At 46.2% G+C, this 117,739-nt stretch overlaps 1 protein-coding gene across 1 annotated transcript; it reads right to left on the bottom strand.

Annotated features, from left to right (window-relative positions):
* Nucleotides 1–18,334: 18,334 nt before the first annotated feature.
* Nucleotides 18,335–68,021, bottom strand: Slc14a2 (solute carrier family 14 member 2). Its single transcript, XM_041640870.1, has 19 exons — nt 67,848–68,021; nt 65,845–66,025; nt 64,643–64,832; nt 59,231–59,359; nt 55,178–55,370; nt 47,411–47,558; nt 46,160–46,294; nt 45,758–45,807; nt 45,044–45,218; nt 30,218–30,343; nt 28,836–28,918; nt 28,052–28,211; nt 27,171–27,360; nt 26,857–26,985; nt 25,522–25,714; nt 23,156–23,303; nt 22,414–22,548; nt 20,348–20,397; nt 18,335–18,535 (listed from the first exon to the last, which is right to left on the bottom strand). The coding sequence occupies exons 1-19, from the start codon at nt 68,019–68,021 to the stop codon at nt 18,335–18,337; spliced, it is 2,790 nt and encodes a 929-aa protein (XP_041496804.1).
* Nucleotides 68,022–117,739: the final 49,718 nt, after the last annotated feature.

Raw genomic sequence — 117,739 nt, 5'->3', positions numbered from 1 at the left:
CCCAGTGTTGTGGCTTGTTCCACTATGGCAGAAATACAGTAAAGTCGTGGGCACCATGTGAACAAAGAATTAGGAAAAAAACAAGAAAGAAAAGAAAACCCTTCCTGCTCCAAGAGGGTCTCCTCTGCAGACTCGCTGATGTGCGGAGTCGCCTTATCGGCCCTCCGCCAGGCAGCTCGGGACTCTCGGGCTCCACCCGCTGGACGCCTGCCAGACCACTGGGCTTCTTCTCTGCGGGGGGGGGGGGGGGGGGGAGGGGGGGCTCTGCAGGGGGCCCTCCAGTGCCTGGGGCTGATCCCAGGGGGGAGCCGCTGGGCTCAAGTTCACTATGAGAACTTTGAGATTCAGGCAAATCTCTCTTTACACCTTTTTTTTTTTTCCCCCCTGGTAAAACAAGAAGCAATGAGCCCTCCTAGTCCCCCTGCTGCTGGTGTGAGGCCAGCTTTGGGAAAGAAAGGAATCGTTCTATTTTTTTTTTTTTCTTTTCTGGTGTTCGTTAAGATGAATAACGAACCACAATAAACGAACCGCAATTTCCCATAATAATGATGATAAACGATAGTGATAAAAAATGATAAGAGTGACCTAAAGGGGTTGAGTGTTTCCTCTGGTTGCCAACATTGTTAAACACCTGGCAGGCATGAGCCATTTGATCACCTCAAATTACATATGGAATGCTGGGTGTTAGCTCACTGGTAGAGAGCTTGGCTTGCCTTCCATCCCTAAGGCATTAGGTCCTAGTACTTCAAAAACCACCCCCCCCCCCCAAAAAAAAAACTAGCCCAAACATCCCTGAAGACCCAACAGAACAACAGGAAACCAAGCAAAACCCTATAGGATGCCTTTATTCATATTTTGCAAGTGAGGAAACCAAGACTTTATTTTTTAATAACTTGTGTGAAGTCTGGACTGTGGGCAACTCTAGCGCTGTCTGCTACTGCCAACTTCTGCCTGTTCTGTTTGCTTAATTCACTCATGAGTTCAGTAGTCACGATCGTCATGTAGTATAGACTGGAGCTGCGACCTCCAGCACCCGGGCAGCCTTCTGTCGCCTGCTGTTATCAGGCTGGGCGAGGGGAGTGAGCTAGTCTCAGGTTTCCTGGACAGAGCCACTTTCTCCGGCCGGAACTCTCCCTTCCTCCCTGGCCTCTACTCCAGTCCTGTAGAGCCACACCTCAAGTGCAGGTCACAGAATGCAGCCCTGAGTCAGGCAAAACAAAAGGATATGTGTTTCCAAGGCAACCAAACCTGAGTTTGAATCCTGGTTTTTGTCCCTATGTCACCTTAGAACTTCGGACTTCTCACTGTGAAGTGGGGGAGACATGTCCTTTAGGAACTGTCACGATGGATGATGTATGTATGTAAAACCTTGCCCCTGGTGCATGGAGTCCTCTGTTCTGCCCACCCATCTCTCAGCACTTGCTTGGCTCCCAGGATCCCTTCTCTTGTCCTCAGACTGGGTGCAAAACCTCCAAAGTTGCTAGGTGTGGTGTCTCACACCTTTAATCCCAGCACTCAGGAAGCAGAAACAAATGAATCTCTGTGAGTTTGAGACCAGTCTGGTCTACATAGTGAGTTCCAGGACAGCCAGGGATACAGAGAGAGACCTTATCTCAAAAAAACAAAACAAAACAACAAGCAAACAAACACCCCAAACCAAAACCAAACAAAACTAAAGCTCTTGGGTAGCCATTGGGGTTTGTTAACTTCTCTTCTGCAAGCTATCAAGACACCAGGGTCTGCTCTCTGCAGATGCTGTAGCTTTGGGGAGAACCTATGGGAAAATCAGAGACAGCTGGAACTGCTGGGATCCTGGCTGAGCTCCTGGTGTCTCAAGACAGCCTTCCCATGGCACAGCTCAATGTCTTAGCTCAGGACTTCCTGCGGTGCCATTGACGAGCCCCGAATCCTCCGTAGAGCACTATAGCCCGCTGCAGTCCCGGCCATGCCTCCTCTGAAAGCCCCTAACATCACCTTCTGCCTCTTCCCGTCTTCTTCCAAGCAACATGGAGCTCTTCTGTTCTCCTCTCTCCTGGAATTTCTGCCCCAGAAAGTTCTCTCTAGTCTCTTCCTATGCAGACTCTGTTCAAAACTATTTGAATTTCTCATGAACTTAAAACAACCTATTCCTTTCTGGCCAGGTGAAAAACAGCCATACAACAACTATTCTGGTATTGTCTTCTAAATACTTCCTGGGTGTGACTGTACACTCCTGGAACCTCAGGTTGGGACATTGAGACAGGAAGACAGTGAACCTGAGCCCAGCCTGGGCTACATGATGAGATCCTATCTCAAACACTCCCAGCCTTTTAAATGTTGCTCAATCTCACCTGGGCTAGAAGGGATCGGACACCACGATCAAGACCTGATAGTTCTCTTTATTCATGATGAATCTCTTTCCAGAAAGATTTTTAGGAAAGTTCATTAAATATATAATGTGAGAAGAGATAGGATTGGATGAAGAAATGGGAAGAGGGGAGGACAAAACTGGCCGGAGGCAGCTATGTTTTCCTACACACGATGCATGCATGCACGTTCCTAAGTACTCCTTTGGTTCAGAACCTGCTCCAACACTATTTTCCTTCAGTCACTGCTTGACATTGATCTTTTCCACAGGCAGTTTAACTTTGTAAATGTTCTGCTTATGTAGTGGGGCAGCGGCCACATGGGGATTCTGTAAAGAATGCCTCTCCCAGCTCTTCTGCATCCGGACAGGGACAGGACAGGGACAAACATTCTTTCTCATTCGCCCTCCACAACCCGCAAGAGAAGCAAAGACTGCAGTGACATAGTCCTACACAGCATGTTTGGATCCAAGGATATTTGGGCTTGGTAAGCAAAACAGCAGGCAAGAAGTCATCAGGTGAGAGATTAAATCAATCACTGACGCAGAACGTCACGTGGGCGCCCATTGTGGAAGGCATTCTCTAGACGTGGTACCTTGGGGACAGCAGTGTCACAGTGCACAGGTCTCACTGAAGCCTCTACTGCCTGCCCTTGCCCCTGCTAGAGAAGCGTGCTGGTGGCAAGGACACTGATGTACCCGCAGTTTTCCCCTCTGCAATGCAGTGCAGGAGTTAGCTCCGATTAGCACAGATCAGAACAATCAGGAACCTCAGTTCTACCTCCAACTTTCCTCAGATACACACAAGCAGCCTTTAATTCGGTCTCTAGTGTCTCTGGCTAGTGCTTAAAGCTGCGAAGGCTGCACGTGTACAAATGCATGGCATCTAAAGGGCTATCACTAACATTTATGCTTTTCCCGAATTACAAGTCATGTAGATGGCACAAGAATGTCTTGAGGGGTTTTGTGGCACCTGCGAGAAAGGGAGGTGCTAACGAGCAATGTCCTGCTGATGCTTTTGTTTTATTTTATTATTTATTTATCTATTTTTTTGCAATTGTTTACAATGCTGTTTCTCAATGAGGAGCAAGAAGAAAGAGAATGTCTTCAATCTGGTTAGACAAGGCTGAGATGGGGATTAGGGCTTTGAGAAGTGAAGGATGGGAGTGACAGCCCACAACTTCTCTGAGCCCCGTCTTGAGGGCAACTCACCAGCCCCTGGGATGGTTCCTTATGAGAGACATGAGGACGGATGTTGTATCCCAGGAACCTTTACTTGGAAACTGGTTTGGAAAAAGAAGATGTGAGATGATGGAACTCTCTGGTGTCCACTCACCAGAGTCTGGCGGGAGTGGGGAGGGTGTGGTCGGACTGAAGCCAGGGAGGCAGCTGCTGTCTTGGGCCCCTCATGGTTGTTCCATCTGTGGGTTTAATATCTGCTAGGTATACAGCCTGAATTAAAGGACCCTTCATGGTTTTGGGAACTATCTTCTTACATCTTCCTTCTCTTTCCTACTGTTGACGTTAGTCAAGGCTGGTGTTAAGACCAAAGCAAGCAGAACTTCTCGACAGCTGATTGTGGTACTTGACTTCCCGTCAGCTTGAAACAGGAGCAATCATTACCTCATTAGTTCTTGGACTGAACACTTATTTCTTTGTTGATCTGCTATTTTTATAAAACCTGATGCCTCAGGTATTTTGTGATAGTCATGGAAAGCTTGGAATGTCCCACATCTTCTGACTCCTGGACCTCACATTTTTATAGAACTCTAGGCCTTTGTAATCTTAGAGAGACTTTGCTACCATTTAAGCTCAACAATTTTTTTTGATAACTTTTTATCTCAAATATTCAAACAGGAAAAATACACTTTAAAACAATACTTGTGACAGGCTGTGAAGGGGGTAGAGAAGTGGGGCATGGGACCCTTCTCAGTTCATATCTGAGGTTTCTATTGGAGAAGATGCTTGCAGACCCAGCTTCTCAACTTGGTTATGCAGGAGCTGATGCCCTGAGGTCCTAGAAGAGGTTCTTTTTCTTCAAACACTGTTCCCATACAGTTGGCCTAGTTCATCTCGTTAGCTGGAAACAATCCCAATCTTAGGAATAAAATCTCAAAGCGTGGGTCTCTAATGGCAGCTCTTTGCTCTCATCCTACTTTGATTACGCCGTATGGAGCAAAGTCTCCTGCCATCACCCCCTTGCTCGGCCCAGAGTGACTTTCTCTGCTTGGTTTGCTAACTTTCTTGTCCATTAGACCCACACCACTTTTCTTGACGCGTATAGCTGCTTCGGCCTCCCATATAGCTTCTGTGTCCTGTGGGCTAAGTGCCCGAGATTTCATAGAGGAGTAGGGGGTTCTTAATTTTCATGATTTGGGCTTGGCCTGCTTTTCGGCCACTCTGAGTCTTGCAGCTCCTAAACGTGTGTTGCTACTCATATCGTCTTGAATTCTCAGAGCCTCTCTCCACAGTTTCTCCTGGTAACCCCGCTTCCACCCCCTCACCTTCTGCTTCTTCCTGCAACATCACTTTGTTTGGCTAATCCACTGGAGAGAGTCCCAGGGTAGGCATGGAGATGTACGAGCTTGGACTCTGACAAGATTGCTCGTTCACCCGTCAGCATTTCAGCTGCCCCGCTTATAGATCCTGGCAAAATCAGGGCTTCTCAGGGGTGGCTGTGGCTTGGGGGAGCTTTAACAATATTCTGCTCCCCCATCCGCACTGGGTGGCTGGTTTGGGGTGGTGAGCACTCGGAATGTCTCGTTTATTCCAGTGGTAGGCCAGGTGGAGAAGATGGGGCTGGAACTACCTAACCCTAATTTCTCGTTTGGTGTAACAGGGAAGTAGGCTACAGGTTTGGAGTTTGACAAACCAAGTTCAAATTCCAGTCGGCAATAAAACCGCAGGGGAAGCTAGTTCACTTTTACAAACTTCAACGTTCCTATAAAATTAATGGAGACTAAGGATGTCTGCTTTCCCAAATGCAAAGATTCCAGGTGGCCAAAGCACATACTAGGCATTTGAGCAAAGGTAACTTTTATCAGTTTGTCCTTAGAACAGTCCCTGTCTCTGGCTTCCTTATTTCTGCCAATGGTGCCATTGTATGTCAATTCTGAGGCTTGGAAGATTGCTTGTTGCCAGGTGTGGCGACACACACCTCGTATTCCTAACACCTGGGAGGCTGAAGCAGGAGGACCACAGATTTGAGGTTAGCCTGGCCTTGGTGGAGGGGGGAAATGGTAGATCAATGTCTGTTCTGCCCCCATGAAGCAGGGATGAAGGCTTATGTTTACTCATTCTGGATAAGAGTCTTAACAATTCGCTGTTGTAGGAGGCCTTCCAAATCAGAACCTGCATTTCAATCAGATTCCCAGGGAGCCTGAGCACTTGTGAAAGCTGGAATCTAGGGAGCGGTGGTGATGCACACCTTTAATCCCACACTTGGGAGGCAGAGGCAGGTCGGCGGATCTCTGAGTTCGAGGCCAGCCTGGGCTACAGAGTGAGTTCCAGAATAGCCAGGGCCATGCAGAGAATCCCTGTCCAGGGGAGAAGGGAGAGAAAGAAAGTTGAAATCTGCTCTAAGGCCTCTCCCTTTCTTGAGACTTAGCAGGGGGCACTGGCAGAGTGATTTCGGGCTCCTGGGGTGGTAACAGCTGACAAATTCCAAGATCTTACTTAGAGACACTCTGGTGAGTCCAAGTGAGTCAGAGAGGTTGGCACCAGAAACATGTTGTCTTTGGTTAGGGCACGCCTGAGGAAGGCAGTGCTAAAGCCCATCAGCCCCCATCCCATTAGATGCCATCAAGTCTCCACGATGCTCGCCCTTGCTGGGTTAGGCTTGGTGGGTGCGTCAGGTCATCAATCACCAAGAGAGATTACCACAGGTCACGGAAGCTGCTGCTCACACGCAGAGGAGCAGGGCTTGCTTCAGCCCCAGGAGCCTGGCAGCAGCTCCTATGGTCTGACCAGAGGCCTTTGTGCCCTGCCCATCCATGGGGCTGACACTGCAGTGCGTTAGAGTCCCCCAGAGACTCTGAGATTTTTTTTTTTTTTTTTTTTTGAGACAGGGTTTCTCTGTGTAGCCCTAGCTGTCCTGGAACTCACTCTGTAGACCAGACTGACCTCAAACTCAGGGATCCAGGGATCCACCTGCCTCTCCCTCCCGAGTGCTAGGACTGACATCACGTGCCACCTCTGGCTGGCCAATATTTTGTATTCCTTGGCATCTCAATCCTGGGTCCCAGCTGTCATTCCTACCTGATTTCAGTGTATCACTCATTTGGCTAAAATCTCCGAAACTTCACAGAGCCCACTCTCTACAGCGCTACATTACAGCAATAGATTTATTGAATTCCCCTTGGCAAAGAACATCCGTCTTCCCAATTGCTGCCTCTCACACCCAGGGCAGGGTGGGCTCAGGGGTGGGCGCATTGCTCCCATTAAGACTGACTGATATCAGGGAAAAGCTCAACCTTCAGGCCACAGCTGTAACCGCTGCAACACTCAGTGTCTAGCTTTCCTGCCATAGTGTTTATCAGTATTTACAGTTAGACAATTTTGCTTTATTATACTTGCCTATTGGCCTGCAACCTTCCCAGAGGACAGAGTCTCCACTGGTTTTACACATTGCTTCATCCTGGTGTTAGGTGCAGTGTCTAGCCACTGACATTCTTAGGGACTGATTCGCTGAGTCACAGGAAGAAATGGGTGGATGACTCTGGGGACTTGAAGGGCTAGAGTGTGCTGAGAGGAAGCCAAGCCTGGGGCCAGACTTCTCCCAATCACAGGTCCAGGTAAGGGGCTTACAGCATAATGCCAAGGACATGTAGTCTAGAGAAGCATGCCCCTGCCTCAGGCCAACAGTCTAGGGCACAAGCAGCCAGTACCCTAGCCTCACGGTTCGCCGCTGCACTTTCGGCTTTGGCTTGCCTTTAGGACAGCCCCACAGCTGCAAAGGGCTGAGCCTCCAGCACCCGTTGGGTAGATTGGCCCGTCCTGGGGATACCTAGACCATTCTGAGGATGGCAGATAGAGAGGAAGCCTGGCTTAGCAGAGCCTCCTTGATTAGATCAATGAGATGCTATAAAATAGTCTCAATCCCAGCTACTAAACACAGGCCAAACCAAACACAGGACCCGGAGTCCCCAGGTCCTCATTGTGGGGGTACTGCTGCCTCTCTTCCCTTTGTCGCCTAGCTGTGTCTTCCAATTCAGACTGCCCTGCCCTGCTCACTACCTCTTAGTGCCTGAAACTCAGCTCTCTTGTCAGCTGTCGACCACCTGCAGGCCCCTCCATCATCTGTCCTGTTCTGGTTTCCCATCCCACTGGCCCCTGGCAGATGAAGTGTGTAAGACAGCTCTTGTGTCTGGCAAAGCAAGGGGATACAGGTATACATGTGTCAAAGTCAAGATCCCATGATCAGTGATTATTCTGTGCGTGGAACAGATCTGAGCAGGGGTTATAATATAATCCATCAAGGAGGAAGCCCAGGCTCCAGGCTTCAGGCAAAGAGGACCAGACATCTTAACTGATACCAACGAAGCATGGTATGACTTCGGGTTAAAGAGTTCTTCATAAAGAATGCCTGGAGAGGTGGAGGGACCCCAAAGATGTTGACTTCACATTTGAGCTGCACTGTGTGAAGGGGGTGATACAGGGAATGACCTCCCAGTGGGAGCCCTGATGCCAGGTTAAGAGAAGCGGGGTGATGTGGGGTCACTGACAGCCTGTAATCAACCTGTAGGGTGTGTGGGGTGAGTCATGGCCCACGAATCTTGTCCCTGATATGTCCATATGAAAACAACGCCCCTTTGCATTTACAGAAGGCTTGCGCCGGCCATTCACCGGGGTGAGACAACTTCGTGACCAGGTACAGAGTGCCCCTCCCCCACTGCCCTGGAAAAACAGCGTCCAATAAAAAGTAGATACAACAAAATGCTGCATATAAAAGAAAAGGCCTAAGTGTGAGTCTTGGCGGACATGTAAAACAGCAAAGCTTTGCTAAATTCCAAACCATGGGAAATATCAAAGCCTAGGGTCCCTTGTACCATGTGTTTGCCTATGTAATAACTGTAATAAACCATGAGCAAGTGTGAACCGTGACAGTTTAATTTGCCTCCATAAAATGTGGCGAATTGTAGCAAAAGTTTGTTTGCTGTTTATCCACCCTCCCACCTCCACCCATCCACTTAGCCCCACCCCCATTGGCTCTCGACAATGATAGGTGTTCTCGAACATTCTCTCTTGGAGGAAGATGCTTGACAGATGTACCTGATGAGGACCTTGATCTCACGGAGAAGCAGTTTGGAAAGTGGGGAGCTGGAATTTCTGTTACTGGCTCTTCCCTCATCCAGTTAATGCTCCAGTTTCTGCTGGTTTCAGATCAAAACCTGATCACCGCTAAAGAAGAGGGGTTTACTTTAAAAAGTCATAGACCGTTTGGGCAAATCATTAGGATTTTTAAAAAGCTCTTTACAACTCGAGGCTTCTGTGAAAACACTAGTGTTGAGACAAGCTTTCACCTCTGAAAGCTGTTGCCACCAAGTCTCTTTTGTGGCCTGGAAGAGGGGCGTTTCTGAAGGACGGTTAATAGAGAGGACTGTTTTCCTGCCAAGAAAGCTGGTATCCTAGACTCACCAGAAGAGTGATTAAAGCATTGGGAAAAAAAAAAAATTAAAGCAGACAGTCTCAAAAGGAGAGATGGGGGTTGGTTTGATTGCTGACCAGATTTGTGGGGGGAATGTCAACAGATCTGGATCTAAAGGGCCAGGGGACCAGGAACTGTGGAGTTTGGCCTGCTGCTGTGTGGAGGGGATTATGTGGAAGTGGCCCACAGTGCCCGGGGCAAGATAGTACAGGGGAAGGGCCGAGAGCATGGGATAACTGGGGAGGAAAAGATCTATTGACAGACATGGGCTACAGGAAGGGGGAATCAAAATGGCATTGCATACTGGTGAGGGGTGGAATTAGAAAGGGCATCATCTATGTGCTCTGTGGCCAGACAGTTCCTTCCCAGGACTACACACAGCAATGCCCAGTAGTGACACGCGTGTAAGAACCACAGGGGGAATGAATCAAATGCCCTCAGCAGTGTAGTGGGTAAACAATGACAGCAGGAGAGGCAGGGCTTGCGGCTCCACCCGGTGGTGTAAATGGCTCTCAGGAAGCTGAAGGAAAACAGTCAGCAGCAGAGGAGTGGGGAGTGTGCACCAAGTTCAAAGCCAGCTTTAACTTGCAGGAGTCAAGGTTTAAAGTCTACTGGAAGGGGCACAAGGGTGATGGCCACGTTTGTTTCTTTATTCAGATGCTGCTTCCCTGGGCAAGTTGGCTCATGAATATTCATTAGGATGCATACATGTGATATGCGCACTTCAGTTTAAGTCTATCACGCTTTATAAAAAAGATAGAATGACAACACAGAGTGTAGCAAAGGCAGCTGGGAGTCTATTTCGGGGTGATGATTTGAGATGCCTGGACAGGCAGGTGTAAACCCGGGATGTGATTAGCGATGCATGATTTTGGTCTGGGTAAGACTGAGGGCTGCATACACTGAACTTGGGGACCATCTGCAGAGAATGACAGCGAAGAGGGGAGCAGGACACGAGAACAGTAGGAGGGCAGATGAAGAAAGGAGGAGCCCCGAGTTCATGAGCCAGTCCTTAGAGACCGTCTCAGCACCCATGACACAGTGGCTTGGGTACTGTCTGCATGGCTTATTTCTTAACGCGATGGGAGTAGATGCTCCTTTCTCTCTCAGGAGATAATGCCCCCTGTCCCACACACCTCTCTTTTGTGAAGATGCTGGGATCCAAACTTGGGCCTCACACCTACCAGGCAAGCCAGCCTCTTTTCTCCAAAGTGGAGGAAACAAGCTAGCCATGGTAAAGCAGAATTAAAATCTCAGCATTTAGGAGGTGGAGGCAAGGGGACCAGTAGTTCAAGGTCACGATCTTCTGCCTCGTGTGTTCAGGGCCAGTCTGGGCTGGTCGAGACCCTCCCTCAACAAAATAAACAATTAAACAAAGAAAAAACTAAGGAAACAGTGAACACGGTGAACTGTACAGTATTAGTGAGGAGTAGAGTGGGGACCCCTTAGCCTTCTGCTTCCAGGTGTCTCTGATGTACAGCTCTGAACAGCAGGGGGCAGTGAGGCTCCTGGTTAGCTTGTGTTCAGGACCTGGCCTCTACCCTACCCTTCCAATCTTAACTCTGTCACTCAGTGAGACTTTACGTGGAAATGTCAAGTTCCCTGGAGGGAAGCGCTCTAGGTCAGCTGTTCCCACACTTACCCACGTCTGTAAGCATAATAACCTGTCAGGAGAAGTTCTACTTCCCTTAGTTTCCTGTGCTTTAAAATGAGGTGGACACCTCAAGGGCACTGCTGAGTCAGCACCTGTGAGGCCCCTAGCCCAGGGACCAGCAGAAGGTGGCAGATGGCCGTTTGTAGTTGGTTTCAGTGTCAGGTCGTCACAAACCCCTGCTGAGATGACCACATCAAGGTGATGTTTTCCAGCCATCGCCAGCAGTTTCCCTTGGTTAGACAGAGCAGTGGGATCTCTGCGACTTCTGATACATCTGCTCTCATATTTGAAATCTCATAGCTCATTTCTCACAGCATAAGGTTAAATGGAAACACAGTTGTGAGCACAGTTGTTGGAGGGCAGCTGGCTGGTCACGGTCTGTGTCTCAGCCTGGTGGTGGTGACACAGGCGTGTTAATTTATGGGGAACGTATTGCCGAAGAGCTCCACTTGCAAATGGATACACATTATACTTTAATAAAACGTAAAAGCCAAAATAAAGCAGAAACCTTTGTTAGGGGCTGTCTGAATGCGGAGTACGTTCTGCTCTTTGCTCTGCCGCCTGATCTCACGGTGGGCATGGGAGACTGTGATGACGGAGCAGCCTGCGGCAGCTGCCAGGTCTCTGATGAGCAAAGAGATCCTGCTATGCTCTTAAAAGCCAAATTAGAAAAAAAAAAAAAACAACTAAAGATGAAGTGTATACAAGTAGCACATATGTGTGGAAGAAAGGTGTTCAAGTTTGCCTTGAAAACCAGAAAAGTCCTCACAAAAGACGTTAGCTACCCAGGAGCTGGGCATTGACCACCGATAGAGAAGAATTTACAAAGGAAAGTGGAAGAAAGAGATGAAAATTAATGTGTATTAGAACCAAGACTCAGGAGTATTCTAATGTCTCTCTCTCTGCGTGTGTGTGTGTGTGAGAGAGAGAGAGAGAGAGAGAGAGAGAGAGAGAGAGAGAGAGAGAGAAAGACAGAGACAGAGCATGAGTTGGATCAGAACAATTCAAGAATTTGGGCTTTTTCCCTTTTTCCTCCTGCCAGATGGGCCCTCTGCCAGGACCCTTTCTATTTCTACTGTTTACAATTCTGCCGCAACGCTGCCATCGTCACCAGTTCACCACTAATACTACTGCTTCCTTCGCCGTCACCGCCTCCAGACTACCTATTCTAATTGTGTTCATAGAATGAATCAATAATAAAAATGCTAAAAACTGACTTTCTGATTCAAGGTTTCAGGTTTCTTAGCAATTCTGCCTTGTATTAGGAAACTGGCTGGGAGCTGAGCAAGGAGCTTAACCTCACTTCGCTGTGAAAATAACTTAGAGGCCTGCGAATTCCTGTTGGGAAGAGAAGTGAGGGCTTGGGGCAGTGGGTAGGTCCCTCAGCTCCAGAATTAATACGTGTGTTTGTTAGCGGCTCTGCACTTGCAGGCCCTCCAGTGTCCCTTGAAGAGCCGCGGCATCAGGGATGTGGGGACAAATGGGCACTAGCGGCTGACTAGAACAAGGAGGGGCCTTTAATGGTGTTTGGAGGTGCTTTGGTGCCCTCTAGTGCGTGCCACACGCCTGGGCCCAGGGACTGTATATGTAGCTTCCCTAGGATGTGTCACAAAGAGAAATGGGCCATGGGAAATAAAGGGCTTTTTAGTCCCAGGCAGCTGTAATGCGGGTCCTCATCTTTTCACTGACGTGGGGAGGGGCTCTTTCTGAATGGAAGGGGTTTACTGTTCTCAAAATTTGATGCACATAGCAATCAGCAGGGGCTCGAGGGTGCAGCTTAGGGTGAGTTCTAGCCCTAGACTCTAGCTACTCAGTCTGAAGGCTCCCCGGGAATTTGTAGTTTTGACTATGCCTGAATGATTGCGATTCAGGTGGGTTTGGACTGCACTTTAAAACCAAACCAAAATAATACATGGAAATTTGGCAGCTACAGGGAAACTGATAGAACTGGAGGTGATTATTCTAAATGGAAGAAACAAACCACGCTCAAAAAACAAACATTTTCTCTCAATGTGGAATGCAGTAGGTGTGTGTGTGTGTGTGTTAAGATGGCACACACCCCCTCTATGGCACACTCTCGATGGCACACTCTGTCTATGGTACACTCTGTCTATGGTACACTTTCTAGATGGCAACCCGCTCTTACTGCCCGTGGGGGCAGCACAGAGAACCAGAACATGTGAAACCCACTCCTGCCCACGCTGGTACTGTTCCTGTCTAAAGCCTGGAGCTGTGGTCAAGGAGCAAGGTTGATGTCAAGGAGGAGGAAGCCACCCCTAGCAGCAGTTGGCCGGTCCAGGAGGGGTGGTAGATGTGCTGGGCCAGCCTAGGATGCAGCTCTATCCTGTCCTGTTCTAGGCCAGAGTTACTAGCAGTGTCTCTGGGCATTACATCTTTCAGGAGGTTTAAGAACAAATACGATCCACAGATTAGCAGAGTTGGATTCTATGATCTTTAATTTTTTAATTTATTTTTTAAAAGCGATCTCACTATGCATCCCTGGTTGGCATTGAACTCACATGGGTCCATTTGCCTCCTGAGTGCAGGTTCCTGAGGTTTAATCTCACTGGGCTCCACTCTCTGCCTCGGTGTCTCTCTCTCTTTCTTTTCTTTTGACAAGGTCTTACTATGTAGCCCTAACTGACCTGGAACTCTTTGTAGACCAGGCAGGCCTTGAACTCACATAGATCATCCTTCCTCTGCCTCCCAAGTGCTGGTATCAGAAGCATGTGCCAATATTCTGGCGTTTCACCTGGTCTTTAGAGGATCCAGAAGCCTGGTTTCAATGCCCAGACCAAGAATTTAAGAATCTCACAGTCAAAAAAAAAAAAAAAAAAGAATCTCACAGTCACAAATCACCTTTGACCTCAGTGATAGGAATGACTTCTCCATGACAAAAAATATGTTGCCTGCACAGGTTCTGTACCAATCCAAGCCAGAATGGGTACCAGCATTGAGAGGAGAAGTAGAGACAAGCTCTTATCCCTAATGAAGAATCTATCTCCAATTGACAACTGTTCACAAAGAAAAAATTAGTTTCTTCAAGCGCGTCTCCCTGTGTATACAGACCACACTTTAGGGCAGGCCCCATGCCCAGCAGTAGATGGGCAACACATAATGACTCAATGGTGTTTTGATTTTTCTTTTCTGTTTCATAGTGTTTTGTTTGGACATATTTCCTTGACCTTGCTGGTATTTTGCTTCTACATTAGGTGGGGAGGATCTGGGAGGAGATGAGGGAGGGGAAACTGTGATCAGAATATATTGTATGAAAAAATTATTTTCAATTGAAAAAATCATGCTGCCTGGGATCCTTCTTCTGGAAGATGCCCTTCCAATGCTGATAACACGGAGGTTTGTCCTCACTTTCTAAGATCGTGTGCCAACCTTGATTGCCCATGGGCCTATTCTGGGAGTTTGGAAAACCATTCATGCCAGGACACACCCTAGAGATCTTGGTGGGGCCAGGCTGGACCTGAACGCTGGGGTTTTTGCGTGGTCCCCTGACACTCCTTTCTGCACTGCTCAGCCTGGTAAAAGAACGGCAGACTGTCCTGCAGCATTGCGCCTCGTGGTTTGGTCAGACCCCTCAAGAAGTGCCGGGGAAAGAATTGAGATCCACCCTCATCCTCAGCTGGTGCTCCGTGAACCAGGCCGCTCGCAGGGGACTGGAACCCCCTCACTTTCCCATCCTAACGACACCCCCCTTCCTGTTCTGGTACCGCACACCCAGAACCGTGTCCTGCTTTTCTCCATCTCTTTGGCTTCTTATCTCAAACTATGTCACTTAGCCCTCCCATCTTCTAGCTACACCCTTGGGACAACCTTCCCTTCCTACCTGCTCACAGGTGCACCTGCTGTGTCTCAGTGGCCGCCATGCCCTCTTCTGGCTCCCGCTGCGCCCCTGCAGTGTGGCTGGAGGGGCTGCTGACTCCTCTGCTCTTATACTTTTCCATTAGGGTCAATGGGCACACTCAGTGACTTCTGGGGCCAATGCAAAACTTTGCTTCTTTCTTGAGCCGGATGTTTCTGGTTAGTGGTTTCATTTTCTTTGGTTTCCGTTAGAGTGCAGAGCTAGCCCCCAACTATTACTGAGAAAGAGACTTTATTTTGGAAGTTTCTTACTTCCTCCTGCCTGTTGGTACCCAGTGTTTCTGTTCCTCACTATGCCTCATGACGATAGGGACTGAGTTCTTAACAGTCTCCAGGAGTGATTCGCAGTGCGCACAGAAAGGAAAAGGGCTTATTGGAGGCAGTGTCTCACTTGCAAATCTATGTGAGAGCTTCTCAAAGTGTGGCTCCAGGTCCACAGCATCCCTGACCTGGGAATTAACAGAGAGGCTGATTCCCACACCTCTACCACCAGATCAAATCCTTGCAGGCTGCTGGGTCATCTCTGTTAAATACGCAGTTCCAAACAATTCCAACACACGCTGAACTCCAACTGCCCTGATATACCACCTATCTGTCTCTCCTGAGATTTAGGGGGCTAAGGTACGGGGGACCGTAAGGGAAGCAGTGCTCGACCACCGAGTCACACCCTGTTTTGTGGCTCTGAAGGGAAAGGATGGTTGTGGAAGGCTGCACAGGGGCTCACAGTTACTGCTCATGAATTGACAAGCTTGGGGTTAGCTGGTACGGACCGTTCTGCAGGTTGTTGTCTGAACACCATACGTAAGTGTTGGAAGGAAGATCAGGGCAGTAAGTTCTGGAAGTGAGACTCATAGGCTAGGTTGCTGGAAAGTCTTGTGTGTGCACATAAGTGTTTGTTGTGTGCAGCACAGAGTTCAAATTCTCTCCAGGACAGGTAAATGGATGCTGTCAAAGGCAAGGCAGTGGAGATATGTGTCAGTCAATGATCAATAATGACTCAGGGCTACGACATGACACCAACAGGCTAGTTTAAAGGAGTGACAGAGACAACAGCAAAAAGAACAACGTCTGCCCCCAAGTAATTGTTTCCTGAGAGACTTGAGTTAATCACGTGGCTTAGCCTTGGACAAATCAACCCCACTGTTCATGCAAGGACTGTCTCATGAATGAACGAAAGCGTGCATATGTTTTATTTGTATACCTTACCCTGCTTTCTCTCCTGTATCACAACAATGCTGTTTTGTTTGTTCTCGTGCTTACAAATGGTGTTGCTTTGTGTGTATGCTCAGATTTGTAGAGTTTTGCCGGTTTTTTTTTTTTTTTGTAGTATAAAACTTTTACCAGACAATACTGAAAACATTCTGGAAGGTGAAGTAATTTTGCTTTAAAAATAAGAATTTGGTTTTTCTGTATTTCATTATTTTCAATAAACTCAAGTGTTTTGAACTTAAAACCAGGACTGCTTCCGCGTGCTCAGGAGGATGCTGTTGAATGGCTTGGAGAAGACCTGCTCACGTACACTGCTATCTCCCTGGAGCTGGTGAAGCCGGCTCCAGCTCTCTACGGCTCATGCATTGAAGTGCGAGACTTGACAGTCCACTTTGGGATCCCACGGACCTCGTATATTTCCACAGGAGTTCTTTCGCCCCATCTGTTTCCTCTTTGCTGGGAATTCTGGGCCAGCTCAGCTTGCTTTATAGGTGAGGCTAGTGGAATACTCAGAGCAGCTGAAGGATTTTATTAGTGATCGGTAATCAGAATGCCATACACATGGAGGGGTTCCTACGCTCGTTAGAATCAGATTATAAGGCTTTGGTGGAAACACACAAGGACCCCTTCTTTAATGCTTAGACGTCATCACGTGGCGGTTGAGGGGCAGCTGAGTGAGCTTCGAGCATAAACAGCCTTTGGGTGAAATTCCTGAGCCCTTGATCCTTAGAGAACCATAACTCCACGGTCATTAAAATACAGCCTGGGACCTCCGTGGCCTCGAGGTGTGATCACAAGCTCAGAGGTAGCTCAGAGTGTGAGTCACTTCCTTTTCCTCTGTGCAGGACTTTTCTGCTCGGAGAAGTGCTCTACTTTCCTGGAAAAGTCATAAAGGGCTGGACAGGGTCTGGAAGGGAAATATACACCTCCAAACTCTCGAGCTGGTGCCAAAAGATGGCTGGGATCTAAAAGATGGCTGGGATCTCTGGTATACAGCAAAATGAAAATACAAATGTAGAAACTCGCTCTTTTTTAAAAAATGTATTTTGGTAAAGGGCAATGCTCCCTCTATCCAGCATTTACAAGTATGTTTTCTCATTGTCACCCCAATGTATGCATGCATATTTACATGTGTGTGGGTGGGTGCATGGGGAGACCAGAGGTTGAAGTTGGGTGTTTTTCTTTATCGTTCCATGGTGATTCTGGTGTCCACCAATTTGGTAAGGTTAGCTGGACCTCCAGCTCTAGGAATCTGCCCGTCTCTGCCTCCCCAGAGCTGGGGTTGCAGTTGCATGCCAGCACACCTAGCTTTTTAAACAGGAATCCAAACTCAGACCCTCGTGTTTGTGCGGCAGGTGCTTACTGACTGAGCCATCTCCCCAGCCCCGGCCCCTTGTGATCTCAGCGCCTCATCATGCTGAACTGGAAATGTGTGTGTTGAGGTCTCACTGCTGTTGGGAGAGGTTCAGCTCCTCTGGAGAAGGCTGGAAGGCTGGGCTGAGTGGCTTCCTGTGAAGGATGACTGTAACGGGAGCACAGTAGGGGCCACACTCGGTTACAAGGGACTGGCCATGCAGGAAGGGCTGGGCTACCAATCTTGGTGCATAAGGCTGAAGGACTGTATGCTGAAATGAATGGGAGCCGTTGATCTGTACCAACACTGCAGGGAGCAAAGTGCATGGCCATCTCTGCAAACCTCTCCACAGGAAAACTGACTTCTCTTCTGACTGTTCCCACCCCCCATTTCCTCTTTCCAGACACATGATTGAGTGTGAACCCCGCCCCCCCCCCACACTTAGGGCACTCTTAGAGCATGTCGGTAAGTCCCAGTTTAAGAAAACCCAGATACCAACTTGCAAATTTCAAGTTTAATGAGAATATGATTTTGAATATTACACAAGTAAAGACATTTGTTTATACAATGATTTGGATGTTGGAAAAATCAGTTTTTACCTTCTGATGCTTCTGGAAATATTTCTCTGGTGTAAAGAAGGCACACTGGCATATTCAATGAATTCAAGTTGCTAGCCCCACGTCTGGAGAGCATCTCCCATGGTCAAGATCAAACTTCCACGACAAGAACACTATCCTCTCTCTCCGCTGAGAGCCCTCACATAAGTAACTCAGCTCGGGACAATTCCTTGCTGCTCATGCCTAGTTGATTAGTTCACAGGAGATGGAAAAGAATAAACATTTTGCAGGTAGAAAGACTTTGGTGTCCTTCCTTGTCATAAAGAAATCTCTGGCAATGAGGAAACAGACTGAGAATGGACAAGGACTGGTTGAGGCAGTGGGACCCCGTTAGTAGCAGAGCAGATAGGGCCAGGCCCTCTTGCCTTGCAGGCTAATAAACATTTCCTGGATTCATTCTTTGCTCCACTAAGTAACTGAAGGGGGTGACTGTAAGTTCCCCCCAAAGAGAGTTCCCAAAGAATCATTGGTGGTGTTTGTCTAAACTAACAAGGCTTTGATGAGTACTGGGGATCTTAGCAAGGGTGGTGGGGTGGGCAGTGTCCCAGCTGGTGACCACGTGCACATCAGATAGAAGGGAGGGTGCAGATTGTGTGCTGGAGGCTGCATTTATGTGATATGCTTTCGAAAGGGCAGCTTAGGAGACGTCGTAGGCCTGGTACTTGGTTATAGTCGATGCCCTCCTGTTTTTCTCCTGGGTCAGGAAGTAGATGCGGTTGGCCTCTGGGTAGGTGACTTTGCTGAGCGGGAGCTTGTAGATGGCAGGGTTGTTGGTTGTCAGGAGAAGAAAGGTGAGTGCTGAGAGGCAGAAGGGCCAGGTGCAGGGTGGTAATCCAAACTGGAGGGGGAGGAGGTAAGAGAAATTTCTGTTACATCAGATGTGAATGCTTGTTTAATTAGCCTTTATCAGGTAGAGGAAGGGCTGATCAATCGATAAGGGTGTTACTTAACTGATAGCCAATATGAACAAAACCAGGCTGTTAGTTTATTCTGTGACAGGTTAAATACACACCTTCCAAAATACAGTCATTGGAACTCTAAAGGTATTAAGTGTGTTTTTTACGTACAAGACTTGTTTTGTCTTGGGGAACCTGGCGAGTCTATGCTTACAGCTCCAGGAACTATGGACACTGTATGCCTTCCTCAACCAGCCTCCTTTGAAGGGATGCGTTTGGCATCCATTTTGTAGCTAAAGACCTAGCTGTGGGCCGGGCGATGGTGGCGCACGCCTTTAATCCCAGTACTCGGGAGGCAGAGGTAGGCGGATCTCTGTGAGTTCGAGACCAGCCTGGTCTATAGAGCTAGTTCCAGGACAGGCTCCAAAGCCACAGAGAAACCCTATCTCGAAAAACCAAAAAAAAAAAAAAAAAAAAAAAAAAAAAAAAAGACCTAGCTGTGGTTAATTGGCCTAGAGATAGGCGGCACCGGGGTTCAAAATAGAGACATGGTGTGAGCCCATAAAACCCTCTTCTGAGAATGCGAATTGAAAGGAACAGAGACAGTGTCAACAGCGCTCTGGACCTGAAAGGACTGGAGAGGAGCCGAGCAGTGGCAGCTGGGGATTTAGACGCTGTGTGGACAGAACTCCTTTGTAGAGAGAACTAGGAAATGAGCACACAGGGAGAAGCCGAGGAGTGCTGGGTCTGTCCTTGGGGCTGGAGGCAACGGTCAGCCACCCCTCTCCTCAAGGCTTCGCCTACCGTCCCGTTCATTCGCACCACATTGACCTGGCCTTTATTCCTGGAGATACCATTTTCACACTTTCCCCCATTCTTCCACTGGGACAGCCAAGTGAATGGTTTGCAGAGAGCCTACAGATCCAATTATGAGGCAGATCAAACCATCCTTCCAGCCTCCCAGCATTTTACTATAACCAGTAGAGGGCTCAGCTGGTGCCAGGGGGTCACACTGCTGGTTGTGTGGAAGTCCAAAGACCACACTGTTAGCAAGACATGGAAGTGCCGGAATAATACCAGATGGAGGCTGGAAGGGATACATATTCATGAGTGACAGATTCCACTCAACAAGTCTTCCCAAAGCTCCAATAAGATGCAATAAAGTGTTTTGTGGAAGCCCCACGGTAGACAAACCTCAGTTCTGATTACCTCGTTATGGATTTTGCATCTTTCTGAGACCTTTTCTCTCAACAGTGTACTGCTGCCTACTCAGAGACTTGTTGCTTAGTGCATGCCAAGTACCCCATAAATGGTCCTCAGGGCCCAGCCATCATTATCAAGCGGATAACAGCACTGTTGAAGGCCAGGACTTGCATACACACATTCTGGTTAGAAAGACAAAGAATAACAGCTTCTAGAGCTTTCCAAGGAGTCAGTGTCAATAGTGCACAATACACAATCCAGGTGGGCAGATAATTTACATGCAAACGCAAGTTAAATGATAAAGATTTAAAAATCAGTTCTATAGGATGGTAGACTAGAATGGAGTTATACTTGAAAGATTTCTCTCTAAAGTGCACCACTGGCCACCGGTGATGGGGTTTGGTCCACCCAAAGTTGACATATAAGCTTTTGAGACCTAGTTCCTTCCTGTGAGTATTAAGGCGGGTGTCAGGATGTGAGCCAATGGGCAGAGGGATTTGATGGAGTGTTTGGGAAGTGGGGGCATGTGGCTTATAGCCCACACGACTTACCACAGACAGCACATTAGCGAGGGCGGCACCAAGATAGGCTGAGAACAGCGCTGGAAAAAAGAAACAAGGTAAAGAGCTCAGTAAAGATCCAATGGCAGGTCAGCCTAGTGCACTCGCGCCCTCTTGGTTGATGCTATGTCTCAAATGCTATCTCTTGCACACACTGAGTCCCACTTCCTCTGCCTTGCACCTTTGAAAGGGTGAAATTCCACAGAAATGCCAGCGCAGCTAAGAGAGCAGATGCCCTTTGTTAGAAAGGGCCAGCATTCAGCTGTGACAGTTCCCTTGGGTCTCACCATCACGCCTTCCAGTAAAGGAACATTTAATAGCATAAACCATAAATGAAAGTTGTACAATAAAGCAAAAGCAAGTGAGTCTCAGAACTCCCTATTGGACTATTCCATCAGGAGCTATTAGCATAACATGAGTTTCTAGGGAGAAACAGCATCCTGTAAGTTTGGGGGAGACCAAACCTCCTACCACCTTGTATTTTAGTCTGGGTGGAGAAGGCCATGAACAAGTTGCATGCTGGGAAGAACCAAGCACTGAAAGAAGATGGAAGGCATTAAAGTGGGCCAACAAAATTGGGTTTGGCTTTTGGGCCTATTTTCCAAAGAGGGTGTTCCAGTTGTCCCTAAAATATTAGTCATAGAGTTACTCACCAACCATATCCTTCATCATTCCTTATAAGTAAGAAGTATTATTGTCTTGATTACACGTACCACCACCACCACCACCACCACCACCACCACCACCAAATGATAAATTCTCTTAGAGGACTTGGAATCCCAACATCCTTCCCTTGACTACAGATAAGCAGACCTGAACCTTCCAGGCTCTTCCTAGATGTTACTACTGTTCTTGCATTAGTCATTCACCTGATTTCATTTTGACCACAGTCCTACAAAGCAAGCACTGCTTGTGTCAGACATCAAGATGTGAGGTGACTTCCGGGGACTGTGTCTGACTGGGCAGAGCCCTGACCAGCTGGTCCCTAGGGTGCACTCTTAACCGCACAGAACTGCAGCTCCTCAGGATATTATGCAGTTAGAAAGATGAGAGGAGAGGGGCCAACCCAAGTACCACAGACACTCCAGAATATGGGGGGATGTAAGATCCACAGGGCGGCTCTAGGCTTGGTCTTTGAAGAGCAGGGGCTCAGAAAGAGCAGGGCCTTTCCTGAAGCCAGACCTACCCGACTGCCCCACTGGGGAAGACAGTCAAAGGATTAATTCCTGTGCTCCCTTGGCCTCACTGTTATCTTATTTTTTTAATCTAACTGGGTCTGTTGTATCAAGAAGACCTCCCCAAAGCTTTGCAAGTGCTCATGTGTGGTCCCAGAACTGTAGAACAGTGGTGGTCAAAAATGGTTAGAAATACATTTCCAAACTATCTGAAATCAACAAATATATGACTATATATGATTCAGAAAAATTCTCTATCCCAGAAAACATATTCTGGAATTTTTTTTATCGTAAACTTATTTTTTAAAACCTTATTTGTTAACATTTCACCGTCCATGGCTGTACTGAAATAGAAACTCCACTTTAAATATTTTGGTCAAAGGTTTTTTTTTTTTTTTCCATTCATAGAACATGAAAGATGCCCAAAGTCGAGAATCTGTAAATCCAGTGAGTTATGATGGTCATCCTAACTTCCTGTGATGCTGAAGAAATAGGCAAGAGGCGTGCGGTCATCTGAATGGTGCACGGTCAGTGGCTGATATTCAGCTCTGGTCACTGTGTATGGTGTGCGTTGCCCAGTTCTGCATGGAACGGTTAACATCAGGGAGCTGCTCTCCCAGCTCCATCACCAGCCAGGAGAGCTGCAACCCCAGGAGACAGCCCTGAGCATCAACGAAAAACTATCACCTAAGAACACCTGCCTCTGAGTGGTCAAACATCATGTATACAGTGAACGCAGTTGAAGACGCAGACCACAGTGCCAACCAACAGCTTTTATAAAGCAAACAATTGCCCTATTGTCTTCTGGGAGTGGTTTTCTTTTCCGGGGGTTCACAGGGGCCTTCCCTGTGCTCGGGAGAGTATTCTGGGAGTGGTACCTACCACAGGCAATGGCGAGCAGGTGGGTCTGCCAGGTAATGACGTAGAACATGCCTCCGATGGCGATGCAGGCCAGAGTGCTGTTGAAGCCGCAGAGGCCGAAGTAGATGGAGTCAAAAGGTGTGGCGATGCTGAGTGCTGAGGAAGAGGAGCACCGGAACTGAGTGAGGTGTGAGGCGCTCACCAGCCCTCCTGAGACACGCCTGCCAGGTGCACTCACACCTAACCCAATCTTCAAGCCAGAATCAGCTACCAGAATCACAGGCAGGTATTCACAGGGAGGAATTTCAGCTTTTCAGTGAAAATACACGTAAAGGCAATAAGTGGGCAGGACCACAAGAACAGTAGTGGCTAAGCTGTTATGAGCTGGAGAGATCTTTGGAGTAAGGACTCTGAGCTCTGATTTAAACAGCACAGAGTATGTCCTTTGCCACACACATAAAAATCTTAGTTGTAAGCAGGGTCCCAATTTTTGTCATTGGATATCACTCAAATATCCTTGGAAAAATCTCTCCCAGACTTTAAATTTATGCTGAAGGTTAAATATTTGATGACAAAGTCTTTTTTTTTTTTTGATAGCTTTTGCTTATAAGAACATGAGGGCACTAGCACCAAAATGCGGGAATCAGGAGCGAGGGGAAGAGGAGGCTTCCAGAATCGGCAGATGATGACTGTTTCTGAAGCCGGCCCCAGCACTGCCCCCTACAGCTCACTAAGGAGAATGGCATCCAAAGCGGTGACACACCTGCGAGCATCCCGATGGTGGATCCGATGGCTGCGTGCAAGCAGACGAGAGGTGACGCTACGAGCAGAGCTGTGAGGAAGATTCCTCCGGTCCAGGGATTGTCACAGCCATACACTTGGCCGATCCCAACCGGGATGGCTCTCAGGAGCTGAACAACGACAGGGTCACACATTGGCTACGGAAGTAGACGGTAGCTCACACCTCCACACCAAAGTCCCACGCGAATGCTTTTCGGACAGGGCCTTACTATGTTTCTCGAGCTGGCCTTGGAGTTTCGATCCTCCTGCCTCAGCCCCTTGAGTGTACACTAACGTTTTACAACAGGACTCACGGAAGACATTCCTGCTCAAGTAGGTTAACGCTGACGGGGGCAAAGGCTTTCTCCTCTTTATCCTCTCAATTTTGAGTCTTGGGGCAGTAAGTAGTTAGGATGTTTAGTTTCTCTCATGCAGAGACATCAATGTGGGGCATTTATTCTCTTGTAAAGTGAAACTGAAGAATTTTCAGAAGGGCATTTACTAGTTATTAGAAATATAATATATATCTGATAAAACAACTCTCATATTTTTAAAAACAAAATGATAGAAGCCTTTCAGGAGGAAAATGGTCCTCTGTGCTTCTAAGACGCTCATGTCTGGCTGTGGCAATAGTCCTGTGTAGCTGAGGAGCTGGAGTCTGGGGTCTACGGAAGGGCTTTGCAGGGGCAGTAGGGTCTGGGAACTGCTTCAGGTCTTCCTACAAGTACCCCAAGGTCCTGGGTAGGATGACAGTGAGGGAAAGAACTGCTACACAGACGGGAGGACAGGCCAGGTGGGCTAACCTCAGAGGGTTAGCCCAATCTCCCACCCCGCCGGGGCAGAGAATAGAACAGGGCTCAGCCTTGGCCTGCCAGGACGAGCAGACAGGCATGAGAATATACACAGACAACAACACATGGCTGTTTATTCCCACACACCCCAGTTGTGCCCTCTGGGCATATCCTCGGTGATCACCCAGCACCGTTGGAATCTCTAGACCCTCTTTCTGACATTTATTGCTTATTTTCCTGAAATGTAAAGTACACATTTTAATTGGGAGAGGACCCAACACATGAATCCTGATCGTAGTCCAGAAATCTATTCTTCAAGAATGACTGCCCAAAATTGATTTTTTTTTCTGAATCTTTGGGCGGTGGTCTAAACTATTTGTATAAGATAATTAAAAATATTTCTTTTCTTGAAAAGTCTGAACTATTTTAACTGAGAACATAACAAGCTTTATCTTATGATTTCTAACATTATCTTTGCATAGCACATCGAGCAGAACAATTTTGCCTCCAAAAGATAGGGACTGGGTAAATCCCACAAGCAGAAAAACTCCCTAGAGTGTTCACCAAATCAGCCCCTCTTCTCACCGCTCGCCCACAAATGTCCCTCCTCCGCTTGGCAATGGCCAAGGATGAGGCTGACAGAATAAAGTCTTTTCTGAATAATGACGCCTCTCAGTGTGTTTGCCTGTTATGCCAATGACACCATGGAATGCTGAGAGGCACTGGGCGTCATTATTTCTGAAACTTTGTTTAACAAGCTCCAAGACTTTGGAGCGATGGGTTGCCAATAACAAAGCTCCAGGTTGAGCTATAGATTGGGACAGAAAGTCCTTTAGTATAATGGGAAAGTAGGAGGTCTTAAAAAAAAAAAGCGCCTAGTTAGTTAAGAAGCCTAACGGCCACATTTCCCCATCTTGTTTAATACTTTTAATATTGCTTCTTATTCACTATCTTGGCAGGCTTCCAGAGGTCAGTGTCATACATAAAATACTTTAAAAAGATGAAAACCTCTGCTACCTTTGTTTCTTAATGGAGGTTAAACTGGTGTTTTAAAACACGAGCAAGGCTCATGGAGAGAACAGAATAGGCTACCACGACTTCTGAAGCTGGTGGGTAGCGGTGTGGTGTGTATACTTTAATGGTGCAGGGCCATGAATGAAAAAAAATACACAGCATTAGTATGTTTAAATGGGGCTTAAGGGCCAAAAAGGGTTCCAAGTGAAGGAAAGAAGCCAAGAGCCCAGACCACGTATCAGGGGGTCAGAGCTAGATCTAGCCTGGACTTGGCTGTCTGTTAATCTGCTGTGGAACCTTGGGTGGGTCTTTTAATTTGGCTTTGGTTTCTTCCTTTGTGTTATCATAGGGTGGGACCAGAAACAAAACTTTTAGCCCCTAGGAGACAAGGATGGGATCTCACAGGATAGATATGTAGAACGCCTCGTGCTGTATACTTGTGAACAACCATCTTTTGCTTGTGTTTCTGATGTGCAGAATGAGCATGTCCAGTTTGACATTGAATTTGTACAAATGCCATCCTTCCTTCTTTCATGACACCTACCAAAGGAACTTGGATGCTTGACCAGGTGATGTTGGGTGTGGCGGCTGCAGGCTGTAACAGTGTCGTGGGGAAGAAGAGGTTGTAGTGGCCTGTGGCTGCCAGGTACAGGGTCACGGCGATGTTGAAGGGCAGTGTGAAGACTGGGAGGTCCCACTTGCTGAAGATGGTGCTCAGGGCACTGGACAGGATGGGGCTGGTGAAAGAGACATGGGAAGCCTATCAGCTCTCGCCTGCTTTGGCATAGACCACACGGCGACAGAGAACCCTGGTTCTCCCAGAGATAAGCAGCTTCCTGGCTGCCGTTGCTTGGGCTTCTTTCTTGAGTCGGACACAGAGGCCGGGGAAGGGTCACACTCAGCCTCAGAAGGATGGCTTTAGGAGAGCCTTGGGGTTTCCTCAGAGAGTCATCGGACTCCATCCCCCAGGCAGGAGGAGTGAGAGAGGCTCTGGAGAAGACTGGGCAGGAATTACAGTCATTAATAAAGTTTGAGTGGCCAAGAATTCTGCCTTCATGGACAGAGTACCCTCCATTTTCTGGAGATGAAGGAGAAGTCTGGTACTTGGAGGTCTCTGCCTCATGGGTGGCCTTCAGTCCACCCTGAGAGAGCATCTCAATCTGGTCAGTAGTCTAAAGGAAGGAGAAAATCTCGTGGGAACAGGAGGGATGAGATTTCAGGCCCGGGGAGGGCTCTGCAGCTCTTAGCTTATGTGGCCAGCTGTTTCTTGCTTTGTACTCAGCCAGGGCAGGACCAGAGGCCCTTTGAGAGCTCAGACAAAGGGTGGTAGCTGAGGAGGCCCTGTCCACAGATGGTCTGGCATGACGGTAATGCCTCAGGTCATTAGGAACTGCCTCCCGTGGGTGCTTCTGGCGTTCAAGCCAAATGACAAATACTTGAAAATGGAAGAAAGAAAGACTCTCCAAGGTTTGGTTTAAGAAGATGCTGATTGGGATGGGGAGATGACTCAGGGGGTAAAGTGCGAAGCCAATATTAGGACTAGAGTTTGCATTCCCAGCACCCATGTAAAATGCTGGGCATGGCAACGTGTCTATAACCCCACTTTTGAGGGTGGAGATGGGCAAAATTCTGGATCTGGCAGGCCAGCTAGCCTCACTGCAGCAATGGCCAGGGTCAGTGAGAAACCTTTTCTCAGGAAATGACATGGAGAGCAGTAGAGTGGACAGCTGAAGTCAACCCCTGACTTCCACTGTGACCATACGGGTGAACACACCTGAGTTCATGCGCGCACGTGAGCACACCACACACACACACACACACACACACACACACACACACACACACACGTGCTCATGAGGGATTTTAGAAGCAAACTTACCAAGTCATGGACATAACGGTGACAGGGAGCAGCAGCCACCAGTAATAGTTGCCCTTGTCCGAGAACACGGCCATCAGGAGTCCCACAAGCACCCCATTGTAGCCGTGGAGTCCTGCTGCGATGGCCGACCTGGGGGCACAAGGATGGTGGAGTGGAGGACCCCCTGTGATCTTAGCTGTTTTCAGAATCACAGCTTCCTAACTTGGGGCCTGACAACCCATTCTCAAACAAGCTACCCTTCGGGGAGCAGGGAACAAGAAGCGAAGATAACCTGTCTAGCATTTACTGGTCAACATTGGGCCTTGGGGACGTACTTGTCCTGGCTCAGGATGAGGGCAGTCAAGGTGGACGCAATAATGCCCACGCAGCCCGAGATGGCCCACCAGGGATTCTGCACGAAGAGGCCCAGGGCGATAAGGAGGCCGCTGAGAGGGTTGTTCACAAACATCACCTGGGACAGGCCTCGGAGCACCCAGTCAAGAAACTGGAACACCGGAGATTTGTCTGAAATGATAGGGAAAGTCGGCGGACACTCAGAGCAGGTTAGGCCTGGGCTGGGCCTCAGGTGGCAGCAGGAGCGGAGGTCTTCAGGGGCCCAGCCTGCATTTTCATCAGTCAAGGCCCAGGCTAGACAAAGAGCACAGGGATGCATTTGAATGCCCAGAGCCTTGCCAGCCATTGCAGTCTCTACTCGTCTCTAGGCTGCTTTTCCCATGGTGGGGAATCAGGTACCTACCCTGAGCTTAATTCTGCTTCCCATGAGAGTGGCATAAAATTTCCAGAAAACTGTCCTGCCGCAGAGAGGGTATGAAACCCATGAGCCAAGCAATGTGGAGATTTCTAGGGAGAATCCCCAGCCCCAATAGATACAGTTCCCCTGAGCCATCCAGCACCTGTTTGTCTAGGATGCCGGATTCAGAATCCCAGTCTTGTCTGAAACATTAGGTGGTATATTTGGGTCAGCAGAACTTTGCTACTGACAAACAAGAACACATACAACTATCTATCCTCACAGTTCAGTTACAAATATAGGTGTTTATGTCCCAAGAGACCCTCCGTGTTAATGGTAGAAGGAGCTTCTCTGAGAGGCCCCCAAAAGAGATCTCCAGCTGGCCCACAGAGAATCCCAGCAGCGTGTTTCCACAGAGCAAGCAAGGCTTTGGGGGTTGTCAAGGGCTGATGTCACAGACTGTACCTTTAAGTCTCTCTCCGCATTCCTTCATCTCTCCAGTGATGTAGCTCAAGGATTTGCTAACTCGCTTCCCTGCAGCGGCCATAAAGCTCTGAATCCAGGAAGTCCTGGCCGTGTTGGCTTCCACCTTTATCTCAGAGCTCTCCTCCAAGGTGTCCATATCCTGTGCAGGAACCAGAAATAGGCGAGAATTGTCCACAGTGCTGTGGTTTTCACACCAGGTGGCATTTGAAGTCTCTTGGCGGACCAAACTAAGGTTTGCATTTGAGATTTTGTTAAACTGCTATTTAGCCAGCTCCCTGTCTCTTTAGGTTGTTTTGTTGGACACATTGTCATCTTTGATATAGTCAACCTCAAAGATGTAGAATGAGATGGCACCTTCACCCTTGTCCTGTGGATGAGGACTCAGGCATGCAGGAGTTCTTGTCACAAGGGTCAACATCAAATGGCAGGATGAAGACACAGCCACACCTGTCTTGATTTTCTTAAAAACTACGCCTTACATTCTACCTAAAAGAAACTATATCCCCACCTGGCAATCAAGGTTTCAAATTTTAAATGCAAAGACTCTTAAAAAAACAAAAAGCACCCTGGCACAATCTTATTTCCTAAATGCAAGCTGAAGATCAATCACAGCCGAAGGTATGGCAGCTCCCAAAGCGAACTGAGAAGGAGAGATATTTCTATCCATGCACTGTATCCATCAGAGTGTCCCCGATGGACGGCGTCTCCCCACCCTCCTGTGGGCTGCAGGCTGCGGCCTCTGGTCTGGGGTCACCACACTCACGAGCAACTCCACTGCAGGCTTCTGGTATGGGTAGGGAAGCGGCTCTTTGGTTTGTCTCTCTTGGTGTTCTCCTTTGCCAAACACTGGAGTTGGTTGGAAAGAGAGAGTCATCAGTTCGACACCCGAACTTTGACACTTTTACAGTAATTTCTGCAAAGACTCGAGTTCTAACATGTGTTGTTTTCTATTCTACAGAGGAAGCATAAAACTGCAGTCTATGGATAAGAGTCCTTCTTTTCCTTTAGGGCCTCTCTTTGGGGGTGTGTACATATTGTCATGTTTGAACTTGGAAATGATTCTCCGCATGCAGAGGGTTTTAAAATCACCCCCTCCCTGCCTCCCTCTTTTGATTATGGCATTTGTTCTTGTTTTTGAGATGAGGTCTCACTATGTAGCCTGGCTGGCCTGGAACTTGCTATGAAAACCAAGCTGGCCTTGAACTCAGAGAGATTGATCTACTTCTGCCTCCCAAGTGCTGGGATTAAAGGTGACTGCCGCCAAGCCTGGCGATGATGACATTTGATTTTAACATAATGATGGTCACACATTTGCTCTGTGGTCCAAGACTGATACGTTCCTGTTCCTCTGGTAAATAACCTCATACCATGCTTGGGCAAGAAACACTAATTACACTCAGAAAATAAGGAAAATGCTTTAACGAGCTTTTGTCTGAATTTTGGCGTTTTAATTGGTTGGATCAGGGCGCATGACATCCATGCAGTCACTTTAAGTAGGCTTTGTGTTCTTATAAGTCTACAGAGCTCTTGTAATGTGACTCTAAACATCTGTCATTGGTAGGCTGGCTGTTTTTAAGGATGATCCTTTTCCCTAAGTACTCTTGGGAAAGAGCAGGCCCTTTGAAGCTTTGGACTTGGTACGCTGGTGCCCTCCTGTGGTCAACTGTGAGACGGCAGGCTGGACTCTGCCTTCCTGTTTGCAGTCCGCTATTCCCCTTAGGGTATCTAAGCACTGGAAGGGATGTACTTAAGGCACCCTGTTCCCACCTGTGAAGAAGCAGGGGCTACAAACACCAGTGTGGTTTGGAACCACATAGTCGGAGACGAGTTAATTTTAAAAGCTTTGGAAAAAGGGGTAGGAAACAGAGAGAATGACCTCTGTTTCTGTCTGAAGCAGCCTGCCAGGCTTCAGCGTTTCTAAGAGACTTCCCCATTCCAGGCCTCTTTGCACAGGGCTGCACTCCCCTGGGCCCCCATGGACAGGGCCCCTCTCAGAGACCTGCACAACTCTCTCTACGTACTGCCACTATGCTGTGGGTACTGCCACCGTGCGGTGGGTACTGTCAGTCACTCTGTAGTGGCTGCCCGGTTGTCTACTTTGAGACAAGGATCTGGGCCTGTGTGTGAGACAGACAATGTACACACCTTTGCTCCTCCTCCGGATGGACGACCACTCGATGTGGAACACACTCCTCCGTCTCAGGAGCACAGTCTCGGAGCCCTCCTCTGTCTTCCACTGGCCTGCTCCGGGGGACTGCTCTCCCCTGCCACCTAGCCAGGGGCAAGAAGAGACAAGTCAGTGCCACCTGGTCTGCATCTCTAAGAGCCCAGCTGTGGAGGCGAGAAGAACACAGAAGCCAGAGAGGTGTGAGCGATGCAGCTTCATGCTGGAGGAGCAACTGCTTCTGAGTTTGTGCAAAACGCCCCGTGGCCCTGCTCCTCCCTTTACAACATCCATTTCCTTTCTCCACAGAAACCTAAATTACATCTGGTCAAGGGATGAACGAACCAGGAGTTGGCCCATTTAACCACACTAGAGGGAGTAAGTCAGACCCTGGGCTGACTGGACAGTCACTCACTAAGCTTCAGCCAACAACTTGGACCTTTCTGATGGAGTTCCAAAAGTGGCCGCATATTAGACCACCTGGAGACTCAAAAAACATCTGAGCCTTCCCCACCCCAGACCAGTGGAAAAGGTAGAAGATGGCCACCATGTGCAGCTTGGGCTGAGAACCATTGATAGTGATTCTTGCTGCTCAGTCTGGTCCCTGCAGCAGCCCTGGTATCAGTCGAGAGCTGGTAGAAGGTCCTGATTCCAGCCTTAACCCCAGACTGGCCAAACAAGAATCTGCATTTCAATAGGCCCTCCTACTTGAGTTATCTGTATATTAAAAATTTGCAAGTCCCCATATAGGAGGGGCCAAAAGTCTGAGACACATTCCTGGCTGCAAGAGATCCTTGACTGTCCCCACCATCTTCAATCACCACATTATGGGGTGTAGATTGGGAACAGGTGGGATTGAATCACATGGGCTGCTTAAGGAAGTGCAGGCTCCCTGGGCCTGCCCCAGGTCTGTGGACCTGAGGCTTTGGGTACAGTACAGGCTTGCTTGGTATAAGGAAAGGGCTTCCCTCTTAGCTTGGCCCTGATCCTGGATATCAGAGCTCACAACAAAACCACGCATCAACTTGTGCTATTTTTCGTATATACAAAGGGGGTGCATATGTTTAATAAGCCAAGGCTCCATACAAAAAGGGAAGTTTTTGTTAAGATATCCAACTTTGGAGGCTAAACACTTCGCCAGAGGAATGGAGGTAGCTGCTGATAGAGGTTTGGGGGGTTGGGTGGCTAAGGGATGCCTAGTGAGACCGGGCTCATCCACCAGGCAGATCCCGTGATGATCCGGGCTCTTGTGTTGAGTAACTCAGATTCTGCACTGACACAGAGGCAGGGAAGTGGGTCAAACTGTGTCTAATGGAGCTTATGGCCCAATCACAGCAAAGCACTGAAGGAGCATCCCGGGGTCCACAGCCCTTAGCGGTGCCAGCCAAGAGTTGAGAGAGAGAGGTGGGAAAGGGGTGAAGCCTGAAAATGAACCAACCGACTTCCAAAGGCTTGAGAACACTGATAGCAAAAGATTACTCTGGGCACCTAGGAAACACTCAGAACACTCTGGGCAGATAACAGTAACTTCAAGGGTATCAAGAACCTGGGTCCACGGCTGTAGAAATGAGATGAACCATCCGTGCAGTATGAGAGAAAGCCTAGAAACACTGGCTAGGATGCAGAAGTCATTACCTTCTGCTTGGCATTTTGCAACTCGTTCGTAACCTTGTTGACACTTTCCTTAATTGCAGGATGTAATTCTTCCAGAAAGAAATATACAGCCCCTGTAGGGCTAACCTTCTCAACCCGACCTGTAGACGATGACAGATATGTGCAAATCTAATCTACCAAGTCTTCCCTGTGCTGTAACAAAACCAGATAACGCTTAGGAAACACCCTGGAAGGAATTATAGCTGTTCACACCCCAGACACATCCTCAGGGAGGACACTTCCCGCTGATGGCACCGGCTCCTCTGCTCCGGGCAGGATGGTCCCTTCTCCTTGGTGAACCGTCTCCATTTTCCATCTGCCTGCACAGACAACTGTGCCTTAGGCAGAGTTCTTGGCTAGTGAGATACTTGATTTTCTCCAGCACTGCCACCATCTAGCACACATCCAGGAGACAGATGATAAGTGCTCAGGGTGCTGGTGAATAAATTAGCAAGGGCTGGTGTAGCTGGTGGCTCGTGACTTGGAGTCATTGGGTAAGTACCTACGGCTGGTGTAGCTGGTGGTTCTTGATTTTTCCCCTTTGAGGCTGTGTAAACTGAAGTTAATGTTTTCAAAGATTATGCTATACACTATCGAGGCCTTGAATCTTAGAATTGGAAAAGAAAAAATAGAATTTTGAGATCCGTTGGTCAGGTCCTCTCATTTTCCAGATTTTTATAGATTTTACGGACTGGGAATTTGGCTCTGCCAGTTCTCTGCTTCCAAATGTGGTGGCTTACTACGGCTATTCTAAAATCCATTTTTCTTTAACTGCTTCTTCTCTTTTCTCAAGAAAACACATTCCTAACACTGCTGGACTGAGCAGTGGCCTGAAAGGCAGATTGGATGAGGAGGATTTGTTCATGAGGGCACTTTGCTATCTGGGATTCCAGTCTCTTAACACAGGACCGACGGTCCAGTTTTTATGAATGTGGGATATGACTCTTTGTAATCATGAGGTAAGTAAGACTCGTATTAACAGTTGAGACTTTGAACTCCTCTCTTTCCCCCATATAGGTCATTAGTTGGCCAATGGACACGCCACAATTTTGATTTCTTTTGGTGCTTCTTGTCTCGCTCTGTGGAAGATATCGATATGTGTAAATGAGCTAACACCTCACTTAAACTCATGAAATCTTATGAGAATCTCGTAAATGAGATTGGAGAGTCAAAAGGTTAACTATAACATAGGTAATTCTTGGCTCATTTTCCCTCAAAATGACATTGCGCTCTCTTCCCATCCGATCTACACCCTCAGAACTGTCTGTTAGCACGGCCTGTCTTTCTGAGTTTGATCTGTGCTCTTCTAATCCACTCTGTATTCCAACTAAAGCTGTATGTTAAATTCCACTTTCTTACTCTCCATAGCTCTACATAGCGCCACAATGCCCCAGCTCCCCCACCTGGCTTTCTAGATATTCTTTAATAGGACAAGCGTCATTAGCCGACCTCATATTTTTGCTTCTAACAGAGGTTCTGCTATGACACGCTAGCTTTTCATGGCTTCTCAGTGTTTCCTCCACCCCACACCTAAGCTGTACCCAGCCCTTCCGTCTTGTTTGGGTTCTGCATGTTCCATGAAACTCCCCTGGCCTTAGTTTGGTCACATGGGTCCATCCATTCTCTGAATTCTCACTGAGTTTTCACAAAGGGTTCTAGGACATGCCTTCTGGAGTTTAGGCTGTGGCAGAGTTTTTTTGTTTTGTTTTATGTAGTTCAGGCAGAGCCTAAATGTACAGTCCTCCTGCATTAGCCTTCAGTACCCTGAGGTTATCAACAGACACCAACCACATCAACTCATAGTAGAATTGTACACCCACAGTTGCAACACATGTGAAATGTTTTTGATAAATATTTTTCAACCTAATTAACATACTCCGAGTGACCAATTCTTCCATAACCAAGTGACCTTTGAGTCTAGGCATTGGTAGAAAGAAACTGAGGCCCAGAGAGAAGCGTCTCACCTGGGCCACATAGTTGGTCAGTTATGAAGCCAGGTATGACCTCGTTTTGAATTTTATTCCAGCAATGTAGGAGTCTTACAGTTAGCTGAAGCCTTTTGCACGAAATCAATCAGCTTGTGACTTTTTTTAAAAAGCAAAAATTATTTCATCTATCAGAAAGAATAATAAGAAACTACAAAAATAAGCATCACCATTGGGAACAAATCGTCCTGGGTCATTGTCATAGGTTCTTCTCTAGGCAAAGCTTCCGTACTCTTTCCACACACCGCGGCCTTTCGTGCCTTTCCCCCTTTTCTTAGGAAGACATAGCTAATTGATTGCAGACCTTTCCAGTAAGTTTAGACACATCGTCAGAATCCTTAACACGATGACCCAAACATCTAATGCTAATCAGAGTTGGCCCTTGAGGGCAAAATTGTTTTTCTTTCCAATGTTATGGAAGGTATCGGTGGGGTACATACTTGACAGTGGGGGTATATCTGGGTGGTGTTGACAATAGGCAGAGAGATATCTAAGGGTCACAGAGTGCCTTTTCCCAGTAGAGAAATCAAAAAGCCAAAGATAGAAGGCCGTAAAAAAGGGCAAAATCCTCTACTGTCTATTAATAAGACTCTACTTGAACCAGACCCAGTGGGCTTGTGATATTTTATATAAACAATTGCAACCCCTCTCTAATGATACTTGGAGCTTCTCCGTAAATGGCCAGGAAGGACGGATGGGGTTATAAAATTTACTACCTAACAAGATAATGAGCTGCCCACCTCTTATCTACTCAGATATGGCTTATGAGACAAATGGCCCATGAGAAAAGGCCGAATAACTTCTCTTAACTGCCATTAAAGTGCCCCATTGTCCCTTAGGGGAGCGAGTCTGTCTCCCGGAATTTGGCTGCTGCGTTCCTGTCTACAGCATATACTCTTGGTTGAAAGTTTTCGGTGGGCTCTGGTCTGGTAAATGCTGTCCCCCTGAGCCCTGGGCAGGATACTTTGGTGGCTCAACCGGGGAATCTTCCCTCCCCTTCTGCTGCTCTTCACTGCGAGGCTTATGGTGGGTGGCAGAGTGGTCAGTGGGCGCCTGAGAATCCTCTGGGGCTGTTCTCCAGCGAGATCCAAAGGCTGCTGGGTTGAGACTTCATACAGCTGTCACCCATCAAGGTATGAACTAAGGAGTTCACTTTGGCTCACTTGTTCAGTAGTGAGGGGCTGCTTTTCTTCCTCTTGGGACCTCCCTCACTCTCAACATGTGATACAGGGACAAAATCAGCTCTCACACACAGTCTCATTCTGAGGATTCCTGGAGGCAGGATCACCATTTTGGACTGAGGCAGAGGTAAGAGCCGGCGGTTGCACGTTTTCCTTTTCTGACTTTCAAGCTGAACCCCAATATCTGTCTCTGGGTTTTTATTAATCATTTTATACTGGTCATATTGGGCCGCTGGTGTAGGGGATGACAGAGGGAGGATTGATAGAAACACATAATCATCTATCTATTGAAGATGGTGATAAAGGTTGTGCGTGTGTGTGCGCGTGTGCATGCGCATGAGAGAGAGATAGATGTGCATGCGTATGTGTGGGTGGGTGTGAATGCATACCTATAGGTGAGTGTGTGTTTGTGCCTGGTGGGAGTGTGGAGGCCAGAGGAGGCCATCACTGTCTCTCTGTGTCACTCTTCACCTTACTGACTTAAGGCCTTTCACTGAACCTGGAGCTCACTATATTTTTGGGGGGGGGGCGCAGGTTGGTTGGATAACAAGCCCCAGCAAGCCTCCCATCTGTGTTTCTGTCTCCCATCAAGTACCGGGGTTGCTTGCATGCATGGCCATACCTGCTTTTATGTGGGTGCTGGGGCTCGAACTCAGATCCTTGTGCTTGCACAGCGAGCACCCTAATCTGCTGAGCCATATCTCCATCCTGGAAAGGGCCATGACTACAGCTGTCAATTATAGCTGTGGGGAACAACACAGGGGCTTCTGAGCACCCTGCTCTCTAGAATAACTGAAGTGTCTATGAAAATAAACTAGCCTTAGTCCTGAGAGTCCAGAGGGCCAAGCTATCCCAGCCGTAGCTGGATAAGCTAAGACTCTAAACAGGAGTTAAAAAGCTTCAGACAGAAGACCATGGGCTGCAGACTCCATCCTCTACTTATAAGACATACGCAGCCTGTAAGTTCTCTAATAATTGGAGGAGACCTTTGGCCCGAAAGGTCACACTGGCCGAAGAAAGGGATGAGGCAGGACACTTACGGCAATAGTCTTTCCTGCCCACAGTGGGACATCTTAGGCCTCCATCTTGTCGCAACCTGACCTAGTCTAAGGAAACTAACTTAGTCTCCAGTCAAAGGACTCTTTCCTGCTAATTGTCGTGGCTAGCCAGGACATTTCATCTGAGAGGGCCCAAGGCTACCAGGCTACAGGCCTCACGCAAGGCCATGCCCAATCTGCAAAGTAGAAGCCCGATGAAAGTGAGAGAGTCTCTCTTTTCCCAGTGAGGGATCAAGCCTAAGGAGGGACAAATGCCCCTGACTCTGTTCCTTGACTCTGAGGCGTCAACAAGGAAGGAGGCCCACCCTCTCCTTGAGGAATATTTGGCTCTGGGGTTGCAAGCTCCTGTGTTCTCGAGGTCTGGGGATGGCCCTTGCATAAGTCTGTATGTGACAGGGAGAAAAATCACTCTTCCCTCTGATACAGGGGCTAAGTTTTCAGCCCTTAGCACGGCCTGCAGTTTGACTTTTCAGTCTTCCATCCCCCTTGCTGGTACTGATGGCAAACACCACCAGCCTGGTTCACGTCCCCTTTAATCTGTATGATAAACAAGCATCTTTCATTCATTCCTTATGATCCTATCTAGGTGCCCCATTCCTTCCCCAGATAGAGCCACCATGCCTACATTTCAGGCTCATCTAAGTTTCTGAGATTCTAAATGCTCTATGACCCTTATACCCGACACCAAGTCCCTGTCCCATCATGGTCCAGAATCATCTAAAGCTTTAAAGACCTTCCCTGCCGTCACCACCCAGCAAGTCCCCAGTAAACAATGGAATACTTCCATTCCTGGGTGCCCATTAACAACCACTCTGGTCGCAGAGTTCTGAAAGACCCTGACAGTTTTTATGGTCAGAAATCAGAGGAAATAGCGGCACAGATTTGGCCCGTTCTTATCACGTGACCCACACCCATGCAGCCATCAGGAAACAAAGAGCTATCCTCACTGTCGATGATACCCAATTAAACATGCTCCGGACATCACGGGCCTTCTAGGAGCTATCTGGCCTTGAACTCAGGTGGCCATCATGTATATACTACACACATTGCAAGATTCACCTAAAGCAGCGCTTTGACACTTCTCTGGGTAAAAGCTGAGCTGATTGACAAGCCAAACAGGAATCTTAGCTTCCATTCAAGCCTGCCTTGGGTCTCAGTGTCCCCTTCCCACTTTCAACAATATCAAGAGCCTCAACAGACTTCAGACCAGGGCTTTATAGCCACCCCAGAGGGATGGTTGCAGAGCCCAGAAAATAAGGGGATGCTCCCCCAACGATCTTCCTCAGACTGCACATCTGAGGGCTAAAGCTCCCCAAATCCTAATCAGGCCTCTGCTCACAGACTCAGACATTCTGCACACACTTTATTTCCAAAGTCTGCCCCACTCATCAGGGCAATCCCAGAGGAGCGTTAGACTCCGTCTCCTTTTATAGCCTGTCCGGAATCGGGGACTGTGCTGGTAGACAGGCGAAGAGATTCCACTGACATCCTTCCTTGTGCAAGGATGGAAATGTCTGCCAGCTCTAGTGCATACCTTAGCTGGGCGGATGGAGCACTCCTCACAAAAATAGAAAGGGCCTCGGAGGGACCAGCCACCACAGAACACAGTATTTCCACTCTGGGTTCCCTGGGTCCCTGCAGTCTGGCCTGACTTTCATTTCCTGTACCATTAGGAAATGAGCAAGGCTCTCAGAATTAAGTACTGTTTTATGCAGCCTGGTGACCTCTGTCTTCTGGGAAAGTCCAAAGGGTGAATCGGAGCTTCGTGACAGGCTCCTCTCCTCATTGTGTTAGTAACAGTAAGACAGACCATCGCGGCTGTCACCTCAATCGGAGACAAGGCTCACTTCAAGCATCTTTCCAGGATCACGTCACATTAACTTGGGAGACTGAGTCCATCTTCTAAGCCACCCACAGGACAGAAAGTCATCTGAAGCTGTCTGAACCTGACTCGGTCATGTCCTCAACTGGAACCAAGTTACAAGCCTGCCATTCTGGATCCAAACATCCAGAGTTAAAGTTTTACCCCCTAAAATCAACTCTTCCCCTGAGCCACCTGGGAATCTCCATCTTGTGTGTATCCAGCTCCAGGGGAAATCTACGTTCAGATTCCTCCAGTTTATTAATTGACCCGGCTTGTGACTGGAATGGTAACTACTGCCTTTATCTATTACCCCAACATTACTGCTCTCCTAGACTGGGCACAGGGCTCCTTTTCATGTTCATAATCACTCTTGGACTTCCTATCTGTCTCCCTCAAATCACTCTGTGGAGCAACTTCCAAGCCCCATAGGTTTCCTTTTTCTCTTATTCCTGCTTGTAGTTCCTTTCCTAGTGTCTTAATTCTATTCTGTGTCCCCCCCCCCACTTCTTCCTTCACATTCTGGTGTAATGGGTATCTCCCCATCATAGGTCATTAAGCACCAGACAACACTGCCTCTGGGATGGTGACCATTGCCGTTTACATCGGTACCCACCCTCTATCACTGGAAACCTCTTGACCTCCAGATGACATCACAGTCTAGCTTTCAAAACAAAGCTCGAGCCTTTTATGTCATGTGGCCTATGAATATGCGGCAGACCAGCTATGTCAGCTGGGTTCCCCGGCTGCTCTTTTGCGGCTCCCAAATAATTCCAGATGAAAGGAGACTTTTCCCCCTTTGTTAATGGTTTGACCGTGTTGATCTGCCAGGGCAAATGTAGAAATAAAAAGGCCAAATTAAGCCCTCCCCCAATAAAACTAAAAATTCTTTACTCTCACGGTCAGATCCCAACTGCTTTTTTAGTGCTCGACCCGGTGAACTGTATTATAACAACAATGATAGCCTAGCTCCCAGTGCCCCCCATCCCGAATGAACAGTCCCAGGAAGGACAAACGGAGTCATAAAATTTACTATCTCCCCTGAGAGTGAGTTGCCAGCTTCCTATCCACTTACATGTGACCCCATAAAAATGGCCCATGAGGCGTGTCCGGGTCATTTTTCTTACCTGATATTATGTACCCCGTTCTCTCCCAGGGAGGCGATTCTCTTCCTCTGAGAATTTACTCACTGTGTAGTAAAACCTTTAGAACGCTGTATTAAAACTTTCGTGTTGGCCCCTGGGAAGCTGGCCCAGCAGATACAGCACTTATGGTATAGCACGAAGATTAGAATTTGGATCCCTAGACCCACAGAAAAGCCAAAGGCTGTAGGAAGCCTGAAATTCCCGCAGCTGGGAGGCAAGAAAGGGGACCAGGCCAAGCCAGACTGGCTAAAATTGGTGATTTCTGGGATCAGTGAGAAATCTTGCCTCAGTAAATATAGAATAATTGACATCCAGTGTCAACATTAGCTCTCTACACGAATGCATACATGTACAATTGCATACATGTGGACACACAAACACACTTTTATCTCAATTCATATCTGATAAATACTTTTACCCCATGCTTTGGTCTTGAGACAAATCACATATTTTGTAAAATTGTTCATGTTTCAATCAGATAGCTTCAATGTCCTGGAACAATGCTTCTTATGGTATGGCCTCCAGAAATACTCCTTTCTATAACCATGTGGAATAAGTCTATACTATTGAAATTGGTATATATGAGGGCACCAAGGAAACAGCTTGTTGAGGAGCTGGTATGTGTAGACACACCCGGACTAGGATGACCCAGTTCTACTGGTGTGTCTACGAAAAGGAACTGGATACAAAGAGGTAGGTGAAGCCTGGAGCAGGTAACTGGTCTCTGCAAACAGCAGGCAATGACTCCCTGGAGGAAGGTGTTCGAGACCATCTCATTAGCCAGTGCGTCCCTGGAGACCATATGACATCAGAGCTAGAAGGTTTGAAATCTTGTGGATTGGATAACAAAAGGTACATGGCTCACTTATGGGAAAGGGGATCCACGGCTGATTAGTTTCCCTGACTCTGCCACGAGGTGCGTGAGACAGGCAGCTCAGGTTGCCAGTTCACACACCTGAAGTTCGGCCCACGCTCACTCATCACTCGGATAAGTCTCTGGACTAGCCAAAGCAAGAGGTTTGCACTGCAAATATTTAAGAGCCTTTTAGATGTTAAGTTTCCAAGAGCTAGATTTTTTTTCCCCAAATTCTTAATAGGTTTCCTATCCCATGACTGTGTCCCCAGATACAGTTCAATGGAAGAAAGGACAGCTTCCTTTTGCAAAGCCAGGTGGTCCTGTAGGTTGGCATCTACCTGGCTCACTTCTGCCCCAGCATCTCTTACCTGGGCTTCTTTTGATTCCTAGACAGGGCTGGAGGAATCTAGACCAACAGGCTCGAGAGGAACTTCTTTCCAGTGGCTTTCGTCCTCAGCTCCGGGCGCTGTGCTGTCTCCTAGACCTGAACCCCCTCACTTCCCTGCATCTTTCAGCCCATCCTCTTGACAACTTCCTGTAAATCCAGTCATTCTGATCCCCAAGCCCATGCCTGGCACGGGTCTGCCAACTGAGGAAGAAGAAAGACAAATGCCCCTCAGCAGCCCTCTTGCACCCTGGCCTTCTTGACTAAAGCTGTTTCCTAAACGCCCCAGGGAAGATGTATTCTAGCTGCCATGGCCTCCACACCAGCTGGGTCAGGCAGCTTCACTCTCCTTAAAGCGCAGCCCTGGCAACTGTCTTCTTGCTTCTTTGTTTTTTGCTCAGGCGTTACCCCTCTCATTAGAACTCTGGCTCCAGAATTTTTCTTTAAGCAGTTACCTCAGTGTTTTCTCCTTGGGGGGCAATTTGCCTTCCAAGCCCAATAAATGCACTTAATTCCCCAACAGGCAGGACACAGGCTGGGGACTAGATGCCTGCACCTGTGTCTCAATGGAAAGTTTTGCCTAGTACTAAACGTCTTTCTGTGGAAAATTTCCGAGCTTTCCTCCTGACACCTGTTGACCAGGGTCTCCTGGTCGCTCACCAGGACCCTCTCAGATTAAGAAGGGCATGACCTAACCACTGTGGCCAGAACATATTCTGAGGTCTATATATCAGGGAGGTGGCCCTCGAAAGTCCCATGAAGCCGTAGATCTGATGGGATGACTTGGCAGGTGCGGGCTATCAAAACATGTTTTGTTTGGCCTCTGCATGATGGGTCAGCATGCCACACTCGCATGCTTAGGGGTGAAAGGTGGCGTCCTCCCCAGGATTGAGCCCATACCTCACACCAAGGACATTAGCTCCACATGAGTAGACAAACTCTCCTGCTGACGTCAAAGGGTCCCTTCCTACCCCAGGTGTTTGGGGCTCCCAAAGATGGATCTTGATCAATGAGGGTGAAAAGCAAACAGAAGGGGTGGGAGGCACCCAGATGCCCCCACATTCCAGGGACAGGAAGGGAGCTGTAGGAGAGTAGGCAGGTTCCAGGCTTACACGGCAGGCTACTGACCATAGCTAAGCCTCCCCTTTCTTCCCCCTGCCTGTCTCTCTCAGCTCCATCTTAGATGCTAGCCCTTTGCCTTCTTGCCCCAGCCTCTCCGAAGGGCTCCCGACCTTTCCGTAGTGAGCTCAGTCCTGCTTTTCCAGGATCCGTCCTGGTTAACTCAGACACATATGGAGGTGTTGCTCATAAACAACCATAGGCCAGCTAAGCTGGAAAGAGAAGAAGCCACCCATGAAGAAGCTGTCCAGGAAGGTCACACAGGGTTCATGAGATAACAGAACCATGGCGTAGCCCTGCATCTCAGCGACACATGTTATACATGTGGTCCATGTAGGGCGAGGCATTCAGCTGTCCTAGAAAGCAGAATGATCTGTGGACTCTTGTGTCTAACAGGTCCCAGCACTACCAAGAGCACTTGGAGCTCTTTAGACTGTCCCTTAACCGGAAGTCACTTCAGCATGCTCCAGCTTCCTGCAACTCTGCATTTCTGTATTTGTCAGAGGAGAGTAAAGTTAATACCGGGGCCGAAGTGGTAAGCAGATTCTTCTGCGGAAAGGGCCATGCTCCTTGTGGAGCGAATTCAAGTTCAAGCTCTCTGGGCTCCAAAGGCGTGGTCTCTTTTGCTTTACTGTTCCATGTTCCAGCAGCCCCTACCCCTGACTGTAAGAACAGGCTGGGGAATCTGAGTTATCTCTTATAGAGGGTGGGTTCAAGGGGACTTGCTTCCCTTACACTTCACTCCTTTAGGTTTTGAAATTTCTAGTTCCTCTTGATGTAGAAGGGGTCTCTATGGTGGTTGGATCTTAAGAGTTCAGAGGGAAGAGGTACTGGGAGGGGCAGAGTGAGGGAAAGCTCAGGTGACTGACGCTCACCATTCCACCCTGTCCTCTCAAGTAATCAGGGTGAGGATTTTGGGAACCTGGCCAGATGACCGATTGGTCAAACTCTAGAGAAACCCAGAAAGCAATAACGGCATATGTTGGTAACTCTTATCTCTGTGTTCTGATGTTTCTGCTGCATTAGTGATACTTCATCTCTATTCTTCAGTGCGAACTCAGGGTCGCAGAATCATGGATACTGGGAGTTGAAAGAGGAACACTGCAATGGTCACCTGGTCCAGCCTCTGCCCACTGGACAGTGACTCTGCAGGTCTCCAGTTGCTTCTGCATTGCCTGGGTGGTAAACTGAGTCTAAGCAGACACCATGGCTCAGGCGAGTTGCCTTGTTACAAAGAGACTTCCTTCACTGACTCATCCTCTGTGCTGTGCTTCCGAGTCTCCCACTTCAGACAGCTAAGGCTCTGTCTGCTTTTTTTCTCAAGGCATGTCTATCACCATGCCCAGAGGGATAGGGATGCTTTGGCCCTTCTTTACCCTACTTGGCCTCATCTCAGCATGCCCCTTTCTATCACAGACAGGTTCAGAATATGCTGCTTGTGTTTTCATGGTACTCTCCCATTCCTTGTAACCAAACCTATTTTCAGAAGTGACACCAACCACCTAAGATGCGAGTGACCGACCATGCTTACACCATTGCTAGCCCAGGGCTGTTTATATTTGAACAGGTTCCAAACCTTAGGGATGACTGGGAATGCTTGGGTAGCAGCTATGGGAAACACAGGGGGCAGGAGGAGAAGAGGCATAGAAATTTTCCTGGAGTCCTTATGGATCAGGTAAGTGCCTCACTATAAAAACGGGTGCTGTGAACTTAATTGCACTCGGGCTGTCTGGCCAGCATCCTTGTCTCAGGTGATGCTATTCAGCTGGCCAGGCAAGTCCCCATAAAACAAATTCCTTGAAGGCAGGGATGGGGCTGATTCTCTCCTGGTTTATTGTCAAGCTCAAAGTTGAGTAACATATCAATAATTCTGTATTAAAAAAGTCTTCTGGGTGAATGATCAAATATGGTCAGACCACAAGGCAGAATTCTCAGGCTCTGAGCATTGGCAGATAGTACATGGTCACCAAAATGAAAGCCCAGCTGGAATGGGATTAGGGGGAATAGGATGAAGTTGGGGTCACATAGATTTCAAAGGCAAGAGGAAACAGACAACAAAAAATTATGAACATACACGCAGTTCAAGTGCATCTCCAACCCCAAAGGTTTCATAGAACCCAAGCTTTGATTTCTGAACCCCAAGTTCTTAGCACCTGCTAAGTTGCAGGAATGAACCCATGGCTGGTAGCTGACGGGGAAGAAATACCTCAGAACAGAGCAAAAGACCAATGGTGAAAACTGTGAAGGGGAGGTAAGTGGCTTGGAATAGCAGTCACGGAGGATTAACAGTGGGGTGGGGAAAAAACGTGAGTCAGAGCTAGGAAGGGGAGACCATGGGCAATCACGCCAATGGTTGGAGCAACCCTCTGAGGGGAAGAGAGACTTGGGTTTACAGGCTGAAAGGTAGATTGATACAAAAGGACATGTAGGCTCAAGTTTATAAACAGAACACACAACTAGGAAGGAAGGTTATTTATCAAAGAAAAATGAATCATGTTTCTAATTTGGAATAGAGATAGGAAATGAAACGACATTTATGGACTACTGGGGATCCCATGTCCAGACGTGGTCACGTGAAGAGCTGGAGAACCTATAACCTGTCTTCTTTCAGGTCTTATTTGAAGAAGATCCCTAAGGAAGCCTTCTAAAGGAGTAACACATGGACGAGCACTCATTTGCAAGACAGGATGGTGAATATAGGCATAAGGAATGATCAGAAGTCAATGTTTGGGATTGGCGGGGAACTCAAAGGGACAAGCATGACATGGGCTTGACTAGGATTCTAGCAAAAACAAGAGGCATGTTATTAAAAATGATGACTATCCCCAAACACCAGTCTTTTAGAAGTGAGCATTAGGGAGGGGGAAGAGAGAATGACTATCTATACAGGCTTTAGGGTCTCAGACTGGGAGAGGTGGAACATCTTAGGATTAGTTATTAGGTATTTTCTTTATACATGATGAAGAAATAGGCTTATATCTCAAGTGCCGGGGAAGCTATCTAACTGCTAGCGGCAGGGAAAGCTTGAAGGTTCAAGATGCCTTATGCGTATTCCCAGGGGCTCCAGCTTTCCATGTTTGACTATTTTATTACCACGAGAGCCCTCTTCTGTGGGAAGCTCTTTGTGCCCATCAACCCCAACTCTAAACTAGGGTGCCTTTACTTCTTACCACATGCCCTCACGTGTCTCTGCTCTGCCTGTCTAGGAACCACTCCGCAAGGCCAGTCCTGTAACATCTATTGTTTTAGACATGCCAGTGTCCTCTCCCACCTCTCCTCTCCAAAGACTAAGCAACGATTTTGTTTTATGCCAACAACATGTAAATCAGACTCCTCACTTCCAATACCAGCATGGGTGTCCCAGCTTCCTTTAAGGTTGCACCATGGGTAGTTATCAAGATCTGGGCAGAGGAGCAAATCAGCTTCAGGGTTTGGAGGGCCCGGTGTGTTTGATTCAATGCAGGTGCAAGGAGAGGCGAAGGAAGTGGGCTAAGTTGATTGGCCCAGAGTTGAGAGCACAGGGAGGCAGGCAAGTGCGTTTCTGCTTGGAGCTGGGATAGTCACCATTGGGGGACTTCTCTTCTTCATTGCTCTTCAGGGTCAGGAAGTAGATGCGGTTGGCCTCGGGGTAGGTGACTTTGCTGAGCGGGAGCTTGTAGATGCCAGGGTTGTTGCTCGTCAGGAGAAGGAAGGTGAGGGTGGAGAGGCAGAAGGCCCAGGTGCCTGGTGGCAGGCCAACCTGCAAATTGAAACAGGAGATAGAAGAATGTTTCCAGGCTCCTGTGTTGGGCCAGAAACCTGGGGAGATGGATATGATAGGAATTGAGCACAGGGCGCCCTGCCTTCTGCCATGTGAAGCATTAGTGTTTCTGGACTCAGTGTTAGAGGAGCTGATCAAAGATTTGAGGTGTTGTTCTCTTTGGGTAAACTCAGAATCTTTTAATGCTGGGCCTGAATGGTTCTGACTCCCAGCCTTAGAGAGCTATTTGTCTATCCCTGTTCTCCACTGCTCTTTCAACATATAAATATAGACACACACACACACACACACACAGACACACACACACACACACAGACACACACACAAAGTGTAGAAAGACATGCAAAGAGTTCTCCTTTGGCTGAATCATGGATAAACCTTGACACACACACTGGGTGAAGAACCAGATTCTATCTATTAACCCTATGCCATTTCCAGTCTTCTCTAAGCCCCCAAGTGCCCAGAAGTTCTGATGGGGAGGAAGACTTTAGGTAGGTATCCAGCTAGCCCAGACTTACCACTGCCATCATGTTGGAGATGGCCGCTCCCATATATGCACAGAACAGGGCTGTGGAGGAAGAAGACCAGCAGAGTCAGCATCCTTCTCCTTCAGCCACTGCCTAGTAAACCAGGATGGTCCAGACCCAGAGCTGGCTTTGCTACAACCCTGGCGGCCAACACCAGCATTTACCGGATTCCAGTCTTTACTTTGCAGCTATTTCTCCCGACTATGCATTCTCTGAGGTTAGAAGTTGGAGCTTGTGTATCCTTTGATTCTCTCCCCACTTTTATCGTGACTTTTCATAGGGTTGATAGTCCCTTCTCATCTTGTCTCCACCAATTCTAACAAGTTAGCACAGGCATATAACCAATAGAAGACCAGCCAGAGGGGCTTGGTTGTCACTTTCTTAAAAACCTACCACAGACAAGTGCCAGCACATGCGTCTGCCAGGTGAGGGCGTAGAACATGCCTCCGATAGCGATACAGGAGAGGACACAGTTGTAGCTCCAAAGGCCCATGTAGATGGTCTCAAAGGGTGTGGCCACAGTCAGCGCTATGAAAGAAGGTGTGGTATTTCTGGGTAACTTTGGGCCACAGAAGAGAGGCCTTCCCACGGCCGCTGCCAGGCCTCAAGGTGGCCTCTGTCCTGTCATTCACCATAGACCTACAGCTCTGTTTATCAGAGGGGTCTCTGTAAATAGCCAGTCATCACAGGAAGTCAAACAGTGAGGGAGTCCTGGGTTCACACAGTGGTGTGTAGAAGTGTGCCTGTGTGCGTGTATATTCATGTACACACAGGTGTGTTTCTGCATGCATGTGTGCGTGTGGGTATGCATGCATGCATGTGTGCGTGCGTGTGTGTGCGTGTGCATGCACACGTGTGTGATGACATCTGGGATAAGGAGCAGCCTAGGAAGGGACATTAGCACCCGCCTTCAGTCCAAGCAGCTGCATCATCAGCAGTTTCAATCCTGTTTCAGAGGTTCGGAACAAATAAGTCCCGAGACGAGCAGATGGCCATAGACATAGGCATGTCAGAGCCTCAGGGGCCAGTGGGAACAGCAGGTAAAATCTGGGTAATGAGTGAGTGCTTCTTGCATTGCCGCTTTGTAATTTTGATGAATTTAAAATGATTTCCAATTACGATTCTTTTTTGGAAAGTTCTGTTCCCAAAGGTCTTGGCAAAACATTAGAATAATTCAAAAATAGTCCTTGACTCCCAGGGTCTCCTACCCCATTTTCTGACTCTATTGTGGGAAAGAGCATATCCATATATAAATGTGTGTGCATACATATACATATGTGTAGAATATGGAATTACACTTCAGAAATGCCAGTCCAATTTTAGGGAAGCTTTCCTTTAGCTTGCCCGAAACTTCCAAGTCCTGGACCACGCGTACCCCAGCTTGGGTCATCACTGCTCCCCTCCTCCAGCTCCCTCCGCTGCTGGGCTCTATACCAAGGGCCTTTTTGCATTTCTCCACATGTTCTGTTAACTTCAATCTGCTCTCTCTGGAGGAGGCTCAAGGAAGAGAAAAATAGACACCCTACCCCTGACAGTGTTTAAACTCAAGTAAAGACAAGTCTGGGATGGTTGCTGTGTGCTGAGGAAAGAGGGCGAGGGTAACAACTCTAGAGATCTCCCTACAGAACCGGGGTTCTGTCTTACCTGCTAGCAGCCCCACGATGGACCCTATGGCTGCGTGCAAGCAGATGAGTGGGGAGGAGATAAACAGGGCCACCAGGATCATGCCACCTGTCCAGGGGTTGTCACAGCCATAAACCTGGCCAACCCCAACAGGAATGGTTTGTAACAGCTGCAAAGTCAACAGAAAGCAGGTCATTGGAGAGGGGGGCAGATAATGCAAAACCCAGGCATCAGGGCCAAAACCAGGCCCATGGGTAATGAAGGGGAACAGAAGGATGGCTGGGCCCTCCAGCGTGAGAGAGAATGGGGGAAGGAAGGCACAAGCTGGAACAAATACTTCCTCACTCCACCACCTACCTGGCATCCAGCATCCATCATGCAGTCAGGTGGAGCCCCTAACAGTGCTGGGCATGACTGCTTCTGGGAAACACATGGCTTTTACTCTGAGGGGAGGGACCTGGAGGGGGCCAGAATGCACTTCCTTCCTAGATTGCCACCAGGGTACAAGACACCAGGGTATTTCCTATAGACTTCTGGAAGTCCTAGGAATGTTCTGGAAATATTGCAAGTATTCTAGGCTGTTCTCACGAATGATTTGAGAAATGACGAGTGTAGTGTGCAGAGTCTTTGGAGTTGACTCCTAGTCTAAGGCCTTTTCAAGACACTATTGGCTTGTCCTGTTTGAGGGAGCTTGGCCAAGCTAATGACCTTGCAAATTTAAAATCCTAGGGTGATGGGGAGATGGCTCAGTAGCTAAGAGTATTTGTGGTTCTTGCAGAGGACCTGAGTTTGGTTTTCAGGACACACATAATGTTCACTGCTGTCTCTAATTCCTACTCCATGGGATCCAGTACCCTCTTCTGAACTCCATAGACACTAGACATGCTTGTGGCTCATACACATCCATGCAGGTAAAACACTCACACATATAAGATGAATACATCTAAATAATTAGAACAATTCTCTAGTTTTAGTGACAGCTCATGCTAGTGAACGTGTGGAGTAAAGGGACACTCATCTATTGCTGATGGGAATGCTAACTTGTACATCCCTACCAAAATCAGTGTAGTGATTGATCAGGAAGATGGGAATGGATCTACCTCAAGGTCAAGCTGCACCCCTCTTGGGCATATTCCCAAAGGTTGCTTCATCCTACCACAGAGAAGCTTGCTTGACAATGTTCATTGCTACTCCATTTATAATAGCCAAAAATGGAAAAACTTAGATGTCCCTCAACAGAAGAATGGATAAAAAAAAATGTAGTACATTTACACAATGGAGTATTGTTTAGCTATTTAAAAACGGAAACCATTAAATTCTCAGATAAATGGGTGAAAATAGAAAAAAATCATCCTGAGCAAAGCATCTCAGACCCAGAAAGACAAATATGGCATGCATTTGTTTATATGTGGATATTAGCTGTTAAGTCAATAACCAAGCTGTAGTCCACAGAACCACAGAGGTTAGGTACAGAGTAAGGTACTGGTGCGGGGAGGAGCAGATAGATCTCTGTAGGAAAGGAAAATAGAATAGACAGTTATGGATAAATGAGGCCGTAATGGAACTGGAGGATCAAATGGGGAGGGGGAAGGTAAAGGCAGAGAATTAGGAAAGAAATAGCTAAAATTTAAGGGTTTTTGTAGTTTTTTTACTCTTTTGGCTTTTTACTCTTTTTTGGAGGGGGCACTACCCAGCTCCCAGATAAATCACACATGGAGGCTTGTTCTTAGTTAGGAATGCCCAGCCTTAGCTGGACTTATTTCTAGCTGGCTTTCCTAAACTTAAATTATCCTGTCTACCTTTGCCTCTGGGCTTTCTCCTTCTCTGACTGCTGTAATCTCACTTCCACTCTTCCTCCATGGCTGCTGTGTAGCTGGCCCCAGCATCTTCTCCTTGCTCTCTCCTTGCTTCCCTCTTCCTTGTTTCTCTTTCTATTTATCCTCTCTGCCCACCAACCCCGCCTATCCTTACTCCTGCCTTGCTATTGGCTGTCCATCTCTTTATTAGGACCCTCAGGTGTTTTAGGCAGCCACAGGAACACAGCTTCACGGAGTTAAATGCAGCATAAACAAAAGTCACACACCTTAAAACAATATTCCCCAACAGCCATTCGAGGGGTAGTATTGGAAACCTAACGCAGTAGAAGTTTCCTAAAATATATACATACTCGAAGGTGATCTAAATGAAATCATCAAATAATGGGGGAGACAGAGCCCCAACTGGCCCTTTCCTGTCACCAAATGAAGCTTTCAGTACCAGGATTGGGTTACATCTAAGTGAACTGTTGGCCAAAGGGATCCCATGGGAATCTTCAAACAACCCTGGGTATTGCAAAGACTATAGGTTGCTCTGCACGAGCTGACCGCAATGCCCCTTTACTGAAGTTAACATCTACACAACCCACTGAACATGGAAAAGTTGAGCTGGTGCTTACACAGAGCCTTCACCATATGCTCTAGCATCTTTGACAAGGGAGTTATTCTGCATGCTACCAAAAGAGAAGCATAAACACCAGCCCAGCCACAAATCATTTGATATACAATGGTGTCCTGCCTGCAAGATATACAGGGCAATGGTGTTACAAAGCTTGTGAGAGGAACCAGCCAATATCTAATTGGACTTACGGTCCACTCCACGAGAGGGAACCCATACCTGACACTGACTGGGTGACCAAGAACTTGATCTGGAAAACCCAGAGACAAATAAACCAAATACCATCCATTGTGCTAATCTATCTGTCTGTCTATCATCTATCTATCTATCTATCTATCTATCTATCTATCTATATCTCTATCTATCATCTATCTATCTATCTATCTATCTATCTATCTATCTACCTATATCTATCATCTGTCTGTCTATGTATTATCTATCTATCTATCTATCTATCTATCTATCTATTATCTGTCTGTCTGTCTGTCTGTCTATGATGGAGGAAGGTCATTGGTTAAATAAAAAGAAACTGCTTGGCCCTCATTGGTTAGAAGATAGGTGGGAGGAGTAAACAGAACAGAATGCTGGGAGGAAGAGGAAGTGAGCTCAGACTCCACAGCTCTTCTCTCCGGAGCAGACGCCTCAGAGAGACGCCATGCTCCCAGCTCCCAGGCAGACGCACGTGATGAAGCTCCGACCCTGGATGGACATAGGCTAGAATCTTCCCGGTAAGCGCACCTACTGGCGCTACACAGATGATTAGAAATGGGCTAAATTAATATGTGAGAATTAGCCTAGAAGAGGCTAGATAGAAATGGGCCAAGCAGTGATTAAATGAATACAATTTGTGTGTTGTTATTTCGGGCATGAGCTAGCCAGGCAGCCGGGGTGCTGGGGACGCAGCCCCGCCGCTCCTTATTACTACATGTCTATCTATCTATCTATCTATCTATCTATCATCTATCTGTCTATCTATCTATCTATCTATCTATCTATCTATCTATCATCTATCTGTCTGCCTATCTATCATCTATCTATCTATCTATCTATCTATCTATCTATCTATCTATCTATCATCTATCTGTCTATCTATTGTCTATCTATCATCTATCTGTCTGTCTATCTATTTATTATCTATCTATCTATCTATCTATCTATTATCTATCTATCTATCTATCTATCTATCTATCTATCTATCATCTATCTGTCTGCCTATCTATCTATCTATCTATCGCAATCAAATGACTCCTAATGACATTCTTCTACACACACAGACCAGTGCCTTGCTCAGCCATCATCAGAGAATCTTCCTCCTGAAGCAGATGAACAAACACAGAAATGCCCTGCTCAACATTAAGCAGCGAGGGGGAGGCCTTGAAACACACAGCCCTAAAGGGGGTGTCTCCATCAACTTCCTCCCCTCATGGCTCAGGGAACCTTGTAGAAGAGGAGACAGAAAGAATATAAAAGCCAGAGGGGATGGAGGACGCCAAGAGAACAAGGCCTTCTAAATCAACACGAGCAAAGCTCAGATGAACTCACAGAGACTGAGGCAGCATGTCCAGGGCCTGCAGGGTCTGCACCAGGTCCTCTGCACATATTATGGCTTCCACATTAGTGTTTTTATGGGATTCCTAAGTGGGTTTGCTTCTTGTGTCTCTTCTTGGGCTCTTTCCTTCTGTTTGTTTTGTCCTATTTGGATGTATTTGTTTTTGTTTTATCTAATATTTTATTTATTATCATCTCCTAAGAGCCTGCTTGTTTTCTGATGAGAGACAGAAATGGAGTGGATCAGGATGGGAGGGGAGGTGGGGGGGTATGGGAGGAGTAGAGGGAGCAGAAACCATAATAAGGATATAGTATGTGAGGGAAAAAATTCCTATTTTCAATAAAAGGAAAAGAAGAAAAAAGATTCTGTAGTTCTTTTCTGTATTAGGTCATATGAGTCTAAGAGACCAGAGCCCTTTGTGGCTGAGCATACAACAGGTGTTTAATAACTATACACCGATTGCCTAGTGATTCTCAAACGTTGTGTCCATTGGCACCCAGGGGAGCTTTAAGCAATAAAGCCGCCTGGCTTCTCCACCGGGCATCCAATGACAAGCCAGAGGGCTACCCTGGCTGCAAGCAGCGGTTTGGTTTCTACTGGATTCATAGATCACCCGCTGCAGATGTGGACAATTGCTTTGTCAGTCTCAGGGTTTTGTCATCAGCTACAGGATTTGGTTTTAGAACGTCTGATTTCTTTAGGGAGTAAAAAGTTCTCACAGAGAACTCTCAAGTGTTGGAATCTCTTGTTTCCTAATGAGAGGCTTTTCACAGCTGCACTTTGTCACAAGCGTATGGAAGGGATGGTGGGGTGGGCCTGGGGCCCAGTCTTGTCTCCAAGGACCCGGAAGACGTGAACCGGAAGTGTCAGCGGATGTCCGATGACATGGGCGCACCTGAAGAATGTGGAATGCTGAGACCAGCTTCCATGTTTCCATCTGGGAACACAGGTTGTAAGCCTACACGGTCAAGAATGAGAGGGCTGAGGGGACAGTGTCCTGGGACAGAGCCTGAGTTAGGAGCGAAGCGCCTCCACTACGGGGATCCGTGTTTTAGCTTGTGAACTGCGCACTGCGGCCGCTCCCTGCTATAGCAGACACCCAAGGAAAAGGGCAGTCAGGAGGACAGTGGAAATTTACTGAGCACCTGCCTTTCTCTTGTGGTTCTCAGGGACCCACCGGCTGCTTAGCCAAGGAGGAAGCCGGTCCTCCCCTCTCATGCAGGGTAAAAGCAAAATGGAATTGACTTTTCAAGACGGGGTGTGTGTGTGGGTGGGTGGAGAGGAGAATTTGCTGGTTGTCAAGAGTAGTAGATTTTGGCAGGTGAGAGGGTGAACTTGGACGACGAGGTACCCAGATTTGTGTTCAACCGTTTGCTGTGTGTAGGCAGGCTTCTTTTCTCTGTGACCCATACCACACTGGCTACCACAGCACTGAGGTGTCTGGCCTTGCATGTGGGCTGAGGCCATCCTTGGTTATCATTACTCTCTAGGTTGTGCCATCATGAGCCTAGGGTTAACTCATGTGTGTGTGCACACACACGTGTGTGTGTTCCTCTTGTTGGTCAGATGGCTGAACATTGACAGCTTTTCTTCCTTTTCCTTTTGCCTCTGGAGCTGAGCCTTCCTGCAAAGGCAGTGTTTTGTGTGACTGTCTCTGGAAGACCCAGGGGTGATGGAGCTGAGCACCAGCAGAAGCCACAGTAGCTATGGCTGGATGGCAAACCTGTTTCTAGCTGAGGACTTGGGTTATTTTCAAACACTGAAAAAACTTTGACACAGGCAAATCTGAGGTACTCAGAGCTAGAAGTGTGGGTCATATGTAAAGGGAGATGGATTTTCAAGGCCAGGGTGGAGCACGTCTTTAACTAAAGGGACCTGGTGCTAAGCTGACCTTTCCGGGAAGCAGTGAATTTTAGCATATGATGATTGCCCCGACCTGTGGGCATGCTGGGAAGCAGGAAGTTTCAGCATATGATTGTCCCAGGCTGAGAACACATGTCCAGGCTGGAGTATGGGATGGTGGTTCAAAGTTAGGATTCTGCAACACTTGCCTAGGTGTTAAGCTAGGTGCTAGTTGCAGGTTGTTACCTTGGACAGCTGCCTCAGTGCCTCAGTTTCCTCATTTGTAAATTGGAAGTAATGGTAAAATACTTAATCAGGTATCACCCTGTAATTCCTGCAGAGTAGAATGAGTTAATATAGTAAGGGTGTAGGATAGTGTTGATACATAATCATAATCAGCTTGCATTTATACAACGTTAAAGTATTATACATGATACAAAAGTACTGGCTGGTGGCCATTTCTATGTTTGGTGACAAGGCTAAGGTTTTATAATTCTACATACTTTGAGACTCTTACAGTAGATTTTTATCATGTTCCTATATCCTTATGTGCAAACATCAGAAAAGTCAATGAGCATGCACATTTGTAAGCTGGTTATAAAGAAAACCCTCCACTCTGGCTCTTCCAACATCCCAATTTATCTAATTCTTTGCTGGGGGAGTGGTGGCTGTTCTGTACACTGTAGGATCTTTAATAGTATATCTGGATTCTACTCACTGGATGCCAGTATCATTCTCTATTCTATTGTTATCATTGTGTGTGTGTGTGTGTGTGTGCATGATAGGTATGTGTGTGTGTCACAGCACATGTGTGATGGTCAGACGAAAGCAAGCACTGGAATTTGGTTATTTCCCCCCAGTATGTGTTTTGAGGGCTGAACTCATATGAGCTTAGATTATCAGACGTGCATGGCAACCATTTTCCCCTGCTAAACTAGCTCGCTGGTCTAGTATTCACTTCTTAGTCTCCCTTTCCCTCCTTATCCCCTTCTTCCCTTCCTTCCTTTTTTTAAAGACATGTTACGCAGGCTGGCCTCAAGGTTGATATGGTGTTGAGGATGACCTGCTTCTTTTGCCTCCATCTTCCAAGTGTTGGATTGCAACCATGTGCCTTACACTAGCTTTATATGGTGCTGAGGGCTGAACCCAGGGCTTCATATACGCTTGTCATGTACTCTGCAAACCGAGCCAAACTAACCACTGGTCATGCTTGACAATAAAACACATTTCTAGACATTGACTAAAGTTCCCGAGGAGTAAAATTACTCTTTGCTTGAGAATTATTGATACAGAGAGTATGTTAAAAAAAAAAAGAATCCATCCTGTCTTCTTCTACAGGTAATACCTAATTAAATACTATTTAAAAGTATTTGTGTTAGTCTCTTACTATTTTATCCAATCAGCTGTCTCATCTGATGCTTTTCATTCAGCCACAGCAACCTTGCCTTGCCAACTTCACACTTATAGTTCATGGTTGAGTTGTCTCTTTTCTAGTGTAGAATGTAGGTCTCATAATTGGCTTCTTTCAAGTGAATTCTTGGAATCTGAAAATTTCAGGCATGAGCTAGATGTCTAGTAGAGACTTGCTGAATGTATGGATGTGGCTGCAAGCCATTCTGGTCTATGCTGAGGCCATCATCTGGTCTCTTTTTTCTTTCTTTCTTTCTTTCTTTCTTTCTTTCTTTCTTTCTTTCTCTCCCTGCCTCTCTTTTTTGAGACAGGTTCTCATTATGCAGTCCCAATTGGCCTAGAGAGCTCTATGTAGACCAGGCTGGCCTCAAACTCATAGAGACCCACCTGCCTCTACCTCCTCTAAATGCTAGAATTAAAAGTATGTATCACCATGTATACTTTCTAATCTGCTTTCTAATGAAGGATGGAACCTGGCTAACACATCAGCTGGCAAGTGAAAGGGTCCACAGAATAGCCCAGAGTTTTTGACTCATTGCCACTGGGCAACTCACCAAAGGCATTTCAATCTCTGTCCAGGAGATATTGGGAACGGAAGACACAGGTTCGACAAGCGTTGAGGGGAAGAAGAGGTTGTAGGGGCCTGTAGCTGCCAGGTACAGCGCTAAGACAATATTGAAGGGCAATGTGAAGACTGGCACGTCCCACTTGGTGAAGATGCTGCTCAGGGCACTGGAAATAACTGGGCTGAAGGGAGAAGAGAGAAAGCATTCATCACCCTGATTACCCTTAGCTGACTCTGTCTTACCTCTCTCTGGCCATTGGACCATCTGCCATCCCCATCTCTGTGCTGCCTTTGGGATTCTGGTGGTTCGCTGAGTTAGGATTGGAAATAAGCTTCTCAGTTTGAGGAAGCAAAATAAAAATACAATACTTTGAATGGAATACCTTCTGAAATGGTTTAAATACGTTTTTGTTTCCTCAACTGAGGAAACCAAACAAAACATGACCTCTATAAAATGCCATTATTGCCTTTGGCTCATCCAGATGTGCACCAGCTGTTGCCTGGGGCTGTGGCAGCATTTTTCGGGTCTGACCTTCTAGATGGATGATACTAGGACATGTAGGCAATGAGCAGGATTGGACTCTGGGAACTGCTAGACAAAACAGAATCTTGAGTTGTTTGCTTACTTTGCCTTCTTGGCCTCTGGCCTATTCCTGGGAAAGAGCATGGATCTTGGACACGGATGGAGCTGAATGCAAATCCAGGCTCTTATAAAGCAGAGACTAAGTGAGCAATGCTAAGAAATGAATTTCCCCCAGCTTCAGCCTTCCCTGGAAGGGATTAGCCACTCCTGATACCCCCACGTCTCTCAGCTCAGAGGCAGCTAGAGAAGGCAGAAAGCTCCGTGACCTGGCCTGTCTTTAATTAGTGGCCGTGGCTCTCACGTGGGCAGTCAGGCCTGCCTGAACTAACTCTAATACACTGAGAGCTGCCTCATATTTGCTTTTCTCTTTGAATTCTTACTGTCTGCATTTCTTTCTGTCTGGGTCAACCGCAAGGTTTTATTTACTTCATAAAAAAGTGATGGGATGGGAAATAGTTCATTTTCTCGACCATAGAAACCCACGCCCTGCCAGCTTTGCCCCACATTGCCTCTCTGCCTCCCACATCCTTTGTCAGATCAGCTCCTGCCCCTGCTCTTAGGTTTGGATTCATCTCAAAGGCTTCACTCTCGTGACAGTCTCTGCAGCACAGACCTCTTTTTCTCCGACCGTTCCTGTCAGGCTATGGTAGGTACACTTTCGCAGTGTCTACTCCAGATGCTGTCTCCCTTTGACTCGGCACCCACTCCTTCCCAAGCCTGCTGTTCCACAGCAGCGTTCCTCAGACTGGCTGCTCTGTCATCCCAGCCTCCCTGCTCCTATCGTCCCTGCACCCCATCCAGTCAGGTGTGTGTTCTCAAATCAGCACAGACATGGCTCTCATCAGGTTCACCAAATGACATCTCACCTGGCGAGTTCACAGCCCCCCCCCCCTTAATCTGAAGTTGGAATCTTGCGCTGTATGGAAATACTTTCTGTGTGGGCTACCACGGCATTGAGCTCTCTTAGATTGCTGCCTGCTTGCTCCTTCTCAATCAATTTCCCTTCCATGACATTCCCTCTTTTCTGCCAGACAGCCAATTGGGAGATTCCTTGGTTCTGACTTGGATTCTTTCTTTCTTCCATCTTCTCCTTTGGGTGGTATTCTTTAGTCCCCTAAATGAAACACCTTGTATGTGCTTCTGGCTTTCAAATTTGACTCTGTTATTAGCTTCTAGATTTTTATGTCCATTTGTCTCAACACCTCTGCTTGGAAGTCTAACATACTCTGTGTCTAGAAAGAAGTTTGCTTCTGTCTCCCTGTTTTGCTCTTAGACATCTCCATGACCCATGTACTCAAGCAAGTTACAATTGTATATTGGATATTCTCCCCTGAATTTTTTCCTATTGCCATCTTCTTAGAAAGTCTTGTTGCCTTTGTCTTCTTTAAATAAACCAGAAACCCAGTCTTTTCTGGCAATATTCATGGACCTCACTCTAGTCCAAGCATTCCTGTCTCTGTGGATCTTTTTAGCAAATTATTAGGATTATGAAACCACTCTTGCTCTGTCTAAATCCATTCTCCATTTTGTAGGTGGTGAAGCTTATTTAGCTTTGAGTTTACATCATTGCTCTAATTCAAACCTTGTAACTGTGTTCCATTTTTATCACAGATGTAATAAAAGCCAGAATATTTATTGGATGCATATTGTGCTAGGGCCCCACGTCATCTACTGTCCTTTCACCCCCTGCCACATCTCCATCCCTCTCAGGGCCTCAGTCTCTCTGCTCTTGCCTCTATTTCTTGGACGCATCCCATTCTGCATTCGGAGTCTTTTATCTGAAGCATCCTTCACCTAGACCTTTAGTTGGTACGTGCCTTCCTGTCGTATGAGTGGTGGCCAAACTTCGCATCTGCAACGTGTCTTCCCTGACCGTCCATGTCTGGAGGCACTCTCGCTTCTCTCAAAGCACTAAACACATCATGAAGGAATTTTATTTGCTGGTTTATAAGTTTACCTCCTATAAACTAGTTAATAAAGAAAAAACACATAAAGCCAAGAGAGTAGAAGTTCCTCCTTATCCACACTTATCAACTATCCCTGTGCTCAGTGAATAATCTCAGGCACTCAGATTATTGGATGAATCTTGAAAATAGCGCTATGATCCCCGGGCTAAAAGAACCGAATTCCAAGGGCTGCATGAATGGATGAATGAACACACCAGAGTAGAAGGTGGTTCAGAGTTCCGCCTGGAGCAGGAGTCAGTGTTTTCTGCCTTTTAATTTGGGAAATGGGGGTTGGGAGCATTGAAGTCTAAGCAGCCACCCGGTGCCATATGGCGGAGGGGCTGTGTTGAGGGCTTGAATCTCTGTAGTTTAAAAACAAATGCATTCAAATGAGTATGAGCTCTGCTCCTCACTGGAGGACATGCAGGGAGCATTAGGAAAACCCCCCACAGAAATGACCGTCTTATCTTTTGTTCCAGTGCATCAAGGAAGATAGAAACCCCAAGAAGAAAAATAAATCTTCCAGAATGCCTAATGCAGTAATTTATTTGCGAGCGCCACTGAAAAGCAATGAAACAGTACTTAAGCTAAATTGAACTAACTGGTTTTAGTAACTCCAGACTTTTAAACCTAAGGAAGACATTTACTTCTTGGAGATGTTACAAATAAATCACCACGTCTGATTTATTGCTGAGAACAGGAATAATAAATCACCATGTCTGAGAGGGGTTGAGAGCAGGGTGGTATAGACCTGTCACGTGAAAAGTTGGAGATGCAGGCTCACACGGTAGCCAGCCTGCTATTGGACCATTTGGACACGTTACTAACCCTCTTCAGATTCAGACAGAATTAAGATTGTCTGTGTGAATGGCTAAGCACCCTCTGCATGCACCTCTTCACCTCTGCTCCTACCTCTTCCCTCTTGAAAAAGCTCTCAGATGAAAGTTCCAGCTCAAAGACTGTGCTTTGCATCCCGACCTCCTGTTCCAAGAAGGCCTCTTGAGTCAATCACGAGTGAGTTTTTAGATTCGAAGGCTTAGTTAGGCCCCACAGTGGGTGATTCCCATGTAGGCTGGAGTTTAATAATGCAGATTCTAGATTCAGAAAGCCAGCCTCCAAAACTCTGACCGTCTGACCTGGAATGAATTACTTACTTTTTCTATGTCTTAGTCTTCTCTCTGCAAGCTGGGACCAAATATAACCCCACCTTGCTTAGCACTGTGCCTGGTGCTTACGAACTATTAAATAAATGTCAGCCTTTATTATTTATGAAGGAAGATTAACAACTCAATAAAACATGTGGTCTTTTATTGCTCTACAGGGTCTCCGGTAATCCATATCTCCACTTAACCCCATTGTATTGCTTCTGAAATCATGAATTTATTATGGATTATCATGGTATCTTGCTAGACAAAGTCATCTGCTTATGGAGAGACACTGGGCTACACAAGTGCATGTGTCCCGGCCCTGCCGAGTGAGAATCTCTGTGAGCAGAAGTAGGGAGGTGCCTCACCAGGCCATGGAGGCGAAGGTCACAGGAAGCAGAAGCCACCAGCAGTAGTCTAACTTCTCTGAGTACACGGCCACCAGCAGTCCCACCAGCATGCCATTGTAGCCATGGAGTCCAGAGGCGATGGTGGATCTGGGTGGGGTGGAAGTTAGTTTGCTTTAGCATTTGGTGGTGCATGTCCAGCTTTCACTGAAACTCTAGAATCTGCATGACTTAGATGATCCCTTAATAACAGATGGAGAGTGAGGCTCTGGGTAAGATGGTGGACTAGAAGGAGAAGAGTCAGGGTAAAGTAGAACATAAAGCATTTCCAAAGAGAGGAATGCCTCAGAAATAAAAAAAAAAATAAAGAGTGTCAAGATGGCTGAGGATAAGTCATGGTTCTCTGGCAGGACAGGATCAGTGGTAGAGAGAAATTTCTCTGGCTTGGGGCTGTAGTGGATGCCATCTTGAGAGGGAACTTATTTTTCACAATAGTGTGTGTGTGTGTGTGTGTGTGTGTGTGTATGTGTGTGTTGGCTTATAAAAAGAAGAAATCATAAGTCGGAAAGCCGGTACAGAATCTATATTAACCCCAGCCCCATGAGATAGTTGTGTTGTGGGAGGGGGGTTGACACCGACATGCTGAACTCCCCCCAAAGGCAGTGTGGTGTTTAGGGGAAGGGAGTACTCCAACCGTGTTGTCTGGGAGCAGACCTCATGGGCTGAGAATAATTCTGGCCTTTGAATCTCAGGTTGGTAAGCTGACACCTGTTGGCAGTGTGGCTTGCTCCCATAGAGTGGAGTCGGAGCATTCTGATGCTCCAGCACACTGAGTTCTATTAGTCTCACCCCTCTAGCAGGATCACTGCTGCTTAACGGGTTCCGACAGTCAGAGGGTAGGCCCACTTCTGTAGGAACCAAGGCCGCAGTTGCTTCCCTTACTTTCAGCATACGAGGGGGACACCTTCCAGCCAGAACATTAGCCACCCCAGGGGTTATGAACTGGGGACTCTCAGAGGTGAAAAGAGCTCGTGTAATCCATGAGCTACACACCTCATTTTGGCTAGCAGAGATACAGAAACAAGAGAAACTTCTAACATGAAGACAGGTCCCCAGACATTAGACGGCATTAGACATGAGACGCACCACACAGGCTCAGCACGGTTACAGAGCACAGCACATGAAAGAGGGTTGAGACCCACCCGGCTCTCCTACCCCTGCATAGACACGGACATAGAAGAAAGTCACCCAAACTCCTCATTTTTTTATTCAGTTTTCTTTCTTCACCTCCTCTGAGTCAACCCCTTTCTGGTACTTTTCATAGTAGTTTTATTTTATCCTCTTAAAAATATGTTTTTTAAATTTCCAAAAAAACCCCACAGCTATAACTGCAAAAGTCTCAAAAAAAAAAAAAAGCCCAGCGCCTGATGGTTTCCGCCAGAATTCTGTAAGATTTTCAAAGAAGAACTAATACAAATACTCCTCAAATTGTTCCACACAATAGAATAGAAGGAATGTTGCCAAACTCTTTTTATGAGGCTACAACTACCCTGATACCCAAACCACATAATATAAGAAAGAATTACAGACCAATCTCACTCATGAACATTTATCCAAAAATACTAAATAAAATATTGGCAAATAGAATCCAAGAACACTTCAGAACCATCATCCACCATGATCAAAGTAGGCTTTATTCCAGAGATGCAGGGATGGCTCAGCATATGAAAATTTGTCAGTGTAATCCACCATATAAACAAACTGAAAAACAAAAACCACATGATCATCTCCTTAGATGCTGAAAAAAGCCTTCAACAAAATACAACATCCCTTCATGACAAAGGTCTTGGAGACAGCAGGGATACAAGGAACATACCTAAACATAATAAACAGCCAACATCAAGCTAAAAGGAGAGAAACTCACAGCGATCCCACTGAAATCAGGAACAAGACAAGGTTGTCCACTTTCTCCATATCTATTCAATATAGTTTTTGAGGTCCTAGATAGAGCAATAAGATACCAAAAGGAGATCAAGGGGATACAAATTGGAAAAGAAGTCAAACTCTCACTATTTGCTGATGATATGATAGTTTGCATATGTTGTGTAGTTGTTCAGAGACAAAGGGTTCAAAGTTCATGGAGACTAATTAGGGAGTCATCCCAGAGGAGGGAGACTTGGAGGAATGATGGAAGTAGACAGGGAAATAAGAGTTAGTAGGAATTACAGAGACAAACTGGTGCTAAGCGAACTCTTGGTAGGAAAGTGACATTAACTAAGGTTTTAGAAGTCACGTTCAGGGCTTGGGTTTCTGTTTGATGTTTATTTGTTTGATGATTTCTAATCTTAGTATTTTGGGGGATGAGTTGGGCCCAGTGTGTACCTCCTCTGGTGGAAGTAGTAATGAACGAAGTGACTCTTGGAACAGTTCGGGAGTTGGGACTTGGGCTCATCTACCATAAGCCACAGGTTTTTACAGGCAAGAGTGAGGACGCTAAGCTGGGCATGCTTGTCTGAGGTTACAAAATGAGGACAGCAATGGGCTGAATGGCCTCAAAGTCAGTTCCAGTGAATTTTGGTAAAACAGTATCTTGTTAGGGTTTCTCCTGCTGTGATGAACACCATGACCAAAAAGCAAGTTGGGAAGAACAGGTTTATTCAATTTGCTCTTCTGCATCATCACAGCTCATCATCAAAGGAGTCAGGGCAGGTCCTCAACTAGGGCAGGAACCTGGAGGCAGGAGCTGATGCAGAGGCCATGGGGAGGGGCTACTTTCTGTCTTGCTTCCCATGGATTGCTCAGCCTGCTTTCTGATAGAACCCAGGACCACCAGCCCAGGGATGACATCACCCACCCTGGGCTGGACCTTGCTAAATCAATTACTAATTAAGAAAATGCCTTACAGGCTTGCTACAACTTAATTTTGTGGAGGCATTTTGTCAACTGAGGCTCCGTCTTCTCTGATAATGTTAGCAGAAGTCAAGCTGACATAAAACTAGGCAGCACAATCAGTAAGGAAAGGGTTCTATGCCAGCCCCCCATACAATGGCGGGTGCATTGGAAAGAGAACTGAGGCCCACTGGCTGAAGCAGATACTCAACCTTGATGGGAGTAGATTATCAAGTAGCTCACCAGACTTGCACACTCAAGAATACAACTTCTAGTGGCTTCACTGCTGCTAAGATTGGAGCGGTCCTTCAAGGCCACTGGGATGTGTGGGGACAGCCTCTTGGGGACAAGCTGATTGATGCATTTACCTCGGTGGACTGTGGAAGGTTAGCAGGGTCTAGAGGAAGCAGGATGTGCTGATGGCTTAATGCTCTCTGGTCACTGCTCTTCTGGGCCTTCCTTCTAAGTCTATACAGGTGCAATGACAACAGCCCCATGGCTTGGAGCCTAAGCGAACTTTATGGTGTGGGCCAGCCTATGTCCTATCAGTCCGACACAGTAACTTAGGCGGGACCTTGCATCTGCTCTTCCTTTGTCCTTCAATTATAAAATACAGTCTCTGTTTCACCCATTGGCTACTTCTGGTTGTGATGTTGAGAGTCACAAATATCCAGGCACGCTGGTAAAAATTGTTCTTGAGAAACCCACAGTAAAGAAATCTATTTTATAGTATGATCTAGTTCTTGTACCACAAATATAACAAAAATTTATATTTACTTCTACTCCACACCAATAACTTTAATCTGTTGTGTTTTACTGAGTGGTTTAATTAAAAAAATTACTGATGGCTCAAGATCTGCAGACCCCAAATTGAAAACCATAAGATACGGGATAATCTAGTATTTATTTTCCAGATTTCTTAAATCATAAGAAGTTCCTGGGAGACTGAAAAGTCGCTTCCCAAAATGGAGCAAACATATACCAGAATCTGTGCACAAAAGGCTCCCAGTCACGTTATTTGTGATAGATTAAACATTTCAAGGCATGTTCTAGCCAGAGCAAGAGAGGATAATGAGATGCAGGGGGATGGTCCCGGTGAGTGTCACCTGAGGAATATGGTGCTGTTGTGATGGGTATGGGCACATCAGGGGTTTCTTCTGTGAAGATATGCTATTTCTTGGTACACATATTCCTTGCATAAGTCTTAATAAAGCTGAACAGACCAATGCTTCCTGCTAGTTATTCCTGCTAGTTATATGCCTATCCCAGAAGAACATAACTTGTAAGTGTTCAAATAATAGATCAAAATGTTATAAAATCTGTGCTTAGCACACAGTAAGTGTTCAATAAAAAAATTAGTCATTGCAGCAAGAAAAGATTGTCTCTCATCAGATCCATCGAGTGAGAATATTTACAGGTTGGAGGGAAGCGGGTAGTACTGAAGTGAATTTCTTCAAGTCATGCCCCAGATGGTTCTGAACATCAGGAAAGTTTGGGGGAATGAATGTCAGAGCAACATCTAACAAAGTCCGAAGAGAGTCGAATTCTACAAGATGCTATTTGTTGGTGTTACTTGGTTTCCCACCAGCCAGGCTGCCTCCATGTGTCTTCCCATTGCTTCTGTTTCTCCAAAACAACAACAACAACAACAACAAAAGTGGCTGTGATCGCTCTTTGAACTTTGCCAGTACAAGACAGAACAGATCTTCACATTTCCTGCTTCATGGAAAAGCCTGCCAGATACCATGGGCCTGTAGGCTGAAGATGGATGCCCCAATGTTACAGAAGAACTTTGGGTAACTGTCCAGGCAGCAAGATGTTTCTATCAAGAGTTTTGGAAGTTGCCTACAATGCACTTCCTGTTTATTTAGGTAATATTATATCCTTCTGGGGTCTTTGATGGAGTTGAAGACAGATAGCATAGTTATAGTTTTCCTTAGTTATGATAAAAGATAAATTAGATGTGAAACTTTCCGGATACAAATGGACTAAATATGTTAACTGTAATTCTTGCTTGATACCTGTTTTGTTATATGTAATTTTACTATATTAAAGTTAAAACTCTCCTTTTTGTTTAGGCAGAAAAGGGAGATGATGTGGGATTCTGTCTGTGTGCTGTGAATATGTTTTATCACCATTGGTTAATAAAGAAGCTACTTTGGCCTATGGCAGGGCAGAACATAGGTAGGAGGGAAAACTAAACTGAATGCGGGGAGAAAGAAGGCAGAGTCAGGCAGATGCCATGTAGTTGCCGAAGAAGCAAGATGCAAGCCAGCTGCCAGGAAACAAGACACGTAGAAAATGAGGTAATACCATGGCCACATGGGAATACATAGACTAATAGAAATGGGTTAATTTAAGATGTGAGAGTTAGCTAGAAATATGCCTGAGCCATTGGCCAAACTGTTGTAATTACTATAGTTTCTATGTGATTATTCAGGTCTGGGTGGCCAGAAAAGGAAAGCACAGTCTTAGACTACAACTAAATCAAACACTTCACCTGTCTGCCGTGCACCATGCACTAGGTCCATAGAGAGCACTTACCTGTCCTGGCTTAAGGCAAGGGCAGTTAAGGTGGAGACCACTGTCCCCAGGGCCCCAGCAATTGTCCACCAGGGATTCTGGATCAGGAGCCCTATGAAGATGATGAGTCCACTAAGGGGGTTGTTGACAAACACCACCTGAGCTGCTCCCCGCAAGACCCAGTCTAGGAACTGGAGGACCAGGGGCTTATCTGCAAGAGACAGACAGCGTCATCAGCAGGGTACAGCCTGTATATCAGACTACTAGTTGGCATGGGAACGGAGGTGCACAGAGATGCACAAGCCAGGGTATTTCTCCTCATCCAGCCTGGCCTGGGGTGGGAGAATGAAGGGGTTGGGAGTGGGTGTTGGCACTCAGCCCAAGGCTCTGAGTGGCCCAGCAATTGGTCTCCAGCGGGTGGTAGTTTTTGCCATACAAACTGAGGGAACACGCTGAGACCAATTTAAAGGAGTTCCAGCCATTGGCTTGGTTGGCAAGGAGCCCCAGGAGCATTCCATGGGAAATTTATTGGTCCAGGGGAAGAGGTGGGGAGGGAAGCAAAGTCCCACATTGTGTAGTGCTGTGTGACTCAGTTGAGGGCTGGTATCTGAGCAGCAGAGAAAGTCGCGTCAATAAGGGATGTTGGAAAAGAAATTGTTAGAGCCCAGCTGTGAAAATCATTATTGAATTGGGGCCTAGACGAAGCCAGGTGTAGGAGAGGGGACATGCATTCTGCCTCCTCTGGTGTGGTTTCCAGGACAACCACGCTGGTGGGGGGCAGGTAGGGACTGATGGGGGGAATGTGGTGTTTGCTAGAGCATTAAAGTTCAGAAAGAGGTGAAAAGGAAAGAATCCTGGAGCTGGGAGAGGGAGATGCCGGTCTTTTCTTGGCACATAATAGGCATCATGAACGGCTGTGGGGGAAGTGGAGGAATGGCCAGGCAGTTTATTAGGGAAATGGATCGTATGTCACTACTTTGTTTGCCCTCTATCAGTTCCGCACAGGGATGAATGACTGGCAAAGGACTGAAATCAATGAAATGTATTCATTCTAAAAGGGAAGGACAGGCTAATTGGGTTCATGCCCACCTGGGGTCAACTCAACTTCCCCTCTCTGTGTCTGTCCCTGCTGTGAGAGAGAGAGAGGGAACAGCTTCGTTGGCCAGGTTGGAGGAGAGGCTGTCTCTGAACTGCCCCTTGCTCTCCCTTGGACACTTGCTTACCTTTCAGCCAGCTCTTGCATTCCTTCATGTCACCAGTGAGATAGCCCACAGTCTGGAAGAAGCTGAAGCCTCCCTGGGCCGCGGAAGCCCTACGGGGCACCTCACTTTCTCTCCTTTTGCTCCTTTCATTGGGTCTTTGGATTTTCACAATGTGGCTGTCTTCATCAGGTGGTCGGAGATCCTTTATGGAAAGAAAGGAGAAACTATTAAGTGGCATGCCTTTCGTGTATTGATCTTTCTTTGAGACAGGGTCTCATTGGTAGCCCAGGCTGTCCTTGAACTCACTGTAAGGCTCGGTAAGCTGCCTTGTGCTCTCAATCCTCTTCACTCTGTCTCCTGAGTGCTGGCATTGTGAGCACATGTTAGCAAATACAGTTTTAAATGATGTCCTTTGAAAGTAGGGAAATTGGGAACAGAGGGCACTGTCAGGGATTCTGATAGAGATGTGGGATCATGAGGGAAAAGATGAGACTTACACCTACTGCCTAAAGCTGTCCCCAGCGTGAACCTGCCCATCCCAGGACTATTTCAGGCTCTGCACACGAGGTTTTCTTAATGATTGTGACAAGGGTTCCTCTTGGCAGTTTAATGATGCCTATGGACTTCTTTCCATAATGAGTAGTTAGAAATGCTTAAAACAAAATAAGTACAAAGAAAATTATATTGAAATGCAGTGATTATAGAATTTAAAATAATTGTGATCCATAGGTAAACATTCTATGTAATGGCTCTAAAGTTTAAAGTCAGTGATGTGTGGGTGTGTGGGACCTTCTCCCTCCAGCTCAGGGCGCTTCTGTATCTCAGGCTAGCTCAGATCCATCACCAGAGCAACTCTGGTCTTTACTATGGCTGTATCATGGTTCAGTTTCTCCTCTGGCCTAGTCCTACTGCCCTTTCTCACCTGTAAGTGTGGCTCCCCAAGGCACACCCCAGGAAACTTCTTTCTTGTAAATCTTTATGTAAGTCCAACTCCTGGGGAATCTGGCCTATGTCAGCTTGGATAGAAATCTCAGGTACTATTAATGTGACTACCACTCCTTGCTTATATTATTTGTAATTGAGGTAAATGCCAATTGGGGATTGGTAGATATAATGATGGATTATTTCCCTCACCCCAGTTCATCTGCTCCTCAATTTCACATGTGTAACACTTGGCCAAGGAGGCTTCTTTCTTTAAAGTCATGTTTTTCAATATGGTAGTTCTTAAGACAAGCATCTAGTGAGCATTTGAAATGTGGTTGGTTCTCAATGAACTAGGAATAGATGAAAAGTTTCTAAGTTTGATGGAAGACATTTACTAAAGGCCCTGAGTGGTGCTACATGCAATAGTGAGAGGTTAGAAACCTCTCTCTAAGATCAAACACAAAACAAAGACGTCTGCTCTTGTTATGACTATTCAACATTGTGTTCTAGCACAAGCAAACAGGCAAAGAAAAGGAGACAAAAGGAACAGATTGAAAAGAAAAATGTTAAACATAGGTTGTATCCCTACCTGCATGTTCTTTGTATAGAAAATTCTTAAGGTACCTGCAAAGGTCTTATTAGAAGTCTGAATAAGTTTAGCAAAGTTACAGAATAGAGATACAAATCAAATTTATCTTTATGCCCTGACATTTAAAAATCTAAAATTAAAATTAATAAAATAATTTTATTCATGATAGAATAAAAAGAAGAACATATTTGTGAATAAATTTAAAAAATGTGCAAATGCTACCCATTGAAAACTCCATAAAAGAAAATAAAGCTCAAAATACATGGAAAGATAGCCCATGTTCATGGATTGGAAAATTTAGTCTTATTACAATGGAAATAGTTCTCAAATTTATATACAGATTTAATATAATTCCCATCAAAGCTTGTCATCTTTTCTTTTCCTTTAGAAATGGAAACTATGATCCTAAAATCCACATGGAAATATACCAGAATTGAAATCATCATTCACTCCCTTGCTCTCTGATTGACTGCTCAAGAACCATCTTAGCAGGCAATGGGGTCAGGCTCACCTTTTCTTCAGGCATTTCCAGCAGGGGAAGGGCTGGGTGTGTATCCTGGGGGCTGGAAGGCCAGGTAGGGCTGCTTAGTTCTGACTCATATAGTTTGTATCTGCTGGAAAGAGGCTCTGGCAGGAGAGGACTCCTGTTGCTCTCAGACATCTCCTTCAGCTGGTGGTCACTCATCTTCCTGGAAAGAGAGAATGAGAAAGGACAGATGGATGGGCACAGGGGACTTGGCTAAGGTCAGGCAGACACATGGGGAGGCCTCGCATCTGACCTGGAGGGGTAAGAAGCGACAGAAATGGAATATAGATAAATTTTAAAGATGGACTCTCATGTCACCTAGGCTGGCCTTGAACTTGGCCAAGCATGACCTTGGCCAAGGGTCGAATCTTCCTGTTTCTACCCTTTGAATTGTGAGATTACAGGATTATGATCCAATGTTTTGAGCATGCTAGTAAAACACTCTACCAATTGAGTTAGATCCCCAGACCCAAGTAGGGCTTTATGTACCTATAGCTGGTGCTTCCAGAAGATCCTGAGGTTAACGTTCCATCCACAATAGCGTTACCTTAAAAATACTCCTATTCTTCCATGTTCAGAACAAAGTCCTTTTGTGTTGTAAAGGTTTACCTGAATGTAGGCCAAGTCTCTGTTCTTTTTAATATATATATTTCTCCAGCATTCATGTGGTCCATTGTGCTATCTCTACATGGTAGTCAGTTGGCGATTTCTGTTTACCCTGGCAAGTGCCCACAGAATCCAGCAGCGGGGTCTAAATGGAACTCATTTTCTGTGTTGCCAGAGAAAGCATGTTGGTTCAGTTGGCCTCTAATTCCCCTTATTTCCCCCGTGTCCCCTGTGACTGTTCTTGTCTCTTTCTTTTTGTCCTTCCTCGGAGCGACACAGAGACAAAACCCTGGCATGCTCTATTGGAAGCTGTGGTCTTTCCCTTCCATGTGGGCCTCCTTTCTCCTTCACTGCTAAGGCCTGGGCTGTGCCATGGCTTGCTCCAGGAACGCCCTTTGCTGCAGGCCTCCAGTTTCTTGTTTTATCTCGCTGCCTCTGGTAATGGCACATATAACATCTCTCTCTCCCATTCGATTATTCTATCTATTCCTCTTTGGCATCCTCAACCTTCTGCACGTCTTTATTTACTTTCCTGTATTCTGAGAGTGGCTTTGAACCTGTACAGAGTCACCTCTCGCTATTCTCTAGCTTTTTCCCATTGCTCTTCATTGCCTCATCTGAGTTTTAGGACGTCTGCTCAGGACACAGACTGCAGATCTCTTCCTCACACTTGTTATCACAGGTGCTGCTCCAGGTTCGCACTAGTCCCTTCTGGAAGGGATCAAGGCGTGTCTGTCCTTGCATCAGCGTCATTTCCCTGGTCAGTTCCATTCTCGCCCTCTACAGTTGCTTCCAGATGACCGTTCCCCGTGTGTGCACAGTAGCCGTCTTCCCTCTGGCTCACACTGAGCATCTCCTCTCTAGATGCTCATTGCTCTTACTAACTTAACTAAGATGCCTGGTTGGAGCACCTAAAGCCTTTGCTGAGGACGGCTTTAGGTGGCCCAACCAGGCATCTTCCTCCTGACGCTAATTCAATGCCTGTTGCTTCTTCTCTGGCTTCTCATCTTCGGGAATTGTTTCCATTTAATCTCTCCAGTCACAGTTGCCACAGTCAAAGCGTGGATTTTGAATTATTCCTATATGAACTCTCAAAGTCGTACCTCTCTTCTGGTGCCTATCTCTTGTTCTTTCAACTCACTTGCCCAAGTGGCTCTTATGACCCAGCCCTTTGGCTTTCTAGAGACCTCTGAAAGGTGGACCACTGGCTCCACCTTTCCTTAGTGACCAAGTTAGGTTTCATGGCTTGTCACTTACCTCTTTGATTCCCTTGCTCCTCTCTCATGCTTGTGTAGTGAAACGTCAGCTTTTCCAAATCCTTCTCTCCTTCTCAAGGGCCCCCATTGAAAGATTTCTCATTTTCAGCCACCTCATCGAAAAGCCTGGAGTCAGACTTACTGGTCCCTCCTCTGTCACTCTCCAAACCTAGCAATTCTGTCCTCAAAAAAAAGTTCTATCGTGACAGTCACTATCAATTTACTTTATCATCTTTTGCCTCCTCTCTGGTCATTACCACCTGGAAGTGTCTGCTGGCCTCTTGATTCTCCAAGTCACGGTCTATATGGTTTCATAAGAAAGTGCCAACCCACCAAAGATGGTTCTGAACGTAAAGCCTCAATGAAGCTGGGCATGGTGACACACTCTTGCAATCCCGGCACGTGGGAGACTGAGGCAGGAGGAGCCCCGCAACTTTGACCTTGGGTTATATTACCAGGACCAGACCAGCTGGAGATCATTCTCAATAACAAAATCCAAGCAAACGAACCTATGGCCCTCCTCCCTCAAAACAACTTCAGATGCCCTCAGAACAAAACTCACATCTTTAGCGCACAAGCAGGGCTTTATGCTGTGAATTCCCACAGATTCAGTTGTCCTAAACGTCTCTGGCCCGTGACTCTGGCCTCCACACAGACTTTCGTTGGTTAGTGGATGGAAGGAAGTTGCCTTCCTTCTATTGTGGTGGCATTGAGAGGGCAGGCCTGGGGCTTAGAAGCTCGGTCCTTCACCTTTTGGTGGGGTTTGTTTCAGTTACCTCGTCAGAGAAGCCATCCCGGGTACACCATGGAGTGGAAACAGCCCCTCGCTGTGACAAGGAGGATCTACCTCCTGAAGACACAGTTATGAGTGGCCACTCTAAGCCTGTTGGGGACCTCTGAGACCCTAGAGGATCTGCAAAGTTTTATATAGAAACAAGCACTGCTGGGGGCCACTATTTTTCCTTGTAGCTGATTTGTAGATTTTGTCTAAATCTCCCAGAACCAAGATTCATAAAGACAGTGATTAGTTCTCCTTACTTCGACGTCTCTGCTCCTGGCACGGTTCTTTGCATATAGTAAGTATTCAATAATTCCCACTAAGTGTAGAGAGGAAAAGAAGAAGGGCAGGGGGAATGGATAGAGGGAGGGAAAGAAGAAAGAGGAAGGGATTTTAAGGAAGGCTCCAGGTGATAGCAAAAGTGAACACATTTCTTTAGAAAGCATCACAAATCCTTGTGGATCTTGGGAGTCTCCAAATGGCTTACGAATAAGGTGGCCACCCCTCGGGTCTGCCTTTGTAGCAGGCTGAGTCCTGGCCATGACTAGTTCCGTTTTCTGCTCTCGAGATCAGCTCATTAAACTAGGGCTGAGTTTTATGTGGTTCTGCAACCTAGAATTCAGCCCGCATCGACCGTGTTGTCCATGTGGAACAGGGTCCCTCTCCTGATCTGACCCTGCAGACGGGAGTCCAGTGACAGGCAGACAGGCTGTTGTAGAGGGGCATACTGGAAAGATTTAGGAGAAAGCAGAAGCCACAGTATGAGGAGACTGGGCATCTGTCCCTCAATGTTCTCTCCCCCTCTAGTGGCCCAAAGTTGATACTGCATCTCTGGGACCTCGGTAAACATTTCAATGGAAACAATAGCAAGGGAGACAGATATCCAGACCTGAGAGCCATCCACGCATCTGGGTGGGCTAAGGATGTTTTGAAAAGATCCATGCAAAATCCACCAATGGTCTCATTGAAGAATAATGACGACGCTTGTTTTTTAAAACCTTATATCTTATTGACTCTAAGATGCTATCAACTATAAGATATGTATTGTTCATTTTGCATACCACCAAGAGAAAAGAAACTGCCAATCAAACTCTTTTATATGCTTCTTGATTGATGGTCATGTAAGGGAAGCGCTACTCTCCAAAGACGCTGCTTTCTTTTCTGCCCCAAACCCTACTGAATGCCGACAGGATTCTAGAAAGTCAAGGTACAGAACACCAGAGAGCAAGGCTTTCTCAGGCACCTTCAGTAGCGCTCTCTGTACTTGCCAGAGAAGTTCCCCTTTCACTGTGGTATCTACAGGAGACCAATACCGCAGCACGGCCGGTTTGCTGCAATGTGCGGACTCGATCCAGCCCCCGACCTGAGCTCCCCTGTCACTCTCATTGCCTTGCTGGGACCCAGCTGAGGTCTGCAGAGCTGATGCTGAGCCCTAGGCCCCTATCTGGGACCTCGGCCCAGCACTTGGTTTCATAAGCCCACACGGCCTCTGCAGGAACGAGGTGCTTGCATCTCCTCTAGGGAACACAGTGTTCCTCTGCCGTGGGAATGTTTATCCTGTGAAAACAAGGGGAATTTTGGCTTGAGGGCAGTGGTGAGATGTGTGGCAAAAAAAAAAAAAAAAAAAAAAAAACTCGTAAAGAGAAGAAAGAGAAGGAAGAGAGGTCTCTATGCTCGGAAAGTGCCCAGCTGCTTGCGCAGTGCGGGCCTCCATGTTGCCTCTTCAAAGGGTAACCTAGGAGTCCTAGGATGATAAAAGTGCTGACTTAGTTGCTGGCACACGGTAATCAGTTTGTGCCTTTTAATTTTCCTTCTAGTGCTTCCAAATCGATGAGAAAAATGGCTAGAATAATCAGGGACAAGAATTCTGATCTCAAACAGAACCAATCTCTTTCTTCTTCCCTCCTCCCCTCCTTCCTCTTTTCTCTTACATTTTTAGTACATAAAATTGTTTTATTATGACCTTTTCATACATATATATCGTAGTATTCGGCTTATATTTTCACCACCTAATATTCTCCCCTACCCCTGTTCCTCGCCCCTTGCCAGTTCCCATCCTGCCCACAAATAGTTCACCTTCTGCTTTCCTGTTTCACATGTGTGTGCGTACACACACACACACACACACACACACACACACACCTAAGTTTCATATGAAGGAAAAACGTGACATTGTCTTCCTTTCCCCCATTACCATTTCTTCCTCCCCCATCATAGTCTCCCTTCTATTTCTCATGGCTATATTTAAATCAAGACTCTGCATCCGAGAGAAAACACATGATATTTGTGCTTCTGAGTCTCAAAGAGCAAAGTTTCCACAAGGCGTCTCCGTTTGGTAGAAGTGAATGTGGCTCTATGCCCCAGCCACGTCCTGACTGTGGGCCTCAGAGCCCGTTCCCAGCCCTGCTTTGAGCCAGTCCATTAAACTGGCTTCCAAGAACACATAATTATCTGCTTGGCGTGTTCTCTTTCTCTTTGGCTGCCCCTCACCTTCTCTTCTCCCTCAGAAGTACCGACAGAAAGGCTATTTGGACCAGCCCCACATCTCTCCATAAAGCCAGGCATCCCAAACAGACTGGCTTCTCCATTCTGCTTGCAAGAGCCCTTTTTATTGGGTACCTACTGTGACTCTTAGCCCTCCCTTAAGTGGAAAGGCTCCTTGTCTAAGAAGAGCTGGGTTTGGATGGCAGGGACAGGACAATGGGTAGTGGGGCACGAGAGGAAACGAGGTGACACAAGGTACGCCTGGCCAGCTTGCCCTTCCTGTGCTGGAGGAACTGAGATCCACTGTTCACGTCAGATCTCAGATCTGTGGGCAAGTAAGAGAAATCACACTCCAGGTCAAAGAGCTTGAGATACAACCCAGAATGGTGCCAGAATTCTCACTGTGGATCCTGGTGGCACATAGGGAGGATGTCTCCATCAAAGACAAGATAGAGACCCCAGTGCTTTTCCCAGTGTTTGGAAAATGTGATTCTACTCTGCTGCTCTCATTTTGAAATTTTATCTTGGCTCCTTTCTCTAAACGATAGTTCATCCCTCACAGAACCACAAATACCCATGGCCAAAGGGGAAAGGCTAGCTCCCACCCAGCATACTCCTGTTGCCCTGGGCGGGGCTGGACTTGGCCTTGGAGGATTACTGTGTGGTCAAGGTTCTCTTGGCCATCATGGTCTCTTAGTTTAAGTGTAGATATGGCCTGAATCTCAAATAGCCCATTTATGTTGTTCTGAGGTTGCACTGCTCTGGAGAAGGAAGAATGATCCGTGGGTTCTTGAGGACATGTGTTGTGTTGATTGGTTTTGCAACTAATGCAGGGAAGAATTCCACAGAGTTTTACAGCCTTAGTTGGGATCCAAGGCTGGGGGTTCCTGTTGCCCTTCTATGTCCTAGCACTTCGGATAGGTGAGCTATTCCTACTGGCGAAGATTCCACAGGTTCCATGAGGCTGATTGTGGTCCCATGAGGCTGATTGTTTTTTTAAAGTGAACAGGCCACATTAGTGAAAGTCCTTGGATCTATGAGGCTAACACAGTCCCCCCCCCCCCCCCCCCCAGTGCTTTCTTCCTTTCCGGTTCAAATTCTGCCTACCATGTCAACACACAAACATTTCTACTTAAAGGTTAGTTAAAGGTTGATTGATCCTTAGCCTTACTCTCTCTTGGGCAACCCTCTTGGTTTTCCTTTGATTTGGTTCTCTAGACAAGGCTCCAGACTCTGCTATTCTGGTCAGTTATTAGGCAGATAGAGTAAGTGAACATTTTAGTAACTGGGCCAGGGTGAGCTGTACCTTTGTCAGCCGGGGTTGTGTAAGAGGCTGGCTAGGGCCCATCATTTATAGGGATGCTCAGTTTTTTTTTTGGCAGCTCCAGCTCACCAAATCTAATCTGGACAGAAAGGCTAACTCATTGGCCAGAGGTTCAGGCTGGGAGGGACAGGGTCAGAGGCAGCATAGTCTTTCTGGGCCAGCTGCAGACTGTCTGGACTTAGAGACAGCTGGTGACCAGCGGGTCTGTGACTGTGCCTTTTGGGTTCTCCCACAGGGCCTGACTTCCTATAGGCACTCCTAATTCTCCTTTGGCCTGGGTGGTACTTAGGGCATATTTGAAAGAACCTCTTTCTCTCTCTCTCTTTCCTCTTTATTTCTCCTTCCCTTCCTCCCTCTCTTTCTTTCCCCTTTCCCTCATTCCATTACTTGAATGAAACTGTACCCTGGTGGCATTGGGTAGTTGATGTTGCTGAATAGGGATTATGTAGAGCTAGATTTGCTGGTTCAAGTCTTGGGAAAGCTCCCCATCTTCTCTCTGTCCCTGGCTATTTCATCCATGAGGCATAGACAAAACCAGTGGCTATGCCATAGGTTAACTCCCTGCCACTGCTGTTTATATGCCGTCTCTTATAGATAGATAGATAGATAGATAGATAGATAGATAGATAGATAGATAGGAAACAGTAAAGGACAGTTTCCTTGAAGTCCAGCCAGCATTGTCTACATCGCAGCTACTCATTAAATAGGTTTTACTGGCTGAATGAATGAAGTAATCTCTGGAGGTTGGAGATCGTGACTCCAAACTCTGGAATGTCTTAATCATCAAGGACACCATGTTTTACCCCCCCATCCCACCCCTACAGCAGCTTCTAAGGTTATCCCCATATCGGCAGAGGCGGCAGTGACGGGGCAGGGGTACTTTTCAGTTGACAGGCCTAGAGAAATGAGAGTGCTTGAAGTCACATAGAAAGCAGACCCAGGACCTGAACTGACCCAGTATCCTCGTGCTCAACCCTGGGCCCCTTTTTACAATGCCGCCATCAACTCCTTTGCTGCGGGTCCTCTACCCTTCCCTGAAGATGTCTCTCTTTCACACAGGGACTATGGGCTGCTCAGTCTTTAACGTTCTCTGGAGTCCAGCTCTGTGTAGCTGAAACTGGTGACCCTGGATTCCATGTGTAAGAGCACATCTCCTTCTCAATACGGGGAGAAGACGGCTTGCTGTGTTCAGGTCCACGGCCCCTTACCTCACTCAGGCAAGGATCCAGCCTTTCTGAACTCGACCCAAGGACTTTGCTCATCCTTGAGTACTTGTACAGTATTCTCCTTCCAAGGGAAGCATCCCCTCGAGGGGGTGGGGTGAGGGTTCCTAAGACGCAGGAGGTAATCAAAGGTGTTACGTCTGCAAGAATAGAAACTCGCAAGATTCTGGAGGGCAACTCCCCAGCAGCATAAAGAGTAGCAAGCCGCTGTTGGGGCGGAGATTCTGGGCAGCCAAACAATAGGAAGCAGAGGCGCCCTAGACTGTTGAGCTGCCTGCAAACCGTGCAGAGTCTGCAGGGGCAGCTCCCAGAGCCATCATGTTGGATGAGCTTCCCAGTGACATAGCTGCTTTTGAGTCACCGCTGCTTGTAAGCAATGCCTTACTCATACTCCCGTTAATAACACCAATAAAGAGTCACTGGTTCACTGCATCGAAACTTGTTGAAACCAGGACTTGGTCTGTCAGGGGTTCCCTTTCTGGGGTGAATAGACTGTGTGTGACATCTCCTCTAGGGAAAACATCTGTCACAAAACAGTGCCACCTTTACTTCCCCAAACCAAACGCTGATCCTTTCTTCTGCACACAGTTGTTTTTAAAAAGTACCACCAAGGCAGAGTGGGAAGGCAGGACTGAGCCTGGGTGGCTGGGGCCTGGGACAGTGCTCAGCAGGTGCCATTCCAGGACCCTCTAGTTCAGAGAACACCAAGGAGAAGACTGTTGACGGTTCTCTTGCAGGAGCATGCGGTGCTTATAACGGCATTAGAGTCATGTTAGGTGAGCTAGGGGAGGCAGTCGATGGTTTCTTTTAAGTACCAGCAGACCAGCAGAAGGAACCCCAGGGCTTGATTAACTTAGCACAGCATCCAGGGGTCGAGCCTCCTCCTTGCCTGTGTATGGCATGTCTCAGCAGGACACGACATCGGCAGGAGTCCTTCTAGGCATTGAATTTTCCCACAAAACCCACAGCTCTTCGAAATTGGCTTCAGGTGGCATTTTCTATGATGACGCTCTTGAATCATCGCTTAGCCTGACTTGGTGGCAAGCACAGTAGGTGACTAGGAGCAGAGGCTGTGACTCTAATCATGATCTGAAGGTGTTGAGAAGTCAGAGGTAGAGAAAATTAGACCTGCGGGGAAAGATGCCAGCTGTGCGTGGCCACCCACAGCCAGCCTGCCACACAAAGGAGAGAAGTACAGGACTTCACAGAGGCCACCACTCCCAGATGGCTTTTGCTGGCCCGTGAAGGAGGGTGCAAGTTCACCAGCTCCACGTGACTGCTCCTGACTTCCAGCTCTCAGAGCAGAATCCCAGAGCCAGAGGCAGGTGGATCTCTGAGTGTGAGGCCAGCCTGGTCTACAGAGTGAGTTCCAGGACAGCCAGGGCTACAGAGAGAATGTCTGTCTTGAAAAATAAAACAAAGCAAAACAAAAAAACAACAACAAAAAAAAACCAACCTCCCTACTGTGTTCAGGTCTTCTCCACAGATCCTGAACTAATGTGTCTTCCCACACGGGGACACTAAGAGTTTTAAAAGCACCACAGTTAATGCTAATGTGCAATCAAGTCTGAAGAGTTTGCCTTAGGTCTGTCTTTGTTCTGGCTGCATACATTTTGGCGCCCGCCCACTCCAGGTGAGTGCTGAACACCAGCTTCTCCTGGGAGGGCAGGCAGGCAGGCTCGCAGGGCTACCTGGGAAGCAGGGTCTGTATGCAAAGGAGTCTGACTGCCCCTCAGCTCATTCACACAGGTGTGGAGGTGAAACCTGGGATCCTGGCCACGGAAAACCACCAAGCAAGAGGAAGTGGGGTGAAGGGAGAGGCATGGAAGCAATCTTCATGGATTCCACAATTTATGCTTAGCGGTCAAATCATTCAGAAAATAAGCAAAACCAGATTTCATTTAGCAACAACAAAACCAAAACACAACAAAAGCTCGGCTCATGGCTGTAAAGACTATTTACATCCTCCATCTCCAGATGAAACGAGATGCCAACACCCCAGCAATTTCAGAGTGTGCCATAGCCTGTGGAAGTTCAATTGTGCTTCCCTCACAGCCTTCTGGGGGTCACACCCAAACAACATGCTCCCGAGGAAGCCAGTTGCAGGTGGTATGCAATCTCAGACGTAAGAGTGTGTGGCTTATGGAAATGGAACTCTTTCAGTAATTCACATCTTCCATAATGGACCGCCCTTTGCTCTGCAAACCAGAGGCAATCATGGAGAGGAGACAGATGGTTTGTTGACACTCTTCGCCTTGAGGAAGACAGATGCACAGGCCCCTGGACCTAAGCTGAGGTGACTCAAGATTGTGGAGTTTACTGGTAGAGGGTCCTTAGTGATGTTTCTAGAGCTGAGATAAAGCACTGCTCAAAAGCAGCTTGGTGAAAGAAAGGATATATTTGACTTATAGGTTATAGTCCATTAGGAAGGAAGTCATGGCAGGAACTCCGGGCTGGAACCTAGAGGCAGGAGCTGAAGCAGAGACTGTGGGAGAATGCTTCCTGACATGCTCACATGGCTGGCTCAGGCTGCTTGCTTTAACACACAACCCAGGACCACTGTCCAAGGGGTGCATCATCTACAGTGGGCTGGGTCTCTACCACATCAATCATTAATCAAGAAAATGCCCACCTAACCAGCCTTCAGACCAATCTTAGCAGCCATTTTTTTTTATAACTGAGAAGTTTTCTGCCCAAATGACCCTCATTTGTGTCAAGTTGACAAGAAGCTAACCAGCACAGAGATTTTATGAAGTATAGCTATCAAGTTCGGCGGGATGCTGGGAGTTTGGATGGAGAACATTAGTTAAGATCATTAGTAATCAAACAGAGTTTGTATAATATCAAAGAGAGAAGAAAGGAAGCCCACCCGGAGTGGAAATGGGTGCTGTGCACTGGTGAGAAGTATAGTTAAAACTGACAGAAAGGAGGGATGGGAGATCAGAAAGTTCCAGTAAGGAAGGGAAGAAGAATAAAGAGAAAGGGATATAAAAGACAGGAGAGAAAGGCAATGGAGAGGTGCTGCAGAGGAGAAGCTGGAAGGCTGTTGCTGAAGGACAGGCTGAGAAGGGATGCAGGACACAGGAGACCGTCCCTAAGCCCTGCATCCCGCTCTAAAGGGCAGCACCTTTCAAGCTTAGACTCCCTGGGCAGTTGCCCCTTCCCAGCTGCCCTTGTCTCTAGGAATCTTGTTAAGGACAAAGCAAAAGTCAGTCCTTGTTCCCACTGCCCTGTGGTTCCCGGAAAATCAGCTGGGTTCTAAAATAGAGAAATCTGGACCAGTTTACCCAAGAGGTAAACTCAAAGAGGCACGGAACTGAGGACCTAACAATTTCAGTTTTATCAGTTCCTTCTCCTTTATGCCTAACTAACCAGGCTTCCAAAGTGTGCTTCCTTCAGATTTTCAAAAGAGTCATTTAGGGTTGGCCTGTAGGAGTTGCGTATGAAGGGTTGTTTATGTTCTGGAGGTCCTTAAAGACGTTTGCCAATGTGTTTGTCATCTAGCCTCTACCACATGACCTGGAAGTTGTCTGTATTTAAATATCAAAGACTATGAAAAGATGGAGTTGTTCTGGATATCACTGGAAAATAAATTGAGTGTTAAAAATCTTCAAACACAAGTTTGCTAAAATCAGGGTGAGTTCTGATAAACAAAACCCACCCGGATAGTCATGGTAGTGAGACAAAAAGAAATGGGACCAAGAGTCCAGTTAAACCCAGCCCTATCACTTGCCACGGAGCAATGTTGGCCTCAGATCCCTCTTCACATGGGATGCTGAAAACTGCCTCATAAGGAAGTGTGTGGAGGACCGGCACACTGGTATCTCGCAACTGTCAGCACGTGGCAGCTCTGGCCACTTTCCTCTCAGCCTTTTCTGGGGTTGCTCACCAGCTCTAAAGACTCTAACTACAGAGATTTAATGAGAGGATTTGCTAGAATAAATATTTAGGAAGGCTAATCTTTTTAAAGCACCGATTTCTCCACAATAAATCCTGTGTTGGATACTAGTCATTGAAGAGGGTTTGATAAATACCTATTAAGTGTACCAATCACAAGGAATTAAAAAATGAGCAAGAAATGGTTCCCACAGGAGGATGGAAGTGGGTAGGAGATAGGGGTAGGACGTTTTAATCGTTGCCATGCCCAGGAGATATCACTAGTATTTATTTGGTAGAACACAGAGAGACCAAATATCCTGCAATGTGTAGGTTATGTATGTGCAACAAAAGATTGTCCCACTCAAAATGCTGAATGAGTGTGTTAGTCAGAACTTCTGTCACAGTCACAGAGTGTGCGACAGGAACAAGGTCAAGCAAGAAGGATGCATCTTGCTCACACAGTGCATTGTGAAGGGAAAGGGGCCATAGACATCACCTCATGGAAGACAGCAGCAGAGGGAGGGCCAGGGGACAGTTCCTAGGGACAAGCTCCTGCAGCTCCCTTCTTCCAACCAGACCCCACCTTCCACATTTCCTTCCACAGCTCTCACTAGACTTGTAAGATTTTGAACCCATCAGAGGGTAACACCATTTTATGCCACAGCCCTCAAGATCTGGAAACACCCTCGCAGACCCATCGGAGGTGTGCTTCATTCGTTCTTAATTCCTTCACACTTAAGGCTGAGGCAGTTGGCTCTGAATTAAAGAGAGTGAAAATCTGAACAGGAGTTTGGAGGGAACCCCACTGACGAACGAGTTTCCTCCGTGAGCACTCCATTTATGGCCAAGAATAAAAACGGGGCGGGGGGACACAGAAACAGTGGAGACATGCAATTCACTTAGATATAAACGTGCCATCTTTGGCTTCAGGGAGACCTCTCCTTCGGCAGGGCACGCAATATTCCACCCAGTCCCAATGGTTCACCTATGACATCTCTGCCAACACTTGTGGCTTTAGATATAGGCTTTAGATATAGACAGGGTTGCACATGGAAGGTAAGATGAGAATACAGCCCACCAAGGGAGCGTATTCTTATTCTTATGTTTAGATCTAAGAGTACACAAAGAGAACAAAACCCATTACTGTTTTCTGAATTCAGAATTGGCCGCTGTGGACACAGGGAGAGCACAGACTGTGCTTTGCTCATAATCCATGCAGCAGGAAAGGTGGACGGCTGGCAATAGTCTTCCAGACGGGTGGAGGAGGCGCAACTTATGAACTATTTTAAATTAATTTTAATTTTTGAGACAGAGTAGCCTGTCTGATTTTGAATTTGCTGTATAGCTAAAGATGACTTAAACTCTTGAGCTTCCTGCTTCAACGATCACACCCAGCTTTTATGTAAATTATATGGAATATATGAATTATTATATTTAATTTTACATGACTTTGTCTAAAGAAGCATGAATTAATATGAAGCTAAAGAAATTGAAAAACTTTAGAGAAATTTCTATTTCTTGATAGCAGTATTTTTAGTTTTTATAACCCTATAAAGATAGGAAAACAGAAAAAAATTTTGAAAAACACTAAAAACTTGATACTTGTATAAAACTTTCAATTTCTACATTTAAAAAAGTATGATAATTTCTATACTAAGAAAAACAAAAAATATTTTCTTATATTTTTAAAATTTTTATTAATTTTTCATCTATCTATTTTGTTTATTAAAATAAAATGATTTTTTACCTTTTAATTATTAAGAAATTATTTAGTAATTTATTATTTAATGTTGGTCATTTGAAAGTTAATTTTGAGAAATGTAACACCTTCATTCCTATTATTCTTTTAATTTTTGAAAAGGTATATATAATTTTCTTGTAGCATTATAATTCACAGTTCTCTTTCTCTCTCACACACATAGTGTACATGTGTAGATTTACATGTGTTTGTAAAATAATTCAGTGATCATCCTTACAGTTCTTTTTTATCAGACTTTACATATACCTACATAATTTTATTTTATACATGATAAAATTTTATTACACATATATGTATACATAACACATCCCCATATATGTCTATCATTGAAAGAACTGATCCTAGGCACTCTATCCTTTGATTAGGACCATGTCAGGGCATAGTATAAGTTACTTTAAAGATAAAATTATTTAGTATTTATAGTTTTTCGGATGAGTCATGTGCTCTAGAGCTGAACTCCCAACAAAGATAAAAGCATCTCCAATGATGCTTCACACTGTTGAATTAAGTTATTTAAAGCCAGAGCCTGTCATGGTGGCATACACCTGCGATCCCAGTAACTTAGGATCCTGAGGCAGGAGGATAACAAATTCAAGACCCATCTGAAAAATAACTGAAAAAAAAATTCAAATTCTCTCCCACATCATACCTGGAAGAGTCAATTTAGGCTGTTTTTAGACATGACAACCAGCCAACAAGGTGGCCTTCCCTCCACTTGCCTTCTGGTATTCATAGAGTTGAATTCTGTAGCTAGCAGGAAACAGTGGGAAGAATATTCTGTGACTTTGACTTAAATTATGAAAGACATTTCCACTTTAGCAGTGTGTTCCGGTCACTGGGTTTGGCAGAGGCTGCTTCCAGGTCATGGCCACAGTCAAGATTCTTCAGCTCATGAAGAGAAGCTGGGGACTTTACTGGGGCCCATGACAGCTCGTCAGTCCCGTGTGAGCCACTTTGACAGTGAATGCCTAAGTGACAGGCGGCAGCATCCCTGGCCATCATGTTTACTGCAGTTGCACTGGGGATCCTAAACCCTCGTGATCTTGTCACGCTACTGCTGGATTTCCATTCAAGCACAGTGAGACATGACTGTTTGCTGCTTTAAGCTGTTAAGAGTGGTAATCTGTCACATGTAGAGGACAACAGAGAAGCTGCTATTACCCCCTCAAGGGTTAGACTGGAGGATCTCTAAGCAGGAACCCAGATATGTCTATTGTCTATTTTTTAGTGATGTATTTATGTGCAATGATGTGAAGGTGTCAGATCATCCTGGAACTGGATTTACAATTACTTATGAGATGCCGTGTGGATGCTGGGAATTGAACCCGGGTCCTCTGAAAGAGCAGTCAGTGCTTTTAACCACCCAGCCATCTCTCTAGCGTGTCTATTTTTTAATGAAAGGAGAGAGTTTGGGGGAGAAGAAAGTGGCTATTATTTATTGAATACCTACTATGAGGTAGATATGGCCACTTATCTTCTTGATTAGTAATAATATTAGTTGATTAATTACCAATATTCAATTATTAATCAAATAATATTGATTAATAGTAATTGAAAATGGTACAAAAAAAGCATTTGCCCACTGGAGACATTATAAAGGCAAAATAGGATGATAAAGTAAGAAAAGACTATTGTCTTCTCAATTTTGAAGTTAGTTGCCTATTCGTTGGATCTCATGGGATAGAGATACCATTTGGGAGGAGAAAACCTATTGGTGATTAGTTTGGAATATACATTCAGTTCTCTAATTAAGGGACGTAAGTGTATACCCACCCCATAGCTCCCCTTTGAGAACATTGCCTAGTAATATTAATGTGCAATGCCTTCAAGGAGGTCAAATGTATAGGGCATATTTAGACACATGAAAAAAATCAAAAGGAAAATAAGACAAATCTGAAAACAAAGTGCTTTTCCATTTAATTGTTTATCTTTAGTGAGTCTCTTCCATTTGCAAGGTTTGTGGTGGAAAGATGTGAAGTCCATGTTCCCTGACTTTTGGGTATTGAGTGGAAGTTAGATATATGGGTATGGCATAGCATGTGGCAGAAAGAGTCTTTGGCTACCTAGCCACAAACCCAGCCATACACAAGGTACTAGAAGGAAAACTCCAACCCGAAGAAGTTAGCTACATCCACAAAAGCACAGTCAATATATGATCTCACAGCAGCAAATCCCAAAGAAAGGAAAAAAAAAAACCCACAACAACATCACCAACAATGAAAACTAAAATAACAGGAGCTAGCAATCACTGGTCATTAATATCCCTTAATATAAATGGACTCAACTAACCTATAAAAAGATACAGGCTAATATAATTGGATACAAAAACAGAATCCATCCTTCTTCTGCATACAAGAAACACATCTCAACCTCAAAGACAGACATCACCTCAGAGCAAAGGGTTGGGAAAAATTTTTCAATCAAATGGACTTAAAAAACAAGTTGGTGTAGCTATTCTAATATCTAACAAAATAGACTTCAAGCTAAAATCAACCAAAAGGGACAAAGAAGGACATTTCATATTAGTCACCGGAAAAACCCATCAAGAGAAATTCTCAATACTGAACATCTATGCCCCAAATACAAGGGCACCTTCATATGTAAAAGAAACACTTCTAAAGCTTAAATTGGAGATTAAATCCCACACACTAATAGTGGGAGACTTCAACAGGCCACTCTCACCACTGGACAGGTCAATCAGACAAAAAATGAGCAGAGAAATAAAGAACTAACAGATGTTCTGACTCAAGTGGACTTAACAGACATCTATAGATCATTCCATCCAAACAGAAAAGAATATACCTTCTTCTCAACACCTCCTGAAACCTTCTCAAAAAATGATGACATACTAGGTAAAAAAAAAACCTCAACAGATACAAAAAAATTGAAATCACCCCATGTATCTTATCGGATCACCATGGTTTAAAATTGGAATTCAACAGCGACACTAATTCTAGAAAGCCCACAAACACTTGGAAATAAACAATTCTCACCTGAATCATCAGTGGGTCAAAGAAATGAAGGAAGAAATTAAAGACTTTCTAGAATCAATGAAGATGAGCACACAGCATCCCCAAATTTATGGGATACAATGAAAGCAGTGTGAAGAGGAAAGTTCATAGCACTAAATGCCTACATAAAGAAGCTGGAAAAATCCCATACTAGTGAGTCAACAGGACACCTGAAAACTCTAGAACAAAAAGAAGCAAACATCCAGGAGAACTATCCAGCAGGAAATAATCAAATTGAGAGCTGAAATCAACAAAATAGAAACAACTTAAGTTGGAGAGGATGTGGAGTAAAGGGAACACACTTCCACTGCTGGTGGGAGTGCAAACTAGTACAGCCACTTTGGATATCAGTATGGTGATTTCTCAGAAAATTAGGAAACAACCTTCCTTAAGACCCAGCAATACCACTTTTGGGTATGTATTCAAAGGATGCTCAATTGTGCCACAAGGACATGTGCTCAACTATGTTCATAGCAACTTTGTTTGTCATAGCCAGAATCTGGAAACAAGCTAAATGCCCCTCAACCAAGGAATGGATAAGAAAAATGTGGTACATTTACACAATGAAGCACTACACAGCAGCAGCAGAAAAAAATGACATCTTGAAATTTGCAGATAAGCAGATGGATCTAGAAAACATCATATTGAGTGAGGTAACTCAGACCCAGAAAGACAAATATCATATGTACTCACTCATTAGTGGCTTTTAGACATAAAACAAAGTAAAAACAGCCTACAATTCACAACCCCAGAGAACTTAGACAGCAAAGAGGACCCTCAGAGAGACATACATGGATCTAATCTACATGGGAAGCAGAAAAAGACAAGATCTCTTGAGTAAATTGGGAGCATGGGGACCGTGAGAAGGGTAGAAGGGGAAGGGGGAGGAAGGGAGGGGAGCAGAGAAAAATGTATAGCTCAATAAAAACTATAAAAAAGAGAGAGTCTTGACTAACTCAGACCTCCTTTTAGGATATATTGCAATGTTCTGGTATAGGCCTCTGAAGTTCATTTCTTAGCTTCCTTTTAGGTAGCTTTTAAGAAGAAAACCAAGCTGTGTTAATATAGGTATGTAAAGATTCTCTTCAGTGTGTGTGTGTGTGTGTGTGTGTGTGTGTATGTGTATGTGGTATGTGTGCATATGTGTGTGTGTGTTTGTGTGTGTATATGTGTATGTGCCTGATTATGTGTGTGTGTGTGCGCACATGAATATGTGTATGTGTGCATGTGTGTGTGTGTGTGCATGTGTGCGGGTATGTGTGTGTGCTTTCAGAAGCCAATGGAGAGTATTGGATCCTTTGGAGCTGAGTTATAGGCACCAGAGCCTACTGATGTGTGTGTGCTGAGAAGCAAATTCTGGTCCTCTTTGCAGGAAGTTCTTCTAACAGCTGAGACTCTCTCCAGCCCTGACTGTAGACACTTAGGCAACACTTGAGAAAGTGAGGGTGAAGCGGAAGGCTTCTTCCTGTGCTGTCTGTTGTCTTAGCAGACGAGGCCCATGGCTACACGACCTTTCTCTGCATCTCTGCATCTCAGTACAGGCATCGGGTCCTGGGGCTGAGGGAAAGTGATTCTGCTTTCCAGTCTCTAATCCACTGGCTGGACCTTAAGTACAGTAGTCCAGTGCTGGCTTCCTGCAACCCTGTTCCAAATTTTCGAAGCCTTTAAATACCCAGAATCCATTTCTGCTTATAATACCTAGAAGCTTCTCTTTCTTATGCTGAATCCTGACTGATCAGTTCCAAGGAAGGGACCAGAGAGTGTTTTGTGGGATGAATGGGAGGAAGGGGTAATTAGAAAGGCACCTGGGGATTTTGTGGATTGTTTAAGATGTGTCACGTTTGTTTATGCTGTGGAAAATTTGTTTAATGACGCAAAGATGTGCTGCATTCTTTTCTGTTGCTTTTTTTTTTTTTTTTTTTTTTTGGTTTTTTGAGACAGGGTTTCTCTGTAGCTTTGGTGCCTGTCCCGGAACTAGCTCTTGGAGACCAGGCTGGCCTTGAACTCACAGAGATCCGCCTGCCTCTGCCTCCCGAGTGCTGGGATTAAAGGTGTGTGCCACCACTGCCGGGCCTCTGTTGCATTTGTTTAAGTCTGTAAAACTGTGTTCTTTTGCCTGTCTAAAACAACCTGATTGGTCTGATAAAGAACTGAATGGCCAATAGCTAGGCAGGCAAAAGAAACAGGCTGGGCTGGGGGCAGAGAGAATAAATAGGAGGGGAAATCTTGAGCAAACTAGGAGCAAGAAAAGGAGAAGGAGAGGAGGATGCCAGGGGCCAGCCCCCAGCCGGCCACAGAGTAAGAAGGAGAGAAAGATATATAGTGTAGTAATAAGGGTGGCGAGGCTGCATCCCCAGCACCCCGGCTGCCTGGCTAGCTTATGCCCGAAATAACACCACACAAACTGTATTCATTTAGGTAACATTATTTCCCTTCTCAGATCTTTGATGGGGTTGAAGACTATATAAATGTAGTAACTTTCTCTCATGACTTGGCCAAGTTATTTATTATACAAGACCTAAGCTAGTTAGAATAGGATATTTGTACTTATTGTATATAATTTCATAGTAGGTTTAGAACTCTCTTATTTAAACAAAAGGGGGAGGTGTTGCGGGAGGGCCTCCCGCTCCTCCAACCTATAGCTGCTGAGATACCAGCCCATTGGGGCGTGGTCTCTCTCCCTTTAAAAAAGCGGCCACTTCCCTCTCCTCTCTCTCTTTACTTCCTGCTCCGCCAGTGACTAGACTCCCTTCCTGGTTGCGTAGAGGGCTGTTGCCTGGGACAGTGATCTGTAAGTTTTTTCCCCTTTAAATAAATACCACCCTATTAATCATAATTCCAAACTGGTGTGGCATTGTTTGTGACTTACGCCTTCAATATAGAATAAAGCAAGGTAAAAAGTCCAGTGGCAAAATGCAATTAAAGAGAAATGGGAAAATTGAAGTTAGAAAAGCTGGCTAGAAACAAGCCAAGCTAAGGCCAAGTAAGAATAAGTCTCCGTGTATTTATTTGGGTGCTGTGTAACTGGTTCCCAAAGAGTGAAAAACAAAACAAAAGACAGCTACTTGGGGAGGAGATCACTCTCTAGGATGAAGGAATGTAGATTTGAAGCATCTCAGAAGGACAGATGAGAACCCCAAGTGGGAATGCGTAGATGAGCATTTCTCCACACTTGGTACTTCCTTCTCGGTTCCCACGCTCTCCAGCTGACTGGGTTATGGTTTTAATTAAGACTTGGACTTGAATGAAAATATACTCAAATCTCCACTTGTTGTCACTGGGAAACAAGTTATCTTAGGGCTGAGAAGGTGGATTGTCATGGAGCCTCCATGTGGATCCTGCAAAGACAGATGTACCTGGAAAGGCAGTGTCATTTCCTTTCCAATTGCTGTTTTTCGTCACCCTGCTGGAGGCCACAAGCTGCTGTCCTCTGCTGACTTTTTGATCACCTACCTCCCTGGGGGAAAGCAAACCAGAGGGACCAGGTGTTCCTTGACAGAGCAAACCAAAAGAAAAATGACTTCAAGGGGAGTGAGGAGACACAAGATCTATCTATAGCTCCGTTGCCTATTAGGTAGATGACCTTGGGAAAGTTTAATTAATGAACAAGTAATCTGTGCTTCTTTCCACTCTAAAGGCTGCAACCTCAACTCTGACTTTAGTCATTTCTCCTGCTGAGACTTCTGTTATCCGTGTGTCCTCCACCATTCCAGTCTGGAATATTCTTGAAAAAACACACGTCTCGAGAAAATAATACATATTATCTCTCCTTCCAGACTCTTCAGTGCTTCCCAGGGGCCCCAGGATGTCAAACCTCCTGAGCAGAGTGTGAAGTCTGGTCTGCCTCAGTGGCACGCTCCCCTTTTTCTCACAGAGGGTTTATCCACCCCAAATTAGAGAGTTCATCCTGAGATGTATGTAAGTCCATCTTGTCGGGTGTGGATGAAAACTACTGCTTCTTCAGTGTTAGCTTTATTTCAACCTTAAGAAGTAAATCATGCCTTACTAGCATTTAATATAAGGCGTCCTGGCTCTGAGTATCTCTTAGATTGTCAACTGTCGTACATGGATGGCTCTTGCCTATCATGTGTCGAGATCAGCATTGTACAGTTAAGAGGATGGTGGTAGCTTATGCACGCTCTGGATAAATGCTTTTCCATTGGTTAATAACCTTACCTTCTTATGATGCTGTTCGGGGAATGTGTGGGAGTTTCATGGTGCCAAAGGATTTACCTAACATGGACAGTCAGGGGTATTCTAAGAAGACAAATCTGAGTCCCAAAACTTTGAAAGAAATTTGTGGGGCTCTTATTATTTTGTTTTGATCATGAGCTCATCACAGTCATCTTACGAAACAAAACTACAGTGAAAACTATAATTCCCCAAATGTCAAAATTGTGATGTCTACCTTAAACAAGTACTTACCATTCATTGCCATTAAAGATAGCTCGCCCCTGTGTATTGTACCCTGATACTTTTATCGGCTTATATAATTGCATACAACCAAACATACTGTGGTGCCTGCTCAAAATACATTTTTTTTTTTTTTTTTTTTTTTTAGCAAAGAGTCTACAGACTACAGAACTATATAGAGTCTTGGGTTTTCGACCTAGGCCTTTTCCTAGACCCAATACGCATCCTTTGATATAAAATAAGAATATGGACTTCTTGGTTATTGAGGAACCTTATGTAGAACTCTTGTTTCCATATAGTATATTTTCAATAGGCCTTAGACAAACAGACTTTATGATTTAGAGTATTTTGGCTGCAAAATTATTTGAAAGATTTAACTGTGATATTTATTGTCAGACATTTACTCAGTATAACAAAAAGAGAGTTATGTGGCATACAAAAGTATGTTTGGGTAGGATAGGTTATGGTATCCTGTTATTGAAGATGTCAACTGGCCTCCTGGCATTAGGATCAGTTGGATCACACACCAGTTTCATCCTGAAGAACCCAACAAAGAATGCCCTTTTGCTCCATAGTCACCCTTGAAGTTACTTGTTTTTCCTGGACATCAGAACTCAGCCAACAAACCATAGGGACTGACAGGGTGTCACAGTGTAGGCATAGAAGTAAACTGGAAAAGTAAATTGTAGGTGGCAAGGGACTAGCAATAAATAATCGTCTTATTCCCAATTTAGAAATGTCTAGGACCAGTGGCGACATCTAACCAGTGGAACTGGACAAGAGTAGGTCACTTTATCCCATGGAAACAGTGAATATTTTCTGCTTCTATAAGTGAGATGACTTTTCAAATACCGATCAAAACCACCACAGTTGCCGGCTACTCTTCCTCCTCTAGGCAGTTAGCTGCCTGACATGTTATCCACCAATGGTTCACTGCTTTGGGCTAGCGTCAGCCTCTCGGGTTTCTATCTTCTTCTGAATTGACACTTTTTAACTACATTATTTATTTACTTATGGATGTGCTTGAGTAAGCCTGTGCCACAGCCCTCCGGTGGAGGTCAGAGGTCAGCTTTCTGGAGTTGGACGTGGGTCCCAAGGATTGAACTCAGGTCATTAGGTTTGGTGGTAAGCATTTTCACCTACCGAGCTGTCCCTTTGGCCCTCTATTCTCTTAAAAAAGCATGCATCCTTCAAAGAACCCACCGTGTGCATGGTAGTTTAATGCTACTGCCTATGAAATGATCCCCCGGCAGAGCTCTGGGTCAGGATTAGGGTCCATGGCAAGCAAATTTCTTAAAAGAATAGAAAATTACTCTTTAATGCACAAACAACTGATGGAGGCTCCCTGCTGTGCATTTCCTAAGGTCCCAGCTTTTACTGCTCTTGTGGATGACTGAGCAGTGGCCATGCTGATGGCCACATTCATTGGAGGCAGAGCCTTGCCATTATGCAGGCAGGTAGGCCTGGAGTTCACAGTCTGCCGCCCCCCCCTCGCCCACACCTGCAGGCAGGTAGGCCTGGAGTTCACAGTCTGCCAACCCCCTCTCGCCCACACCTGCAGGCAGGTAGGCCTGGAGTTCACAGTCTGCCCCACCCTCGCCCACACCCCCTTCCCAGTCTTTGTTTTCTGAGGACCCAGACTGAAGGGTGCAGCACCATGCCTAGCTCCCAGGGGATGTTTGGATGACTCACTTCTAATGCTTGCTTCCTTGCTTATTAGCAAGCAGATGCAACCATTGAGTGCCGCCCCTCCCAGCAGCTGATGGTTTCAGGAGATTCAGGAAAGAAAAGAATCAAAGCTGTTTGTCAAAATGTACTTTTTGGATAGAATTTATCCGTCACTTGCTAACTAAATTGAAGGGTTATTTTTGTCTTGATGTTGTATTTTGTTTTTTTCTGTTTTGTTTTCGGAAATAACAAGTTGAGTACCTCGAAAGACCAGGTGTCTAATCGACTTGGCTGGTGGTACTGGTGGGTATTTGATACGACACCAGTTGACTAAACTGATGGGAATTTGAATGAGTTCAGTCAAAATGCTTAAGGCTCTCAGCAGGGAGTATCAACCAAGTTTTGCTCCTGAGAAGTAAATGGATGCTTTAGGATGAGGAAACAGATCTTTTGGCAGCGAGGCACACATGGAAGGGAAAGCTTTGCAAAAAGAGAGCTCTTTGAAAGAACCTGAATGAGTTTTTCTATCTTCTGATCGTTTGCAGCAGGTTTGCCTGGTTCAAGTCTCCCAGGAAAAGATCTTCACTAACCCCACATCAGACAGAGGTCTGACCTCCAAAATATACAAAGAACTCAAGAAACTGGTCACCAAAAGAACACATAATCCAATAAAAAAAAATGGAGTACAGACCTAAACAGCGAACTCTCAACAGAGGAATCTAAAATGGCTGAAAGACACTTAAGGAAATGTTCAACATCCTTAGTCATCAGAGAAATGTAAATCAAACAACTCTGAGATTCCATCTTACACCTGTAAGCATGGCCAAAATCAAAAACACTGAGGACAACTTATGCTGGAGAGGATGTGGGGTAAAGGGAACACTTCTGCATTGCTGGTAGGAATGCAAGCTGGTACAGCCCCTTTGGATATCAGTGTGGCGATTTCTCAAAAAATTAGTAAACAACTTTCCTCAGGTCTCCCAGGAAGAGAGAATTGGCAGAGCACACCATGGGGGTGAATGAGGGTGACCGTAGTTTTCACATCACACTGCTAACTCAAATCCAGTCTCACACTTAGGGTAAGGCTGGAGTCAGCCCAGGGATGACGCATGCAGTAGACCAAGGCGGCTTCAGTCCTCTGTAGGCTTTGTTTTTCACACCTCGCCTTGTCTCAAGTTCCCTTTCCTCTTTCTCCACCTTCTCTAGCACCCCGTAACACCCCATCTCCAGATCCAATGCTATTATTCCTGCCATGGAACAAAGGACAAATCACTCTACTCTCGCTTTCCAATCAGGATCCCATTTCACTAGAGACTGGCATCAGTTGAACCCCTGTGCTCCAGACTCTGTGCTCCACACTGTCCACAGTTCCCCACTTAGCATCTGTAACCACCAGGGGTTGCAGGGCCTTTTGATATTTCATGAAATAAGTGTCCTTGGCTGACATTTAGAGATGAAGTTCTGGGACACTTTTTGGCTTGAGCTGGTGAACTGGAATACCTGGAGCTGGTCCTGGGTTCCAGGAAGAAGGAGATGCATAGGCATCGTGAAGAACTGAAGTCATGAGAACTAAAGCAATAGCTGGCACCAAAGGCTGTGACTGCCTGGCTCTTCCGGGCAGTTCTGTCCAAGTTTCTTCCATAAAACCAGTAAAAATGCTCCTTACCTGCTCAAGAAGTGTGAGCCACAGGAAAGCCTTACAGGCTCAGGGTCATTCCATTCTGTGGCCCAAGGTTAGACCTCAGTCAGCACCGACTAACTGAACATTCTGATCTACTGATTTGAGAAGAGAGCCTGTGCAGGAGATTCCCAGGTGACACTCATGTGGCGAATCTCTGCTTAGGGAGTACAGGGGGCACTTTCCGGGTCTCTTCTGGAGAAAGCTAGACTGTTAGACAGAGGGGAAACACCTCTAAGAATCAAGGCAGTGAAACCCAAGGGGTTATACAAAGACATGGAAAACACAGTTCCAAGACATCTGAGTGGTAAACGGGTCCAACCCATTTCTCTCTTACTGGGTGGTCACAGGGAGGGGTTCTTCTATGGCACAGTGTGTACACTGTCCTTTCTAGACAACCAGGACAAGGGCCAGCTGCTTGGAGGTTGGCAGGAAAGACCTGGGAAGATGTCTGACAGGTCTGGGAAGGGACCTTCAGACAATAACCAGATGCTTTTACCATAAATGTTCCTTTATGAGCCTGTGAGATTTTTACCCACACTTTCTCCACGTGGCAAGCGGAGCTAACGCTCAGAGAGGCTAAGTAACTTGCCACAGGTGAACAACAGTGGCTGGGTCAGCACAGTGGAAGAGGCTGGCAGGACGTATCCTGTGCTTCGGCACAGGACCCTGTGGTGAAGTGCTAGGGAGGGCTGACAACTGACTCATGTTGAGATATTATTTCCTATCTCAACCTCATAATCTTGGGCAGATTGCAGGGCCTGTGTTCTCCCATTTGTCAAATGAAAGATGGTAAAAAAAATGACCTAAGATTAGCTTCGTGAGCATATAGCCAGTATGATTGCATATGGCCCTGTCTGTAAGTCACTGTCAATGTGGAAGTATTTAAAATCTCCAATTATTCAAAAATCTTGAATTTCTTTAGAACATGAGTCATGGAACCCTGGGTTCTGCCTCATCTGCTATTCCTAGTTCCTCATTACTTCTCTGTGTATGGTCCTTTCTTGTTTCCCAAACAGATGGCTGTTCTCCTCCATGCAGAAGTGTGCCTAAGCATCAGGGAGAGTCAAGATGGGACACATATACCCTGAGACATCTTAGTGCAGTGTTCATTCCCAGTGCATCCTGGCATCTCTCTGGGTATTGTCTCCTTCTCCCAGGGGACCAAGGTACATCCATCTGGTGACTGGGGAAGAAAGCCTGGTAGACTTTGCCTCTTTGCAGATGTACTGAGTGGAGCCTTGGGAGCCTGCAAGGGGTTGGACTTAGGAAGCTTTTCTGTGCTCCAGACATGCAACATTAACTAAGAAGTAAGATTACCATGGCAGAGAGTGAGCAAAGGAAGAAGGAATGATAGAGATAAAGGAGGGAGAGGGAGAGAGACAGAAAGAGAGAGAGAGAGAGAGAGAGAGAGAGACTATTCTGTACAAAATTTTATCTTTTAGCATCTTTAAAACCTTTTTTATTCATCCCAGTCATAATTTCCCCTTCCATTTCTCCTTGTCCCCTGCCTCACCCCCTGCCTTCCCCATCCACTCCTCCAAAAGGGTAAGGCCTCCCATAGGGAGTCTGCAAAATCTGCTACATTCATTGCATCAAGGCTGAGCAAGGCATGCCATCATAGGGAATGTGCTCCAAAAAGCCAGCTCATGCACCAGGGATAAATCCTGATCCCACTGCCAGGGGCCCTCAAACAGACCAAGCTACACAACCGTCTCCTCCATGCAGAGGGCCTAGTTTGGTCCCACGCAGGCTCCATTTTGAACAGAGCCTCAGACTTTCATTTTGCGTCAGTCCTCAGCAGTTCTGTAGCTGCCTGTGTGTCTTCTTCATGAAAAGTCCTGGGGATTAGACAACAAAGTCCTTAGAAATCTCCATACAGGATGGGAGCTTCTGCTGGAGCCAGAGCTTACTGGCCTGCTTCCTTCACTGTACAGAAGGAGGGCTACCCCATGGCATGAGGAACACAGCCCTCAGTCCATACAACCCAGGATTATCTGCCATCTTCCTCAGCGTGTCCGGCTTCTCTCTGCCCAATCAGGTAATAGAGAAGAAAGGCCTGCTGCCCTGTCCAGAGCATGTCTGATAAGGCCTGCGTTAGGTACAGACCTGAACCCAGTGGCCATACCCACTGTGCTCTCTGCCTCATTGCCAGCACAATTAGGAATTCAAGAAGAAGCTTCTGCTATGAGCCCTCGACTGGGAGAGGCAGTAATAGCCCCGGTTATTAGGGATTTTTCCTGGATGGGTTAGGATGTGAGCAATAGAATTAAATGAAATTCCTTTGAAAGATCGGCCGTGCCAAGGAAGAGATATAAATGCCACATTACGCGTTGGAAATTCCTCCAGGGTTTCATTTATAGACTTGTTTATATTTATATATTTATTCGAATGTTTATGACGTTCTGTCATTTTCATGTTGGTGTCTCCCTGCTCATTATGGCTTTATGGCTGCCGTTTGAGAACACACCATCCCCTGATTTGATGAGGAGAAAGCATCCAAGAGAGGAAAATAAGTTTAATTTGATAAGTGGAAGAAAAGCCTTCCCTGGGAGGGGAAGTTGAAAAATGAGGTGAGGGGTCTATGTGCTTTAGGGGGGGACCCTAAAGAGAGGGCCTGCTAGGAGATATCTGGGGACATCATTCTTGTCACACTAGAGCTGAGACTCAGTGGCTTTGGGGTGGAGGCTGTGCAGAGGTCTCAGTGCAAATGGCTGGAAAGTCAGGACAAAGCCCCAGGCCTCTTTATGTGTGTGGCTAAACCAGACCCACCCCCTTTCTTTTATTTATGTAGACCCTATCTTTGCCCTCTGGGGCAGCAAGCACCTTGTCTGGAGCCCATAGCACTTCTAGGGGACTGTGAAAATGTTTTAATTTCTTTTTAAAACCAGAAGAAAAATGCATAGGATCCAAATCATGTTATGTTTGTCTCAATACCAAGGCAGCTACTAAAATAAGATTTTTTAATATTTTTTTATGGAGCCAAAGATAAGCAAAAGCAGAGTGTCTGGGATCCCCCACAAGACATAGTATATGTGTGTCTGCTGACCCAGGCTACCTAAGAGAGTAGCAGAGGTGTGGGCCACCCCTAGAGAAGGCACTATGAATAAGTGTCTCTCAGTTAAGTTAGCATGGGTCAAAACCTTCCTCACTAACTCTGGAGACAATTTCCAATAGGGAATAGGGCCCTCTGGTGCTATCCGTTAAGACGGGTGAGTGGAGAGTCCCATGGGTAGTCTGTATTGGCAGATACACACCTAGTGTGCAGGCTCTGCCAGCCTTGTTCACCTCATTTGTTTTGTTTTTGATTTTATTCCCCACTGACCTCAAACCTGAAATTTTCTTGTTCTCCTGAGTGGTGGGGTTATAGAAATGCACTGTTGTGTCTGCCCCTGATGTAGTTTTGATCCAAAGACCTGCATTTGATGCCCTGGGTCTCAGCCTCTAGTGGACCACAGCAATCGAGCAATCCATGTTTGGGTGACCCATCACAGAGAGTTCCACGCAGCCACATGCAAGGTGCAAGGCACACATCTGACTGGAGTGTCTGGACTGGCCTGCATCTTCCCTCAACCTGATCTCCCAGGAGACTCCTTAGTCCTAGGAGAGGAGCCACCACTTCCTAGCCACTTAGCTTCTTTCCCCCATGTCCTACCCAAATGCACCAGCATCTCTTGCTAGCTTGAATCATCCTTCTTATCACCTTTGAGGCCAGGCTGTTGAAGACACTGTGTCTCTCTCCTGGGTATAGGACTGGCCTCTTGACCAGTCTTTCCCCTTCTTCCGTAGCCTATCTTCCCTCTATGGTATTCACTGAAGCTTGGGCCTTTGAATACATAGCTCAGATCTCTTCCTGGCTTAAAATTCCTCCAATGAGCACCCCTCTTGGTCCTGACTTCCTTGCTCATCTTCTCCCTCCTTCTGTTCCTCATTGGGACTTTGGGAGCTCAGTCCAGTGCTCCAGTGTGGGTCTCTGTCTCTATCTCCATCCATCGCCAGATGAAGGTTCTATGGTGATATGCAAAATATTCATCAGTATGGCTATAGGATAGGATCATTTCTGGTTCCCTATCTTCAGCTGTCCCAGGAACTAACTGGGGACCTCGTCTTGGGCACCTGGAAGCCCCTCTAGGTCCAAGTCTCTTGCCAACCCTAAGATGGCTCCCTTAATTAAGATATGTGCTTCCCCGCTCCCCTATCCAACCTTCCTTTATCCCAGTCATCCTGTTGCCCCAAGTTCTCCCCATCCTCCCCTTCTCACTTTTCTCTCCCCATCTCCCCTTACCCCCATCCCACCCCACCCTTAAGATCCCGATTTTTTGCCTGGCAATCTTGTCTACTTCCCCTACCCAGGAGGATAGCTATATGTTTTTCTTTGGGTTCACCTTCTTATTTAGCTTCTTTAGGATATCAAATTATAGACTCACTGACCTTTATTTATGGCTAGAAACCAATTATGAGTGAGTACACTGTGACTGAAAAAGCATGGGATAAAACCGGACTCTCTGAACATGGCGAACAATGAGGGATGATGAGAAGCCAAGGACAATGGCACGGGGTTTGATCCTACTTCATGTTCTGGCTTTGTGGAAGCCTAGCCAGGTTGGATGTTCACCTTCCTAGACATGGATGGAGGGGGGAGGACCTTGGACTTTCCACAGGGCAGGGAACCCTGACTGCTCTTTGGGCTGGAGAGGGAGGGGGAGAGGAGTGGGGGGAGGGGGAGAGGAGTGGGCAGAAATTTTTTTTTCTCAATAAAAAAAAAAGAAAAAAAAAGAAAAAAAATTCCTCCAGGGATCAACTATCTGCTTAGCCACAAGCACAGTCTAGATGGGAAACTAGAGTCACTGGATTTTACTGCTCACCTCTAGCTAGTTCCCTGATATCGCCCTGCCTGTCACGTTCCCTGCCTTGAGCCCTTTATACCCATTTTTCCTCCGCTAAGATACTATGCTGATTGCTGTTTCCTCTAACGGGGTCTCTTCAGAAAAGCTGTCTCTTGCCTTTCTCTACCATACTGTATCCCTATCTTTTCCTCCACAACTTCCAAGCCCTTCTACCTTCTACTCCTTTAGAGTATACACTGCTGCCTGATGTCCCATCCCAGGTTCCTGGCAAGAAGGAGGCACCATGTCTCATTTACATCTCAGGACCCACATTGAATGGCATACTCAAGCAATACTTTCTGAATGAACAGGCACAGACCACGACTGGTCCCCATTAAAAACATCCAGACACTTGTTCTGCTAGGCAGGCTTTCCAGTCACATTGCAGACTCAAATCCTCAGAGGAATCCTTGGGACCCCTTGCTAGTTCTGGGCCTCACAGCATGGTAGAAACTGTCCCCAAACAACTCAGTGTCTTCCTGTCTCATGGTCATCAAGAGTTCATTTCTAAGATATACCCAGGTCAGAATCTCCCCCGTGGACCTTGCAGAGGCTTCCATTGCCTTCAGAATAAGTCACGTATTTTATCCTCCTCAGGACATCAACTGTTGTCCTGGTGTGCCTCACATCTTAGCGTTGCCAGCCTGAACCTTTTCTGCTCCCACGGACATAGTGCGTAGAGCATAAATGATCACGACATGATTACTGCTGAAGCAAGCCCTCAAACTGATGGGAAATGAAAAGAAGAATGGCAAAATCATTCTCTCCAGTGAACTTCAAGCTGAACTATGAGTGGGAGAAGCAAGAGGAGGGATGGTAGGAGAGCTGGGAAGGACAGGGGGAGCTGGGAAAAATTCTCCACAAGCATTCTATTTATGAACTTAACTAGAATCTATGGGAGAGATGATGGACACAGGAAAGGGGCTGGATGAAGGGGTAAGAGGTGATGCTCATAGGTTGGGTGGGGGCAGTGTCCACAACAGGCAGGCTGCCCCCCAGGGAGGCTTGGGGTTGTGAGCTTGTCTCCTGTGGTAGGAAGAGGCAAGAGTGAAGTTCAGAGCCATATACAATCTTAGTGTCGAGGATGCAGCTTGTGTGGCCGGTGACCCAGTCTCTACCAGCGCCAGGTGGCAGCAGCAAAGAGGTGAAAGTGGGCAGAGGGAGCAGGTGGCAGTGGTGGGCTGCTCTGAAGAGCACGTGATTTATCAGGAAGTGGATAGGAAGGCTCTGGGGGGAGGGGGGAGGGGCAGAAGGTGCTGCTGGAATTCCCAGTATAGGAAGACTCTTTTGGCCATGTGGGTTTGGAGGTGGGAAGGCCAAGGTGGGTGTTTTGCTAAGTATTCATCTGAAAAGTGAGTGATAGTTACTAGTAAGGCAACATGCTTTCGACCTTTCTTGGAGACCTGTTGGAGGTTTGTATAGTATTGGTATATAGAGAACAGTAGGACCATTCTAAAGGAGATACTAAGAATCCATTATAGTATAAGTTTAAGTTGAAAGGAGGCCAAGTGGGTGTTCTCTGTGCAGAGATGGAAGGCCCACCTCTATGGGCAGGTGTCTCAAGCTAGTCTACCATAGTTACCTTTCTGTTTTGTTTAGAATGGAATCTGTACCTGGTCAGCTGTTGGCAAGCTGTATAAGGGCGTGAAAGGCTTCAGAGTGTGCGGATGCAGAAGGGAGGCTGGAAGCACTATGGAATGATCAGCTTCATTGTCCCCCTGACTGGATTTGGGATCACCTAGGAGTGCAGCCTGGGCGTATGGACGAGGGTGTTTCCAGGAAGTTTACTTAAAGAGGGAAGACCCATCCTGAATGTGGCTGGCCCTGCTCCAGGCACTGGAGTCCTGCACTGAACAAAAAGGGTCAGAAGAATACCAGCAGGCCTACTCCCTGCTTCCAGATGCTCCCAGTGGTGTGGAGTCCTAGCTGCAGGCTCTGTGCACCATGAACTCGGCCATACCTTCTTCACCAGGATAGATGTCATCTTCCTAAACCATGAGCCAAAACAAATCCTTCTCTCGTTAAATTACTTTCTATCATAACAGAGGCCCTGGAAGAAGGGCCCTTGGGTTATGTTTCCTGGTGAATAACTAATTAGTTCCCTCTGGGTCTGAGTGCTTTGGTTTAGTGACTGGTTAAATGGAAAGCTGATTTGTCGCAGTGGTGAGAGTACGAGGTTTGAAGCTAGAATTATTACATTAGAGAACTTTTTATGCTTCAACTTAAAAAGGGAAAAGAAAAGAAAGAAGTCTACAAGACCAGATTGGGTGTCATCCACCTGCGATTCCAACACGTGGGAGACAGAGGCAGGATTTTTAGTTTCAGGAAGCCTGGGCAACAAAGCAAGACCCTGAAAATGGTAATATATATATAATGCAGGGCGCGCGCGCGTGCGCGCATGCACGCTCGCGCGCGCGCACACACACACACACCACATCCCATAGTTCAGTTCTATGGTTGTTTGACAATTCAGATTCCAGGGGGTCCATTTGGACAGCAGCAGGATGCAGAGCAAATCTGGCCATGGAAGACTCTAAGGGTTGGTTTCATTTAATCACCCACTTGCTCAGTGACTGTTCGTACAAGGAACACCATCCACAGAAGGACTACAGACTACAGAGGTTGAACACACAGAGTTCACATACTGGAAAGCAAGAATCAAGTCCAATATAGTCCACTGAGCTAGGCTGGCCCTCGTGAGAGCAGAGCTTTCTGCATCCTTCCGGCAGGGACAGCCAGACAGAGCTGGGCGGGGTCCAGTGCCGCCTCCTACACACAGGTGTCTGTTTCTTTTGGCCCTCAGAGATGATAGGAATGTAATGCGTGTTTTGGTTAAGAAGAAGAACCCAGGGGCTTGGAAACCTATCTTCAAGTCCCAGGTCTCTGTCAGTATATGTGGGAACCAACCTAAAGGAAAGTCTTGTGAGGGGATACCTAAGTTGAGGTGGAAGCTGTGTTTTTTGCGGCACCCCACCTCTGGCTAGAATGGAAACTGTCTCCATGTACTATCCTGATGGTGGCATTGGCAACAACATCAGAGTATTTAGACATCCAGATAATGGGTCACATTTAATTTATTGTGGAGTTTTTTAGATACTCATAATTCAGGGTAGAAAAAAAAGAGAGAGGAGATGAAAATCATCTAAACTATCTTCTTGTTTTACTATCAAATAAATGGTACCAGAAAGGTTAAATGTTTGCACAAGTTGACAAGTAGGAGGATGGAATTGGCACGAGCAAGCAAGCCAGTGTCTCCTGGTCAGCAACTGTTCCTCCAGGATTTATGAGAGGCCCTTGGAGCTGACTGTTCTTGACCTCACGACGCTGTTTATTAATTAGCATCCCTGCCAAGTATGTGTAGATATTGGACTCTTTGTTCCCGTGTCATCTGGAGGGTTTCTGCTGCTGCAGAGATTAATATCAAGGGGATGCTAATATCCTAAAGACGGCACCATTTTCATTTTCCCGGTGCCTAATGCTTGCAGTTTAGAAACACAGTAGATCTCTTGGTAGGGGCCGCCAGGTTCACTTCCTTCATAACCTCAACCACAACTGGTCCCGATCGACTTCTACAGTTGCCTTGACTGCAGATACCCAGGACTCTGTCTGGTACCTTGTGCAGCAAGCCACCTGGACACTTATGGCCTTGTTTCTTTAGGTTGTACCATGGCCCAGCAGAAGTTAGTGATATACAGACTCAGGTTTCTTCACAGACCAAATCTGCATTTCAGTAGGACTTCTGGGGATGTATACCCTCGCCTCCCCACAACTGGAGAAGCTTTGGGTTAGGTTATTGGAGACTTCAGGCATTATCACTCAGAGGAGGTGAGGAGGGAATATAGTACTTAATTGAAAACAAAAAGGAAACACCGACCACGGGTGTGAGGAGTTAAAGAGCTAAGCTCGGGTGGCAGGGGCTGATCTTCAGGGCTGTCCATTAGGGTTGTGTGTGGGAGTGGAGGTGCAGAGGGTGGGTAGTTTGGGAACTCAAACTCAAGCTCATTACCCGAGGTTCAGAGACTGCATGTGCCACTTATGACAGATGTGTGACCTGACCTGGGCACGAGACCTCAGGTAACTTACCTCGGTTTTCACGTTTGGAAATGGGTGTAAGAGTGTTACGACTTCATTGTGTTGTTTAGAGTATGTGATGTTTTAATTCATGCCTGGCCCACAGGACCCTTAACACATTGTAAGTACTCAATCTGTGCCAGTGTTGATTCTGACCACTTTCCACACATGAAACCACCCTTGACAGCTGGAGCAGAGATGTGGCCAATAGCAGGATGTGTGCCATTCCTATTTCAGGGGCACTACCTGGGTGGCAAGTGGGTCATGAGATTTCCATGTAACCCTGCATACCAGGGGCTTGGACTTTAGATCTATAGTGTTGTAGGACACAGGGAAGGAGGGGCCACATTTGGCTTCCTTCAAGGAAACCACACACACACACACACACACACACACACACACACACACACACGCTTCTCAATTGCCCATGTCCTGTGGTAGTTTCCAGAAAGCAAAACCACTTCTCCTCCAGGGACTCTCCATTCTGTAGTGTTCGAAAATCAACATGTAATAGTTTTATGATAGGAATTATAGTTCAATAGGAAATGAGCCAGTATGCCTGACTCCTTTAGGAAGGGCTGTTTCATAGCTGGTACGGTGAGGTAAGTCTGGGCCTGTGAATTCATGCAAAGACCAATGTCAGCAGCTCTGATCATAAGGCAAGGAGACTTGGAGTCCTCAGCGAAGGCCTCCATCTGGTTTAGCCAAGGAAGTGGTGTGTTTTGGTGGAAGAACAAAATTAGGATCCAGACTGGGTTTTCAATTTGCTGGACCTTGGACAACACCCCTCTCTCCCTGCCACCTCCCCACCTTGATCCCTTAGCTGTAAAACAAGGGGGAGAAGGGGCGGAGCTCACATGGCTGCCAAGGATTGCTGGAGTCTCCTGGGCTCTGAAACCAATCATCTCCACAGTTGAGCTCCTTGCAGGAGGATGCTCACCAAGCTGGGACAGCATCGTGGTGACCACCCTGTTTCCAGGGAAAAGTCAACTCTGAGGCAGCCTGGTCACTCTGGTCCGTGCTCTGAGATCCAGACAGCAAAACCTGCAACCTCTTCAGAGTTCCCCCAAATTGAGTTCCCTTCCCAACAGCCTCTCTGCCTCCTTCCCTGGCCCAGCCTCACCACCTCCCCCTTCTTCAGCACGTTAACCAAATTCTACCTTCATGGACAGTTCAATGGAAAGTTAGTCTGAAACGACAGTGTATCATATTTCACGAATTTAATAGGGTTTTCATGATTTTACAAAGTGCCTCTACCAGACACTCGCAGCTGGAGGCGGCTCAGCGGGAGGCTGAAGCCCTGCATCTGGGGTTTTCAACTCTTGCCAAAATCCATTGAATTTGATCCGGAATGACTATGAATCTTTGGAATGTACAGTCCCTTTTCTCTTGCCTTATCCGAGAGAGAGAGAGAGAGAGAGAGAGAGAGAGAGAGAGAGAGAGACACCAGGGGTGGGGGAGGTGGGAGAGGGTGTGGGGAAAAGTCCTATGAGAATTCCATATGGAAACACTAACGGTGCATTAGAAAGGATTTCCTATAAACAAAATCCCAGTCAGGGATATTGGCCCCTCACCATGTTCAAAACAAAGAACCCTTGTGTGTGTGTTCTGTGCGCCTGAAAACATACACATATATTCATTCGGGGTCCTCCCACAGGCCCCCTTCCTTTCCCTGCCTAACGTCCCCCCCTTCTTTTCCTCTCACCCACCCCCAAACTAGCCCCAAACTCCTAACAAGAACAAACTTTAATCGTTCTGTGCAGTAAATCCTCTACAAATAAATATCCAGAGCGACTTCAAACATGCTTAATTGGAAGCACATGGGAAGAGCTCTGCAGGCCTGGCCAGGGCTACAGAGCTGTAATTTAACGTTATGATCTGCCATAAATATGCACCATAATGAACGCCGTTTGGGTTTCCCTTCTGTGTATCAGAAAGTGCGGCTTCGAGAGGTGTTTGTTTCCCCCCATTCTTTCTTCCCCCCCCTCAGTCACCAGACTCCACATTTCGCGTTCCCATCAACCATCTCCTAACAAGGATGAGCACAGCTAAGACAGCCTTTGTCTCCCGTTAGCCTGATTCCACAGTGCTCCCACGCTAAGCCACGCGTGACTGTCCTGTCTTCCCCTTTGCTGTAAAAGAATTATGGTTTAGGGTTATAGGGCTTTAAAAAAAATCACCAGAATGGGAGAAATGAGGTTAAGTTGTTTCTGGGCCCTCTAATGGTTTTATCATCGAATTATAGTTGGAATCAACAGTCAGGGATGGCGGAGTCCGTCCTTAGTTTTCAAAGTTGCTCTAACTAAAGTTTTGGGGTCCATTGGTGGCCAGCTTTCCTCAGAGATCACCTCAAGAGGTATTTCAGAGGAGCCCTCTAGCAGCTGAACTCCCAAGAGAGGAGGTCTTTCACAGAAAGTCACGTGGTCCAAGACTTGAGCGACCACTTCTAATTCCATTCTCAGGCGGAAAATCATCAAGTTGCCATCATTTGGGATGACCTCATTGTAGCGGAGGCTTCGAGCCAGGTGGGTGGGTAAGAGAAACCCATTTTGGTTTCACAAGGAGTGAACCAATGCCACACTCTCTGCGCATAGAACTGCTGAATTTCAGACTTGGGAGGAAACTCGGAGGCCACCCAGCACCAATCCTCTGCAGGGTCTATGACTGCTGACATCCAACCTTGGTGCAGGGCCTCCCAGGGCTCAGGAGCCTGCAGCTTCCCTGCCAGCACTCTCCTCTCAGGGGGTTTTCAAGGCGCTAAGCTGATACTGCTGAGGAGACAGAGTCTCATTCTTCTTCCCTGCTTTTTCTGCTCCCAATATCCTCTCAAGAAATGCAGAATAACTCAAATCCTTTTTTTAAAGGAAAATTTTTCCATGATCACAACCAGACCTTCTTACTCCTTTTCAAGAGTAAGAGAGGACCAACTTGGAATTTTGAATTAGCCATCACCTTTCAGTCCACATAGTCTAGACCAGTCCTTAGAATGTTGACTTTGCTTTTTCCTGTGAAATCGGGATAATGATGCCATCAGGTCCCACATTCTGGAGGGGTTATGGGGACTGCAATGAGATGTAGTTGTTTCTCCATCAGTACAGTGAAGAGTGGGTTTTTCCTCACACAGCTCCTCCTCTTTGCTGTAATCACCTGCTTTTCCTACCCATGTGGCTCTGGGCCAGTCCCCTTACCTCCACTTGAGAAACCAAGGACTGGACAAGTATCAACACCTAGAGTGGAGGCCTAGGCTTCTGTGTCTTAGAGCTTTACCACCTTCTGTGGTTGATTGACTGGTGCGGACATGGAATTGACTGGAAAATGAGGATATGGCTCTTGTCACCTAGGAACCTATCTTCAGTTCCCTGAGTAAAGATGCATAGAAGAAAGAACCAGAGGGTTAGATAAATGTTTTACTACCGTGTGCTTCGGAGAGTCCTGCGTGGGGGGTCTAGCCACAGTGTTGGTACACCGTGAAAGCAGCTAACTGAGTCTTGCTAGGTATCCAACCATATGCAACCAGTAATATTAAGGTACTGGGATTGTGAACACATAATTCAAAAGCTAAATCAGAACAAAGATCTTTTTTCTAGCTATATCACTCTCATTCCTGTACATATTATTATAGGTTTCTAAGTTGGTAAAGCCAGGTATTGGTTTAGTTAGGGTTTCTATGGCTGTGACGAAATGCCATGACCAAAGCAGCTGGAGGAGGAAAAGGTTTATCCGGCTTACACTTACATCACTGTTCATCACCGAAGACAGGACAGGAACCTAGAAGTAGGAACTTATGCAGAGGCTATAAAGAGGTGCTGCTTGTGGCTTGCTCAGCCTACTTTCTTCAAGAACCCTGGACCACCAGCCTAGAGGGGTGGCCCCACCCACAATGGGCTGAGCCTTCCCCCATCAATTACCAATTAAGAAAATGCCCACAGGCTTCCCTGCAGTCCCATGCCTTAAGGAGGCATTTTCTTCATTGTAGTTCCCTCCTCTCAGATGACTTTAGCTTGCGTCAAGTTGACATAAAACTAGCTAGCGCAGGTGCAGAGTCCCAGTTGGCATTTTATCTCCTTTGTTTCTCCTGATACCAGGCTCCTGCTTCATTCAGTTCCTGTCTCTGCCACAGAGCCAGTGGTCTTGTTGAGCCCTCTTTGACTTGCATAGCCAAGGGGTTCTGGCAAACTTGCTTATGGAGTGAGCAATGGGAGAAAGCCCTTGCTGTTCTAACGGAAGAATTTGCCTCAGTAAGCAGACAAGCTTACGCTGTGTTGGGCCACAGACTGGTTCAAGATTCCAATATGGGACATCTGTAATAGGCAATGGTAGTCAGTCTTCTACTCTAGTGCTCATCAAAATGGTCCTCATCTGTCAATCAGAAGGATCTTTTCAACACATGGATCCTAGTTAAGGGAAAAAAAGCAGGACTCCTGCATGTGTAATGAAGTGTCTGTTGCCTTAGTGAACGGGCAAAGAGAGGACGCCCTTTGACAACCGTCTGTGGGATGAGAAGACTCCTGCCTGTTCTCCTCGAGAGAGACCTTAGTAATACAGAAACTGAGTATCTCTGGTTAACAACAACAACAAAAAAAGGTGTAGTTGGGCAGATATAGTGACAGCTGATTTCAGAGACATGAGGGGCTGCCAGGTGGCTGAATTCAGCTGACTTGATTTCCTCCTTGAGCTGGAGGGCAGAGGGAGGAAACAGGTACCTTAGTTAGGAAAGCAGTCTCTAAGAAGGAGAACTTCCCATAAGGCTTTGGGTTCAGGGACATTTGCACATGCTGGGGAAATGGCTGCAGACAGAAGGGCTGATCAAGCCTAGCAGAGAGCAAATGAGGCAGTTTCTGTTATTGCCCCAAGGCTCAGGCTTTTTTTGCTTCTCTGTCATGATAAGGGGAGATGGTGTCTGCTCCCACTAGCCTGCAAATGTCCTTTGTTTTTTCAGCCTCAAATTTACTCCTTGGGCAGAGTTCAGTTACAGTCTCACCTGTCTTTCCTCTGCACCACATTTGAGTCTTATTTTCTCAGTCCCTACATTGCATTCTCAGATATCTGTATCTGTGTCGCTCCCTATGGGTTCTCTGTCCCCGTGGCATGTCTCTCCTGATGGGAGCTTGCCTAACATACCACGCACGTGCGTGTGTGTGTGTGTGTGTGTGTGTGTGTGTGTGTGTATGACAGTTCCAGTCAAATCTTGGCTTTGCCCCTTCCTAGATTTGACCACAGACAAGTTTTACTAACTTTTCTGTGCCATGGGGGAGTCATCAGAAAAGGGGTTATGGAGAAAGTAGACGCCTAAATAGGACAGGGTTTTAGCTGGTTAAGGGGAACAAGGAGAATCTTTCAAGGAGAGAAATGATAGGTCCCAGGGGAAAGGAGCATTTTTATTTCATTTGAACCACAGGAATAAAAAGCCTTCTAGCCCTGCTATGGAGCGGGTTAATCATAAAAGTGGGCACGAACTGTTCCAGCATCCTTCATTAGGTATTTCATGTTTTCCCTCCACGAGTGTGTATGAGAGGGCACAGCTACTCTCTCCCTTTCGTATGTCATCTCCAACACTGGACAGGAGTGTGAGTGTCTGACCTGTGAAGGTTGACTGATGCTGGACGTCACCGTGGCCTTATCCCTACAGCGTATAGGGATGCCCAAGTTTATTACTCTGCACCTTCGCCAGTTTGAAAGAGACAGCTGACTCTAGCATCTTCCTTAGCATCTTGGCCTGGAGAATGTGGATGCTGACAGGTGGACAGCTGGATTGAGTGGCATCTGAGCTATAAAAGGGGAGGAGCCACCTATCAGTCATTAAAGGCGTTCTGGGGAGACACGTATGGGATGGGTGCCAATTTAAAATATGTCCATTGACTCTTTGGCACTTTTCTGTCAACAGATGCTGTCCGGTTTACCTCGTCTTGGCTTTCATGACTTGCTGGTTACAAATAGGAGCACAAGTAATACTGGGTGACTTAGAAGCTAGCTCATAAAAGGCAAGAGAGCTTCTTCTGGCTCTCCTGTAGCTTTGAGAAAGTCTTGGAGCTCAAAACACCATGTGTTTTATTTTCTGTGTTTTGACGCTTTGACATCTGAGGCCATGCTGATCCTGGGCTAGTTAATTCCTAGAAGTAATGAATAACTGCTTTGGTGAGTGTTCCCTTCATGTAAGCCAAGCAGTCAACCATAAATATATACCCCTGACCATCCTTTATGGCACTCTCATGCCCCGGCCACTTCATCTACCTGCCCCTAACACCCCAGGACTATGCAGGACTATGCGCTATACTAGCTAACTTGAATTAGCCCCTGTCTGCTAGAGCCAGATGCAATTACTCAACTAAGCCAATCTCTAGCCTGTATGTCTTTCTAGATAAATATAATAAGGACTCAGATTCCAAACACCTCCTCCCCCAATTCCGATGCTGTTGCTACCTTATCTGGCTCCCCATATTGTGGTGTACCCCTTCACTTGGCCCTCGTGAATATAACCAACCATCTTGGCAGTGGCAATTGTCTTCTGGTTCATTGGAGATCATTGGTGAGTTATCCCTGAATAATGAAACCTGTATTTTGAAACAGCATGTGTGCACTCTACAGTGCTGCAGGGATCACATAGGGAGAGCACAGTGAGAAAGAGGCGGATCCTAAGGGGGTGTCATTCAGCCTTTCAGCCCAGCTGTCAGATCTACCAGGGGGCTTTCAAGAAGATGCCACTCTTGGATTGCAACTGAAAACCTCAAGCAAGAACTGCCAATCAACCCTTGGAACCATTAGAAACAATTGCAATAAAGAACTATTGTTTTTTTTTTTTTAACACTAAGTCTGGATAGTTTGCTATGCAGCCATAAATATCTAAAACAGGAGAGACAATCAAAGTAAAAATTCTGCTGATTCTGCTCCCATTCTTTTGATGCAAAATCACTATTTGTGCTTAAAACGGAAAGCCCTCCAGTGTTAGCAAGATGCTGTAGCTCGCCCCAACGCCGCTCTCAATGCACTAGTAATAGCTCTCTTGTGTCGCTTGGTACAGTGCCCAAAAGAAAACATCTAAAACTATTTGGAAATATTTCTAAGGGCACTATGATGGGTTTCAGAGCTCAGCATGGCCAATCAGAAAAAAGTGAGGGAGGAAAAAAAAAGAAAGAAAGAAAACAAGACAAACTCGGCTTTCAAAGGAAACGGAGGATCTGGAGAGCCTTCGACTCTTTTGATTTATATTTAAACATTTCTTGAGATTGAAGTCTTGATTAGCCTGGTTCTCTCAAGTTCCGCCTTAGCCTTGATTTATGGGGAGGCCAGGCCAGTGCAAAATGAAAGCAAAATGAGGTGTTCTTTAAAATTACCTTGGCTCCCTTGAAGGAGGGCATGCGTGCTCACATGGAGATTAAAAAGGAAGTGATGAGATGAGCTTCGGAGGCCCTCATCTCGGGCAAAGTGGGGAGGGAGGGAGGCAGTGAAGGATGGATGCAATCTCTGCAGGTGAACCCCCCGCGGGATGCTGTGTTTAGCTGGGCTCCCGAGACGGAGCACTCCATCAAAGGTTGTATCTGAGAAACCAGATTGGCATTTTGAGTTAGTGACCCTTCCCTCCATCCCCAACAAGAAGGGAGGGACTTTCTGTGTGGCCAGAGTAGAAGGGATGCAGAGCGTGGGGCTGGCTGCCTCTGGGTTTTGGTGGTAGCATCCTGAATCACTGTGGCTTAGGGGCTGAATCATCCTCTAGCCAGGAGAGGTAAGTTTCTGATTCAGGATCTTCACTTTGATTCTCTTCTTGCCACGTTTTCCTAATACCCTGAGACTCAGGGAGGCTAAGAAGATGGGTTCACTCGGAGGCCACAGTCCTCTTGTTTAACTTTGCCAGGAGTGCCCGAAGATGAGCAGTTCTCCAAGCAGATGGCTAAAGAACCATTTCCATGGTCTGTGGACTCACTACCTTGTCTATACTTCTTGGACAAATTATACTCATATTCCAAGATTCAAGTGATGGTCAAGTGATGGCTGTTTATAGGATATATGAAGGAGCATTAATACATGGGGTCTGTAGTAGTCATATGTCATATGTGTGAATGTTTGTTAAAATATGAACTGGAGCAAAAGGGGTGGGGAGAGAGAGAGAGAGAGAGAGAGAGAGAGAGAGAGAGAACTAGAAAGCTGAGGATGTTAAGAAATAGAAATAGAAACTTGGATTTACTTGTCAATGGAGAAGATAAAGCATATTACATTTCATAGTCTTTGTCTTGATTTGTATTGGTGGCTTGGGTCTGCAAACATTAGGGAAAGGTTTATGCAAAATGTGTTGGTGTCTGTGTGACAACCTGCAGTGATCTCTGCCTTTCTCTACCTCTTTACCTTGAAGGTAGGATGGTACCTGTGTTATGGTATTGCTTCCTACCTTAACTCTCCTCCCCAATCTCCTATGCTTAGGACTTGAACTGTGGCTTTTCTGTGGGAAAATCCTTAAAGATGTGTGGACCATTCTGGGCCCAACCTATGCTTTTAACCCATTGTAATGGATATTCCTGGTTGTTAACTTGACTACATATGGAACTAAAATCCAAAAAAATGGAGGGCACACCTGTGAGGGATTTTTTTTTTTTGGCTTACTTTGAAGTAAGAAGACCCACTTCTAATCTGGATCTTTGAGTTAGGAAGATACATGTCCTTAATCTAGATCTTGGGGTAGGAATACACACATTCAATCTGGGCCATACCTTCTGCTGGAAGTCTATATAAGGACATGGAATTGTCTGATTGCCCTCACTTAGCTAGAAAGTCCATTTCTTTACAGGCAGTAGAGTCTACTTCCTTGGGACTCTAGCATATACTGAAGCCCAGCTTAGACATCCAACCTTGTGAGTTAAACAACTGCTAGATTCTTGGGTTTTTCTACTCATAGCCAGCTGTTGTTAGATTAGCTGTACTGCAGCCTGTAAGTCAGTCTAATGAATCCCCTTTACATATATATATATATATATATATATATATATATATACATGTACATGCACACACTTGTTCTATTATCCTCTTTACATACATATATAAATGCACACACTTGTTTTATTATCCTCTTTACATATATATATATATATATATATGTACACACACATTTATTCTATTAGTTCTGCTACTCTAGAGCACCCTGACTGATATGCCCACCTTCCCCTCCTACCTTCTTCTCCATGAACTGCCTATGTGATAATGCAAGGCCCTTTAGCACTATTCCATGTTTCTCTCCCTGTGTTCCCTTACAACAACAACAACAACCACACACATACACACTGCAAACATGTATATACATGTGCATATATGTGAGCATGTGGGAGATCAGTTTTCTTCATCATGATTCATTCTCAAGACTTTGGGTAACATTTTCTTTCCTCTCCATCCATCCCAAGAATGCCTACTTAAAAAAGATCTGATTTAAACTTCTTAAAGATCCATTCGTGAGTCATTGATTAATTCATTCAATGTCTAGTAACTGACCCTCTGGCCCTGGTTAGAGATAGGAAGGCATTTTCTTTCCTACTTAAGCTCACCCTGATCTTTATTTTCCAATTTGGATTTGATACAACGTCATTAGCACTGAATTTCAACAAAATATTGGCATTGTTCTCCAGCTTTCCCAGTTGGAAAAGTTGCCTCTGAAAAGTAGCTGTGCATTCCTCCTGAGCAGGTGCCCTGTGGGGATGCCTCTGTTTCCATTCAGCAGCCACCGAAGAGTTTGGTGACATAAAGTTGACACGCACCTAGCGTTTTCATGATAGACAGATTGATGGACGGATAGGCTGATTTGTTGCTAACCCCCTTCCACATAAAAGAACTTTCAAAGAGCATGGTTGGTCTGGTTTCCATCTTTTTCTGCCACTCTTTATCATCCCATTGGTTGTTGCTAATCTATTATGCATCTATCATGCCTAAGTTTATTTAAATGTCTTGAACACATTGATACTTTGGACTGAATTCTTATAAAGAACGATTTCTGTGTTACAAGATTTTATTTGTAATTTATAGGAAATTACTCATCTAGACAACATTTGTTGAAATGAATAGGTTCAGCTATTTCTTATTTCTTATTATTTCCATATGACATTTGGCTTGCTTTTCTAACATTTCTTAGAGTAGGCATGAAATTCCTGCTTCCATTGCTCTTTGTCTAGGCAATAACTTGTATCAGAGTAGTGGTCCTCAAAGAAATGGTCCCCAGAACAGCACCATCAGCAACCTCTGCAAACTTGTTAGAAACGCAGTCGTCGTAACCCAGTTCACAGCCAGTTGAGCAAGCCCTTCAGGTGATCCTGATGTGTGCTGAGATCAGAGAATCTCTCTGTCAGCCAAAAGGACATTGAGCTTTCTGTGTAGATCAGCAGTTCTCAACCTGTGAGTCGTGGCCCCTTCGGGGGTTGAACGACCCTTCCACAGAGGTCACCTAAGACCATCCAAAACCACAGATACCCGCGTTACAATTCATCACAGTAGCACAATTATAGTTATGAAGTAGCAATGAGAATCATTTTATGGTTGGGGGTCACCATAACATGAGGAACTGTGTTAAAGGGTCACATGATAAGGAAGGCAGAGAACAATTGGTGTAGATCCTGAGTTTTACTTTTGGCTGTGGGACTCGATCTGGATCTTAATGTCCTACTCATTTTAGGATGGTGTCTTTAGGGAGAAAGATTTTCCTTTTAGAGTTTTTTTTTCCCAGGAAAAAGAACATCAGTATTCACAATGTCATTCTAAAGACTGGGCAATTGATAGTTTGCACACCCTTATAGAATTTTCTTTTAACCAACCAGAACCAAAGAAGCCTAGGTTCTCAAGATTTTACATTAAGTTGACAATCAAAACATCTTGATTTCTACCATATGTAGGTGTTCGGAGGCACATCTGTTTGCCCACAAGACATAACTGAAGTGTTTGAATAAATGGTACATACAATGGATACTTCTCAGAAGAGGAAAGAACTTCCAAGAGCTGCGGTGGTCACACATGGGAGGTGGCAAACCAAAGACGGAGTCTTGAACTGGAACTGAATGATGGGCTACGGGGACACGAATGACCAGCCAGGTGGCTTCAGGGTAGTTCTAGTAGATAATTCTGAGCTTACATATTCAGGCTAAAATGGGAACAAGTAAGTAGATTCACTACTGTGTGTGTGTGTGTGTGTGTGTGTGTGTGTGTGTGTGTGTGTGTTGAGCATCATGATGGAAGCAACGGAATCTGGAATCTCTAAATGTGTATATTGGTTACACAGATCACTGATTATATTTCAGATATCTCCCATGCTGGGGGTATAGTTACTGGTGTCTGGAAGTATCTTTCAGGAAGAAGACAAATGACATCTGAACCCTTACAAGACTATCTCGAGAATCACTGAGCTGGCCCAGTGTGGCCATTCCAAATGGACCCGGTTAACTGACTCCTGGTAGTTTGAAAGCTTAGTCTAAACACAAAGTCACAGACCTCCCAGAGGGATGGAAGCAAGCTTGTTACAACTTCTGTTCGTAACTGTAGCTATATGTTAGGCTGACCAGAATCTTAACAAACTAACCCAGTAACCCACATCTGGGTTCTGCCCCACAGATTTCTATTTAATTGGTTCATGGGGTGCATACATGGCTAATTATAAAGACTCCCCTAGATCAGAAGATTTTAAGGTGTAACCAGGGCTAGGAGTCACATCTCTGGGGATCCTGTAGGTAGCATTGTGCCTATCTGGTGAGGTTCAGGTACCTGAGCATACACTAGTCCTGTTGATTGAGAAACCATTTCTGTTGTGTCAGACCGAAGTTGTCTCTGACTTTTGGTGGTTCTTAGTCCATGGAGCAGACTGGCCTGATCTCAACAGGTCAAGGAGCCTAACAGACATGGCTAATTTCGGTTGGAACATTAAAAAAAAATGCAGACCCGGAGGAGAAAGCATAGTGTCAGCCTCTCAGTGGAGCAGTGCAAAGACTCTGGGGAAAGCGTCTGAAGAGCTGATGCCCAGCGAGGATTCCAGAACTGCAAATTAGGACCAGAGCTACAAAAACATTGTCTGATTTCTTAGAATTTCATAGCCATCACATGTTTGTTTTTTCATACTCTCCTCTGCAGCCCCAAAGCAGCTACCAGTAAATCCTTGGATTTACAAAAGGACAGCAGGCTTGTTGCCAGGGCCTGAAGGAAAACTTGGAGGGCTTTGTGGCATGGGTTCTGGAGGGAAGGACTCCAAACACAGCCTGGGTGGGGTCAGCCTTCCAGAGGAAAGAGCCAAGCTGATAGACCGAAGCCAGCGGGAGAGAGTCCTTTGTATCTCTATTGTGTTTAAAAATGGGACCAGCAAAATGCTCAGCGCACAGAATTTATCAAATAAGGGCTCGTCATACTGACATGTGTCTGTCTAGTTTCCATTCCTATTTGCATTGTCCGTGTTATTTGTTCATCTCTAGTTTGCTTCCTCCTGGGTAAAGGGGGATGCACCAGTTTTCAGGAAGTGTCTCGATGGTACAGGAGAGCGACTCGTCTAAAGTGGCAGACCTTCAATGTTGCATTACTTCCCCAAAGTCACAGCTCTTATCTTAAACGTTCGCCTATCCACACATCCGTACATCCATGTATCCATAGATCTATCACAGTTTTACTGAGTACCTGCTGTGTCCATGCCTCTGCTGTAGGCACTTGGGATTGAATAGAGAACAATAGCAAAAGACTCCATCTCATGTTGTCTCTAGTCTAGTGAATAGAGACACAGTAAACCCCATAATTCATCTTTGTGTGTTTGATATTAAAACAAGGACAATCTAGTAACACGTTTCCTATTTCTGCTTTCCTGGTTTGCTGAGTATTAAATGGTGTTCTTACTACAGGCGCACAGCCCATGCCTAGCCTTCTTCATGTACTGAGCTGCCTGAGGCAGGTGGTCCATGTGGAAGAACTAAGAACTAGAGTATTATACAGATCTAATAGCATGTTCAGTAGGATGGCCGTTTGAGGATCTGAACATACTTTGGACGTGAAAAGAAGGCTATGAGTTTTAGGATTTATCCTTCTGGGTCACACATATAATAGGGCTACCTTTCGAAGCACTCAGGATATTAACACTCTCTGTACTTGTGAGGGTGTTTCCAGAGGGTAGTGAGCAATGGGAGAAGATACACACGGAATGTGGGTAGCCCTGTTGTGTAGGCTAGTGGTCCAGGTTAGTGGTCCAGATGGAACGAAAGCAGGGACCCCAGTGGAGGCGCTCTCTCCTTCCTGCTGGCCGTGAGGTGAGAAGGCTCTACCACCACACATCTGGATTGCCACACGTTCTCCTGAAGTGCATGGGGCCCACCAGCCAATGACTGGACCCTCTGAACCCATGAGCCTAAGTATACTCTTCCTCCCTTCAGTTTTTTTCCCCTCAGGTATTTGGTCAGAGCAATAAAAAAAAAAAGAATGAATCTGTGTGTTCTATGCTCTTCATACAGTGGCTGCAGTGCCATGAAACATGCTTTCTTTAGGATGCTCTTACCCCTTGCCACCCACCGACCCTAGTATTTTAGCACATGTGGGTACAGATGAACTTGGAATGCTTGAAGGTCCACTGTTTGGGTCCTGCAACAAGCATATAATCGAAGGATTTCAGTTTTAGTTCCAAACAAGAGTCTGATGATCTGCAGCCTGGAGATGTAGTATGTCATGGAATTTTAGAAGCAAAATACTATGTGGCAGCCTTCTGGCCACAGATAGAGCTCTTAAGGGATGTGTTGGGATGCGAGCAGAGCATGGCTCCCTCTCTCTCTCTACTTCCTTTCTGTTAAGAGAGGCCAACCTTGCCCCAGTCCACACCAGCCCTTCGGCAGCTGGTCTTCCTCAAAGGCACACACTTGCTGAAGACCAAATACATTCTTTCCCCTGTTTATCAGGAATGGATTGATACAGTTCCAATTCTGTCTTCATTTTTGGCAACTCTATAACTTAACACAGAAAAGGACAATGACGAAGAGTCTAAGACTCCTGGAGTTTTAAAGGCCTCTTCTGACTAAGAGCGTAGGCATGCAGATGTCAAACAAGACAGAAGACGGTTGGGACTAGTTTGAGGCACTAGTCAGAGAAGGCTGACTGCCCGTGCCAGGACTGTCTCCCACTCTCCCACTGCCACTCAGAGTCATAATGGTGTATGCCTATACTTTTGGGAGTTAACCATTTTTACCATGAGGGTATGAGTACTTCATAGTAAATCAGGCCCATTGTCACCAGTTCTCACTAATTATCCATATGCAGCGAGTTGGGATGAGCTTTCCCCTTGAAATCTCCAGTTCATAGAATATTGATTTCCCAGACACATCGCTCTGAGATGTAATCAGCGGCTCAGGGTGAGATAGGAAGTCTGGAATAAATTCATCTCAGGTTGCCTTTTAATAGCACCAGATCCCTAAATCTTGAATTTTATTTTCTAAGAAGGAAGTTCCTAGTGGACTATAAAGCTATAAGAAGTATAGAATCGGTATATTAATGGATCGACCGGAGCAGAGTAGAGGGGTCGGTTCAAGGCTAAGAGATGATTTTTATTGCAAATAGGGTACAGCTGGGAACCTACTGTGAAGCCCTGGGTTCAGAGAGAATGGAGGCACGTTTTCTTAGACGGGAGCCAAAAGAAAAAGACACATAAGAGGAATATTGAAGCTGAGTACTGAAATACAGTGTGACGGGGAGGGCTCAGCTGTCTGATGCAGTGTGACGGGGAGGGCTCAACTCCTGATGCAGTGTGATGGGGAGGGCTCAACTCCTGATGCAGTGTGATGGGGAGGGCTCAACTCCTGATGCAGTGTGATGGGGAGGGCTCAACTGTCTGATGCAGTGTGACGGGGAGGGCTCAACTCCTGATGCAGTGTGACGGGGAGGGCTCAACTCCTGATGCAGTGTGACGGGGAGGGCTCAGCTGTCTGATGCAGTGTGATGGAGAGGGCCCAGCTGTCTGATGCAGTGTGATGGAGAGGTCTCAACTCCTGATACAGTGTGACAGGGAGGGCTCAGCTGTCTGATGCAGTGTGACGGGGAGGGCTCAACCGCCTGATGCAGTGTGATGGGGGAGAGCTCAACAGCCTGATGCAGTGTGACGGGGAGGGCTCAACCGCCTGATGCAGTGTGATGGGGGAGGGCTCAACAGCCTGATGCAGTGTGATGGGGGAGGGCTCAACTTCCTGATGCCCTCCTAACCAGCACAATATTTCAAATGCAGTTCAGGTTGTTATCAGCACCCAAGGTACATGGATTAAAGAGAAGGGTGGCACTTTCCCCTACAGTTTCCTGGGAGTGTTCTCACACCACACCACGTACAACGGGTACCTCTGCTGTTGTCACACTGAGCATTTGCCACCAACTGCCCAGTGTCCAGAGCGTAACTACCCACAGGACTCACGTGCCTTGAATGTCTGCCTCTATCAGAGGTTAGATGCTTGGATTCAAACAATCAAGCTTCAGTTCTTGCTCGCATTGAATGTCTATTGTGGCTTATAATACTATTCGGTAACTCCAGTTAATAAGGGGCTAAAGAGGAAAGAGTGTTCCCAAAAGGTTTTGTCTCAGCAATTGGGCACTTCAGCTTAGGCATGACTTCATTTTGTGTGTGTGTGTGTGTGTGTGTGTGTGTGTGTGTGTGTGCACGCACAGGGCATGCCCACACAGGTAAATAAATATATCAAATGTTCAGGAACTCTTTCTACTTCATTTATTTGAGACAGGGACTCTTATGGCTTGGAGCTCATCAAATGGGATAAACTGCCCTGGCAATCTGTATGTCTCCCCGTTCACAGTGCTGGGATTGTAAACAAGAGCTACAGTGCCTGGCTTTTCTACTTGGGTTCTGGGAATTAAACTCAGGTCCACCTGTAGGCAAGGAGCCATTTCTTCAGCCGAGCATCATGTTTTCCTTTCCAAGTCAATGACTGGAAACACTGTTGAGGCTCCACTCACCCTAAGTGGGAAAGGCTCTATTTCGGGGCCAGCAGAAAATGACTACTATGCTTTTCTAACCAGACACATTCCCCAAAGGTTGGGCCACACTGGTCTCCTGCTTCCCCGGCATAGAGCATGTTGGGCAGACAGAGCCCTTGCCACAAGGTAGTGGCACACTGACAGTGTCCTTACAGTGACCATCTGCACAGTCCCCAAACCACAGGACATGATGCTCATTACGTGGACCAAATGAACTCTGAGAACGGCTGTGGACATAAAGAATCACTTTGTGAGATACAGGAAGAGCTCACTGAGTCACTGGGTGCTGATGTTGCTTTACTGAACGTCCAGTGACCTCTTCTGATTCTCAGGATTGGACAGTCGACACTTGTACTAGTGGCCTCAGGAGGGCTCAGCATCTGACTGACTTGACTGCAGGGAACCAGGAAAGAGCAGGCCAAGGCATGTGAAACCTCTACCTCCTCTGACCCAGGGCCCTAGGTTGCTCTTTTCTTTACATTTATACTCCTAGCAGATCTGTTTCTCGTGAAACTGTACTGGCCTGTTGAGCAAGGTTTAAAGCTTGCTTAACATCAACATCATCAACAACACATGACACTTACTGCCATCAATGACTTTGAGTCGGAAAGTTCTCCAGTGAAGCAGTGAGCAAAACAGGAGACCTGGAGGGTCAGACAGGCAGCTTACTCAAGGCAGGGGTCTAATGACAGGGAGTAGCTGTCCCTCACACTCCTCATGATGCCGTCATCCTTGGACATAGGCCAGCTTCTTTGGAAATGGAACAGAAATAACCCCAGGCTTGTGAACGTGAGGGGCACTCTGACTCCTTCCTAAAGTTTTAGGCATTCTCAGATGTTAAACAAAATGAAGACACAGCCCTCTATCCAAGGACAGACATCTGAGCTCTCTAG

This window comes from Microtus oregoni, unplaced genomic scaffold (assembly GCF_018167655.1).
Source record: "Microtus oregoni isolate MIOR12 unplaced genomic scaffold, Mior012 000065F_ref0000479, whole genome shotgun sequence".
NCBI classification, from domain to species: domain Eukaryota; kingdom Metazoa; phylum Chordata; class Mammalia; order Rodentia; family Cricetidae; genus Microtus; species Microtus oregoni.
Note: the sequence above shows the minus strand (reverse complement) of the source record. Positions and strands in the feature narration are given on the sequence as shown.

Bases quoted from the DNA above. Each gene is read 5' to 3' on its own strand.
- Slc14a2 (XM_041640870.1), bottom strand. From the start codon at position 68,021: ATGAGTGACCACCAGCTGAAGGAGATGTCTGAGAGCAACAGGAGTCCT. The intron at 55,371-59,230 runs GTGAGGCACCTC...TTCTCCCTTCAG, and splicing joins ACCTTCGCCTCCATGGCCTG to CCCAGTTATTTCCAGTGCCC. The intron at 25,715-26,856 runs GTAAGTTTGCTT...CTCTTTCACCAG, and splicing joins ACCGTTATGTCCATGACTTG to CCCCATCCTGTCCAGTGCCC.